Source organism: Lithobates pipiens, unplaced genomic scaffold (assembly GCF_037356315.1).
Source record: "Lithobates pipiens isolate NorthernLeopardFrog02 unplaced genomic scaffold, aLitPip1_a1.2 Scaffold_16, whole genome shotgun sequence".
Taxonomy (NCBI): Eukaryota; Metazoa; Chordata; class Amphibia; order Anura; family Ranidae; genus Lithobates; species Lithobates pipiens.
The window spans coordinates 174,960,735-175,104,913 of NW_027507748.1; the positions used below are offsets into that span (position 1 = coordinate 174,960,735).

Here is a 144,179-nt window from a genome sequence, read left to right on the forward strand (position 1 = left end):
ATGCCGGTAGAGAGCCGGAATCGCCTTCCGTGAGAAAAAGTGGCGTTTGGGGACCTGCCACTGAGGAACCGCACATTGTACAAACTCACGGAAGGGGGCCGAGTCTACCAACTGAAAAGGCAGCAGTTGAAGTGCTAGCAATTTAGCCAAGCTAGCATTCAACCGCTGGGCATGTGGATGGCTGGGAGTGAACTTCTTTCGGCGGTCCAGCAGCTGGGGCAGGGACATTTGACTGCTATAATCGGACGTGGGTGTACTGCTAGCAGAGTGCCCGGAAGCACTTGGCTGTGACACACCTAATTCTACACCTTCATTCCTCTCAGAGCAGGTTTCAGAGAGGACTGAAGGTCTAGTGGGGTTGGAGATGCCAGATGATGAGGAGCAAGGAGAGGTCCGCTTTGTTCTTTGGTGTGGGTCTTTGAGGTACGCTTTCCAACGAGCTGCATGGAAGGTCAACATATGTCTGGTCAAGCATGTGGTGCCCAAGCGGCTGATGTTTTGGCCACGCGAGATACGCTTGAGACATATCTTGCAAATAGCAGCGGTGAGATCTGATGCACTCGTCTCAAAAAAGGCCCACACCAAAGAACGTTTAGAATAACGCGCAGAGGCAGTGCCCTGCACAGGCGGAGCTCTGCAGTGTGATTCAGTCGGTGTGCTGCCCCTAAGCTGGCCCCCGGAGGGCATGCTGCCTCGTTGGACATGTGCCTCCTCCTCCTCCTCCTCCTCCTCCTCCTCCTCTCTCCTACCAGGCACCTATGTGGAGTCAGTGCCCTCATCATCCCCTCCCTCTTCATCGTTGGAGCAAACCTGGCAGTATCCTGCAGCTTGTGGAACATGACTGCCAGATTGCTGTCCTTCTTGAGCATCCCCTCTCTCTGCGCTCATGCTACTGCCTTCCTCTAGCTGAGTATCATCATCAGAGCCTACAAAACACTGGGCACCCTCCTGGAGCATGTACCCAACACTATGCTCAAAGAGTTCAGGAGACTCCTCAGGAGGACGTGGTGGGTCTAGGTAAGGAGTCACTGATGATGACATTGAGAGGAGGGAAGACGATGCATTGGCAGCTGCTTTGCTAGTACCCTGAGCCTGGGTGAGAGAGGATGAGGAGAATGAAGAGGGCTTGGTCATCCATTCTACCAAGTCTTCGGCATGTTGCGGCTCAACATGTCCAGCTGCCGAAAAGAAGGACAAGCGTGTCCCATGGCCACGTGCTGATGATGACGATGCACCGCATCCACAAGCTGCACTGTTGTCTCTAGACACAGAGCCTGCTTGCCCTCTTTTATCGGCTCGCGCCTGTCTGCCTCTCCTTGCTGGCCTTCCAGACATGGTAATGGCCTGAAGGGAGATGGGAAAACCAGCAATTGGGTAGTATATATTTTGCTGGAGGCACACACAACACCCACTCCTGCAGATGGCTCAATTAGAGAAGAGCTATGTAGGTGGATATAACGGTGTATTCTGCGGTCAGGTCACGCAGACAGCACGCACAATCTCCTACAACTGACTGCAAGCTCTATTTAAAAAGAGCAAGATAGCTAGCTATATAGGTGGATATAACGGTGTATTCATGCGGTCAGGTCACGCAGACAGCACGCACAATCTCCTACAACTGACTGCAAGCTCTATTTAAAAAGAGCAAGATAGCTAGCTATATAGGTGGATATAACAGTGTATTCATGCGGTCAGGGCACGCAGACAGCACACACAATCTCCTACAGCTGACTGCAAGCTCTATTTAAAAAGAGCAATATAGTTAGCTATATAGGTGGATATAGCAGTGTATTCTGCGGTCAGGGCACGCAGACAGCACGCACAATCTCCTACAGCTGACTGCAAGCTCTATTTAAAAAGAGCAAGATAGCTAGCTATATAGGTGGATATAACTGTGTATTCTGCGGTCAGGGCACGCAGACAGCACACACAATCTCCTACAGCTGACTGCAAGCTCTATTTAAAAAGAGCAATATAGTTAGCTATATAGGTGGATATAGCAGTGTATTCTGCGGTCAGGGCACGCAGACAGCACGCACAATCTCCTACAGCTGACTGCCAGCTCTATTTAAAAAGAGCAAGATAGCTAGCTATATAGGTGGATATAACTGTGTATTCTGCGGTCAGGGCACGCAGACAGCACACACAATCTCCTACAGCTGACTGCAAGCTCTATTTAAAAAGAGCAATATAGCTAGCTATATAGGTGGATATAGCGGTGTATTCTGCGGTCAGGGCACACAGACAGCACGCACAATCTCCTACAGCTGACTGCAAGCTCTATTTAAAAAGAGCAATATAGGTAGCTATATAGGTGGATATAGCGGTGTATTCTGCGGTCAGGACACGCAGACAGCACGCACAATCTCCTACAGCTGACTGCAAGCTCTATTTAAAAAGAGCAAGATAGCTAGCTATATAGGTGGATATAGCGGTGTATTCTGCGGTCAGGGTACGCAGACAGCACGCACAATCTCCTACAGCTGACTGCAAGCTCTATTTAAAAATAGCAAGATAGCTAGCTATATAGGTGGATATAACGGTGTATTCTGCGGTCAGGGCACGCAGACGGCACGCACAATCTCCTACAGCTGACTGCAAGCTCTATTTAAAAAGAGCAAGATAGCTAGCTATATAGGTGGATATAACGGTGTATTCTGCAGTCAGGGCACGCAGACAGCATGCACAATCTCTTACAACTGACTGCAAGCTCTATTTAAAAAGAGCAATATAGCTAGCAATATAGGTGGATATAATGGTGTATACTGCACTACAGAAGAGCAAGAATGCAAAATCGTCCGATAACGAACGGTGTATACTGTGTTGAATGTACACAGAACACCCACTAACTCCTACAGACGCCAACACACTACACAAGGCCGCCGCGCTGGCGGCCTTACATAGTGTGGGGCATGTTCTACACAGCCTGAGCTATGATTGGCCACAGGCATCCTGCCTGTGGCCAATCATGGCTCTCCTCGCTGCCGGCGCTGTGATTGGCCAAGCATGCAGGGTCACGGTGCATGCTTGGCCAATCATGAGCCAGCAATGCACTGCGATGGCGCAGTGTATTGTGGGCCGTGAGCGCCACACGAATTTGCCATGAACGGCCCATAACGTTCGGTATTCGGCGAACAGCCGATGTTCGAGTCGAATGTATGTTCGACTTGAACACAAAGCTCATCCCTACTCTATACACATACTCATCCCAGCTTTCCCAGAAATTTAATTCCCAGTCATGAAACGCCCTTACTTCTTCCTTTATTAAATGGTAAACAGCATTACAGGGTCCAAATAATGGTAAAACATCCAAACGTTAACATATTTTCCATAGAGTAAATTTATCCTGTAATGAGGTACACAGCCATGAGTGATGTAAGTCTGTGTCTTTAGCCATAAGCTGTACTCACAGAACTATCCTCTCAAGTAACTGGACTAAGCCCATGGCTGGGGCCTGCTGAGGTGAAGATGTTCTCTTACCATTACTTGGTGAAGCTCTCTATGGCTTTACTATCCCTATACCTGACCACCACACTAGCATATCTATCTCCAATGTACACTATATTGCCAAAAGTATTGAGATTCCTGCTTTTACCCGCACATGAACTTTAATGACATCCCAGTCTTAGTCTGTAGGGTTTGATATTGAGTTGGCCCACTCTTTGCCACTCTAACAGCTTCAACTCTTCTGGGAAGGCTGTCCACAAAGTTTAGGAGTGTGACTATTACCATTCTTCCAGAAGCACATTTGTGAGGTCAGGCACTGATATGAACAAGAAGGCCTGGCTCACAGTCTCCGGTCTAATTCATCCTAAAGGTGTTCTATCGGGTTGAGGTCAAGACGCTGTGCAGGCCAGTCATATTCCTCCACCCCAAACTCACGCATCCATGTCTTTATGGACCTTACTTTGTGCACTGGTCCAAATCATTTGGTGGAGGGGGGATTATGGTGTGAGGTTGGGCTTGGCCCCTTAGTTCCAGTGAAGGGAACTCTTAGGGTGTCAGGTTAGGGTGTCAGCATACCAAGACATATTAGACAATTTCATGCTCCCAACTTTGTGGGAACAGTGTGGTGATGGGCCCTTCCTGTTCCAACATGACTGTGCACCAGTGCACAAAGCAATTTTCATAAAGACATGGATGAGCGAGATTTGGATGGAATAATTGATTGACTCGCTCAGAGTCCTGATAGAACACCTTTGGGATGAAGAAGAGCAAAGACTGCGAGCCGGGCCTTTTTGTCCAACATCAGTCCCTGACCTCACAAAATGCCCTTCTGGAAGAATGGTCAAACATTTCCATAGACATAATCCTAAACCTTGTGGACAGCCTTCCCAGAAGAGATGACATTGTTATAGCTGCAAAGGGTGGTCCAACTCAATATTGAACCCTACGGACTAAGACTAGGATACCATTAAAGTTCATGTGTGTATAAAGGCAGAAGTCCCAATACTTTTGGCAGTATAGTGTATATATTCACTGGAGAAAGGAAGGCCAATCTGTCTGGAAACAGGGCAGAGCCCCACCCTTTAAGGGATACTGGCCCCTTCTTACATGCTTGCTGGAAAGTTAACTTTTACAGGCTGCTTCGGGCTTATTTTTTTTTTTCCATAGCCACAAGATAAGAGTTGGGAGATGTGGAATGGACTTGTATAGTCAGTGTAATAAATAAATCAACATACAACAGACACAGCGGTAATAACCAGCTTTTATATGCTATAGAACTCCACAAGCAAAAAAAACAAAACAAACAAATAAATAACCACCATGTATTAATAATGCATGAGCAAAAATGTTAATGTTGTTACTGCTGAACACATTTTAATAAATCTAATGTAATCACACTGTAGAAGATGATAACTGCTTAAAGGAAAAACTAGGAGTTTATTTATAAGTAGAGAATGTGACTTTCACAAACATTCTCTGGTGCAGAATCAGTCACTCTCGTTTAAAACACATGGGCATGAATGGGCATGGATTCTTTACCAGAGGTTTTTGAAAGTCATTTTGTCTGCTTTATAAATGAATCTAAGCCCCTGTACACACGGTCGGACATTCCGACCACAAAATCCGTTGGAAAAAAATCTGACGGATTTTGTCCTAAACTGGTGTTGCATACACACGGTCGGACAAAGTTGGCGGAAAATATGATCGTTCGGAACATGATGTCGTTTGTTCGTTATGACGGGACTACGCTGAGGCTACTAGCCAATAGCTTTGGTCTTGTAATTTAATCTGAGCGTACGTGGCACTTTGTACGATCGGAATTCTCTACAAACGATCGGACAAAGTCCAATCGGATTTTTTTGTCCGAAACTTTGAGATCCTGCTCTCAAATTTTTTCAGACGGAAAAAGTCCGATAGAGCCCACACACGATCAGATTTTCCGACAATATAATCCGATCGGACCTTTTCCGTCTGAATTTCTGACCGTGTGTACAGGGCATAATGGTGTGTGCATTATGGGCTAGCAGAGTTGGTTCAGATCTTACTGTTATTCCAAACACAAAACATATTGGTAATGAACATGTTGGTACAAATAAATTGTTAAACAATTAGCAGTAATATTACTTGCCTTTTATGTGTGGATCACTCCATCTACTCCAAATCCTGTAATTGTCTGAACAGAACCTTTTCCATTTTGCTCTTACAGAGACGAAAACCTTTTCATGTGAATGCAAATAACTTGTTTTATAAGAATTTCCACTTATTCCATCTTTAATATCCTAAATGAAATACAAATAGTAGAGGGCAATTAGCGAAGATCTCTTCATCCTTGCTCATCTGTGCTGCCTGTGGGTTCATTTTTAGACAAGGAAGTGTGCCCTAGATACTTCCAACACTGGTTTACAGGAAAAACAAAAGCCTTTGGACAGGGTCCTTTAACCTATTGTAATTTTTTGTGTTCACTCCAGGACTATTCCTAACAGTAGATAATAGTTTGAAGTTAATAATAGTTTGATAATAATTTGAAGTTAATAGGTTTTTATCCAGTCTAGTTCCCCCTGGCTAATAAGGGGCCCCCCGAAGCCGTGGTGTATGACTTGATTCAATGTGCTAGCTTAGTAGGGCATTTAGGACTATTACAGCTATGACAGCATTAAAGAAAATTTTGGAACTGGCAGCTATCTGCTGTAAAGAACCTTTTCGGTTCCATTTTCCAGTTCAGAATCATGTTGAGACCTTCTCCAGAGGATCTCTAAAGCCTAGTACAAAACAGATTACAGCGCACACATACAAAAATTACATTTAGCCTGCAAAGGGCTAGTTTAAAACACCTGAACATATTCAAAAATACGGGAGTTTGGTCACACTATATGGTCATATAGTGCTAAGCCCACTTACTACGACAAAGTACCCTGAATTAGTGGGTCCTACTCTAGTAATAGAATGAAAGGACCTGTGTCTCAACCATGGGAGACACAGGTTCTTACATTCTATTACTAGGGTAGGGCCCACTAATTCGGGGTACTTTGTTGCAGTAAGTGGGCTTTGCACTATATGACCATATAGTGTGACCAAACCCCCGTATTTTTGAATATGTTCAGGTGTTTTTTAACTAGTCTTGCAGGATAAGAGCCAGTTCACACAGGGGCAACACGACTTCCAGTATGACTTTGGGAGGCAACTTGGACACGACTTGTGTATGAATCACAGATCGACTTCAACACGACTTGGGGCAACTTACAACATGAATTGTGACTTTGGCCGTGGCCAATCGCAGAATAATCAGCTCTCGATGGTTAACTCCATGCCAAATTTTAAATAAAAACCGGCATGGGTTCCCACTCCAATAGCCTACCAGACCCTTAGCCCTCTTATTGATTTTAAGGAGAACCCCCACGCCGAAAAAACGGCATGGGGGTCCCCCAAAATCCATACCAGACCCTTATCCGAGCACACAGCCCGGCCGGTCAGGAAAGGGGGTGGGGACAAGCGAGCGCCCCCCCCCTAAACTGTACCAGGCCGCATGTCCTCAACATGGGGGGTGGGTGCTTTGGGGAAGGGGGGCGCCCTGCGGCCTTCCCACCCCAAAGCACCTTGTCCCCATGTTGATGAGGACAAGGGTCTCTTCCCGACAACCCTGGCCATTGATTGTCAGGGTCTGCAGGCGGGGGGCTTATCAGAATCCGGGCATCCCCTTTAATAAGGGGGCCCCCAGATCCTGGCCCCCCACCCTATCTGAATGAGTATGGAGTACATTGTGCCCCACAGTTTGTGACCTGCTGGAAAACAGTGATAGCGATACAGAATCACTTGCAGAATTGTGTGATAGCGATTTGTGGGGAAATTCGTCATCAGACACAGAAAGTGATTTCAGCAACAATACTGCAACTGAGCTCAATGATGTGCGGACTTGGTGCTCTATTAACTTTGGTACGGATCACGCAGTGCCATTAAGATTCCCATTTACTGGAGCAACTGGTATGAAAGTGGATGTTAAAAATGACAACCCCTTGGCATACATACAACTATTTTTGACCGATGAGGTTATAGAAAAAATTGTTACGGAGACAAACCGGTACCAAGTGCAACAAGCTGCTACGCGTCGGAAGTTTTCAAGAAGTAGAAAGTGGGAACCAGTGACCAAGAGGACATTTGGAAATTTCTGGGCCTAATAATTCTTCAGGGAGTGGTGGGGAAACCCCTGCAGAAGTGGTCTTGGACAACCAATAAATTACTTGCCACTCCATTCTTTGGCACGGTCATGTCAGGGTGCAAATTTTCCCTGATAATGAAGTATTTGCACTTTGAAAACAATTAAGAATTTGATGGAACTACTCATTCATCATCAAAACTCAAGAACATTTTGGAAGTATATCAAATGATTTTGAAGAATTTCCAACAGAGCTATGTGCCAGCTAGAGACATCAGCATAGATACAAGTCTAATGACCTACAAGGGAAGGCTGGATACAATATATGGCTTCTAAAGCCACGTACACACGTAGCGGTATGTCCGACGAACTTAGTCTGGCGGACTTCCCGCCAGACTGTCCGTCGGACTTTCCGAATGGGCCACTTGCCCACACACGCCACTTTTTGAGCGGACTAATACGGCGTACTAAGTCCGCCGTACTATCCGCCCTACTTTTGAAATGAACGGACTCGCCCACACACGCAGAGGAAAGTCCGCTCATTTCGAGCACGTCTCCAGGTAGGCGGGGCCCGCGAAGGAGACGTCGCTGGCCCCGCCGCCTGGTATGGACTTAAAGGGGTCCCCCCCAAGTCCACAACAGACCCTTGTCCGAGCACGCTACCCGGCCGGCCAGCGAGCGCCCCCCCCCTCCTGAGCCGTACCAGGCCGCGTGCCCTCAACATGGGGGGTGCCTTGGGGAAGGGGGGGGCCGCGCGGCCCCCCCCACCCCAAAGCACCTTGTCCCCATGTTGATGAGGACAAGGGCCTCTTCCCGACAACTCTGGCTGTTGGTTGTCGGGGTCTGCGGGCGGGGGGCTTATCGGAATCCGGGAGCCCCCTTTTATAAGGGGGCCCCCGGATACCGGCCCCCCACCCTATGTGAATGAGTATGGGGTACAATGTACCCCTACCCATTCACCTGTAAAATAAAAGTACAAAAAAAACACAAAACACGAGATAAAATACTTTATTGCACAGCTTTGGGGATCTTCCGTCTTCGGGGGTCTTCTCGCCGGACTCCTCCGCTATCTTCTTGTAGCTCTTTTACTAGCGGAGGAGCCCGGCATTCTTCTTCGTCGCCGCCGGCCTCTTCTTCCGACTTCGGGGGTTTTGTCCCCCTCTTCGGTTCTTCTGCCGGGCCACCACGCCTTCTTATAGCTCTTTTACAGGCGGTGGCCCGATCTTCTGTCGCCGCCGCCGCCTTCCGCTCTTCTTCTTCTTCTTCTTCTTCTCCAGGAGATGTTGACTCGACGATCTCTCCGGCCGCAATACCAGGGTCGTGCAGCGCTGCCACTTATATAGGGACAAGGGGCGCCCTTACGATGTCACAGTCCCAGAGCATGCTGGGACTGTCGCCATGTGACATCAACCCATGTGACCAACCCATGTGACATAAACCCATGTGACACCGCCCCTTGTCCCTATATAAGTGACAGCGCAGCGCGTCCCTGGCATTGCGGCCGGAGAGATCGTCGAGTCAACATCTCCTGGAGAAGAAGAAGAAGAAGAAGAAGAACGGAAGGCGGCGGCGGCGACAAAAGACCGGGCCACCGCCTGTAAAAGAGCTATAAGAAGGCGCGGTGGCCCGGCAGAAGAACCGAAGAGGGGGACAAGACCCCCGAAGTCGGAAGAAGAGGCCGGCGGCGACGAAGAAGAATGCCGGGCTCCTCCGCTAGTAAAAGAGCTACAAGAAGATAGCGGAGGAGTCCGGCGAGAAGACCCCCGAAGAGGGAAGACCCCGGAGCTGTGCAATAAAGTATTTTATCTCGTGTGTTGTGTTTTTTTTGTACTTTTATTTTACAGGTGAATGGGTAGGGGTACATTGTACCCCATACTCATTCACATAGGGTGGGGGGCTGGTATCCGGGGGCCCCCTTATTAAAGGGGGCTCCCGGATTCCGATAAGCCCCCCGCCTGCAGACCCCGACAACCAACGGCCAGGGTTGTCGGGAAGAGGCCCTTGTCCTCATCAACATGGGAACAAGGTGCTTTGGGGTGGGGGGCCGCGCGGCCCCCCCTTCCCCAAGGCACCCCCCATGTTGAGGGCACACGGCCTGGTATGGCTCAGGAGGGGGGGGGGGCGCTCGCTCGCCCCCCTTTCCTGGCCGGCCGGGTAGCGTGCTCGGACAAGGGTCTGTTGTGGACTTGGGGGGGACCCCCACGGCGATTTTTTTCGGCGTTGGGGTTCCCCTTTAAGTCCATACCAGGCGGCGGGGCCAGCGACGTCTCCTTCGCGGGCCCCGCCTACCTGGAGACCCGCTCAAAATGAGCGGACTTTTGTCCGGGCGGGAAAAGTCCGCTCATTTCAAAAGTACGGCGGACTGGCATACACACGGCCGGATTGTCCGCCGAAATGTGAGTCCGGCGGGAAGATTAGAGTGCAACACGGCATTCTAAGTCCGCTGTACTTTCGGGTCAAAAAAGTATGCCGGAGGCTACATACGGGGGGATTGTTTGGCGGACTTGAGTTTGCCGGACTTTTCCACCGGATTGTTTGATTGTGTGTACGCGGAAAAAGCAGGATTTGGCATAAAATCCTTCATGCTATGTGAAACGAAAAGCCTGTGGTTCATGCTGACTTTGTTTGGAAAGTTACCAAACTGATCTTTTTGAACCACCAAACACCAATGGCTGTGAATAGAGCTGGACATCGTGCTGCTGGCGTTGTCAACCCAGAACGCCTGACTGTTCGTCACTTCATGGACTACATCCCACCAACTGAGAAAAAGTCAGCACCCACAAGGATGTACATGGTTTGTTGCTCAAAGCATGATGACAGTGGAAAGAAAATCCGAAAGGAAACCAGGTTCCATTATTCTGATTGTGACATTTTGTGCAGTCCCATGTTTCAAAATGTATCCTAACCGGGATGTTTACTGAAGCAATATGACTAGTAAAATTGCACCCTTGTTTGGACAAAAATGTTTTCAGTGTTTTTGATTTGATTATGTTATTGACTAAAATGTATTGAATAAAATGTATTATTATTATTATTATATTATTATTTGTTATTATTTATGGTTATGTATTATATTATAATTTATGATTTTGTTTGTTAAACTTTATCATACCCGGGATGTCTACTAGACTCTGGTTTGGACAAATTTAAGTGAGTTATTCCTAAGAATTACAGGCCTACAATATAAAACTCCAGATTTCCATGCAAAACAATTGTACTGCTTTCAGCATCAAAAATCATACCACCAGGGAGATTAATAAAGCCCAAAAAAACGTTGCTAGTTATGAAATAAAACTGTATAATATCACATTGTTCAGACAATAATGTCAATATGTTAACATCCCGGCCAATACTCCTCTTTACTAAATCTGGTTCATAATTATTTATTATGCATACAATTTAGTAGCAAGGCTGCATATAGATTCATTTTTCAGAACTGAATGGAGGTTAGAAGCTACAATATTTTTCCAATAGTAATTAAAACTACAAACAAAATAAATAAAATAGAACATATTACCTCATTTATTTTAACACTGAATAAGAAGCAATGGTTTTCCATATTGCTGTAGGTTTCTGGAGTCTCCCATATAATTTGAAGCTCAGTTGAACTAAAATTCATATGAATATTTCTTGGAGGATCTAAAATTACTAAAAAGACAGATTAGTTATTGATTTACCAAATGGCTGCGCAGAAAAAAAAGGGTAAATAAAGCACTAAATATAAAACAAAATCTTGAAGGAAAGTGTTTTCAGAGAGCGCATATTTTCATTTATTAATCCACATGTTTACAGTGGTACCCAGTGTTCCCAGAAGTAGAGGGTTTGAGGCTGACTACTTGGGGTCTGATGTATATGCATCGGCACTGCCTTGAATTCTAAAATGTATGAAATGGTACTGATCTGAGGTCTGAAGTGCATGCATTGGGGTGGAAGATGTTTTGCGTGTCCAGCAGTTAATCAAGTTTTGTATTCATAGTTGTACTGTTAATAGTAACTTAAATTCGTTTATTTTTATATAATAATGAATGTGTTTAACTTGCCATTAGCAGTAAAATTGAAAACAATCTGATTTTAAATAAACTAATACTACAAAACACTATTGTTCATTGGAATAACAGTGGGCTAATGCTTGTGAATATAACTCATGGGGAGGTATTTGCAAAAAAATAAAAAATAAAATAAAATGTTATGCCGAAACTACATGTATATTCATTCTGTGCAAATGTAGGCAACATTGATTGCTATTAGGCTATTCTTTCTCCAGATTAAGTTTTAATTTATTCATACGCAAAAGTGATGTATAAAATACTGCATGACTGAGGGATGTGCAGATTTCTGAGGCTCCAACTACCTAGAAAATAAACAATTGACCCTCTCCTTACCCTCCAAGATTGACCAGACGACACATTGTTTTGGAGTCGAATGGCCATAGCAGCCCTTTATTACAAACAATTGAAATAGAAAATTAACATAAGCAATTGTAATGCATATAATACATGCAATACATAACCAGTAAACAAAAAACCTCAGCTTAATCCTACCCGGTTTAAGGTCTTTGAAGGCCTATTTACTCTTGACCAACCGGTTGTATCTGTCATCCCATGAAAGGCCCCCAGCTGCAACTTAAAGTGGTTGTACACCCTGTACAACAACTTTTACCTACAGGTAAGCCTATATTAAGGCTCACCTGTAGGTGCTGGAAATATTTCCTAAACCACCACAGTTTAGGAGATATTTACAAAAAAGGCGTGCACCAATGATTACACGTCTACAGCGCATGTGCACTTTAGAAAGGGCACATTGTGCCGTTTCTAAGCCCTTGTACACACGTTCGGAGATTCCGACAACCAAATCCGTCGAATTTTGTCCGTCTGATTTTGTCCGACGGATCTTGTCTGAAACTGTTGCATACACACGGTCGGACAAAGTTGTCGGAAAATCCGATCTTTCAGAACGTTATGACGTCATTTCGTTACGATGGGACTACGTTCAGGGTAGTAGCCAATAGCTTTGATGTAGGAATTTGATCTGAGCATGTGTGGCACTTTGTCCGATCGTAATTCTCTACACATGATCGGAGTATGTCCGATCGGAGCATTTTGTCTGAAAATATTTCCGGCAAGTTGGAAAATTTGGTCCGACGGATATTCTGACGGGAACAGTCCGATGCAGAACACACACAGTCGGAATATCCGACAAAACGCTCCGATCGTGTGTACAAGGGCTAATAGGGGTCATGCGCGACTAGGGTTTACTTCCACTAGGGTTTACTTCCTCTTTAAACAGGTTCAGGGACAATTACCACTCACTGCTAGAGATACTACCAACTTAAAACCCCAATGTTACCATTGTAATATTAGGAAGGAACACCCATACCTCCAGATGGGTCCAACTCCACTAGTTCTCCAGTATTTTGTCCAGCACTGCCTTCAAAGACCCAATAGACCTCCTGTCGTTGCTATGACCAGTAATAAATGGCCGTTCGTCAACCAGCCATGTTGCAGAATTGGAGGATATAGCGTGTTATTTATTGTTGGCCTTGGAGTTATTACTTTGACCCAAGTCAAATACTGGATCAGGAGGATGAGAATTTCTTGGATCAAAAATTGCTTTATTAATCATGACCAATTATGTCATATGCCTTTGCTCCAGGAGAATAATCTGGATGATTTTCAGAATAATCTCCGGATAACGGACCCCTGCTTTTAGCAACTCTTGGCATTGTTGACCCCCTATATTAAGAAGAAGGACACATTGATTTTTTGGTTGAATAATGAATTGATTTGGTATATTTTCTATATTTTTGGATGCATAGAATGCACTTTTTGGTTAAGTTCTATTGGCAGATAGCATATCTAATTGTATTTGTTTTCTTTTTTTAATGCACAATAAAAAATTGTGTAGAACAATACTTGACTATGTGTTTTACTTCAAATGACAGTTTGGAAGTAGGCAGTTACATTTTAAAAAATACAATGTAAAATTAACAAGGGACACCAACATAGTTGTATCTTTGATCGTAAAAACTACGGGATAATGGTAATGATAAAAAAAAACAAGCATCATAATATTATTCTTGATATCACTAGAAAAAAAAAAAGCCTTTCAAAATTTGTTTGCCATAACTCCATCAGTATCACCAGCAAAGCAAATTCATTATTATCCCATTAAAGAAGAAGAGAATGTGCACTGCAATTCGAGATTTCATAATTTGCCACATCATGAATGTTAATTCTCCATTACGAACGCTAGTTTACAAGATTTCTGGCTCGTCCTTGTTTACGAGCATGCGTGTTTGTACTTTGGACTTTTGTCCAATGGACTTGTATACATACGGTCGGAAAAACAGACATTTGTCCACAGAAAATTTTAAAGCTTGCCAGCCAACATTTGTCTGTGGAAAATCCGACAACAATTGTCGAATTGAGTGTACAAACGGTCGGATTTTCCACCAACAGCCTGTCATCACACATTTCCCGTCGGAAAATCCGATCATGTATACAAGGCCTTAGAATTGATTCATTCCCTTAAAATAAAAAAGAAGTGCAGGAATGTATACGTGTGACATTATTATTATTATTACATATTATAGGAGAGGAAATCTGAAACTTGATTATTTCATATCTGGCATAATTTTTGTTGAACTTTTTAAAAAGAAATAAAAGAAAAAAAACACTAAGTTACCAAAATGATTCAGTCTAATCTTTTCATCAAAGAACTGGATTGAAGTTTCATTACTTGATCCCACCAGTTGTACATAAATGCTCACATTGAAACTAATATTTTGAGCTTTCCAAACACATCCCACTTGTCTTCCAAAAGAATCTGTTCTGTAGTCTTTGCATGGTACATACACACGGTTCTGCCTATTTCCAAAAAATAGATAAAAATATAAACAAAAAAGCATATTCAACATTTAAATGCATTTTTATTTTTTGATTATATATTTATTCAGCCTACTTGCTCTTCAACTGAAGGGTTCCAGTTTCCATGTTTTACTTACCCCCAATTGAATTGCTTAGTTTAATTTGTCTACTTTGAATGGGCAGCTTAAAGTGATTGTAAAGTCTTAAAGCGGATGTAAACCCACTCTCATCGATTATAAAGTAATGCCATAGTACTGAACTATAAGGCTATACATTCCTCCTGCATGTATCTTTACCTTTCAAATATCTCCCCTTTCTCCATTTGGAGCCCTGCAAAACTCTGGATTCAGTGGGTGGGTCTGTTGTGCGGCACTCGGTGGGCGGAGTCGTGACATGAGCAGAATCCCCGTCCACACACTCCCCTTGGTCAGAGTGCACACAGGAGAGCCAGAGCGCACTCACGACCCATCTATCTGTCCTGCAAATATGTCCAGTGACAGTCAGGAATGATTGGTGTGGCGGGGACAGCTGTGAGCACTAATCCCCCTGCATGGTTTTTCAGCTGGCAGCCACGGGAGGGAAAGAAGGAGAAGCAGTTGATGAAAAGCCATGCAGGGAGATTGGTGCTCACAGCTGTCCCCCACTTCACCGACCATCCCTGACTGTCCTACATATCTTCCCCCTCCTCCTCCAGCGCCCGTATTCTCCTCCAGCCCTCCTTCATCTCTGGCCCCCATCCATGTCCTCCTCATCCGCTAGCACCCATGTTCTCCTCCACACCCCCCCCTTCTTCTCTGACCCTCCTCCCCCGTGTCCTCATCCAGCCCGCTGTGTCTTTGTGTACACTTTCGCTACCGAATGCTCTCTATGTCTTGTGGTAACTCTGCTTCAGTTTAGGAATGGAGAGGAGCCTCTGTCTCCTCTCCATTCATCTTCAGTGATGGGGAAAAGGACTGGGGAATCTGTGTCCTCAGTCATTTCTCTGTCTCAATGGGGAGATGAGAGCAAAAAACCAAGACCTCGACGGCCGCACACCGATAAGACATCTTTATTGTAGATAAAATCAAATACAGTCAGTCCATATTAGCAAAGGCAGAGATGAATAACTGACACATTTCACACCATGTATTGGTGCATAACCAGTTCCCGACCAGCACACGCCGATGTACGTTGGCAGAATGGCAAAGGCAGGCATATTGACGTACAGGTATGTCCAATCTTTAATGCCGCCCTGCCATCGCGAGCGCGCGGACCCCCCTGAGTCCGGTCGCGGGTCCCGTGGACTCAATCGCCACGGGTATACCCGCGATCATCTCACAGGGCGGCTGAACGGAGAGATGCCGTTGTAAACAGCATCTCCCCGTTCTGCCTAGCAACAAGTGACGCTCCATGTGATTGGAGCAGAGATCAGTGTTCACTAAATGAAAGCCCAGCCCCCAACAGTTAGTAACACGCCCCTAGGAACACTTAGCCCCTACACTGCCACCCACTGGTTAACCCCTTCACTGCCAGTGTCATTTACACAGGAATCACTGCATTTGTATAGCAGTGATTGCTGTGGAAATGACAATGGTCCCAAAAATGTGTCAAAAATGTCCGATGTGTCTGCCATAATGTCGCAGTCACAATAAAAATCACTGATTGACACCATTACTAGTAAAAAAAAAAATATTAATAAAAATGCCATAAAACGATCCCCTATTTTGTAAACGCTATAACTTTTGCGCAAACCAATCAATAATCGCGTATTGCAATTTTTTTTACCAAAAATATATAGAAGAATACGTATCGGCCTAAAGTGAGGGAAATTTTTTTTATATATATATATTTTTGGGGGATATTAATTATAACAAAAAGTAAAAAATAATGCGTTTTTTTCAAAATTGACGCTCTATTTTTGTTTATAGCGCAAAAAATAAAAACCGCAGGGGTGATCAAATACCACCAAAAGAAAGCTCTGTTTGTGGGAAAAAAAGGACGTCAATGTTGTTTGGGAGCCACGCCGCATGACCGCGCAATTGTCAGTAAAAGCGACACAGTGCCGAATCTCAAAAAGTGGTCTGGTCTTTGGCCAGCAAAATGGTCCGAGGCTGAAGTGGTTAATCATAGCTATTATTAACCACTTGCTTACTGGGCACTTAAACCCCCCTCAGTCCCAGACCAATTTTCAGCTTTCAGCGCTGATGCACTTTGAATGACAATTGCGCGGGCATACAACACTGTACCCAAATGAAATTTTTATCATTTTTTTCCCACAAATAGAGCTTTCTTTTGGTGGTATTTAGTTACAGCTCGGAGTTTTATTTTTTGCTAAACAAACAAAAAAAGATGCAAAAAAAAAAAAAAAAAAATCATGTTTTAATAGTTTGTTATAAAATTTTGCAAACGGGTCATTTTTCTCCTTCATTGAAGAGCGCTGATTAGGCGGCACTGATGGCTGCATTGGTGGGCACTGATGGGCTGCATTGGTGGGCACTGATGGGCTGCATTGGTGGGCACTGATAGGCTGCACTGGTGGGCACTGATAGGCATAGTTAAGGCGGCACTAATAGGCACAGATAAGGCAGCACCGATGGGCACAGATAAGGCGGCACTGATGGGCAAAGATGGGCACAGATAAGATGGCATGGATGGGTGGCACGGATAAGTGGCATGGATGGGTGGCACGGATGGGCACTGATAGGTACCACTGATAGATGGGACTGATGGGCACTGATAGGTGGCACTGATAGGTGGCTCTGATAGGTGGCACTGCTGGGCACTGATGGGCGGCACTGCTGGGCACTGATGGGCGGCACTGCTGGGCACTGATGGGCGGCACTGGGTCGCAGCACCTTTGAGGCAGATTGTGGGCACTGTGGGTGGCACTGTTGGTGGCACTGCTGGATGGCACTGTGGGTGGCATTGTGGGTGGCACTGTAGGTGGCACTGTGGGCACTATGGGCACTGATGGGGGCACTGATGGGGGCACTGATGGGGGGCACTTACTTTTATTCAGGATGGCACGGCGGTGGGCACTGGCAGGGGGCAGGTGGTCAGCTGTATTGCTGGCCGTGATCGGGACTGATGTCCCGATCACGGCCGCCGGTGATCGGCTTTTTTTTTCTCTCCTCGCGCTGTCAGCGCGAGGAGGAATAATAGCCGATTACCGGCTCCGTTCTATCACATGATCAGCTGTCATTGGCTGACAGCTGATCACGTGATAAGGGGTCGGGATCGACCCCTTGCACGGATCGGTGATCAGGCGAGTCTCACGGACTCGCCGATCACAGAGCGCGCCGCGCAGGCCGCTCGTATCCGGGACGACGTCAATAGACGTAGTCCCGGAAATGTGGGTCCGCGCTGTTGCCGTCATTTGGCAATAGCGTGGTACCCAAGTGGTTAAGCAGCAACAGGACATGTGCTTTAGAGGATTTGGGTTTGCAGCGGCAATCACCCTTCTGTCAATGGGGAGAAGTCAGGGGTCTATTTAGACCCCTGACAATTCACCAAAGCCCACCAACAGGGCTGATAAAAAAATAAAAATATTACAAAATAAAATTGTAAAACTAAAATATAAAACGAGAGAGATGAAATGTAGCACTAAATTTACTCTCTCTCTTTACATGAATACTTGTCACATTCGTATGTAGCAGTTTTTTGGGGTTTTCTCACAGATTAGCGCAGTATTTTTTTTTTTCATTTTTTTCTTCATAAAATGAAAAACGACTGACACCACAACCTCCTCCCCACCAACACGGTCCAGAACCCCAAGCCCCTCGCCCCGTCCCTCCCCAAAAAGGATTGTGAAAAAAAATTAAAAACAAATGACATTGTTAAAAAAAAAATACATAAAAATAAAAAAAACTACTGACACTGTCCACTGCCCCACTGACACCGTCCAGTGCCCCACTGGCACTGTCCGCTGCCCCACTGACATCGACCGCTGCCCCACTGACACCGACCTCTGCCCCACTGACACCGACCTCTGCCCCACTGACACCGACCTCCGCCCCACTGACACCGACCTCCGCCCCACTGACACCGACCTCCGCCCCACTGACACCGACCGCTGCCCCACTGACACCGACCGCTGCCCCACTGACACCGACCGCTGCCCCACTGACACTGTCTACTGCCCAACTGAAACCCCCCACCAGGACTGAAACTCCCCACTGCCGAGGGCCCCAGGCCACTAGGGGGCCCCATCAAGGTTGCCAGCCTCAGTAAAACCAGGGACAGTATGTAAAAATCTTTTTTTTTTTTTTTTTTTTACATCTGCCTCTGAAATGTCCCTTACCGACATCCTCTTGGTCTATCTGTGTATACTGTGTGTACATGTATGTGTAACATGTGTGATTGTATACTGTGTGTGTGTGTTTGTGTATACTGTGTGGCCCCATAATCCCTGATTGCCTGGGGTCCCCATAATCTCCTATTGCCCTGGGGCCCCATGAGTTGTCAGTCTGCCCCTGCCCCCCACCCCTTCCCGAAAAGCACTGAGAAAATATATATTTAAAAAATAAAACCCCAACCCTATCATTGTTAAAAAAAATTATTAAAAAACAAAATTGTAAAAAATAATAAAAAAAATTATTCTGACACTGTCCTTTGCTCTACTGACACCATCCACTGGTCCCAAAAAAGCATTTTGAAAAAAAAAATACTAAAAGATTAAATTGTAAAAAAATTAAACAAAACAAAGAACTACTGACACAATTCTGAACATACTACCCACCACTGTACACCACATTCCTCACCTGCACATTATACCCACCTCCATACACTCCGCATTCCTCTCTTGCACATACTACCCACCTCCATACACTCTGCACAGCTCTCCTGTACATACTACCCCCCTCCATACACTCTGCACTCCAATCCTGCACATTCTACCCACCTTCATACACTGCACTCCTCCCCTGCACATACTACCTACCTCCATACACTCTGCACTCCAATCCTGCACATACTACCCACCTCCATACACTCTGCACTCCAATTCTGCACATACTACCTACCTCCATACACTCTGCATGGCTCTCCTGTACATTCTACCCACCTCCATATTACACTCTGGACTCCTCTTCTGAACATACTACCCATCTCCATACACTCTGCACTCCTCTCCTGCACATAGGCATCACTGATGGCACTGGCAGGCATTGCTGATGGGCACTGACTGGCATCTGCCTGGGCACTGATTGGCATATCCCTGGTGGTCCAGGCTGGCATACCTGGTGGGCGTCCTTTGTGGGCATCCCTGGTGGTCCTGGCGGCATCCCTGGTGGTCCTGGGTGGGCATCCTTGGGGGGGGGTCTGCGCTGATAAACAATCAGCACAGAACCCCCCTATCAAGGGAGTCGCCGATCTGCTCTCATCTACTCGCGTCCTCTAGCGTGGGATCGTCATTTGACACTCAGTCCGGATAACTGAACCAGCACGCGGCCGTCATTTTGCTATAGGCTGGGCAGGAAGTGGTTAACCACTTAAGGACCAAGCCCATCTTTGATACTTTACCAGTTAAAATCATTTTTTTTGCTAGAAAATTACTTAGAGCCCCAAAACATTAAAGATTTTTTTTAACACACCATAGATAATAAAACACATGTGTGGTTCGAACACTTTTTACATATGTGGGCGCAACTTACGTATGCGTTCGCTTCTGCACACAAGCATGGAGGGACGGGGCGATTTACATTTTTTTATTTTCTTATTTACACTGTCCCTTTAAAAAAAAATTTGGATCACTTTTATTCCTACTACAAGAAATGCAAACATCCCTTGTAATAGAAAAAAAGCATAACAGGGCCTCAGATTTCTTTTAAACAAATTGTCCCTTTAAAGCCGGAGGGGGGAAGTGACTTTTGACGTCGCTCCAGTCCACTAAGGGCATAGAGTCGACTGGGGGGCGAGCTTGCCTTCACTCGATTTCCTGCCCATCAGGCCACAGGACCGGATCGTCTCTGCCAGTTTCAACACCCAGGATGCGATGGGAGGGGAGGGGGGCACCTCTCCCGCCACCTATAAAAGTGATCTGATGGCGAATCCACCACGGAGACCACTTTTATGTTAAAGCGGACCGCCCGCCATGAATAAAAATGCCGGGGTTATGACTAGTGATGGCCGAACGGTTCGCCCGGCGGTCGTTTCGCGGCGAATTTCCGACTTTCGCCGTCCGCGGGTTCGAACGCCTTTTTCCGTCGTTCGCCCCGGCGGACTTACGTGTTTAATGTATACAAGAACTTTAACCTTTCGTGACACGTTTATCATGTGTTACAGGACAACCAATTGAGACATGACAGCTCATGGACACTTGGACATTCCCCCTAACCTATAAATACACCCGATCCGGTGGCCATTTTACATTCTTTCTTCTGTCACTGTAGGGAAAGGATCCTGTGTGGAGTAGGGACAGAGAAAACGCTAGCTATTTGGTACACAAAAGTTCTTTTCAGGACTGGTATAGGTGTTAGGTCAGCAGCCTGAGTTTCTTTTGTCAGTTTAGATAAAGGGACAGAGCGCTGTATGCTGCTATTTTAGGGACAGCTCAGCCAGATTAGTCTTTCTTCATCATCATCATCATCATCATCATTAGCTGTTACTATCAGGTCCACAAAAGAGCTGTTCCAGCTAATCGTTCCAGCCTACTCTTTTTTGCCAATTTGTATAGGGACAGGCAGGAAGCAGTGTGTCAGGCAGTGAGGATAATTTTAAAGACTTGCTGTTACTATTAGTTCCACAAAGGTTCTTTTCAGGACTGGTATCAGTGGTACGGTAATAGGCTTGTACACGTATAATATTCTTTCTTCCAAATATAGAAAGAATATTATACTTGACTGCTGCCCTTCTGCTGCAGTCTGCTAATCATTCACAACTCACTTGTTCCACAAAGCTCTTTATCAGGACTGGTAACTTGGTCTGTCTAGGGTGCTACGGTACATAGGCTTGGGTGCGGTACAGTCTGCTGTTCTGTAAGGACCGCTATCGGTCCACAATACATAGGGTTGCCGTGCACTACTGCTGACCGCTGCCCTATACTGCAGCAGTCCTTCATTGGTATAGGGACTGACGTACAGTCTGCTAATCACTAACACACAACCTGCTTGGTCCACAAAAGTTCTTATAAGGACTGGTAACTTGGTATAGGGTGCTACGGTACATAGGCCTGAGTGCGTTACAGTCTGCTGTTCTGTAAGGACCGCTATCGGTCCACAATACATAGGGTTGCCGTGCACTACTGCTGACCGCTGCCCTATACTGCAGCAGTCCTTCAGCGGTATAGGGACTGACGCACAGTCTGCTAAACACTAACACACAACCTGCTTGGTCCACAAAAGTTTTTATAAGGACTGGTAACTTGGTATAGGGTGCTACGGTACATAGGCCTGAGTGCAGTACAGTCTGCTGTTCTGTAAGGACCGCTATCGGTCCACAATACATAGGGTTGCCGTGCACTACTGCTGACCGCTGCCCTATACTGCAGCAGTCCTTCATTGGTATAGGGACTGACGTACAGTCTGCTAATCACTAACACACAACCTGCTTGGTCCACAAAAGTTCTTATAAGGACTGGTAACTTGGTATAGGGTGCTACGGTACATAGGCCTGAGTGCGTTACAGTCTGCTGTTCTGTAAGGACCGCTATCGGTCCACAATACATAGGGTTGCCGTGCACTACTGCTGACCGCTGCCCTATACTGCAGCAGTCCTTCAGCGGTATAGGGACTGACGCACAGTCTGCTAAACACTAACACACAACCTGCTTGGTCCACAAAAGTTTTTATAAGGACTGGTAACTTGGTATAGGGTGCTACGGTACATAGGCCTGAGTGCAGTACAGTCTGCTGTTCTGTAAGGACCGCTATCGGTCCACAATACATAGGGTTGCCGTGCACTACTGCTGACCGCTGCCCTATACTGCAGCAGTCCTTCATTGGTATAGGGACTGACGTACAGTCTGCTAATCACTAACACACAACCTGCTTGGTCCACAAAAGTTCTTATAAGGACTGGTAACTTGGTATAGGGTGCTACGGTACATAGGCCTGAGTGCGTTACAGTCTGCTGTTCTGTAAGGACCGCTATCGGTCCACAATACATAGGGTTGCCGTGCACTACTGCTGACCGCTGCCCTATACTGCAGCAGTCCTTCATTGGTATAGGGACTGACGTACAGTCTGCTAATCACTAACACACAACCTGCTTGTTCCACAAAAGTTCTTATAAGGACTGGTAACTTGGTATAGGGTGCTACGGTACATAGGCTTGAGTGCGGTACAGTCTGCTGTTCTGTAAGGACCGCTATCGGTCCACAATAGATAGGGTTGACGTGCACCACTGCTGACCGCTGCCCTATACTGCAGCAGTCCTTCAGCGGTATAGGGACTGACGTACAGTCTGCTAAACACTAATACACAACCTGCTTGGTCCACAAAAGTTCTTATAAGGACTGGTAACTTGGTATAGGGTGCTACGGTACATAGGCTTGAGTGCGGTACAGTCTGCTGTTCTGTAAGGACCGCTATCGGTCCACAATAGATAGGGTTGACGTGCACCACTGCTGACCGCTGCCCTATACTGCAGCAGTCCTTCAGCGGTATAGGGACTGACGTACAGTCTGCTAAACACTAACACACAACCTGCTTGGTCCACAAAAGTTCTTATAAGGACTGGTAACTTGGTATAGGGTGCTACGGTACATAGGCCTGAGTGCAGTACAGTCTGCTGTTCTGTAAGGACCGCTATCGGTCCACAATACATAGGGTTGCCGTGCACTACTGCTGACCGCTGCCCTATACTGCAGCAGTCCTTCATTGGTATAGGGACTGACGTACAGTCTGCTAATCACTAACACACAACCTGCTTGTTCCACAAAAGTTCTTATAAGGACTGGTAACTTGGTATAGGGTGCTACGGTACATAGGCTTGAGTGCGGTACAGTCTGCTGTTCTGTAAGGACCGCTATCGGTCCACAATAGATAGGGTTGACGTGCACCACTGCTGACCGCTGCCCTATACTGCAGCAGTCCTTCAGCGGTATAGGGACTGACGTACAGTCTGCTAAACACTAATACACAACCTGCTTGGTCCACAAAAGTTCTTATAAGGACTGGTAACTTGGTATAGGGTGCTACGGTACATAGGCTTGAGTGCGGTACAGTCTGCTGTTCTGTAAGGACCGCTATCGGTCCACAATAGATAGGGTTGACGTGCACCACTGCTGACCGCTGCCCTATACTGCAGCAGTCCTTCAGCGGTATAGGGACTGACGTACAGTCTGCTAAACACTAATACACAACCTGCTTGGTCCACAAAAGTTCTTATAAGGACTGGTAACTTGGTATAGGGTGCTACGGTACATAGGCTTGAGTGCGGTACAGTCTGCTGTTCTGTAAGGACCGCTATAGGTCCACAATAGATAGGGTTGACGTGCACCACTGCTGACCGCTCACCTATACTGCAGCAGTCCTTCAGCGGTATAGGGACTAAGAGTTTTGTCACAGGGTCATTTAAAAAATGACATGCAGAGGAAGAGGCAGGCCCTTCCGCAGGGGTGGTAGGGGTAGGGCAGGAGCAACAGGCTTGAGCCAAAGTGGGAAGTTGCAGAAGGTGCGTTCAATTACTTTAAAGGATGCACCAGACTTGGTTGAGTGGCTCGCTCAGCCTTACTCTTCTGCACCCTCCTCATCCTCTCGATCTGCACCCTCTTCTTCACTCTCTGCTATGTGCACCCCCAAAGACACTACCACCAACAACACGACCACCACCACCACCACCACATACCTTCCGCTTGAGTCACTGGAATTATTTTCCGATCCATATCAAGAGGACATTTCTGATGCGCAGCCACTCTTGGTATTGGATCAGGAAGAGGAGGTAGCAACAAGCGCTACTCAGCAGTCTGACGCCAGTACCCAGATCAGCCCAAGGAGGAGGTTGGTCCCCGGTGTTGCTGCCTACTCTACTTATAGCGGTGGGGAAGGTGACGTTGATGATGACGTGTCTAGTGATGTCACGTGGGTGCCCACAAGAGAGGAAGAGGAGGGGAGTTCAGAGGGAGATATGGACCAGCAGATAGGGAGGAGAAGCAGCAATGACTTACATTGCACAGCAGGGACAAAGCAGACTGCAAATGTATCAGGAGCGAGTCATCGACCATGTACGGTCACATCTGGCGCTCCCAGGACACCGGCACATGGCTCCGCAGTGTGGGCTTTTTTTAACGTGTCCGCTGCTGACAATAGCGTTGCCATCTGCAATCTTTGCAGTCAACGCGTTAGTCGCGGTAAGCCCAATACTCACCTAGGGACGACCGCCTTAAGAAGGCACATGAGCAGCCATCACCGAGCCCAGTGGGAGCAACGGAACACACAAAGCCACACTGCAGGCTCTCACCGTCCAGCCTCGTCTTCTACTTCTCCTTCTCCTCTCTCCTCACAATTGTCCTCCACTCCACCTTCCATCACGCCAAGCTCACATTTTTCTGCAAAAAGGCAGGCTTCCGTGGGCCTAATGTTTGAGCGTAAAAAAATGATGACGCCGGATAACCCTCTTGCCCAACGGTTGGCGGCTGGCTTGTCAGAACTCATAGCCCGCCAACTACTGCCATATAAACTGGTGGACTCGGAGGCCTTTCGCAAATTTGTGGCCATTGGAACACCACAATGGAAGGTCCCAGGAAGGAAGTATTTCTCAGAGAAGGGCATCCCAGAGCTATATGGCCATGTTCAGCGGCAAGTGAATGTATCTCTGGCACACAGTGTCGGTGCCAAGATACATCTGACCACAGACACGTGGTCTAGCAAACACGGGCAGGGAAGGTATATCAGTTTTACTGCCCACTGGGTGAACCTTCTGACGGCCGTCAAGCATGTAACCCGTGGCACCCGTGTAGATTTGGTTTTACCGCCACGGATTGCATGCAGGCCTGACTCTTCTTCTCCTCCTCCTACTCCATCCTCCTCCCTCTCCTCCTCAGCTGCCTCCTCCTTTTCCGCTGCTAGCGTCTCTTCCACTGCACCGCCCAAGCTCCCCAGAACCTATTCCACATGCCAGGTGAGACGTTGCCATGCCGTGCTGCGTCTGTTGTGCCTGGAAGCAAAGAGCCACACTGGCCCGGCACTCCTTTCAGCTTTGCGTTCACAGGCAGATGAGTGGCTAACACCGCTCAATTTGACAGTTGGTAAAGTGGTGTGTGACAACGGTGCCAATCTGCTTAGCGCATTGAAACAGGGCAAAATCACGCACGTGCCGTGCATGGCACACGTCTTAAACTTGGTCGTGCAGCGATTCCTTGTCAAATACCCTGGGGTCCAGGACATCTTGCGGCAGGCAAGGAAAATCTCGGCCCATTTCAGAAGATCTTACACGGCCATGGCTCGCCTTGCTGACATTCAGCGGCGACACCATCTGCCGGTCAGACGTCTTATTTGCGATTGCCCGACGCGATGGAACTCAACCTTCTATATGCTTGATAGGCTGCTCCAGCAGAAACGTGCAGTTAACGTCTACCTGTATGAACTCTGCGAAAGAAACGGTTCTGGGGAGCTGGGTTTTTTTTCACCGCGCCAGTGGCTGCTCATGCGCGACACATGCAGACTTCTGCGGCCATTTGAGGAGATCACCAAACTGGTCAGTCGCAGCCATGGCGCCATCAGTGACATGGTACCTTATGCCTTCTTTCTGGAGCGTGCATTGCGTCGTGTCATTGATCAGGCTGTGGAGGAGCAGGAGCGGGAAGATGAGGAAGTCGCAATGCTGGATGAATTCCCAGGGGGGGCTACTCTATCTGAGACAAGTCAACAACAGGAGTCTGATGAGGAGTCAGAGGAGGATGGTGCCGGGGCGGATGAGCAGGAGCAAGAAGAGCATGCTTTAAACCTTTCTGGGATCCCTGTTGTGCGAGGATGGGGAGAGGAGAATGAAGAGGACGACATTATCCTGGATGATGAGCAGGAGCCAGGCCACCACACCGCTTCCACTTTAGTGCAAATGGGGGCCTTCATGCTCCAGTGTTTTAATAGGGACCCCCGTATAAAAAGCATGAGGGTCAAGGACCAGTACTGGGTGGCAACGTACTTAGACCCCCGGTACAAACACAAAATGGCGGAAATGTTACCGCCGTCGCAGAGGGCTGTCAGAATGCAGCACTTCCAGGCCTTGCTTCGAGAAATGCTGCATTCTGCTTTTGCGTGCGCTGGCAGAGGAGCAATTCCCACTCCCAGAGAAGGATTTGCGGGTACCAATCCAACAGCGCCTGCAAGAAGAGGCCGGTTTGAAGATGTGTTGGTGACTTCGGATATGAGGTCATTCTTTCAGCCGACCCATCGACAGGTGTCATCCGGATCCAGCATCAGGGAACGCCTAGACCGTCAGGTGTCCGACTACATTGGGTTAACGGCCGATGTGGACGCTCTGAGGAGTGATGAACCCCTAGACTACTGGGTGGGCAGGCTTGACCTCTGGCCAGAGCTTGCCCAATTTGCAATCGAACTGTTGGCTTGCCCCTCATCCAGTGTCCTGTCCGAAAGGACGTTCAGCGCAGCAGGGGGGATTGTGACCGATAAGCGTACTCGCCTAGCTCACCACAGTGTTAACTACCTCACATTTCTAAAAATGAATGAGGCATGGATCTCGGAGGAATTCAACACATGTGATCAGTAGACCATGTATATGTCTATAAACAATTTTTGGAATCAAGCACACAGACCTTCTTAATTCATTTGGCTCACTTCCCTGACCCAAAAAAGCACACCGTACTATATGCCCCTACCCTCCTCTTTGAAGAGGTTGAGCGGTGTCATATTTCTACTGGGGCTGCTTATTATGAGGGGTTCCCACCATCCCTGTGCTGTGCTGACTTCCTCCTGGGTGTTCTTATTATGAGGGGCTCCCACCATCCCTGTGCTGTGCTGACTTCCTCCTGGGGGTTCTTATTATGAGGGGATCACACCATCCCTGTGCTGTGCTGACTTCCTCCTGGGGCTGCTTACGGTGCTGCTGTCAGCGCTGTATGTCACGGAGCTGCTGTCAGCGCTGTATGTCACGGAGCTGCTGTCAGCGCTGTATGTCACGGAGCTGCTGTCAGCGCTGTATGTCACGGAGCTGCTGTCAGCGCTGTATGTCACGGAGCTGCTGTCAGCGCTGTATGTCACGGAGCTGCTGTCAGCGCTGTATGTCACGGAGCTGCTGTCAGCGCTGTATGTCACGGAGCTGCTGTCAGCGCTGTATGTCACGGAGCTGCTGTCAGCGCTGTATGTCACGGAGCTGCTGTCAGCGCTGTATGTCACGGTGCTGCTGTCAGCGCTGTATGTCACGGAGCTGCTGTCAGCGCTGTATGTCACGGAGCTGCTGTCAGTGCTGTATGTCACGGAGCTGCTGTCAGCGCTGTATGTCACGGAGCTGCTGTCAGCGCTGTATGTCACGGAGCTGCTGTCAGCGCTGTATGTCACGGTGCTGCTGTCAGCGCTGTATGTCACGGAGCTGCTGTCAGCGCTGTATGTCACGGAGCTGCTGTCAGCGCTGTATGTCACGGAGCTGCTGTCAGCGCTGTATGTCACGGAGCTGCTGTCAGCGCTGTATGTCACGGAGCTGCTGTCAGCGCTGTATGTCACGGAGCTGCTGTCAGCGCTGTATGTCACGGAGCTGCTGTCAGCGCTGTATGTCACGGAGCTGCTGTCAGCGCTGTATGTCACGGAGCTGCTGTCAGCGCTGTATGTCACGGAGCTGCTGTCAGCGCTGTATGTCACGGAGCTGCTGTCAGCGCTGTATGTCACGGTGCTGCTGTCAGCGCTGTATGTCACGGAGCTGCTGTCAGCGCTGTATGTCACGGAGCTGCTGTCAGTGCTGTATGTCACGGAGCTGCTGTCAGCGCTGTATGTCACGGAGCTGCTGTCAGCGCTGTATGTCACGGAGCTGCTGTCAGCGCTGTATGTCACGGTGCTGCTGTCAGCGCTGTATGTCACGGAGCTGCTGTCAGCGCTGTATGTCACGGAGCTGCTGTCAGCGCTGTATGTCACGGAGCTGCTGTCAGCGCTGTATGTCACGGAGCTGCTGTCAGCGCTGTATGTCACGGAGCTGCTGTCAGCGCTGTATGTCACGGTGCTGATGTCAGTGCTCTGTATTACGGTGCTGCTGTCAGTGCTCTGTATCTCCTGCACCCTCTTGTTTGCCTACCCTGGTCCCTGACCTTCCCTCTCCTCCATTGCCTTCATTAGCTCCATAGTCCTGAATTGTCAGAACAATTTCCCAAATAAAAAAAAAATGCTTGTAGTTATCGATCCCAAATTCACCTCATACATGTATTATGCTATTGTCCAGGTGGTGGGACTACGTGCTACCCCCTAATAATTACCCCGTGGCCGCAAATTCGACCTAAAGGTTTGCGAAATTCGCCTCCCATTGAAGTCAATGGAGCCCGCGGCGAACGGTCGTTTTCGCGAACGTTTGTGTCCGTTCGCGTTTCGCGTTCGCGAAACGTCCCGTCGGAAGTTCGTCCATCACTAGTTATGACAGCTATCTGCTGCCACAACAACGGTATTTAGTTTCAAAGTAGCGACATATATCAACGGAGGGCGGTCTGTAAGTAAAAAACCTGAACCATTACAAACCTTTTTAAGCTCATTATCACAAAATATGGTCTCTTAGAAAATCTGCCTTCCACCTTTCAGAAAATTCTAAGCTGACTAGTGTCTTCAAGTACCAAGACCTTAATAGCCCTGTAATATTCCACCTTGCTTCAACAAGTTACATTAGCCAGATCAAAGTGGTGCACTTAGATACATATCTAAAGATGTAAACAACAGTAAGCCTGGGTTCACACTCTTGCGATTTGGGAACCAGCGCAATTTCAGTACAGGTTCAGTACAGGTTCCCGCATCGCATCTCCACCGCAGGCAGTTCACACTGCCCTCTGCTCTGCGAACTGCTGTGTGTGTCAATACAAAGTTAATGAAACCCCAGATCGGTTCACAGATTGCAGTGCGAACTGTGGATTCGGGCAGGAATCAGATCGCATGGGTGTGAACACCCATGCGATCCGATTCCAGTGCGGGAAAAAAAAGTCTCTACGCCTTTTTTGTGCGAATCCAATGCAGTTTGTATGGCTGAACTCGCATTGTACAGATATCACATGTTATCGGCACAGCAATACAGGTGCAAATCACATGTGATGTCTGTGTTCGCATATGTGTGAACCCAGGCTAAAAATAGGTAATGTGTAATTTAGCTCATATCACTTTACATCCTAATCCAGCCATTCTCAACTTTTCCAACACAGAGGAACCCTTGAAATAAATGTTTGGTCTTGGGGTACCCCTGCTAAAAAATACCATGTCTAAAACTCATGATACTTCTAGTCACTGGGAAAGATTACCCCCTTACAGATAGCTAAAAAGATCAATGGCGTCAATGGGAACTTATCTGAGTGGCAGGCAATTCTCATTGCTTAAGGAATTCCTAGCAATCTCTGGAGGAACCCTAGTTGAGAAACCCTCTCTTAATTTAACTCCTTCAGATCCGCGCTATAGCCGAATGAAGGCTACAGCGCGGATCTGCTTTGCCGAGAGCACGTCTATTGATTTCCTCCCCTTTGCAGCCTCGCCATACCCCCTGGGTCAATGTGACTCGGGGGATCACAGATCCGAGTAAGGGCTTCCACTTTAAGTGCCAGCAATCAGTGCCACCTATCAGTGCCCACAAGTGCCACCTATCAATGCCCACCAGTGGTGCCAATTAGTGCCTTATTAGTGCCACCTAGCAGTGCTGCCTATCAGTGTCACCTACCAGTGCCGATCAGTGCCCAACACTGCCACCCATCAGTGCCCATCACTGCCACCCATCAGTGCCACCTATCAGCACCACCTATTAGTGCCCTTCAGTGCCACCTATCAATGCCCTTCAGTGCCACCCATCAGTTCCGTCCATCAGTGCCACCCATCAGTGCCAACTCTCAGGTCCTACCAATGCCACCTATCAGTGCCCACCAGTGCCGCCTATTATTGCCCATCAGTGTCGCCTTATCAGTGCCCATCAGTGTCGCCTTATCAGTGCCCATCAGTGTCGCCTTATCAGTGCCCATCAGTGCAGCCTATCAGTGCCCATCAGTGCAGCCTATCAGTGTACCCTCATCAGCATACAACAATGAAGGAGAAAAAATATCTGTTTGCAAAATTTATTAAAATATAAAACGGTTTTGTATAGGGATGCACGGAAATTTCGGCCGCCGAAACATATCGGCCGAAAATTGTGTTTTCGGCAAAATGCCGAAAGGAAAATCTTGCCGATAATGGGGCCGAAAATGGGGGCGGGGCCTTGCGGGGCTCCGCCCCCTGGTGCCGCCCATTGCACGGGTGTTTTCCTGGCTTGTCCCCAGTCCTCTGTCCTCCGTCCTCCCTCCTCCTTTCCTCCCGCCCCCGACAGTGCGGTGATCTCCGTGTGTCACGGAGCTGTGCATTGAATTGCCCGGGCGGCTGCAGTAACAATGTCCCGCCTCCTGTGACAGACGGTACACTGATCCAATGGCGGGACATTGAATCAGCGTGACGTGATTACAGGAGGCGGGACATTGTTACTGCAGCCGCCCGGGAAATTCAATGCACAGCTCCGTGACACACGGAGATCACCGCACAGATCTGGGCATGGGTAAGGCTGCATTTAGACACTGCATAAGGGGGAAAGAGTGTGCCCAGGGCAAGCATCGCAGAGTTTTGTCCGCAGCTAAATCAAGTTTTTTGTGCCCACAGTGCTGCTGCATCCAAAAGTCATTTGTTTGCCTCTGAGACTATCTACCTCTGGCCACTAGTGTGAATGGAGCCATGCTATATAAACCAGGTCACAGGACAAAGGCTGTACTCACTTGACCATATAAAAAATAATAATAATCTTGATTTTGACCCAGCTAGTTTTTTATCGCCATGTGATAGAATGGGGAAGGGTTAAGTTATTGCTAGTAGAGGTAACGATATGAGCATTCCCAATAGAAGTCTGTTGGAACGGAACCAGGTAGCTTGCTTGGGGCCAGTTCACACCAGATGCAGTTCCGTGTGCTTTTTTTTTTTTTGCACAAAATGCATGCACAGTGTTTTCCATGTATTCCAATGGCTCTAGCTCACACCATGCAGTCAGTTTCCACACCGGAAACTGACTGCATGGTGTGAACTAAAGCCATTGGAATACATGGAAAACACTGTGCATGTATTTTTATCAGGCAGGCTGCATCTGAGGGGGAACTGGTGAGGCTGCTTTGATCTCCTGTACCATGCCTGCAGTCTCTGACCATCTCCTGTACCATATCCCCAGTCTCTGACCAGCTCCTGTATCATGTCTGCAGTCTCTGACCATCTCCTGTACCATGTCTGCAGTCTCTGACCATCTCCTGTACCATGCCTGCAGTCTCTGACCAGCTCCTGTATCATGTCTGCAGTCTCTGACCATCTCCTGTACCATGTCTGCAGTCTCTGACCATCTCCTGTACCATGTCTGCAGTCTCTGACCATCTCCTGTACCATGTCTGCAGTCTCTGACCATCTCCTGTACCATGTCTGCAGTCTCTGACCATCTCCTGTACCATGTCTGCAGTCTCTGACCATCTCCTGTACCATGTCTGCAGTCTCTGACCATCTCCTGTACCATGTCTGCAGTCTCTGACCATCTCCTGTACCATGTCTGCAGTCTCTGACCATCTCCTGTATCATGTCTGCAGTCTCTGACCAGCTCCTGTACCATGCCTGCAGTCTCTGACCAGCTCCTGTACCATGCCTGCAGTCTCTGACCATCTCCTGTAATATGTCCCCAGTCTCTGACCATCTGCTGTATGAAAATATTTTTTAAAAACAGTCATTTTCGGTATCGGTGCTGTTTCGGTATCGGTTTCGGTTTTCGGCCTAGTGTATTTTTCATTTTCGGTATCGGTTTCGGCACCAAAAAACCCATTCGGTGCACCCCTAGTTTTGTATTTTTTTTTTTAATTGGTCTTTAACTTTTTAACAAAAAATAAAAATCCCAGAGGTGATCAAATACCACCAAAATAAAACTCTATTTGTGGGTAAAAAATGATAAAAATTTAATTTGGGTACAGTTTTGTATGACCGCACATTTGTCATTCAAAGAGTGACAGCGCTAAAAGCTGAAAATGGGTCTGGGCAGGAGGGGGGTTTAAGTGCCCAGTAAGCAAGTATTTAAGAAAAAAAAAAAAATACTTCAAATATATGTTACCATTAAAAGTGAACCTGTACTTTGCATAGAGGGCAAAGCAACAGGTGCATTTACCTACTTCAATCTCCAATTGCACAAAAGCACCTTCCTTTTTTTTTGTCTGCCATCCGTAAGTATAAAGAGTCCTGTAAATGGTACAAGTCATGACGTGAATATTATACAGTCTTATGCCCTGTACAGACAGTCGGACTTTCCGACAGAAAATGTGCGATCGGATCTTGTTGTCGGAAAATCCGATCGTGTGTGGGCTCCATATCACTTTTTCCAATTGTTTAAATTCTGATTGTGTGTAGACAATTCCGACAGACAAAGTGCCAGGCATGCTCAGAATAAATTACGTGACAAAAGCTATTGGCTACTTCCCTCTTTATCATCCCGTTGTACGTGTTCTACGTCACCTCGTTATGAAAGATTGGATTTTCCGACAACTTTGTGCGACCGTGTGTATGCAAGACAAGTTTGGGCCAAAATCCGTCTGAAAAAATCTGACGGATTTTGTCGTCGGAATGTCCGACCGCGTGTACAGGGCATTATGACCTCTATTTCCAGGCTCTTTATAGTCACAAGGAATAAAGGGGGGTGAGGTACATGTTTTCCCCTACCCAAAGGTATCATGGATGGAATGCAGAAAAAGGTGAGTATATGCTTCTGGGAAGGGAGAATGTTAAGTGAACATATTACTTTTTGATGAAAAAGTGTATACTGTCCATTCCATATTTAAAGGTAGAAACAACTTGTCCTGTTTAAACTACACTAATAAAATTTAAAAAAGTGAACTTACTTTGGATTTGGCATTTGGCTTTCATGTGGAGTTTCCCTGAAAGCCAAGTTGTATTGAGTGTCTTTTGGGGCTTCTCTACCAACAGTCCATGAACAATTAACAATAGAAACATTATAAACCTTGCAGTCAAGATTCTCTGCAGCAGTGTTGCTTTTCCCTACATAGAAAAAAAACACAGACAATAAAATGTGTACTTGACAGCTTTTATAAATTAAAAAAGCAAATAATTAAAGACAATTCGACATTGAATACAATCATGTAGTCTGTAAAGTAAATTTCTGTTGAATAGCTAGTAGTAATTTTAATTGAATTTGTATTTCTATAGCGCTTTTCTCCTTGGGGACTCAAAGTGCTTAGCAGGTGAGTCACAAGCACCTCTTAAAACTGTCTACATACTAGAGTCATGTAATTCTCTTAGACCCCTTTCACACCACACCACCCATAGCGTGGGGGGGTAAAACGCTGCTATTTTTAGCAGCGTTTTACCGCTGGATAACCCAGAGAAAGGGTTAAAACCGCCGGCAATACGCAGCAATATCGGCGTTTTGCCGGCGGTATTACAGTGCTGCCCCATTGATTTCAATGGGGAGCAGCGGTGGAGGATCGGTAAACACACCGCTCCTTCACCGCTCCAAAGAAGCTGCTGGCAGGACTTTTCCCTGACGTCCTGCCAGCGCACAGCTGTAGTGTGAAAGCCCTTGGGCTTTCACACTACAGACAATGGTGCAGCTTTTTTAGGGCGGATTGCAGGCACTATTTCTAACGCTATAGCGCCTGCAAAACACCCTGGTGTGAAAGGGGTCTAAAAGTAGAGTTCCACCCAAAAATGGAACTTTGCATTTCCGGTTCCTCCCCCCCTCCGGTGTCACATTTGGCACCTTTCAGGGGGGAGAAGATACTTGGCTAATGCAGGTATTTTGCTCCCATTTCTGGGCATAGATACCCGAGCCACCCACGGGTATCTATGCCACTTCCTGTTCCCCCCCCCCCCCCCCCCGCGGTCTTCTGGGATACACACAGGTCACAAAAGACAGCAGAGACCAGTGGGATACCACAGGGCGAGTCGCACATGCGCAGTAGGGAACCAGGAAGTGAAGCTGCAAGGCTTTAGAGGATGGCAGCGGCAGCACCCGACAGCTGAGGGATAGATCGGCTTCGGGTTCCGACGACATTGCTGTCGCCCTGGACAGGTAAGTGTCCTTATTTTAAAAGTCAGCAGCTTCAGTATTTGTAGCTTCTGACTTTTAAAAGAAAGAAAAGAATTAGCAGAACTCCGCTTTAACATATACTTTTGGGCAGAGCCTGCCAGTTAGCAGGCAGACCGAATGAAGGTCATATATACCTGTCATTGAATGATCTCAGAGACATCTCAGACTAAACTAAAGCACACCGCATTTGCCTATTGAAACTCCCAAGGTGCCACAGGTGGGGCATAACATCAGCCGATAAAGTGAATGGCTGCACGCCCCTCCCTTTGTGTAAAAGTAGATTCTTCTGTGCATCAACAATTACCCACATGTGCACATACAATGTATTTCCAGAATGCTAAATTTCTGTGTTCAGGAAATATGTCCCACGCGCATGCACAGGCTATTTTGTTTCACAAGCAAACATGTACCAATTTAGGAAAAGAGTCAAGATCACCTCAGGCATCAGGTAACAGAATTTAACACCCTCATGGATCCTTTCTGTGCCTGAAGGATTTTGCTAGTACAGATGCTAGGATAGTTCCAAAAACATTATTGTCAGAACAGATATAGGAACAGATACAGTATATGCCATGAATGTGAATAAAGCCACAAAACAGTACTTTAGACATGTATGGCAGGTCAACCACCAACCAGTGAGGCTGGGAGGTTCTCATGCCAGCCCATAGAGTTACAATGGGAAACATATTATAAACCATGTCTCAATGTAAAGAACACAGGACAGAAGAAAACACCAACTTGACCTTCAGCTACATTAAGTAACATCTGCTGGGGATTAAGGATGAGCCCGAATACCGAACTTTATGGGGGTGACCACAGCAAATTGGAGTGTCGTGGAACTCCCCATAATGCACTGCGATATCGCAGTGCATTGATGTCTGATGATTGGCCAAAGCATGCACTTGACCTGAATGCTTTGGCCAATCATAGCACGCTCTGCTGTGAGAGCCATGATTGGCCAAAGGCCACGCCTCGGTGGCATAATCAAAAAAATACAGCAGTCGGCGGGACATCTCCCATGGAGGTGGAGTATTTTTGGTATTTTTTTATATTTTTCGGGTCCGTCTGTGCCGTCATTGGATGGACATCACGAGACACTTTGTCAAAAACTGTGTATTGTGGTTTTTAATTTTTGATACTTTTCTTGATGAATGGGTAGGGGTACAATGCACCCATTCACATACAGGGGGTGGGATGTGGGACCCCAAAGCACCCTCCCCACGTTGAGGGCAAGCGGCCTGGTATGGTTCAGGGGGAGGGGTTGCTCGCTCATCCCCCCTTTTCTGCCTGCCAGGCTGCTTGCTCAGATAAGGGTCTAGTATGGATTTTGTGGGGGACCTAATGCCATTTTTTTATATTGGTGTTCAGTGTTCCCATTAAAATCCATACCAGAGCCGAAAGGCCTGGTTTGGATTTTGAGGGGGAACCCACGCTGTTGTTGAAAAAAAAAAATTGTGGAGGCGGGAACCCATTTTTGGCATTGGGGGGAATGCACACCGATTTTTTCCTTGATTTTTATCTATATTGCCGGGATCCGACAATACATTACAACTGCAAGCAATTTTAGATGACATTTTTTCCTTTAGAAATTTAATTTTGCTGCGGCACAGTAAAACAGAAAGATGCACCACTTTACAGGCAGACTAAGGGGAGCCCGCAGGCATGATATTTAAAGGGATATTACATTTTTATTTGCATTGATACATGTCCCCTGGGGCAGGACCCATGTCCCCAAACACGTTTTATGACAATAACTTGCATATAAGCCTTTAAAATGAGCACTGCTGATTTTTCATGTTAGGGTCCCATAGACTTTAACAGTGTTCCGGCGGCTTTCGAATTTCCCCCGAACACTGCATATTGTTTGGTGTTCGCTGTTCAGTGTGCTCAGCCTGAACCATTCACCCATCCTAAGTTTCTAGCATCCACTCATATTTAAAATACTGGTTCTCAGTTGACTGACAAGTGCCTGTGAAATGGGATGAGGGGTAAAGGCAAACTAACATATGATCTTTGTTATGCTCTAATATATTATATGCACCTTTATGCTTTCTACAAACCCAAAACCCATGGCTTCGCTCCACACTTGCTCTTTTCATCCCACTAGGGTTGCCACCTCATCCCTTTAAACCCAAACACATATGAAATACACAGGTTCTGAGGCTAATTTAATGCAGATAAGGCACCAAGTGAGTTTACTAACCACTGTAATCAGCCACAGAAACTGTGTAATTAATATGTGTTCAGGTTTAAAGGGATGAGGTGGCAACCCTACATCCCACACAGACAATCGGGGTACTGGATACCACAGCTCCACCACAAAATATAAAGCCACACTCCAAAGCTTAGCTATTATTTCTGTGTTTATTTATTTGACAAATTAAGCATTTAAATGAAGCTTTGGAGTGTAGCTTTATATTTTTTACCTACAACTTTACACATTGTATATACCAAGTGTACAGGACTCCAGGGTTGGGTCCTGAATGGCAGGTGTAATTCCCCATTAGGTATATTTCTCCACTATTTTTGTTGTGGTTCCCTGAAGGGGGGTGATTTGAAGGTAATGTTGAATACTCAGGGGTTCTTATCCATGCAGGTTGAGGGGTTTTGTGGTAGATTGGCTGGAGAGGAATGGATTGATTTTCAGTGTTCTCTGGATTGTCCTTATTTCAGAGGTTTGAAGAAGGGAAGAACCTCCAAATCCCAATTACAAGGACTTTGGTCCTGAAGGGGTTAACCCAGATACTTGAGAGTCAAAAAATCTTCTGTGTGCAGAAGCCTCCCTCAGCCCCCCTAATACTTACCTGAGCCCCATCTCTATCCAGCGATGTGCACGAGTGCCTCAGCCATCTGGGACTCTCCCACCTGATTGGCTGAGACATTGGCTCCTGCTGCTGTAAATCAAAGTCAGTTGGCCAATCAGGATAGAGAGAGAGAGGGCAGGGGTGAACCGCGGCTCCATGTCTGAATGGACACAGGGAGCTATGGCTTGACTCAGATGTTCACATAGAAAACTGCTTCCTGTGGGGGAAATCAACAGGAGGTAATGGCCAGGAGTGCCAGCGAGGGACCCAAGAAGAGGATGCGCCAGGCTGCCCTGTGCAAAACCAATTGCACAGAGCAGGTAAGTATAACTTTTTTATGTTTATTATTTTTAACGAAAAATAAACAAGACTTTAATATCGCTTTAGCTTGTTTCGCAATTTTGAACCAGAGTATGGACTAGTTTGTGTTTTCTGTTTGCTGGAGACAAATGGTTGTTCTGTTTGCCTGTTTTGTTTAGAACAAAAAAGGACTGTTTCCTTTTACCAAAGTGCTTGGCTGATGACCTGGAGCTTCATAGGTGACAGGTGACACAGGATATTTATTTAACAACTTTACCTTCAGGTATGGCCTTTACAAATTTCCACTCACTGCCAGATGAAATATTTAACTCCATCCCATTGTGAAGTGTAAACTCCAAGTGATCTGTAACAAAATGCTCATGGAAACATTTGGAAATCTGTAAAAAATGCAAAACACATTATATTGTTTTTATGCAATAGTTGACTTTCCTATTATGTCTTTTAGACAAATGTTACTGAATAAATTGAAGGTAAAGTGATTTTGCTGCTAAAATAATAAAAAAAAGTCTGTAAAATTACATTAATAATGCTTACCATTCCTACGGCCTGGTAGGCCAATCTTCTTGCAGAGCTACAACTATCAGTAGAACCTTTAGTAACTGACATGTACATATGAGTTAAAGTGACTCTAGTATTTTCTTTTTTTTTTAAATAACAAACATGTTCTACTTACCTGCTCTGTGCAATGGTTTTGCACAGAGCGGCCTTGATCCTCCTCTTTGTGGGTCCCCCGCCAGGGGTCCTGGCTCCTTCCCCCTACCAAGTGCTCCCAATAGCAAGCCTCTAGCTATGGGGGCACTCAGGCTCATTCCTGAGCCTCGCTCCTGTGATGCAACATTTTCCATTCTCACTTGAAGTGTGGCATGGCTCCGCCCATCACTCTCTCATCATCAGAAGCCTGTGTGAGCCAATGAAGAGAGAGAGACCCGAGGGAGTTGCTGCTCTTATCCACATCGCTGGATGGAGATGGGGCTCAGGTAACTATAAGGGGGGGGGGGGGGGGAGCTGCTCACAGAAGGTGTTTTATCTTGAGGCATAGAATACTTAAAAGTGCTGTTCCGCCCCCAAAAAATAAAAATAAAAGCCAGCAGCTACACATAATGCAGCTGCTGGCTTTAACCACCTCAATATAGTGCATGTAAACCCCCTTCTTGTCCAGACCAATTTTCAGCTTTCAGCGCACAGTCTGAATGACAATCACTCAGTCATGCAACACTGTACCCATATGAAACTTTTTTCCACACAAATATAGCTTTCTTTTAGTGGTATTTAATCACTAGTGGGTTTTTTCTTTTTTGTGCTATAAATAATAAAAAAAAATGTTTGTGAAAAAATGCCTTTTTCTTTGTTTCTGACTTCAAATTTTGCTAATTAGTAAGTTTTCTTCATACATTTTGGCCAAAATGTATACTGCTGCATATCTTTGGTAAAAATAACCCACATTCTTGTATATTATTTGGTCTTTGTGAAAGTTATATAGTTTACAAACTATGGTGCCAATCACTGAAAATTGATCACATCTGATCAGGGCTTCGGTACATCAGGTGTATCTAATTTCTTGAGACACTAACAAGTCAGGAAAGTACAAATACCCCCCAAATTACCCCTTTTTAGAAAGTAGACATTCCAAGGTATTAAGTAAGTAGCATGGTGAGTTTTTTTAAGTTGTCATTTTTTCCCACAATTCTTTGCAAAATTAAGATTTTTTTGATTTTTGATTTTTTTTTTTACAAAATTGTCATATTATCAGGTTATTTCTCACACATAGCATATGCATGCAACAAATTACACCCAAAAATACATTCTGCTACTCTTCCCAAGTATGGCGATACCACGTGTGTGAGACTTTTATACAGCCTGGCCACATACAAAGGCCCAACATTGAAGTAGCACCTTCAGGCGTTCTACGACCAAAAATGACACATCTCATTTCACAACCACCTATTATACTTTTGAAGGCCCTGGAGCACCAGGACAATGGAATTGCCCACAAAAATTACCCCATTTTGGAAAGCAAACACGCCAATGTATAATCTATGAGGCAGAATGAGTCTTTTGAACGGTTCATTTTTTTCCAGAAGTTTTTGGAAAATGTGGAAAAAAAATGAAAACGCATTTTTTTTTTTTTACACAAAGTTGTTACTTTATAAGATATTTCTAACACTTAGCATGTATATAGAAAAAATTATACCCCAAAACACATGCTCCTGCTCTTCCCGAGTATGGCGATACCCCATGTGTGATACTTTTACACAGCCTGACCACATACAGAGGCACAACATTGAAGTAGTACCTTCAGGCGTTCTACGATCATAAATTACACATCTCATTTCATTCCTACCTATCACACTTTTGAAGGTCCAGGAGCACCAGGACAGTGGAACTACCCACAAAATTACCCCATTTTGGAAAGGAAACCCCCCAATGTATATTCTAAGAGGCATGGGCTGCAAATAGGTACTCGGGTACTCTGATGGGCTGGTGAGGGTACTTTGGTACTCTGATGGGCTGGTGACAGGTACTCAGGTACTCTGATGGACTGTGACAGGTACTCAGGTACTCTGATGGCCTGGTGACAGTTACTCGGGTACTCTGATGGCTTGGTGGCAGGAACTCTGATGGTCTGGTGACTGGTATTTGGGTACTCTGAAGGGCGGTGATAGGTACTCATATGGACTGTGACAGATACTCGGGTACTCAGATGAACCGTGACAGGTACTCAGGTACTCATATGGATTGTGACAGGTACTCAAGTACTCAGATGGACTGACAAATACTCGGGTACTCAGATGGACTATGACAGGTACTCGGGTACTCTGATGGACTGTGACAGGTACTCGGGTACTCTGATGGACTGTGACAGGTACTTGGGTACTCTGATGGACTGTGACAGGTACTCGGGTACTCTGATGGACTGTGACAGGTACTCGGGTACTCTGATGGACTGTGACAAGTACTCGGGTACTCTGATGGGCTGGTGACAGGTACTTGGGTACCCTAATGGGCTGGTGACAGGTACTCGGGTACTCTGATGGACTGTGACAGGTACTTGGGTACTCTGATGGCCTGGTGACAGTTACTCGGGTACTCTGATGGGCTATGACAGGTACTCGGGTACTCATATGGACTGTGACAGGTACTCAGGTACTCTGATGGCTTGGTGGCAGGAACTCTGATGGTCTGGTGACTGGTATTTGGGTACTCTGAAGGGCGGTGATAGGTACTCATATGGACTGTGACAGATACTCGGGTACTCAGATGAACCGTGACAGGTACTCAGGTACTCATATGGATTGTGACAGGTACTCAAGTACTCAGATGGACTGACAAATACTCGGGTACTCAGATGGACTATGACAGGTACTCGGGTACTCTGATGGACTGTGACAGGTACTCGGGTACTCTGATGGACTGTGACAGGTACTTGGGTACTCTGATGGACTGTGACAGGTACTCGGGTACTCTGATGGACTGTGACAGGTACTCGGGTACTCTGATGGACTGTGACAAGTACTCGGGTACTCTGATGGGCTGGTGACAGGTACTTGGGTACCCTAATTGGCTGGTGACAGGTACTCGGGTACTCTGATGGACTGTGACAGGTACTCGGGTACTATGATGGCCTGGTGACAGTTACTCGGGTACTCTGATGGGCTATGACAGGTACTCGGGTACTCATATGGACTGTGACAGGTACTCAGATGGACTGACAGGTACTCTGATGGACTGTGAGTGACAGGTACTATGATGGGTGGTGACAGGTCCTCTTTATTAGTAGGGGCATTCAGTATAATTGGTGTGTACAGTAAGCGGTAATGAGATGTTACCGCAATCTCCTTCTCAAACACGATCAGTGTGTGAGGAGGAGAATCCAGTAACATCTCGTTACCGCAGTTTGTTTACATTTAGTGACCGGCTGTGATCACATGGTTAAACAGCAATGGCTGTTTACCAGCATCGTTGATGAGCAGTGTTCCCGGGAACACGCCACCACCCACGTGCATGCGCAGCGCGCTCAAGATCATGCGCATGCACCATGCTTATTGAGGGTGGAACCATCTGTGATCGGACGTGACTTCATCACGGGTGATCACATGGTAAGCAGCCATACCCAATAGCTGTTCACCCCCCTTGGTGGCGAGCGGTGGCGACGTGACACGCCTCCACCAAAGGAACAGGGATGCATGCGCATGATCGCGCGCATTCCCTGTTTAAATGGGAGGCCGTCATATGACGCCCTCCTGCCACAAGAGCCGCGCTGTCTGGCCGTCATTTGACAGCCAGCGGTCGGCAAGCAGTTAAACAATAGGAAACTAACCTTTCCTGGAGTCCAGCTATCTCGGCACCGCAGCTGATTTTTCCATCAGCTGTCGGGAGCTGCTGCCACCATTGTGGGTGAGGATACCCCGGCAGTGTAGCCTTGCGGCTTCACGCCGGAAGCCTTACTGCGCATGCATGAGTCCCCGCTCCTCTCTCCTACTGGCCCAGTGAGGCCGCGTACACACGCGCGGACTGTTCGCCCAACCTTGTTCGTCAAACAGTTTCGGCAAACAGTCCGCTCAAAATTAGCATGGACGGACATGGCCACACACGACGAACGAACAGTTTGCTGAAACCGTGCGCGATGACGTGAACGGCACGTACGACGGGACGAAAAATACGTCGTCCTATACACTGCATTATAACTTTCGGCGTGTAAATCCTTTCTGAGCATGCGCGGAACTTAGTTTGACGAACAAGCCTACACACGGGCGGACTGTTCGCTGAAACAAGGTTTCAGCGGACAGTTTTTCGGAAATTCCGTAAAACCTTGTTCGTCAAACTGTCCGCTGAAACTGTCCGCTGAAAGCCCACACACGAGCGGACTGTCCGCCCAAACACTGTTCAGCGGACAAAGTTGGGCGAACAGTCCGCCCGTGTGTACGCGGCCTGACAGGGAGAGGAGGAGGGAGGAGGCGGGAGCACCATGGTGATGTCATGGGCCGCAGCCCGCACTTCCGGAAGTGGCAACAGGATACCTGTCAAAGACAGGTATTCTGTCCCCCCCTCCCCCCCAAAAGGTGCTAATTGTGGCACCGGAGAGGCAGAGGAGACAAATGACTTTTGGGTGGAACTAGGTAAAAAACCTTCTGCCTTTAGAACCGCTTTAGAAGCCTGCGTCCTCCACTGCACATTGTGGTTAGAAATAAAGCCAAGACTAATGGATCCGCCAGCGACTTGCAGCCAGTGTGTGAAACCACAATATGAAAAGGGGACGCAAGGATCTGATACATGCAAAGTTGGCTGCTGAGGGTTGTACTGATGGGTGTAGCTTTGCAACATTAATCAGACTGGAGTGAAGAGACAAGTATTGTGTTTATTATTAATATACCGTATTTTAAATGTCTGTTTTTTATTTATTTTTTAGAGACAAAGTAGCTTTAACATAAAATTTTGCCTATCTTTATCAGATAATTTCAGCTCACTCTTTGGCAAATTATGCTAAGATTGTTTGGACATTTCAATAAGTTGCCCCCGTAATACGTAATGTATTGAGTTCTCCTAAATAAATCAAAAGCAATGCTAGATATTTATCTATAAAGCGTTTTTAAACTGCATTAGATTTGTGTTATGTGTGTGTGTGTGCAGTGCATAATTTTGTAAGACAACACGGCACCTTATTATTTTATTCAATGTTGTGTACAGACATCAGGCCGCCTTAGGTGATGATGCTTGTATTGGGATAGAATGTGTTACTGATGTAACTATGCTGGAGACCATACATGCTTCAGAGTTGGCAAAAAGAGGTATTGATTATTTAAAAATGAATTAATGGGGATAATCTCATTAGGCGTAAGCTAACTCACCAAGATTAAGTGTGGGTTATGTGGTCAAACCACTTGCCAACTGCCTAACTGAGAAATACGTCATAGCTTTGGCATTTAATACCAGGGTGCAGCAAGATGCCATAACCGCTGTATTTTTTTTTCCATCAGGCACAGGTCTTTCTCATACAAGTGGTCCAAACAGACAAGTGGTCCAACCCCTCCAGCTGCTTCTAAAAGTGATCCAGCCGCAGCACGGGGTCGCCCCCCTCCTTCCACTGCTTTCTGGTGGTTCCCATGCTTATCTGGGCAATCAGTAGCTCCAGGAACCAATAGCGCTGGCAGCTGCTGATCACAGAGATGAGTGAAGGAAAGATGACTTTCTCTCATCTTCATGGCCTAGGAGGACCATGACGTCACTTTGGGTTCCAGCTCCATGTAAACAAGGCCCCAGATCTCTCTGGGGCCAAGAGGACTTGTCGTGCTATATTGTTATTGCAAGGGATGTTTACATTCCTTGCGATAGCAATAAAAGTGATCAATATATATATATATATATATATATATATATATATATATATATACAGGGGTCAAGTCCTTGGGAAAAAAGTGTGGGAACTCCCAACCACCCAAGATCCACTCTCCCACCCAAAAAAAAAAAAAAAAATGATACCCTCATATGCACGAATGCTTCAAAAGTGGTATTTTTCATCCAATTTTCGTATTGTGTGTATGAAGCTTAACTGTTAGTACATAAAAAAAAACAATCCTCAATAAACATAAATACGGTAATTCTGTGAATAATCAGCATTCATTCAATAGTGCTTCTGTGCAAATGTGAACATCGTGTTCTGATCTTTATTGGGGAATTTTATTTTGTTTATAGAGTGTTTATGTGGTGAGTTTACACTTTTCATTGAACAGAATTTGGATAACACAGCGTTAAGCGGAAAGGTCATAAATGAACTTCACATTATCTGGACAGAATGCTTGGGGAGATAGTGATGTGTTCCTGCTTAGGAGATGTATGTTAGCTTGGGGGGCTGCAAACTTTGCAGGGCTCCAACACACACTCGCTGCTATTCCAACCCTTCACATATTTCCACATAAACTTCCCTCCTGGCATTAAACTTTGCCAGGTATTGTGCCCAGCTTACCACCCCAAACTTTCCTCCCTCAGCTCACCTCTCTCCCTGCATGTCCTGTGAGCAGAATAGCTGTGCTCCTCCTCTGGGTTCTCTCGTAATATGGCACTGAAGATAGAGGAGGGGGGATTCAGCGAAACACACAGAACAAGTATGCAGGAGACTGGGGGGGGGGGGGGGGGGGAGATGAGGAGACAGAAAATCAGGAGGGGTCGGCGGGGAGGAGCACATCACGAGAGGTCTGACTAAATACAATCTCTTAGCAGCAGGGACCTGATCTACCCATCAGCTAGCTGTGATTGACATATAGATTGAAGCGGAAGCTGTCATGGGGCCCCCTACTGGCAATGCCTGAATGGTCAGGTGTGCAGCACTTACTATTGCGAGCTGTGTCTGCAGCTGCTGGTGTAGCACCTGCCACAAAGCTTGCATACTTCAAAGTCTTGCAGGACATGGCTGCTAACGGGAACTGAGTTCCTGTTGTGGAAAAAGTACAGGAACTCCGTTCCCATGCGTTCCCGCAGGACTTGAGCCCTGTATATATATATATATATATATATATATATATATATATATATATATATATATATTTTTTTTTTTTTTTTTTTTTTTTACTCCTTCCACCGCTTTCTGGTGGTTCCTGAGCTTACCTGGGCAATCAGTAGCTCCAGGAACCAATAGCGATGGCAGCTGCTGATCACAGAGGTGAGTGAAGGAAAGATGACCTCTATCTATGGCCTAGGAGGACAATGATGTCACTACGGGTTCCAGCTCCATGTAAACAAAGCCCTAGATCTCTCTGGAGCCAAGAGGACTTGTCATGCTGTATTGTTATTGCAAGTGATGTATACATTCCTTGCGATAGCAATAAAAGTGATCAAAATATATATATATTTTTTACAGGGACAGTGTAAAATGTAATAAAATAAATAAATAGATATTTTAAAAGTACCCCCCATGCTTACATGCAGTGATGAATGCTTATATAGGTCACGTCCACATATGCAAACATTGTTTGCACCACACATGTGAGGTATCACCGCGAACATCAGTGCAAGAGCAATAATTCTAGTCCTAGAATCCTGTTAACCTGTAGAAATGTTTAAAGCATTGTTTATGGAGATTTTTTTAAGCTCGCGCAATTTTAAAGCATGACATGATAGGTATATATTTACTTTCACATTTTACAAAAAATAAGGGTATATTTTGTGTTTTTTTTTTTTTTATTCATTAAAGTATATTTTTTCCAAAAAAATTTGGTTGAAAAACAGCTGCGCAAAAACCATTACATAAAAAATTGCAACCACTGTCATTTTATTCTCTAGGGTCTCTGCTATATATATATATATATATATATATATATTGTTTAGGGGTTCTAATTCTAAGCATTTACTAACAAAAAATACAGATTTTTACTTATTACGTATACACAGAATGTCAGAAAAAGGCCTGGTCCCTGGTCAGCATGTGGTTTGATGGTTTGATGATCATGGTGTGTATAAACCCATAACATATACTCAACTAATTAATAAAGGATATCAAGTATATATTTTTTACTTTGAATTAATTTATTGAAATATCAAATACAAAAATGATCAAGTATAAATATAACCCATCACCACATTTTTGTAGTTATAACTATAGAGTTATCAGACTAAGCTGCCTTTGCTTGATACAGTTAACCACACTGAGTTTCTTTCTGAGATTTGGTGGGTTTTTTTTTCTAACACCCTAGAGAATAAAATGGTGGTTGTTGCAATACTTTCTGTCACACCGTATTTGCGCAGCGGTCTTATAAGCGCACTTTTTGGGAAAAAATACACTTTTTTGAATGAAAAAATAAGACAACAGTAAAGTTAGCCCAATGTTTTTTTTTTTCTATATTGTGAAAGATAATGTTATGCCAAGTAAATTGATACCCAACATGTCACGCTTCAAAATTGTGTCCGCTCGTGGAATAGCAACAAACTTTTACCCTTAAAAATCTCCATAGGCAATGTTTAAAAAATTCTACAGGTTGCATTTTTTGAGTTACAGAGGAGGTCCAGGGCTAAAATTATTGCTCTATCTCTATCGATCGTGGCAATACCTCACATGTGTCGTTTGAACACTGTTTTCATATGTGGGCGGTGCTCATGTGTGCGTTCGCTTCTGCTCGTGAGCTCGGCGGAACGGGGCACGTTTAAAAAAAAAGAAAAAGAATTCTTATTTATTTTACCTTTTATTTTTGATTTTTACACTGTTCTTTTAAAAAAAATGTGTCACTTTTATTCCTATTACAAGGAATGTAAACATCAAATAGAAATAGACAAATAAACAAATAGAAATAAGGCATAACAGGACCTCTTAAATATGAGATCTGGGGTCAAAAAGACCTCAGATCGCATATTTACACTAAAATACAATAAAAAAAATGAAATAAAAAATGAAATGTCATATAAAAAAAAAAATGTACCTTTAAAGCGGGAGTCCGCCGGGACTCCGCGTTTTTTTTTTTTTTTAAAAGCCAGCAGCTACAAATACTGCAGCTGCAGCGCGCCCGCGATGTCGGCACCCGAAGCCGATCTCTAGATCGTCTCTCGGGTGCTGCCGCCGCCATCTTGGGTATGGGAATCAGGAAATGGAGCCTTTCGGCTTAATTTCCCGGTTCCCTACTGCGCATGCGCGAGTCGCGCTGCGCAATAAGGACGGTCCCCACTGCCTCTGGGATCTGTGTGTTTCCCAGCAGGCAGCGGGGCACTTGCGGAAAGGGGCGTAATCTACGCCCCTTTCCGCAGAGAGCTATCCCGGAAGTGGGTGCAGATACCTGTACTGTACAGGTATCTGCACCCCCCTCCCCCTGAAAGGTGCCAATTGTGGCGCCGGAGGGGGGGAGGGTTCCGATGAGCGGAAGGTCCACTTTAGGGTGGACCTCCGCTTTAAGAGCTATGGGCGGAAGTGACGTTTTGATGTCGCTTCTGCCCTGCAATGGTATGGAGACAGGTGGGGGCCAGGGAGCAAACCTGATTGCCTCCGCCGCTACCGATGGCTCCGGTAAGCGGCGGAGGGCACCAAAGAGCATAGGGGGGGTCCTCTCCATCCGCCGATAAAACTGATTTTACGGCAAGTCCGCCACAGAGACCACTTTTATCTGAAAGCGGACCGCTCACTGCAGAAGAGGATACTGGGGTTATGGCAACTTGCTGCTGCCATAACAATGATGTCCCTCTTCAAAGTGCCGACCTATATTGGTGTGAGCCAGTCCGGAAGTGGTTAATGTATATCCTAGGATTTGATTTGGCAGTTTTAGATATGTTGATATGTTAATTTGCCTAAGGGCGACAATGACAATTGAATGTATTAGTATAATTTTTGTTAAGGTTATTTTGTGACTTCTGAATGTCCATTAATGTATAAAGTATGTAGACAAATGTGTATTTTTAACCACTTCAATACAGGTCACACTTTGAATGACAATTGCGCAGTCATACAACACTGTACCCAAACTACATTTTTATCATTTTCTTCCCACAAATAGAACTTTTTTTTGGTGGTATTGGGTTTATTTTTTGGTAAACAAATGAAAAAAGACCAACATTTTTGAAAACTTTTTTTCCTTTGTTTCTGTTATAAAATGTTGTTTTCTCCTTCACTAAAGGGCATTGATGAGGCTGCACTGATGGGCACTGATGAGGCGGCACTGATGGGCACTGATGAGGTGGCACTGATGGGCACTGATGAGGAGGCACTAATATGCAACACTGATAGGCGGCATTGATAGACAGCCCTCATGGGCACTGATAGGCGGCACTGATATGCATCTGTGGTGGGCACCTCTGATGGGGGCTGCACTGAAAATCAATGCACTGAGTATCAACGCAGACACCCCCCCCCCCCCCCCCCCCGTCAGGAAAGCTGCCAATTAGCTCTCCTCTGTTCGCATCTTGTCAGCGCGAACTGAGGAAAGCCGATTACCGGCAATTCCTGGTTACCACTGTGATCAGCTGTAATTGGTCACAGCTGATCATGTGGTTAGGAGCCTATGTCATAGGCTATTTACCTTGATAGACAGCCCCCATGGGCACTGATAGGCGGCACTGATATGCAGCGCTAATAGGTGGCACTTAGATGCAGCACTGATGGGCACTGAAATACAGCACTGATGGGCACTAATAGGGCGCACTAATAGGTGGCACTGATGGGTACTAATATATGACACTGATAGGCAGCACTGATGAGGAGGCACTGACAGTCATTACTGATGGGCACTGATTGGCATCTGATGGGCACTGATTGGCATTTTGATGGGCACTGATTAGCATCTGTGGTGGGCACCTCTGATGGGGGCTGCACTGAAAATCAATGCACTGAGTATCAGCGCAGACACCCCCCCCCCCCCCGTCAGGAAAGCTGCCAATTAGCTCTCCTCTGTTCGCATCTTGTCAGCGCGAACTGAGGAAAGCCGATTACCGGCAATTCCTGGTCACCACTGTGATCAGCTGTAATTGGTCACAGCTGATCATGTGATTAGGAGCCTATGTCATAGGCTATTTACCATGATCAGAGATGCAGTGTGTTGGAGCAACACACAGCATATGCGATCAACGTGCTGCGCGCTCCCGGGGGGCGCACACGAGCGGCTTATCCTGTTGAATGTCATATGACGCTCAGTCAGAATAACTGAGCCACCTTGCATACATCATTCCACAATAGAGTGGTAAGAAAGGGGTTAATAGGTGTGGTGAAGGGTTACACACACACAGGTTGAACTGGTTGGACTGGTGTCTTTTTTTAACCTCATCAACTACGAAACTATACATAAATTAAAAGTGAAAAATTATACTTTATATTCTACAGTAGCCTATGATACTAATTATGTATATGCATTGTGTTTATTGCATGAAATTACCAATCTGTATAATGATTTCATCATTGCAGATTCTTCTTTGTTCCTGCCTGCTAAAAATCGGAGTGCTCACCGATACTCTCTAAATCTTTTAGACGTTCCCCAAATGCACAAATCTCAGGTAAGGCCAGTTGTGTTTGGCAGACTGTTAACACAACACCTCCACTGAGGACTTCCTGCTGTCATTCCCATGCAGAATGCACAATTTACTTGTTTCAGGTCTGCCCCATAGCAGTTTTACTGCTACAGAGTGGCACCTGTGCAAGGCCGTCTTTAATAATGATCGGACCCTGGGCAAACATTTTCTTGGGCCCCCCTTCCATGCAATTTGTTTTCCACCTGCTCTGAGACATACAAAAAATAGCAGTTTCCCAAATTAGATCAGGCAGTGATTGCGATTGTTTGCCAGAGGTTAGCGTGTATCATTACCGTTCACTGACTGGCTGCTAGAGGTTATAGTACATGAGTTTTGCTTGTTGATTGGTTGCTAGAGAATACTGTACATCAAAACTCCTCCCTGATTGGTTGCTAGAGGTTACTGGACATTGTTACCAATCACTAATTGGTTGCTAGAGGTTACTGCACATTATTACTGCTTACTGATTGGTTGCTAGAGGTTACTGCATATCCTTACCGCTCAATGATTGACTGCAAGAGGTTAGTGCACATATTTACTGCTTATTGATTGGTTGCTAAAGGTTACAGCACATCATCTCACTGCATTCACACCATGGACTGGGGATGTTAGGGAACCCATCAATCGACAGAAAACACCTAGAGATCCTAGGACCCCGGGGGTCAGTTGCAATGCTGGGGGAGGGGGTGTGCGATCAGTGCCAATGTTGTGGGGGTTGATAGGATCAGTGGCAGTGGTGGGGGATGGGATTAGTTAGGAGGCAGTACACTGTGGCAAATTCTGAATCATATAGAGCAAAGCTGGAAATCTTTAGCAAGTATATAGTGGTGGATTCTACACTGGCCACCAATGTAATTGTGAATTAACAATGACCACCAATATGAGAGGGGATTTACACTGACCACCAATGCGAGGATGAATTTGCACTGACTACCATGTTACAAGGGATTTTACGCCAGAGGAATTTCTACACTGACACCAATGTAATAGGAGCATTTACACCAACCACCAGTGTAAGGGGAGATAAACAGTACAATTACCCCCATGTAAAGGGGGAATTTACACTGACAAACATTGTCAAGGAGATTTGTACTGACCACCAATGTAAGGTGACACTTCTACACCGACCACCAATTTTAGGAGGATATACACTGACCACCAATGTAAAGGGGGATGCACACTGACCACCAATGTAAGGGCAATTCTGCACTTACCACCAATGTAAAGGGAAATCTACACTGATCACCAATATAATGAAGAATTTACACTGACAACCAATGTAATGGGGAATTTTACCTCAACAACCAATAAAGGGGGATTTCTACACCGGTCACCAATGTAAGGGTAGATATACGCTCACCATCAATTTAAAGGGGGCTTCTACAGGGACCACCATTGTAAGGGAGGATTTGAAACTGACTACAAATGCAAGTTTGGATTTTTTTTACCAATTACCAATATAAAAAGGAATTTCTACACTGGCCACCAATGTAATGGGAATTTACAGTGGCCACAAATGTCATGGGTATTTACATTGACCACCAATGTAATAGGAGCATTAACAGTATATATAGTAATGTAAGGAGAGATTTACACTGTCCACCAATGTAACTGAGACATTTATCCTGCATTCACATTTGTGGGTGTCCCGAATGCATGCAAAATTGCTTTCAATACACCAAAGAAACGTTCTGCCCTTTAGCAGATACACAGCAGTGCCGTTAATTGTTACTGACACCCACACACATCTGCTGAGATGTGCGTATTTACATGCACCAGAATTCAGAGTGCTGTGGCACCATGTTATTTTGAAAAAAGGTTCCACCTCCAATTAGCTTACCTTTGCAGAACAGGCTGATGTTAGGTTTAATGAGCACAGCTGTAGGCAGGACTTTCAAGCATGCCCCTTTACCTCCCTAACGGGCAGCAGTCAGCAAATGTGATGGTGGATATGGCATACATGTCAATATTGCCTCTATTCACATTTCAATGCCGCTGGTCCGCAGTTATTTACATATTAATGCCGCCGCAATTTACATATTATTGTAGGTTATTTACATGTAAACACAAGGTCTGCAGGTGAGTCATCTGTACACAGCAATAGGGCAGAGCTGGGCAGCATTAGTAACAACACTTCACACTGAGATATCGGGACATATCACGGGACTAAAACTTCAAGAAACAAGGGAATTTAAACTGGGATAATTTGCAAGTATGAGGCAGCTGATGTGGGCCCCACAACAATGATGGGGCCCAGGGCAGCTTCCCCTTTTGCCCTGTCTTAAAAACAGCCCTGCACCTATATGCCGGATCACGTGTATATATACGTGACTCGGCTCTTACGGGTAGGGCGTGCACATTGTGTGAAGCCGGCAGCTCGCTTCCACTGTGATCACACACAGTGGGAGTCAAGCGGCAGGTACCATGGACTCGATGTCCGTCGGCACCCGCTGCTTATTCAGTACAGAGGCAGAACAACGCTCTTCCTATGTAAACAAGATCGCCCTTCTGTCAGTAGTGAAAGCATGGATCTTGTGTTTCTGCAAAGCAGGGACATGGATCTATGCCTTCCCCTAGTAAAAACACCTCCCACAGTTTAGAAAAACACAGGCTAGACACACATTTAATCCTTTGATTGCCCCTGATGTTAACCCCTTCCCAGCCAGTGTCATTGCTACAGTGACGTGCATATGTTTTATCACTCATCACTGTAATGCCACTGGCCCCAAAAAAAGTCAAAAGTGTCAGATACTGTCCAAATTGTTTGCCACAATGTCGCAGTTCCACTATAAGTCGCTAATCACCGATGTTACTAGTAAAATATAAATACATAAACATGTATAAAAATATCCCACAGTTTGTAGACGCTATAACATTTGCGCAAACCAAACAATATTTGTTTATTGAGTTGTTTTTTTGGGTTTTTTTTACCAAAAATATGTAGCAGAATACATATTGGCCTAAATTCATGAAGACATTATTTTTTTTATTTTTTTGGATATGTTTTATAGCAGAAAGGTAAAAATAGTGTAGCGCTTCAATAGTGATAAGTGTAATCAACATAAATTGAAAAAATGATCATATAACAGAGGTCATATAAGTAATATAAATGACTAAAGAAAAAGTCCATAAGATGGGCACAAATTTCACAATGTAGCTGGCACGGGGGTGACCGAACCGTCACAAAGCAGGAAGAGATCACACTAAGCAGATGTATTCATATGAATCAGCTTGTCTGTAAACATCAAGGAAGGTAGATAAATACTTCTTACCAACTCTGTTGGACTCACACAGTCGTATGACAGTTGAGTCTAAAAGGCTTGAGGTCACAATCTGGGACCAAGGAGTATGTGGAGGGAGGTCCGTTGAACTGGTGGAGGAACTCCAAACGGCTGTGTGCTCGATGTTGTATTTCACAGATGGAACATCAAGGTAGTTTGAAATCCAGCTCAAACGCGGCCCATTACACCGATACTCCAATCTCCCCAAGTGGGGAGGAAGATGTTTGGGGGTTTAGCCCAAAAGGAAGGGAAAAAAGAAAAAAGGGCTCCACATGGTGCGGGTCAGACGGTATAAAATAGTAATTTATTAAAGTCAAAAAGTTATTAATGACTTGGTGATCACAAAAAATGGAATAAAATGAAATTAAAAGCAATGTAGGGTGCCAACAGCTAGCCCAACGCGTTTCGACACATATGTCTTCGACAGGGGCATTGCTTTTAATTTCATTTTATTCCATTTTTTGTGATCACCAAGTCATTAATAACTTTTTGACTTTAATAAATTACTATTTTATACCGTCTGACCCGCACCATGTGGAGCCCTTTTTTCTTTTTTCCCTTCCTTTTGGGCTAAACCCCCAAACATCTTCCTCCCCACTTGGGGAGATTGGAGTATCGGTGTAATGGGCCGCGTTTGAGCTGGATTTCAAACTACCTTGATGTTCCATCTGTGAAATACAACATCGAGCACACAGCCGTTTGGAGTTCCTCCACCAGTTCAACGGACCTCCCTCCACATACTCCTTGGTCCCAGATTGTGACCTCAAGCCTTTTAGACTCAACTGTCATACGACTGTGTGAGTCCAACAGAGTTGGTAAGAAGTATTTATCTACCTTCCTTGATGTTTACAGACAAGCTGATTCATATGAATACATCTGCTTAGTGTGATCTCTTCCTGCTTTGTGACGGTTCGGTCACCCCCGTGCCAGCTACATTGTGAAATTTGTGCCCATCTTATGGACTTTTTCTTTAGTCATTTATATTACTTATATGACCTCTGTTATAAGATCATTTTTTCAATTTATGTTGATTACACTTATCACTATTGAAGCGCTACACTATTTTTACCTTTCTGTTTGTTGAACTTTGTTTGTTTTTGGTGTTGGCTGCTATTTTGGCTGTTGAGGCCCTTTTTTCATATATATTTAACTATAGCGCAGTGTTTTCCCTTTAATTTTATGTTTTATAGCAGAACATAAACATATTGTCAGGTTTTATTTTTGTTTATAGCACACAAAAATAAAAACTGCAGAGGTAATCAAATGCCATCAAAAGAAAGCTCTATTTGTGGGAAAAAAGGACATTCATGTTATTTGACATATTATTTGAGTACAGTGTCGCACGACCACGCAAGTGTCTGTTAAAAGTAGCTCAGTGCCGTATCGCAAAAATGGCCTGGCCATGAATGAGGGTAAATCTTCCAGAGGGCAAGTGGTTAATTAGCTAAGTATATGCCACATAATGTATATTTCTAAGGTGGTTGTATGTGGTTACATGTTATGCTCATGGCATTTATGCCATGATCATTATATTTTGTTAATTGTGGCAAGAAGAGATAATTCAAAATGACAACATTTTTCTGAATTGGCCCCACTTACCTTGCCAAACCTAGGCTTTGAGCCATGAGTTCCATTATGGGAAATACTATGCAGCCCTGTTTTATGCATATGTGTATCCTATGTTTTTGACCAAAGACACATGAAATGCTGAATTGCACTGAGCATTTAATGGACAGTTTCAACTGATTGTCTTTATGGGTGATATCAGTGCAGTAAGGACTTTGTCTGCAGATGTTTCTGATGTTATCAGTTTGGCACTGATTGTGCCTGCTGACATGTTCTTGTGGTGTCAGCATAGTACTGATTGTGTCTGAGGACATGTTTCTGATTGTTTCACTACAACACAGATTGTATCTATGTAAATTATCCTAGATATATCAGTACGGCCTTGATTGTGTCAGTGGACATGTTTCTGGTTGTCTCAGTAAGGTTCTGAAGGGCTGATTTACTAAAGGCAAATAGGCTTTCATTTTGCAAGGGAAGTTGCACTCTACAAGAGACTTTGCCCCAGAGCTTAGTGAATGTGGTGAAGTTTCACTTTTCAAAGAATACCCAATCATGTGCTAGGAAAATAAGAAAACAGCATTTTTCCTTGCACATGATTTGATGATGGAAGTTTTCAGAGCCTTGCTTCATTTACTAAGCTCTGGGACCAAATCCTTTGCAAATGCAACTTCCCTTGCAAAGTGAAAAACGTATTTGCTTTTAGCAGATCAACCTTTGTGCCTGTGTGGACATGTTTCAAATTGTGTAAACATGGTACTGATTGTGTCTCAGCAAAGATTTCTTAATGTGTCAGGACCATGCTGATTGTTACTGTAAACGTGTTTGCGGTTGGGTCAGTACAGTACAATAGTTCTGAACTGTCCCTGACTTTGAGGGACTGTACCTGATTTGGAGCAATGTCCCTCTCTCCCACATTCCTCCTCATTGGTCCCTCATTTTGGTCTGATCTATATAGATGTATATAAAATACACTTTTTATCTATAAAAGTGTTTTCCAGTGCTAAACCTTTCATCTTCTAAGTTGCTGCATTTGTAAATTCCAAAAGCTAATATAAAGGGATAGTAGTGCCAAAAAGCACTTGTGGGTTTAACCAATCTTGTTTTTGTGTACAATTCTCCTTTAAGGGGCATGGCAAGGGGTGTGTCCTATGCCAGGCTAAAGACCATTTTCAGCAGAAAAGGGAAGGCGGGCCTACCAGGCGTTGGGATGCTGGTAAGGGCAAACAAACAAAAAGGGAGTCTCCTCTTCCCCAGCCAGAAATCCACTGATAGAGACTCCAAGTTATGTCAGGGTGGAGTGAAGGCTTTCCCACTTTCTTCCCTAGTGGGAGGGTGTAATAATTAGAGAGGGTTACAGGATGTAGCTTCTTTCCCCTCCTCCCCAGAGCGTCCTTTTAGCCCACCTTCTCAAAGAGGGTCAAAAGGGATTTTATTCCCACATTTTTGTAGTTCCAAAGCCCTTGGGGAAGTACCGCCTCATTATAAACTTGAGAAGGCTAAAGTTTTCTACGGTACAAGAAATTCCATATGGAAAGTGTTTATACCCTCAGGAGACACCTCCTGAAGGACCTGTTTATGGTCACTATAGACCTGAAGGGCGCTTACCTCCATGTCCCCATTTGTTCAGAACATCAGGCCCTTCTGAGGTTTGCGATCCCCTCCAGTCAGTATTGGCGGTTTTGTGTCCTTCCCTTCGGTCTGGCCTCCAGCCCAAGGGTGTTCACAAAAATCCTTGCAGAGGTAGTAGCATACCTCCATCTCCAGGGCGTAACTTTAATTCCCTATCTCAACGATAAAAGTCGAGATCTCCTCCTGGCCAACCTAGAGAAGGTACTTTGTACCCTGGAGTCCCTGGGCTGGCTGGTCAGTCAAGAGAAGTCATCCTTGACTCCTGCTCAGACCAAAGTCTATTTGGGTTTCCTGATAGATTCAGCAGCACAAAAGCTGATCTTACCTCAGGGAAAAACAGAAGGCCATGTCAGCAGTCGTATCTCTTCTGGAAACAGAGCTGACGTCCTACAGGAAGATGAGAGTCCTCAGATTGATGACATCTTGTATTCCTGTGGCCCCTTGGGCCCAGCTCAACTCCAGGACTCTCCAGCAATTCCTTCTGTACTCCTGGAATGGAAAGAGAGGGTCACGGGACGACAGGGTCTCCATTCCAGTGGAGGTGAGAGAGTCCTTACAATGGTGGCTCAGTTCTCAGAGGTTGCAGATGGGCCTTCTTTGGACCCAGCTTCAACCCCTCAGGCTGACTATGGAAGGGAGCGCCTGGGGTTGGAGGCCCAGTTGCAAGAGCTTCGAGCCCAGGGTGTCTGGGATCGGTCTCAAAGAAAGGCCTCCTCCAACTTTCAGGAGCTTTTGGTGGTCAGAGAAGCCCTAAGGTCCTTCGAGGAAAGAATCTGCGGCAGGGAGATCCAGGTTCTTTCCGACAACGCGACCGTGGTAGCCTTCCTGAATAATAAGGGAGGCCCCAGGTCATGCTCCCTTCTATCCTTGTCCCAGGAACTTCTGGAGTGGGGCAGAACGGAGAGTCCCTTCTATGTCGGTGGTGCACATAATGGGGGTTTACAATATTGAGCCAGATTATCTCAGCCGACAGACCATTCTCCACGGGGAGTGGGAATTGAACCCAGAAGTATTCTCCCTGGTCTGTCACCTTTTCGGCAGACCAGAGATAGATCTCTTCACCCGCAGAGGAAACAGGAAGGTGAGGAGGTTCTTCTCACTTTCAAGGGAGCTCGGGTCGGAGGCAGTGGATGCCTTGGCCCAGGTTTTTGGATTTTCAGCTGGCATACTCCTTCCCCCCCTTGGTCCTCATTCCCAGGATTCTACAAAAATGTAGCCTTTCAGCAGGGAAGCTGATTTTAGTGGCTCCTTAGTGGCCCAAGAGGACCTGGTTTCCAACACTAGGAAACTAGTCAGTGTCTCCTCCTCGGCACCTCCTGGAGAGGTGGGATATTCTCTCTTAGGGCCCGGTCTGTCACCCAAGACCTGGTTTCTTCAAACTGTTGGCTTGGCTCTTGAGAGGGAAAGCCTGCGCAGGAGGGGGTGTTCTGATAAGGTAATTGACACACTCCTTGCAAGTAGAAAGCTGGTTATCCGGCATATTTATGCTAAAGTCTGGGGAGTCTTCTCGGTGTCAGGAGAAATACTCTTCCCAGCAAGAGATCCCCATGATCCTGGATTTTCTCCAGGATGGCGTGGATCAGGGGTTAGCAGCCAAGACCCTCAGAGTTCAAGTGACAACCTTGTCCAGTTTTTTGGACAATAGACTTTCTCTTAATCCCCTGATTAAAAGGTTGTTAAGGGCAAGAGAAAGGACGTTGCGGGCTTAATGAGTAAATTTCCACCTTGGGACCTAACTAACCATTGATTCAGTCTCCTCTTAAGTTTCTCACCCTCAAGACAGCTTTCCTACTGGCCATCACATCGGTCAGAAGGATAAGTGAAATCCAGGCTCTGTCAATTAAAGAGCCCTTTTTTCTATTATTTGAGGACAGGTTGGTACTTAGGCAAGATCCCTTGTACCTTCCAAAAGTAGCCTATGAATTTCACAGGACGCAAGAAATTGTCCTCCCGTCTTTTTGTTCTAATCCTCAGAATGATAAAGAGAGTTCTTTTCACTGTTTAGATGCCAGACGTTGTCTGTTGATATATTTGGATAGGGTGAAGGAGTTCAGGAAATCCAGTCACCTTTTAGTGAGTTTTTTTGGACAGAAAAAGGGTCAGCAAGCTTCCAAGGCAGTTATAGCAAGATGGATCAGGCAGACTGTTAATATAGCCTATGAGAAATCAGGTAGAAGGGCTCCCCTCAGCATCAAGGCACATTCTACTCAGTCTCTGGTGACCTCTTGGGCAGAAAGAGCCAGAGCATCGATAGAACAAATATGCAGAGCAGCCACATGGTCAAGCCAGAGCAACTTCCCGAGGCACTACAGGGTTTAGTTGTTGTTGCCTCAGGATCTGACCTTTGGTAGAAAAGTTCTACAGGCTGTTGTCCTGCGCTAAAGTAAGCCTGAGCTACTTGCTCTTCTCTCAAGGTGCCGTGCTGGAAGACGACTTGAGAAAATAACCTGTTACACTTACCGGTAACAGTATTTCTGGGGAGTCTTCCAGGACAGCAGGCTTACTTCCCACCCATTCTATTGGTGTGGTTGATCTATTATATGAATTCAGGTGTTTTCTTCACTCTCGTGCACTGGTGTGGGTCAATATTTTTTCACAACTGAAGAACACAGGGAGGAGTGGGGGTTTTAAACTATTTGCTGATTGTGTTTCCTGTCAGGTAGGACCAGTCATCCCTCAGGGTACCGTCCTGGAAGACTACCCAGAAATACTGTTACCGGTGTAACAGGTTATTTTCTGCCCTCTGATACACCTAGTGGTTTAAGGTGATATTACCTGAGCTCACCAGGTGAATCATTAGAGTGTTCCAACCAATGGAGAATAAGCCAAACCTTTTGGGCAGAGCTTATTATAATTTTATGAGCTTATTATCCCAGATGGTATAAAGTATGTGAGGGCCACAGGGGAGAGGACCGCAGACCCACACGCCCGATACACTCCCTAGACGAGCAAGAAGCCTGCTGATAATTGACCACTCCCCATCTTGCTGGACTCTGCTCCTGGGAATCAATTGAACGTACTTAGAATTTGTCAGATATCTTCCCTTTTTAAACTGTGGTAAGATATAGACCATACAGATTTTAGGTAACCCTTTTCTCTCAATATTGTAGGTACTGTATTTTACTGTTTATATTTTGACCTTGCCTTGTACAGGGTGTAGTAGCTCTGTTAAATTAATATTTCCTTCAAATTGACAACATCTATCTGTTGACTCCGCGAGACATACTTTGTATTCCTTCTGGCTGGAGAAATTCAGAGGACTGTTTCTCCGAGTGACAGGGGATATTGTGTCTTTAAATGTTAGTCATGGCTGCAAATATTTTTTTAACATAGCCATTTGTCCTGGACCCAGCATCATTGAGAATAATCATGGTCTCAGAATTGGTGGTCAGTGGGAGGAGAGTAGTGCTCCATCTTTGATATTAGTGGGCGTAATAGTACCCCATCTTTGGTATCAATGAAATAAATAGTGCCCTATTGTTGCTGTTAGTAGAAGGAATAGTGTCGCGTATCAATGCGAGGAATAGTGCCCCAAGGGCTGCATAAAGGCCAGCAAAGGGTCGCAGTTTGGAGACCCTTGCATTATTTTTATATTTAAATGTATGGTTATTTTTTTGACACGTGCACTCTGTTGTGGGAACAGGAGGCATAAAGGTAACAATATTACAATTATCATACACAGAGCACGCACAAAGCAGCGTACAATCCACAAAATAGGTTCAGAAAACACGATCATATATGTCAGCGCATACATGTGTGTGTGGGCCCATCCTAAAATAATGCTTTCATATTTTACCCTTACCCCACTTTTTTTTCATTTTGTAAAACAGAAGAGTAAGAATGAACATGAAGGGGAAAAAACTAAGAATGAAGTATATATTTTTTTTACCCTTTATAGGAATAAATATGCATTTACTTAAAAAAAACAAAAACTTTTAAAATATTTATGCTTACATTTATGCTTTCTATTGTATCATGTTGAAACTCAATTTGATAAGTATGTTCTTCCATAGCTTTTGTTATATTGCAGTCCCATGTCACATTAATGATCCCTGGATATAAATGTATTTTCAAATTTGTAGGTAATGGGAAAACTTTGCTTTCTAAAAGAAAAAAAATGAATTTGTTAAAAATGTGTACATTTTACCTAAAGCTAATAAGCACAAGAGTACAATATGTACATCAAGAGTACTGGGAATGTTGTACAGAAAATGAATTCAAATATACAGTATTTCCCTGTAGCCACAAAGGTTATAAAGCTACCATCTTTGCTACTGATTTCTATTCTGAAGTTGCTCAGCCATCCTAACCCCCCCAGTACAAATCCTGGGCTCACAAAGGAGCAAGGGGAGTCTGGAGCCCTGGAAGGAGGGCAACCCACGGACATCATGTACAAAGTATCATTACATGCACACACACATATTCAGGTCACACTTGTGCATGTATTAGACATCTTCATACACAATAGGTATCATTTTAATTTTAGGGCTGACATTTGAAATTTATAGGGGAAAAAAAATCAGTATGGCATGTAAAATTGCTACACGTTGGGGTTGATTTACTAAAACTGGAGCGTACTGAATCTGGCGCAGCTACACTTAGAAACCAATCTTCAAACTTACAGGCTTTTTTTTGTCAAAGCTTAACTGATCAAGTTGGTGTTAGAAGCTGATTGGCTACCATACACAGCTGCACCAGATTTTGCACTCTCCAGTTTTAGTAAACCAATCCCAATCCATTTTTAAATTATTTAAAAATTTTAACTAGAAAAAAAAATCTACATTTCAGCCTGCAGTAACTATAATTTTCTAAAACTGTCAAAAACTTAACGCAACAAGGTAACTTTGAGGTGCTCTGTACATGGATGATCTAGGAAAAGACCCATACATTGTAATTTCCTGCTACCATTATTAACTCATTGATTGTCTCTGACATCTGCATTAAGGCAGTATTTTAAACATACTCTGCATCAGTCACTTATTATTTTGGTGATATACTCCCTAAGACTTTTCTACTAAAATGGATGACGACACTGCAGCTTTCCTTATTAGTATACTGAGATCTACTACGACTAGTATAGTGAAACCAGACTCTTCCATTGAGAAATTGGTCTGGAAAAAGACATGGTGAAACAAACAACAATTTCTTCAGAACACAAAATGGTGGGAATTTCCAACAATTTAACAAAAAATCCTTGCAATGTACATACATCACCCATAGATCACCTAGAGGCTGTTGATTTTTGACAAGCTATAATGATTTTAAATATGACACTTATTCACAATTGTAGTCATCTTGTTTTGTTCCACTGTTTTTGCAAGCACACAATTTCAGTCTATAAAAATGTGTAATTTTATAATTTGAAGAGTCTAATCTTTTTAGTTGAACCTCTTCATAATTGCTTTTTTATACATTATTGTTGTGCCAATCCAGTCAGTACATTACATATATTAACCACTTAAGCCCCGGACCAATTTGCACCCAAAGGACCAGGCCCCTTTTTGCGATTCGGCACTGCGTCACTTTAACTGACAATTGTACGGTCGTGCGACGTGGCTCCCAAACAAAATTGGCGCCCTTTTTTATCCCACAAATAGAGCTTTCTTTTGGTGGTATTTGATCACCTCTGCGGTTTTTATTTTTTGAGCTATAAACAAAAATAGAGGGACAATTTTGAATTTTTTATATTTTTTACTTTTTGCTATAAGAAATATCTCCACAAATATATAAAAAAAAGTTTTTTTCCTCAGTTTAGGCTGATACGTATTCTTCTACATATTTTTGTTAAAAAAAATCGCAAGTAGCGATTATTGATTGGTTTGCGCAAAAGTTATAGCGTTTACAAAATAGGGGATAGTTTTATAGCATTTTTATTAATATATTTCTTACTAGTAATGGCGGCGATCAGCGATTTTTATTGTGACTGCTACATTACGGCGGACACATCAGATATTTTTGACACATTTTTGAGACCATTGTCATTTATACAACAATCAGTGCTATTTAAATGCACTGATTCCGGTGTAAATGACACTGGAAGTGAAGGAGTTAACCACTAGGGGGCGAGGAGGGGTTATGTGTGACGTTATGTGTTTTTTTTTATTGTAGGGGGCGTGGCCTGGCATGTGACCTCACTGATCGTCTTTCCCTATAACAGGGAACAGACGATCGGTGATAGCCACAATAGGAAGCACAGGGAGAGGTTTGTTTACACAGACCTCTCCTCGTTCTTCAGCTCTGTGACCCGATCGCAGGACACCAGCGGCGATCGGGTCCGCTGGTCCCGCGGCCACGGTCATGGAGCTCAGGACCGGATCGGAAAGAACACCGCCGGCGGCGTGCCCCCGGCCCGCGGCGTGCCCCCGGCCCGCGGCTGGGCTCTTAAAGAGCAACATACCGCTACGTGCTTGTGCCCAGCTGTGTCATTCTGCCGACGTATATATGTGCAGGAGGTGGTCCTTAAGTAGTTAAGTAGAAATCTAAAATATAGGCATGCGCCTTCCATACAAAGCTGACCTAAACATCCAAATGGACACATATTTGGGGTCTGTGTACTCAGGGTCAATAGGAGAAAATATCTAAATGAAAATAAGTGAGTAGGTAGTGTTATTAATTTTACAAATATTTTTGGCACAGTAAACAAACTAAAACTGCAGTTTTCACATTTCTACTATTTTCTAATATATAATAAAAAAAAATCAAAAGTAAAGTCCCATATGTGTCCAAAAAATAGCGTGAAAATCATTTTGCTGAATAAAGCAATTAGGGATCAGATTTGGCCAGTGCTGAGTTTGCTAAACTATAAATAGGTTGACGAGAGAGTGTGTATGAGCTGCTATAGGAAGAGATTACTGATAACATATGGAGAAATGAAGATCAGTAAACAAACTGTGCTTTTATTTCTGTGAATTTTAGGGGTGGGGGCATTTTCTTTTGTGACTCACCTGCCCCATGTTCACAGTCTTTACTTAACCCAAAAGCCCCTTATACAGTAGGAATACTATTATCTACAGCAGCCTTTTTCAACCGGGGTGCCTTGAGGTTTCTTCAGGGGTGCCTTGGCAAAATGCCTAAAAATTGCCCAAAAATGTACACAAGCCAGCAGGTGGAGCAAGCCTGCCTATTAGTCACACAAAGCCACAGGTTTTTATTGTGCACCATTTCAACCTTCCAGCCACCGGCGTCCTAACAGCCAATGATGTCATCAGTGTTGTTAAGAAGGGTGTTGATCACCTGTACAGCATCCTTGTTTGACCCTCCCCTGCCCCCTCCATCAGCACTGGGGTGACATTAGCTGAGTTATAGAGAGAAACTGATGAAGAAGAGAAACACTGGAATACTAGTCGGTACTAGTGTGGAAAAGTGAATTTGCTTTGGAAGAATAAATCACCTCTAATGTTGGGTGTCCTACGCGTGTCGATGCTGCCGCATTATGTGAAACGATTAGAATCGTTTTTTACATTTTAGAATAGGGTGCCTTGAGACTGTCCATAATTTTAAAGGGTGCCTTGAGATCGTCCATTATTTTAAAGGTTGCCTGTACTGAAAAAAAATTGAGAAACACTAATCTACAGTATGTCAACAAAGATCTGATTGCTAACTTTTAAGCCATAGTTTCCTTTGCTGACTTTTATTATTGTGTTTTGATTTTGGTATATTTTGCATGAAAACCTTTTTTTTGCTACTGAACTTACAATAACTAAATGTTTTTGTTTTTTCTTTGCTGTAAGCAGGGTTGTTTTTCACCTGGAACAGGCTGTTTTGCTATCTCCGGCCACATTGTCCTCCAGTCCCCCAGGTCCCAAAGCTGCAAATGCCGCAATTTCCAGGCACACTTGGACTGGAGCGGCAGCATATACAGGAACCGATCCCTTTAATTTTCCTCCTGCAGCCGCTGACTGACACTGTCCATTTATAAGCTAGGCTGAGTTTATATTTTTACAGTGACATTTGTTTAATTATATTTTTCTAAGTTTTCCTTCTATTTAGTTAGGCCTTGCTAGTTAATTACTTAAAACAAATTATGCTGATCTTTGCTCTCTTTCATGTTGTTCGGGTAGATCACCCCCTCTCAAGGGTTGCCTTCCGCCACTCCAGAGTATTCAAAAGAATTGCAGCGGTATATCAAAACGTGGACAACTCCCCCAAAATCTAAAGTCTAAGATCTAAAAAAAACTCTTTGGTATTGTGGCACATGGTGGGAGTATCTTAATGGCACGATGAATGTGGCGGGTGGTATTGGGGGGTCTCCGGTCAACTTCTGAATAGGGGCCCACACGCTACACCTCTTCACCACAGCATGCAGATTGCAGAAGACAGGAATATGTATGTACAGTATACAATACTTACACCTGACCATACTCTATGTTGTGCTTTGTGGTTGTATCCAACATGTTTTTGGCTGCTGCAGTCCCTGCACTATATATGCTATATTGTGAATACACACTGCTTACCAAACTGTTTATTGTCTCCACAGTTTTAGGTTGCTAAGTAACAGCAGTTATATGGAGTGAGGGGTGCAGCTTTTGAGAGCTTTTGGGGGCAAAAGTCTAATGAAAATAAATTGAGTGCATATTATAGTGTATAATACATCAAAGGTCCTAGTAAATTATGGAAATATGGTTGTACTTGAGCCCAAGCACTTCTAGGCAGAAGCTTTGGGAAACTAGAATCGTCCTTTCCCAGTGGACGTCTGTTATGGGGAAACGCGTCAGTGGAGCAACAAATCCGTGACACCTGCGCACATGGACTGGCGGGTGGGGTCCGCGGCCATGTTTGTTCCTATGCTCGTATGCTTTTGTTAAACTGTATCTGTTGTAGTGCAAGTGCAATCTTTACTTTCAATAAAAGCATGGTTTTAATATACTACACCATGAAGTCTCCCCATCTGCCAGTTTATACATGAGAGTGGCAGCCAGCTTGTGAATGAAACTTCTGGAGTGTATTAAACTGGGCGTGTGGGTAAGCATTGCTTCAGGACCAGAATATGTCTCCATACTGATTTGAGCTGTGGGGATTGCTTGCTGGCTTGTCTGATCTCTATAATCTGAGATCCTATTCATCTGGTAAGAAGTCTAAGTGGGGGTGGCAGCCTTCTGAGCACACTTCACGTTGTTTGTCAGTTTCCTAACACTTCCAATCACTTGAGGATTCACTAATCTGTTGAACTGTTTGTTTAGGATTTACTTTCATTAATTGCTATATCACTTTTCTGACACTGTTATTGATGTATGAAATATCGATTCAACAATTGATTTTTTTTTAAAGTATTTATTTGATTTAATATATATATTGGTGATTTCAGACAAGTCCACTGTGTTTTTTTAATAATAACCTCTTGGAGACTGACAGAAACAGAAAGGCAGAGTGCACAATATACGTGTAGTGGGTAGTACATTTATTCAAACGTAACTGTTAAAATAATGTTTTTCATAAAATCAACTTAGACGGGCATCTGGCATGGTCCAAAAACTGGGTACAGCTTAGGCAGGTACACAGGTGTGGAAGTCCTAAAAAAAAGCTAAAGAAACACCAGAGGGTGCCAACCAGAAGCGTGTGCACGGGGTCTGCTTGGGCACATCCTAATGCCTAAGCACACCCCAGGGCTTTTTTTTGCTGGCGGGATCTCCATTCTGGCACCCCTGCTGATGACCAATGGGAACGTGGCGACTATGCGAGTGAAACAGTTTTTTATTTGGCTGTATAACTCCTGTGAGTGCAGACACTGATCGCGGAGTAAGCAGGCAAGCGGTCACATTTTCCGATGCTACTTCTATAGTTCCGGCTACTGCATCCCTGACAGCTGAATATCACTCCGCCCCCTGCTGTCAGGGATGCTATAGCCACAACTATAGAGGTAGCATCGGGGCTGTATTAACCCCACTGTTTTTAAACAAGACCTGCCCGCTGCCACTGCGGGGGCTTCCAGTCCACCACTGCCCTTTGTCTAAGAAAAGTATTCGCCAGGACTGTCCCAGGCAGGGGAGGAGGCGGTAGCTTTTTCCTCCCTGCTCTACCTCCGAATGCCCCGCCTCCCATCTTCTGCCCTACAGTGCAGACAACGCAACTACCTGAAGTGAGGAGGATGTGTCGGGACTCACTGGTAAGGGGGGAGTTGGGGGCACAGACTTTAGCTCTGCAGCATGCAGGGAGAGAGGAGGGTGTAGTGCTTTTCATCTATCCTCTTAATTCTTTCATTTGTTGTATTGAACAGCTAGTAAGAAGTGTGTATCACTGTTCACATGTTCAGGGATGTTCTTCTCATCACATGAATATAAGCCAACATGCTCTTTGTTTCCCAGTCACCATGCAATGTTCTGTACCTGAAGTCCAAGATATGTCATGGGTAACCTACCCATAGTACAGCCATGTTAACTTAATGGCATCCTATTGTAGTAATAGCCTTACAAGGGCCTAATTAGAGGGTATAAGTACATTATCCTGTGCAAATATCATCACATCTCCTGCAGGGAATAAATATTGACCCCCCTGTCTCGAGGATTAGTAAGTCATTCTCTGTCTGGTAAATATGGCTGCTAATTGCACGCCTATGGTGCCAACTAAGTGCATCTAATTAGATGGTGGAAATAAACACAAAACAATTAGCAACTCACTCAGGTTAGTAATCTTGTGCATGTGTAGTACATCTGGTGGTAAGTCCAGAATGTCTGGATTTGCCACCGCTGGTAGGTAGGTTGAGTGTCCCCACCACTGTCCTGGGCGGGTGATGGTATCCAGGCAGATAGGAGCAGGAAGCCGGAAACTGGAGGTCCATGGAATGCAAGCAGGCTGGAAGTGGCCTCAGGGATACTCAGGAGGGGCTGTGCAATTTGAGGCATCTTAGCATTAATAAATGTGTTGTTGTCCTGAGTATAATCTCAGGAGGGTTGATGGGATGCTTAATCCCAGTTGTCAGTGGGCAGAAACACCTGACCCACTGTGCCTATCCATAAGCTCTTTTTATGTATCCATTGCCTACCTAATATATTAAACCCAAAATCAAAAATGGAAAATATTGCAGCTTACCAATCATTATATGTGGTGGCTGCATTTGTTTTCTTTTTTAGGCCTTTTTCATCTGGTGATCTAGTCAGTAACAAACCTCCTGTGTTAGCGTGCCTCCACTCTGGATTAAGGGGACACAGTAGACAGCAGCATTGTTTATCTGGGGGAAGGGGAGTGTTAGATGGACTAGCAGATTTAGATACACTAAGAAGTTGAAGCCAAACACTGCAGTTACACATGATAGGCAGCTTTCACATGGGGTGGACTCCGGCTGCGATCCGCTTGCTCAGCAGGGGATCTCTCCACTAATCCCTGCTGAGTAGGCGGATGGCAGGTCTGTGTCTGGTCCGTTCATGCAGAGAAGACACAGGCACAGACCGCTCTCCACTATGGGCTCCATTTACACCTGACCGCCATCCAATCCGATCCACCGGACGGATGACAAACATATCCCCATCCGTCTGTTTTTGGCGTATCGGATTGGATGTAGGCGGGTGTAAATGGACACATGTCCTTTTACACCCACTGCTCCATAGAGAAGAATGGAAGTTCCGATAGGGTCCGCCTGAAGCTGGAACGTCCTTGTGAAAGGGCCCGAAGTTACAGCAGCAGTTTTTTTCCTTTGGGATAAAGGTTTTACATGAATAAAAAAAATCTTATCATTGTAAGCACCCCAGTGGTACAGTATATGGTTTGACTCCCTGTAAACTGATACATTATCAGGACAGCTTGTTCTTTTCAAAAACAACAGACTTACTAGCTGGATCGCCAGATGAAAATAAAAGAAAGAAAGAAAGCCTAAAAGGGAAAACTAATGCCGCGTACACACGGTCGAACTGTTTGACGTACTTAGTCCGTCATACAATCCGATGGACAATCCGGCGTACTTTCCACTGAATGGACTTGACCACACACGGATACACAAACAGTCCGACGAAAGCTTGCGCGATGACGTACAGCACGTACGACGGGACTAGAAATAGGAAGTCCAAGACACAGCAAAGCCCTGTAAATCCTTTCTGGGCATGCGCCATTCTTAGTCCGTCGGACTAGCATACTGACGACCGTATTGTCCGCTGAAACCAAAGTACGACGGACAGATTTTTGGAAAAACTGAAATTCTTAGTACTCCGGACTGCACGCTGAAAAAGTCCGCTGAAGCCCACACACGAGCGGATTGTCCGCTGAAATGTGTTTCAACTGACTAAGTACGTCAAACAGTTCGACCGTGTGTACGCGGCATATCTCATCTATGAATTGGTAAGCTGCAATATAATAAATGTTTGCTTTTGGATTTAATATCACTTTAAGTTAGAGCATCCTTTTTAAACATTTTAAAGTAACATATTTTTACTGCTTTACTTACTTACCAGGAGTAGTCATTGAAGCCTTACATGCTATTTCAAGTGAAAACCACAAAGTAATGAAAAACACCAGACAAGATGGTTGCAGCATCATTAGATCAGACCTTATATCTTGTTTTGATTCTAAAAACAGACAGAGAATACATGTAAAAAAAAATACAGTGCATCCTGTAGTAGCCACATACATTACAATGCTTACAACTGCAATTGAGCAATTGAATAAAAAAAAAAAAAAATGATGACAACAAAGCTAAAGTAAGGGAGCAGAATGAGTAAATGACATCCAGAATGCTACAATTTCTGTGATTGGACTTCCTATACTTTTGGTTGCTTCCAGTCATTTTTTTTTTGCAAGGAGTGTTCATAAAAAAGATAGGGGGTCTCTTTACCCATATAAGAATCTAAAAAAAAAATCCCTGGGCTTAATAATGTAACAGTACAGCAAATGTGGATGTTCTAATGTACAAGTGCTCTTCTATGATAACTTCTTTATGAGCTTAACCTTTACAGAGGTTACAAAATAAATAGACTCCCATAGGTTGGCGTGTAAACCTCAAAAGTGGGATTTTAAAGGCAATTTTGGACCAAAAAAAGGAAAAAATATATATAAAAATACATAAAAAATACAAATTTATTAATACAAAAATGAATCACAGAATTCATATGAAAATAGACCATGAAAAACACACATAAACATGCATTATAGATATTACAGCATAATTGACAGAAGTGGTGAAATTCAACTACATAAATTGAACCATCCAAGCGATTGGCCAAAGACGGTAAGGAACGCATGGATTAGGAGGGGCGGTGCCCCTGCGCCCCCTAATGGAGTGGCCACAGCGGACTGTACCTATAGGTAACCATCATGCATGGGAGTTTACTCCCACTTTAACCAGTTAAGCCCCGGATCATTTGGCTGGCCAAAGACTAGAGCACTTTTTGCGATTTGGCACTGCGCCGCTTTAACTGACAAATTGCGCGGTCGTGCGACGTGTTTCCCAAACAAAATTGATGTCATTTTTTTCCCCACAAATAGAGCTTTCTTTTGGTGGTATTTGATCACCTCTGTGGTTTCTATTGTTTGCGCTATAAACAAAAAAATAGTGTCAATTATTATTTTTTACTTTTTGCTACAATAAATATCCCCCAAAAAATATATAAAAAAAACATTTTAGTTAAACCCTCAGTTTAGGCTGATATTTTGGTAAACAAAATTGCAATAAGCGTTTATTGATTGGTTTGCACAAAAGTTACAGCATCTACAAAATAGGGGATAGTTTTATGGCATTTTTATTAATAATTATTTTTTCACTAGTAATGGCAGTGATCTGCGTTTTTATCATGGCGGACAGATTGGACACGTTTGGGGATATTTTGGGACCATTCACATTTATACAACGATCAGCACAATGAAAAATGCACTGATTACTATGTAAATGTGATTGACAGTGAAGGGGTTAACCACTAGGCGGCACTCTAGGGGTTAAGTGTGTCCTAGTGAGTGACTCTAACTGCAAGGAGGGGCTGTGTGTGACACAACACTGATCACCACTCCCGATTACAGGGAGCTGTGATCAGTGTCAGTAGACAGAACGGCTGTGACAGCTTGCGGCTTCACAGGCAGGTACCCACTGCCCATGCGTGAGTCGTGTTGCGCCACCTGAATGGTCTGGCAGTCTTCTGGAACCTGTGACGTGTCCCAGAAGACTGCACGGGGGAGAGGAGAACTTTCTTTGGATCGCCTAGGCAGAAGTGGGAGCAGGTACCTGTCAAAACTAGGTGCCCATTCCCACACACAAAAAAAAAATGGCAGGGGAGGAGTACTTAAAGTGGAACTTCTCCTTTTGGGTGAAGCGCCACTTTAAGTTAAATTTCAAAAACTGAAGTAAAAGTAAAAAAATAGTTAATAATGGTATTAAACTCAAAACCGAAAATGTAAGATATTGCAGCTTAACAAACCTTAGATATGGTGGATGCATTAATTTTATCTTTTTCGTTTTTTTCCCTCTATTTTCACCTTGTGGTCTGACCAGTAAGGCTCATTTCATACCTATGTAGTTTGCGTTTGATCTATTTCTGCAGTGCTTTTTGTAGTGCATTTTGAGTTTTTGCACACACATTTTTGATGCATTTTTCATGCTTTTTATACCCAATTTGTTTTTGTGTGGATTAAAAAACTTAAAATGTAAACAGTGGCAAAATTGTTTTAAAAAAAGTCCCTGACCCTTTCCAGAAATGCAGTGGCTGACAAAATCATAGATGGGAATGTGTCCCATAGGTAAAATGTTAAATGAACTGCGGTATGTTTGTGCAAAAGCAATAAAGGAGTAAGTAACAGAGTATAGAGGTCAGGAGTAAGTAATGCAGAGTTAAGAAGTCACTAGTATGTACTGCCTTTATTAAGGTAACTTAGTAATGTCCCATTAAAAAGAATAGAAGATTTTAGGGTTCAGCAGTAAGTGAAGCAGAGGTCAGGGGTCAGTAGTATGCAGTGCAGAATGCAGGGGTCAGGGGTAAGTAAAAAAGCATTCACCGGTCATTAATAATTAATGCAGAGTGAAGTGGTCAGGAGTAATTAATGAAAAGTTCAGCAGTAAGGAGTACATAATGTAGGGTACAGAGGTCACGAGTAAGTAATGCAGATTGCAAAGGTTAGTAGTATGTGATGCAGTATACATGGGTTAGTAGTAACACAGAGTTCAAAGGTCAGTAATATGTAATGCAAAGTTCAGAGGTCAGTAATAAGTAACGCAGACAGCAGGGGGAAGAAGAATGTAACACAGCATTCAGAGGTCAGTAGTAAATAACACAGAGTGCAGTGGCCATAAGTAAGTAATGCAAAGTTTAGAGGTAAGCAGTAAGTAATGTGAAGTGTAGAGGTCAGGAGGAGTAAATAATGCAGATCGTAAGGTCAGTAGTATGTAATGCAGTGTACAGGGGTCAGGAGTAAGTAATGCAGAGAGCAGAGGTCAGTAGCAGGTAATGCAGAGTGTAGGGTAAGTAGCACTGTGTTCAGAGGTCAGTAGTATTGAAGATCTAGTGCAGAGATCAGTAGCACATAACACAAAGTGCAGAAGTCAGAAGTACCTAACACACATCCCCTAACAAGTAAAACTACTGCCCCATTTTAAATTCACTCACCGGACCTCAGATGCAGTAGTGTTCAGCAGAGTGAGGCAAGTTCTCCCAGATCCCTCTTTTGACTGTGTGATATGACATGTATATCAGAAGCCTGGAGTATGACTTATGCAGGGCAGGACTTAAGGCGGTGGGGGGCCCCTGGGCTAGAGTCACTTTCGGGCCCTACCTTCTATACATTACTTTAAAAAGAACAAAATGATACATACACAAACTATGTATTAGAGCTACACAATTCAGGATATACTGAGAATAAAATTAGAGATCACGATTCTGAACAACCAATTAAACAAAATTACATAATTTATGTTAATTGCTGAAGTCTATTAAAATGTTAAATTAATCTGAAAATTAAGATTTTTTTTTCACAAAATTGTCATTGTAATAGGTTATTTCTCTCACATGGCATGTGTATGCCACAAATGACACCCCAAAATACATTCTGCTACTAAGTATAGCGATACCACATGTGTGAGACTTTTTTACAGCCTGGCCACACAGAGAAGCCCAACATGCAGGGAGCACCATCACGTGTTCTAGGAGCATAAATGACACATCTAACTTGTTGACTACCTATTACACTTTTGAATGCCCTGGAGCACCAGGACAATGACACGTGACACTGACGTGGCACTGGTGACAGATGGCACTGATACGTGACACTGATGTGGCACTGATGACAGATGGCCCTAATACGTGGCACTGATGACACGTGACACTGATTACAGATGGCACTAATATGTGACACTAACAGATGACACTAATAGGTGGCACTGATGACACTGATGACATATGGCAATTATACATGGCACTGATGACAGATGGCACTTATACGTGGCACTGGGGACAGATGGCACTGTGAGCACTTTATTTTCCCCTTTTTTTACCTTGATGCTGCAGTTTGCTCTCCCTTCTCACACGCTGTCTCTGTGTGAGGAGGGAGAGCCGGTGATGAGAGATGATCTCGCTGATCGAGTGCTAAATGGCCGCTGTGATTGGCCATTTAGCACGATCTGTGATTGGCTATTTCCAAGGGACACGGCCAACACAGAACTTCCCCGATGCACGCCCGCAGATGCGCGCATTGGGGAAGTAAACAGGAGGGCATCCAGAGACGTCCTCCCGCCAATTATCATTACGAATAGTTTAAACTTAATTTGTTTTAAAACCTTCGAGGGATGCTAATAACAGATTGTGTAAGTAGTAGCAAAGGTGTTTATCTATGACAGGTAATCAAACCAATCTGAACAATATTGGCTGAGCCATTGTGTGTTCCCATCCCCCTTTCCTTTTGTTTTGTTCCCGGCAATTGGAGTCTGCGCTGCAGCCGTCTTTCGTCTATAGTGCGGATGCCTAGTGTTTAAAACGTAAACAGGTGGGCCCCCTATTGGACAGGGCACATGGGCTTGGGCCCAGTCAAGCCCAATGGTAAGTCCGGCCCTGGACTTATAAATATATATGTGGTTATAGATGCATGTGTATGTCCCTGGGTCTCTGCCTCCATTTTCCTCCCCATATACCCAACCAAGTGCTTACCGGGTTCACAAGCTGAAATATTTTTAGATGTCTATGGCTGATAAGTATTAAGCCCACTCATATGATATATTAATGCTACTCTGACCCTGAGGAAGATTGACAAGGAGGAAACTAGGATCCACTCTGAGGTGGGGTTAGGCTGGGTTCACATTGTTTGCAGAGCGGCTCACAGCAGGGGTCCGGTCCGTCCCTGTTCTCCATTTTAGGGGTGATTCAGGTCTGAATTTTTGCCTAAATTCAGGCCTGAAACAGAGCCAAAGCCACACAGGACCGCTCAGCAGTGTGCGCCACAGCCGCCCCCGGAAATGTGTGAACCGGCTCCATTTAGAGTCGGTCATACTTTACTGTCATGCGGGGAAACTTGCATCCAATTAGCATAAGTTGAACCCAGCCTTCAGAGACAACAACTGATTCCTACAGTGGACTGACATGGCAGGGGCACAATCAACCTGTCATGACCATGATTGATGGGTAGATTACAATCCAAATCGCAGTGCATTACTGGCTGATGATTGGCCAAACATGCACTATGACCCGCATGCTTGGCCAATCACAGCGCCGGCAGCGAGGAGAGCCAAAATTGGCCACAGGCATCCTGCCTGTGGCCAATTATGGCTCAGGCGGTTTATTACACGGCCCACACTATATAAGGCCGCCTACACGGCGGCCTTGCGTAGTGTGTTGGGGGCGGCTCAGAGACAGATAGGCAGAGACAGTGTCTAAATTTCTTTTGAACCTAGTGCAATTACAGTTGGTGTATTGTGCCCCCTGCACAGTGTACACCTGCAGCTACCCCAATTGCTGGTGTTGTCCTGGTCCTATACCACAGGCAGCTGCAGCAGTTACAGTCGGTGTATTGTGCCCCTGCACAGTGTACACCTGAAGCTACCCCAATTGCTGGTGTTCTGGTCCTATACCATAGGCAGTTGCAGCAGTTACAGTCGGTGTATTGTGCCACCTGCACAGTGTACACCTGAAGCTACCTGAATTGCTTGTGTTGTTCTAGACCTATACCACGGGCAGCTGCAGCAGTTACAGTCGGTGTATTGTGCCACCTGCACAGTGTACACATGAAGCTACCCCAATTGCTTGTGTTGTTCTAGTCCTATACCACAGGGAGCCGCAGCAGTTAAAGTCGGTGTATTGTGCCACCTGCACAGTGTACACCTGAAACTACCCCAATTGCTGGTGTTGTTCTAGTCTTATACCACAGGCAGCTGCAGCAGTTACAGTCGGTGTATTGTGCCACCTGCACAGTGTACACCTGAAGCTACCCCAATTGCTGGTTTTGTTCTATTCCTATACCACAGGCAGCTGCAGCAGTTACAGTTGGTGTATTGTGCCACCTGCACAGTGTACACCTGAAGCTACCCCAATTGCTGGTGTTGTTCTAGTCCTATACCACAGGCAGCTGCAGCAGTTACAGTCGATGTATTGTACCACCTGCACAGTGTATACCTGAAGCTACCCCAATTGCTCGTGTTGTTCTAGTCCTATACCACAGGCAACTGCAGCAGTTACAGTCAGTGTACTGTGTCATCTGCTCAGTGTACACCTAAAGCTACCCCGATTGCTGGTGTTCTCATCTCCCTGCAGGCCATTAGTATGTTTGGAAGGCCAACAAGGAGAGGCAGACAGTCATAAGCCAATAAAAGAGGGCAAGAAGCAGGCTCTGTGTCTAGAGGCAACAGTGCTGGTCATGGACGCGGTACATTGTCATCAGAACATGGGACACGCTTGTCCTTATTTTCGGGCAACTGGACATGTTGAGCTGCAACATGCTGAAGACTTGGTAGAGTGGATGACCAAGCTCTCCTCACCCTCTCTCACCCAGGCTCAGGGTACTGGCAAAGCAGCTGCCAATGTGGCCTCTTCCCTCGTCTCAATGGCATCAGTCACTCCTTCCTTAGACCCAATATGTCCTCCTGAGGAGTCCCCCGAACTGTTTGAGCACAGTGTTGGGTACATGCTCCAAGAGGATGCCCAGCGTTTTGAAGGCTCTGATGATGATACCCAGCTAGAGGAAGGCAGTAGCATGAGCCCAGAGAAAGGGGATGCCCAAGAAGGACAGCAATCTGGCAGTCATGTTCCACCAGCTTCAGTATACTGCCAGGTTTGCTCCAGTGATGAGGAGAGAGGGGATGATCAGGTCACTGACTCCACGTGCGTGCCTGATAGGAGAGAGGAGGAGGAGGCACACCTCCAATGAGGCAGGATGCCCTCCAGGGGCCAGCTTAAGGACAGCACACCGACTGAATCACACTGCAGAGCTCCGACTGTGCAGGGCGCTGCCTCTGCACGTTATTCCAAAAGTTCTTTGGTGTGGGCCTTTTTTGAGACGAGTGCATTAGATCGTACCTCTGCTATTTGCAACATATGTCTAAAGCGTATCTCGTGCTGCCAAAACATCAGCCGCTTGGGCACCACATGCTTCACCAGACATATGTTGACCTGCCATGCAGTTCATTGGCAAGTGTACCTTACAGACCCACACCAAAGAACAAAGCGGACCACTCCTTGCTCCTCGTCAGCTGGGATCTCCAACCCCACTAGACCTTCAGTCCTATCTGAAACCTGCGCTGAGAGGAATGAAGGTGTAGAATTAGGTGTGTCACAGCCAAGTACTTGCGGGCACTCTGCTAGCTGCTGGACCATCAAAATAAGTTCACTCCCAGCCATCCACATGCCCAGCGGCTGAATGCTAGCTTGGTTAAATTGCTAGCACTTCAACTGCTGCCTTTTCAGTTGGTAGACTCGGCCCCCTTCCATGAGTTTGTGCAATGTGCGGTTCCTCAGTGGCAGGTTCCCAAATGCCACTTTTTCTCATGGAAGACGATTCCGGCTCTCTACCGGCATGTGGAAGGCAATATCCATGCCTCACTGGACAGGGCAGTCAGCGGTAAGGTGCATATTACCACTGACTCATGGTCCAGCAGGCATGGACAGGGACATTACCTATCTTTCACGGTGGAGGAGGATTGTGTTAGCATGGAGGTGGAGCCTGGCACTCAGCCTCAGCAGCAGTCTTTTAGGGATGATTTACAGTCCCAAGAAACCCGTGGACTTGTACGTGGCTAGGAGTAGGTGGCTGTGATCATGTCATCCTTAGTGACCCAGAGGACTCCGGACCGAATGCCTCAGCTAAACTACGCTGCAAGGCCTCCCTGATCCTGCAAAGCCTGCGGAAGGATCCTCGTATTCAGCAGTTCAAGGAGAGGGATCATTACTGGCTGGCAACTCTCCTTGATCCACGGTACAAGGGTAAGGTTGCGGACCTTATCTTGCCATCGCAGAGGGAGCAGAGGATGAGACATCTCCGGGAGGCCTTGCAGAAAGGTCTGTGCAACGTGTTCCCAGAGACTGGGAGGTTACAAATTCCTGGTCCTGGACAACATGTTGCTGAGGCTTCGGTCAGTAACAGAAGGAGCGGTGGAGAAGGTGGCCATCTGACCAATGCATTCAGACAACTTTTTAGTCCACAGCCCCAAGGTATTATTGGTTCCAGCAACCATCGCCAGCGTCTGATTTACATGATGCAGGAATACCTAGGGGCAAGGTCAGATCCCTTCAAGACTGCCTATGCTGATGCTGAGTGACTATCCTGTTATGCTGACTGACTATCCTCTTCCCTCCTCAATGATCCTGCTGATAGCTTGGAAGAACATTTTTGGTTCTGGACGCCGACACCAGTGGCTAAGGCCCAATTTTTAAGCCCCTGTTTAACAGGGGCATGTAATTACAATTTTTGATGCAATATTTTGCAGGAGGGTTCGTTGCTGCGCTCAACTACAATATTTGTGAGTCGTTGCAGTGTCGTGGCACCAGCACCAGTGCCTAAGGCCCAATTTTTCAGCCCTTGTTTAACAGGGGTGTGTAATTACAATTTTTGATGCAATACTTTGCAGAAGAGCTCATTCCTGCACTCCAACTAGAGTATCTGTGAGAGGTTGCAGTGTCGTGGCACCAGCACTAGTGCCTAAGGCCCATTTTTTAAGCCCCTGTTTAACAGGGGCGTGTAATTACAATTTTTGATGCAATACTTTACAGCAGGGCTCATTCCTGCACTCCAACTAGAGTATCTGTGAGAGGTCGCAGTGTCATGGCACCAGCACAAGTGCCTAAGGCCCAATGGGGGCTAACCATGCCATTTTTCTCAATGATTTTCATCCATATTGCCAGAACCAGACAATACATTAAAACCGCAAGCAGTTTTAAATGACTTTTTTTCCGTTAGAAATGTCATTTTTTGCAGGGACTGTTCTAAACACGGGAAACACGTGCCACTTCACAGGCATACTATAGACACCCCCAGGCACGGTATTTAAAGGAATATTTCACTTTTTTTTTCACTTTAAGCATCATTAAAATCAGTGCTCCCGAAAAAACATCACTTTTTAAAACTTTTTTTTGCATTGATACATGTCCCCTGGGGCAGGAGCCAGGTCCCCAAATCCTTTTTAGAACAATAACTTGCATATTAGCCTTTAAAATGAGCACTTTTGATTTGGAACGTTCAAGTCCCATAGACTTTAATGGGGTTCTAAAGTTCGTACGAATTTTCGGTCTGTTCGCAGATTCTGGTGCGAACCAAACCGGTAGGTGTTCGGCTCATCCCTAATTTTGACCTGATAAACAAGCGATGTCTTGATATACAAGTAGCGTCATGTCACAACTGAATAGAAAAGAGAAGAGAGGCACCTCTAAGTGTAGAAATATTGTTACAGTGTAGCACATTGCTACAATAGCGTAGCAATATGGTTACCTTTAATAAAGCTACAACATTTAGCAACTGACACGGTTGATGATTAAAACAGACACATCTAAATATGCAGGCATCCGGGGTAAAGCTGTCCACAAAGACCAATGGTGGCGTACCTTGGCACCCCAGATGTTTTGGAACTACATTTCCCATGATGCACCACTACACTGCAGATTGCATGAGCATCATGGGAAATGTAGTTCCAAAACATCTGGGGTGCCAAGGTTCACCACCATTGACATATACCATAGAGGCACCTCTCTTCTCTTTTATACTCTGTAGCTCCTGATGGATTTTACTTCTAATCCCCTTTTGGAGGCTGCCATTTGTGGATGGACATTTTATGGTTACACAACCACATTTGTATAATCTTTTTTATATGAATTATAAACTTAAAGACCTATGAATAAATGGTTGTGGAACGAATCATCTGAGTTTCCATTATTTCTTATGGGGACATTTGCTTTGATATACAAGTGCTTTGGATTACAAGCATGTTACTGAAACTAATTATGCTCGCAATCCAAGGTTTTACTGTATGTATAAATATATGTAAATCTTTATCTAAATGGGCAAAGCAACAGGTTTGCTTTAGGCCCCTTTCACACTGGGGCGGTTTTCAGGCGCTACAGCGCTAAAAATAGCGCCTGTGTAGAGCCTGAAAAAAATGACCCCTTTCACTCCAGTGTGAAAGCCGGAGGTGTTTACCGTTGACGGCCGCATCGCCCCAGTGTGAAAAGGGCCTTAATCTCCTACACCTCTCTAAGATTTACTTACCTTTCATTTGCTCTTCCACCGCCCCTGACAACTAAAGAAAATACCCAGTACTTTTAAATAATGGAGGATCATGGGACTTAGTCAGACTATCCGTCTAGGGGACTTCCCTGCTGAGATTAGCTGCAGCTATACAGTGGTGTGAAAACGTGTTTGCCCCCTTCCTCATTTCCTGTTCCTTTGCATGTTTGTCACACTTAAGTGTTTCGGAACATCAAACCAATTTAAACAATAGTCAAGGACAGCACAAGTAAACACAAAATGCAATTTGTAAATGAAGGTGTTTATTATTAAAGGTGAAAAAAAAATCCAAACCATCATGGCCCTGTGTGAAAAAGTGATTGCCCCCCTTGTTAAAACATACTATAACTGTGGTTGTCCACACCTGAGTTCAATTTCTCTAGCCACACCCAGGCCTGATTATTGCCACACCTGTTCACAATCAAGGCATCACTTAAATAGGAGCTGCTTGACACAGTAAGGTCCACCAGAAGATCCTTAAAAGCTACACATCATGCCGAGACCCAAAGAAATTCAGGAACAATTGAGAAAGAAAGTAATTGAGATCTATCAGTCTGGAAAGGGTTATAAAGCCATTTCCAAAGCTTTGGGAATCCAGCGAACCACAGTGAGAGCCATTATCCACAAATGGCGAAGACATGGAACAGTGGTGAACCTTCCCAGGAGTGGCCGGCCGCCCAAAATTACCCCAAGAGCGCAGCGACGACTCATCCAAGAGGTCACAAAAGACCCCACAACAACCTCCAAGGAACTGCAGGCCTCACTTGCCTCAGTTAAGGTCAGCGTTCATGCCTCCACCATCAGGAAAAGACTGGGCAAAAATGGCCTGCATGGCAGAGTTCCAAGGAGAAAACCACTGCTGAGCAAAAAGAACATCAAAGCTCGTCTCAATTTCTCCACAACACATCTTGATGATCCCCAAGACTTTTGGGACAACATTCTGTGGACCGATGAGACAAAAGTGGAACTCTTTGGAAGGTGTGTGTCCAAGTATATCTGGCGTAGAAGGAACACTGCATTTCATAAAAAGAACATTATACCAACAGTAAAATATGGTGGTGGTAGTGTGATGGTCTGGGGCTGTTTTGCTGCTTCAGGACCTGGAAGACTTGCCGTGATAAAAAGAACTATGAATTCTGCTGTCTACCAAGAGATCCTGAAGGAGAATGTCCGACCATCTGTTCGTGTACTCAAGCTGAAACGAACTTGGGTTCTGCAGCAGGACAATGATCCTAAACACACCAGCAAGTCCACCACTGAATGGCTGAAGAAAAACAAAATGAAGACTTTGGAGTGGCCTAGCCAAAGTCCTGACCTGAATCCTATTGAGATGTTGTGGTATGACCTTAAAAAGGCCGTTCATGCTCGAAAACCCTCTAATGTAACTGAATTAGGACAATTCTGCAAAGATGAGTGGGCCAACATTCCTCCAGGACGCTGTAAAAGCCTCATTGCACGTTATCGCAAACGCTTGGTTGCAGTTGTTGCTGCTAAGGGTGGCCCAACCAGTTATTAGGTTTAGGGGGCAATCACTTTTTCACACAGGGCCATGATGGTTTGGATTTTTTTCACCTTTAATAATAAACACCTTCATTTACAAATTGCATTTTGTGTTTACTTGTGTTGTCCTTGACTATTGTTTAAATTGGTTTGATGTTCCGAAACACTTAAGTGTGACAAACATGCAAAGGAACAGGAAATGAGGAAGGGGGCAAACACTTTTTCACACCACTGTACAAGGGATTGTGCTGAGGATCCAGGCTACAATTCACTAAGGAAAGTCTCTTGAATATTGGAAGGTGGCATCCAAGTATCCAAGGACACTGTGAGTACAGACCTGTGTGCAGGATTTTGGTGACTGCAGCTGCTGCAGCCCCTTGTTTATTAAGCCTAATGTTTGCCAATCCTGGGACATTACATATGGTGTCTCAGTGCTGTCCATTTTTGGGCTACCACTGAAGGGGCTGAGGGAGATTTACTAAAACTGGTGCACACAGAATCTGGAGCAGCTATGCATAATAACCAAATCAGCTTTTAGGTTTTTAGCCCTTGTTCACACTGGGCCGATCTGACATGTCAAATCGCATTCCAAATCGGAGCCTATTGCCAGCAATGGTATGGTCCGAATCGGTGGTCCGAAACGGTGTGATGCTGACTTTGCGGTACTACTTTCCTAAAAGTAGTTCCTGCACTACTTTTGGCAACTTCGGGGGTGACACTTCTCTGCCCAGTGACATGTCTCCTAAAGTTATTTCCAGGTATCGCGGGCTCCGGCGCTGTGATTGGCCAGAGCCGTGATGACGTCACTCCCACGCATGCGCGCAGGAGCCGCCGGTAACAGCACATCAGCTGAGGCAACGTGTCGTTGCTTCAGTGCATATGTGCCGATGACGTTGGCACATGCTGATACAATGGATATCTCCTAAACCATGCAGGTTTAGGAGATATCCACGCTAGCTACAGGTAAGCCTTATTCAGTGGAGGTGTATCCATAAGGGCGCACGGGTGCCGCCCCCTCTCTCCAGCCACCCCCTCTATCACCAATAGATAGATTCATGCATTGCATGAATCTATCCATGGCTGCCACTGCCACCCACTATTCAGGCCCCTTGAATTAGAGCGGTGGGGGGGTTTGAAGCACCTGACTAGAGTCGCAGTTCACCCAGCTGTGTTTTGTTTTTTGTATTTGGAGATGATTGCATGATTATATTATTACCGATCATGTTTTTCTTTTTTTTTCTAAAATATGAATATATAAATATGAAGGTAATTAATTTAAAATGTTTTTGGTGTTGTTTTTGTATTTAATGATGGTTGCACAATTATATCACCTATATTACCGATCATGTTTTCTTTTCTTTTTTTAATGACTGTAATCCATATTTCACTGAACCACCTCTCTGCCAATCAGGTGCTCGGGTCTGTTACACCTTACCTGATTGGCTAAACTGACAGGCGCTGTAATTGAACGCCATGGCGTCCAATCATAGTAGAGGATGGCAGGAGAGTACGGGAGAAGATATCGGAGACATGGAGGAGCATGTCCATAGAGGAGCATGGAGGACAGGACACCGCCCGCCCGCACCGCCTGCTGCTGTCACCCCCTGCCCCACCGAGATGGGCACAGTTGTCTTGTGGTTTGATGGGCACAGTGGCAGCTTTTGATGGGCACAGTGGCAGCATCTGATGTTACAGTGGCAGCGTTTAATGGGCACAGTGGCAGCGCTTGATGGCACAGTGGCAGCATTTTATGGGTATGGTGACAGCGTTTCATGGCACAGTGGCTGTGTTTGATGGCACAGTGAGGCTGCAATTGATGGGCTTTTTTTCTGAATTTTTCAGTTTGTTTGCACCCTCCCAAAAATTTTGAGCACCACCTGCCACTGGCCTTACTATAGGCTTACCTGTAGTAAAAAGTGGTCTGTAAGGGTTTACAACTACTTTAGGCAAATAAGCTGAAGGTAGGCACTGATTTGTTACTATGCACAGCTGCTCTAGATTCTGTGTGTACCAATTTTAGTAAATGCCTCCCCCCCAATGTTACTAAGAGTAGCTACAGAGCAAAGCCTCATACACATGATCAGATTTTCTGCAGGCAAAATGTCAGACTTTTGTCCGAAGGGCATTGGCCAGGAACTTGTCTTGCATACACAAGGCAAGGAATTGTTGGCCAACAAACACGAACATTGTGATATACTACGTGTTTTTTTTTAGCTCTTTAGCGCCACCCTTTGGGCTCCTTCTGCTAATTTTGCGTTAGTAGGAGTTTGGTGAGTGTTGATTTGTGCTTTTCATTTTGCGCTTTTCAGTTTGATTCTTAACGGCCATTCATCAACCAGCCATGTTGAATCGGTAGATATAATGTCTTATTTATTATTGGCCTGGAATTATTGCTTTGACCCAAAGCCAGTCCAGGAACAGGAGGAGGAGGATTTCTTGGACCAAAAATTGGTTGCTTTATTAATCGTGACCAATTATTTGATATGCCTTTGCTGCAGGAGCTCCAGGAGAATAATCTGGATGATTTTCGGAATTATCTACGGATGACGGACCCCTGCTTTCAGCAACTCTTGGCATTGTTGACCCCCTATATTGAGAAGCAGGACACATGCATGAGGCTTTTATTTTATTTTTGGTTGAATAATGATTTGATTTGGTATATTTTCTATATTTTTTGGATGCACAGAATGCTCTTTTTGGTTAAGTTCTATTGGCAGATAGCATGTATAATTGTATTTGTTTTCTTTTTTTAATGCACAATAAAAAAAATTGTGGAGAATAATACCTGGCTATGTGTTTTACTTCAATTGACAGTTTGGGAGTAGACAGTTATATTTTAAAAAATACAATGTAAAATTAGCAAGGGGCACCAACATAGTTGTATCTTTGATCTTAAAAACTACAGGATAATGGTGTTGTGGTAACTTGCACCAAAAAAATAAAATAAAAAATAACAAGCATAATAATATTATTCTTGATATCACTAGAAAAAAATATCACTAGAAAAAAATGGCCTTTGAAAATTGGCCTTTGAAAATTTGTTTGCCATAACCCCAGCAGTCCACCAGCAAAGCAGCTCCATTATTATCCCATTAAAGAAGAAAAAAATTGTGCCCTGAATTTTGAGATTTCATAATTTGCCACGTCACAAATGTTAATTCTCCATTACGAACGCTAATTTACAAGACCGATCGTTTTCGGCTCGTCCTTGCTTCCAAGCATGTGTGTTTGTACTTTAGACTTTTGTCCGACGGACTTGTGTAGACACGCTCAGAAAATCCAACAACAGACATTTGTCTGCGGAAAATTTATAAGCCTGCCATCCAACATTTGTCCGCGGAAAATCTGACAGCAATTGTCCGACGGAGCGCACAAATGGTCATATTTTAGGCCAACAGTCTGTCATCACACAATTCCCAGGAGGAAAATCTGTTTGTGTGTACGAGACTTTAGGATTGTCCTTTTGTTGCTGTTCAGGATTTCCGAGTATCCCTTGACTTACTATGCCATATCCCAGTTATTCAGCAATACATTTGATAGAAAAGCAACTCCTACAATGTTTATTGAGCCTGAAGAGTATCTATTGTTTTGTGCCTGGCTGCTGACAATTCAGTGGGCCCTCTCAGGGTGGGTGCTACATTAATAAAAATAGTAAACCATGGCATACATTTATATTTGATCAAATATTTTATAAAAAAAATATGAATTCATTTTATCAAAATATATAACAGCTTGTAGGCAAAAAATACAATCATATGAAATGTAAAACAATCAATGCAAAAATAGATGGCAAATGAAAAATTAGGAAAATATACTAATCTAAAATGGGTGGTTTTATTAATGTTTAAACAAATTGCTAAATACAGATGTGTACAGACAAATTTGCACGTATTTATTATATTAAGATAAAAAATTACATATTTAAAATCTCAATCTGTGTTCTAAATCAGAAATTTTGGCACCCTGTGCTTATTTATCATAGCAATAAAGATTCAAGATTTAAAAAGATTTGCTGCACATTCACTTAACATACGGGACATATTTACTGTTCATTTACTGCAGAATAACTCAAAATCCCACTGCTATACATTCGACATTCACCAAATTAAACATTTACAATCATGATATTCTCAGCATTATATATATTGTGAATGTTGTTGGTGAATGCCAGGAAATCCAGTATTGTGATTGCACTTGAATTCAACAGAGCGTTTTAAATATAACCTACAAAAAGCTATATATTGTCAAACATATAAAAAAAAATCATTGCATGATATAGTGCATAGATATTAAAATCACTCTTATAATAAAAAAAAAAAAATCTGATTGCTGTGACTAATCTAGAAAATAATCAGTAAAACATATAGTATTCAAGCCAGAGTATTGCTAAAAGAATAAAAAAATTTCAGTTAAATTTTCTTTTGATTACATTTATAAAATTTTCTATTAATGTACGGTACTTTCCTTTCTGTTTTCTTAGCTCAGTTTTGCAGCATTTTCCCATAGAGATTCAATGGGTCTATGAAATGCAAGTTCAGTCTACCGAGACAAATAAAGCAATATCTAAACTAGTGCCTAGGGTACTATAGCTGCCAAACACAAACACCCATCCAATCAGTACAATGATATATATATATATATATATATATATATATATATATATATATATATATATATATCTATCTCAGTGAAGCGGGGAGACCAAAGCGTCATCTAGTTTAGATCAGACATCATGTAACATTTATATCTCTTCCCGCATAATTGTAAAATGCAATACATTTGCAGATTACCAAAGTGCTCTTCATGCATATCATACAATTTGCCACATTTATATTAAATATGTTAAACTGGACCTATGCGGGAATCAAAAAAAAATGTACATTTATGGTGCAGTCTGCCAATAACATTAAAGCAGCTGTAAAGCTTTTTTTTTTTTCCCTAGAATAAAAAAGATGGTATACTTCTTGCTCTATGAAATGGTTTTGCAAAGAGTGGGCTCTTACCGCCTCTTCAGGGGTCCCCTGCTTTTGCTCTCTGCTCCTCCTCTTCTCCAAGTGCCCCCCACAGCAAGCTGCTTTCTTTGGAGGTACTTGTGTTGGCACACTACCGAGCCAGGCTGTGTGAATCCATAGCCACACAAAGCGTGGTTTGGCTTGCCCCTGCTCCCTCTTCACAGGCTTATATTGACAGCAGCAGGAGCCAATAGCTCTCAATGCCTTCAAAGCTTCCTGTGAATAAAGGAGGAGGGCAGAAATGCTTCCGCATATGGGACAGTGCTAGAATGAGAGATGACCCAGCACTTACGAGCTTGGGGATGGGGGGGAGGGGGGGTGGTGACAGTGTGTAGCTGCTACTGAAAGGTTTTCTACCTTAATGTAGGGAATACGGCAAAGTGGTTGTAAAGGCTTTTTTCTACCTTAATGCATTCTCTGCATTAAGGTATGACACCTTCTGTGTTCAAAAATCCCCCCCCCCCAATCCCTCCTAGATACCCTAAATACTTGATCCAGTGCTCCCCCAAGAACAGTGGTTTTCTCCTCTCTCTCCCCATTGGACATGGAGAAATTGGTTCCTGCTGCTGTCAATCACAGTCTGTGAGTAGAGAACGGGGGGGGGGGGGTCTGAGCCATGCTGCATGTGTCAATGGACACACAGAGCCTGGCTTGGGATTGAACCCTGCAGGAGTGTCCCATGGCAAGCAACTTGCTACTGGGGCACTCAGAAGGGGGGAGGAGCCAGGAATGCCGTGGGGGACCCCAGAGAATGAGGATCGGAGCTGCTCTGTGCAAAACCAAAAAAGGCAATTTTTTCGGAGTGTGGCTGTCCAGAAATACTTCCTAGTTATCACTGCTGCCCAGCCTGGAACTGAGGGAACATTCAGTACAGATGAACAGAACAACCATAACCAAATAACTGATTACCATTGCTCAAATGTGAGTGTATTTTAAAGCAAATTAAAGCTCTTTTAAATGGTTTCTGTCCACCCACCATCAAATGAAAGTGGGGTGGTGCAGCTCTTGTTCTGGGCTGCCATCATATGAACGGGGGCGCGCAGCACGGCGATCATGGCCATACCATGTTGCTAGGACACAGTGCGACCCCAATCTGTGTAAAGAGCCTGTGTCAGTGACTCTTTAACCATGTGATCGGCTGTGTCCAATCACAGCCGGTCACATGTAAAGACGGAGATGCCGGTAATCGGCACGCCTTGCCTCACACTGACAGAGTGTGAGGAGAGGAGAGCCAAACAGCGGCATCTCCTCACAGGGGACAGCTAGGGAAGTAATCAGGGCACTGATCATCAGTGCCCTGATTACAATATATAAATAAAGTGTAAAAAATGGAGTGCCCACCAATGCCAGCATACAGTGCCCACCAATGCCAGTGATCAGAGCCCACACTGCCCACAAGTGCCACAAATCAGTGCCCATTAGCCATCCCAGTCAGTGCTGGTAATTAGTGCCGCCTATCAGTGCTGCCCAACAATGCCCATCACTGCTGTCCACCAATGCCCATCAGTGTCGCCCATTAGTACCACCTATCAATGCCCATCAGTGCCCATGTATACTGCCTATCCATGCCACCTATCTGTGCCACCAGTGCCGACTATCAGTGCCCGCCACTGCTGCCTTTCAGTGACAATCAGTGCCACCTAACAGTGCCCATCAGTGCCACCTATCAGTGCTCATAAGTGCCAACTCATCAATCCCCACCAGTTCAGCCTATCATTGCCCATCGGTGCTACCTCATCAGCGCACATCAGTGAAGGTGAAAAATTACTTAGTTACAAAATTTACTGACAGAAAAAAAGTAACACAAACTTTTTTTTTCCAAAACTTTGGTCTTTCTTTTTTTGTAAAAAATAAAAACCCCAGCAGTGATTAAATACCACCAAAAGAGAGCTCTATTTGTGTGAAGAAAATTATAAAACATTTGTTTGGGTACAGTGTAGCATGGCCCCGCAATTGTCATTCAAAGTGCGACAGTGCTGAAAGCTGAAAAATGGCTTGGGCAGGGGTGTTCGTGCTTGGTAGGCAAGTGGTTAAACTAACTTATTATGCTCAGAGCGGTGCTGCTCTCTCTCTCTCTCTCTCCCTTCCTTTCTCTCATAATCATAGTCTCTTCTCTCCTGAGCTGTCTGCCGCTTCCAACTTCTACCAGAACCTTTAACACAGGTCTAGATCCAGAAAGAAAAATGGATTAAAACTTCCAAACATTAAATGGGCTCTATTATTATTTGTACTGTTATTATTATCACCTATTTATCTCACCATTGACCCCTGCCAGTGCTCCATTCTAACCACCTTACTGGAAGTACCTGGAGCCAATCATAGCAGATATAACCTGTCAGTGATTACTTAGGGAGGCATATGGATGGATAGCCATTCCCAGATAGCTGCATAGTAATCAAGGTTGAACAGATGCAAAAGTTCAGTAAGCAAGGTATTATATGAATGTAGGACTCACAGGCAGCAGAGGATTGTAAAGGCAGCGCTGTGCAGCACTGCTGAAACAGCTGATAAAAGGCTCCAATAATCTCTCCTTGTGGCTGAGTTGCAAAACATGTACCTCCAGAGGGGAATCAATCCCGGATTTTGGGTAGTGGAGAGATGTTGCTGTGATGGCTGGCCGGCTGCTGCACCATAATACAACTCTCATATCCTGCTGTTCCTGAAGCGCAGTCCGTGCCATGGAATAGCGCAAGGCAATATGGTGATCTAGGCTGATACCTGGAATGGTGTCTAACATTCAGAGGAGTGACGTCAATGCATTTCACTGGGAAACCCCAGCTTCTTCAGGACTAGCACCACCTAGTCCTGAAGACTAAAAAATACTAAAATTGTGTATATATATACACAATTTTTATCTCAGCTTCAATTATCTCATAAGGGAGTCAGAGCAACCATGTGTTTTACCCAGACAGGAAGTGTGTGTCATAGATAGTATTAACCCCCACAGGGGTGGGATCATAACAGATGCAGCATCTCCATTTTTGATGGTGCACGTACAGCATACTTAAAACATCAGCAAAATGCATAGAAGCACATTATTTATAATTACTAAAGACAAAAACTAAAATTAATACGTAACCAGAATGAAAGATCAAAAAAAATGTGCAATAAAAAAAAAAAAATTACAAAAAATTACGAGAAATTTCCAGAAAAGACAAAAGATGAAAAAAAATGAAAAATTTAATTAAAATAGAATTAATAATGAAATCATGACTTAAAGAGGAGAGACAGTTTTAAAAAAAAAAATTAAAAGTCAGCAGCTGCAAACACTGTAGCTGCTGACTTTTAATAAGCAGACTTACCTGTCCAGGGCGCCCACCATGTTGGCTGCCCGAGGCTGACCCGTCCCTCGGCTTCCGGGTCCCGGCACTGCCATTTTAACTAAGGGAAACAGGCAGTGGAGCCTTGGGGGGGGAGGAAAAAGGGAGGGTTTGGAGGGCACAAACACCCAAGCCATAGAACACAACTAGGCAAAAAAAAAAAAATGTTTTAAATTGTTTATCTAAAGAAACCAATTAATCTAACAAAACGTGGAGGTTTAATTCTCTGTTGAGTCCATCCGGAATCATAACATTAAATTCATAAATCTAGAATTTCACTTTTTGGAGAAAGATTTTATCAAAGTCACCCGTCTTACTGAGTTGTAAAATCTAGATTCCCTTAACCTCCCTGGCGGTATGATTATTTCAGATTTTTGATGCTCAAAGTGGTACAATTATTTTGCATAGAAATTTTGCCTTTTATATTGTAGGCCTGTAATTCTTAGGAATAACACACTTAAATCTGTCCAAACAAGTGTCTAGTAGACAGCCCGGGTATGATAAATTTTGAAATACAAAATCATAAATTATAATATAATAAATAACTATAAATAATTGTAACAAATAATAATAATATAATAATAATAAAAATGATTCAATAATGTAATCAAATCAAAAACACAGAAATTTTCTCAGTTGAAGAATTGTTGCTGTCGTTACTTTCAGTGTTTGATGACAAATTTCCCCACAAATCAGTATCGCTCAATTCTGCAAGTGATTCTAATTTATTATAACTGTTTTCTAGCTGGTCTAAAACTGCTTTTGATGTAAAGGGACATTTTTGGTTGCTATGGACAATCCCCAGTTTACAGGCAGAAAGAACAGTATTTATAATATAAAACTGCATGCAGGGCACTGGACAAAACACTAGGGACAAAGGGGATGTGAAATTAGTAATGTAATCTGTAAGATTACAGTGTACTGTATATATCGTGTGTTTCACCTTGTGAATTTGGCACCGTGCTCCGCCCACGTGAGTCGTAATGCTAGCAGGAACGGAGCCCGGCTCTGTTATACATGGAGTGGAGACATGACTCGCTCACAGAGCGGGGAGGACTTTCTGTATCCCAGGGGCAAGGTAAGTAACTGTGCCTGGATCCTGCGATGTTATTCCGAGTGTGGCTCGGGGTTACCGCTTTTGGTACTGAAAATCCACCCTGAGCCACACTCGAGAATACCGTCAGGGAGGTTAACCATCAGTCCATCAGGTTTGGACTGATGGTGCAAAAGGAAATGCTGAGCCAAAGGGCTTTTCGGTTCCTTGTGTTTAATATCTCCAAGATGCTCACCAATGCAGACACGCAACTGACGCTTTGTCTTCCCTATATAAAACGTGTTACAGGGACACTGTAGACTATAGATTACATTTGTAGCGGCACAATTAACAAGGCTTTTGATCTTATAGATTTTAGTGTTATCCGCATATGTGAACACCTTGGTACGTTCAACAAAATGACAAATCTGACAATGCCCACACAAAAACATCCCCTTAGATCTTGGAAAGGATGTTAACCAAGAATCATCGGATGACCTGATATATTCAGATTGTGTGAGCATGTAAGATAGATTTGGAGCGCTCCGTGCAGTCATATGTGGGTATTCCCCCACTATGGCAGACAGAGAAGGACAACGGGACAATGTAGACCAGTGCCTCTCAAGGATCTCCCTCAACTCAGATCACTGCAATGCATACTGGTTGATGAATGTCACTGATTCACATTGTGTAGCACGACCCAGGGGAGACAGTGAAGAGGTACTTTGTTCCATCAAAGAGGATCTTTTTACATCTTTTTACATCGGCAGACCACGGCTCTCTGGGGAGCAATCACGGGTGGCTGGTGGACATTGCGTTTGCCGGACCCGATGATTGGCTCCCCCTCTGGCCAATGATAAGACTTCTCATTGTTTTTAAATGTTTTTAATCCTTTAATACAAGTGCACTGGCATTCTAACATGTAGTCCCAGAGGAAAGGGTCACAGGTGTGTTCACAGCCTAGCACACGTCCCCATTATTTTACTTCTGGTTCTCTGGTATTTTACACCCCATTGGTTTGTCCCATCACATGACTTGACAAAGCGTTAGATGCAAAACATGTTGTCACGGTGATGGGACGTTTACGTCTGCCTCCCTGGGCCTCCTCCCACTTCTCCCATTGGTCTCTACTGGGTCCCTCAGCGCAGGGCGAGTGACGTCATCGCCAGATGCTGCGACCATACATAGCCACAACTGGGACATTTGTGTAGCCTCCAACCGGCTATACACCACCCTTGGAACGGATCAGAGGTGCCCCGATTACCGTACGCTCTGCCACCTGGGTCCAATATCATCCATACTCACAATACAGTCCCACAGTGACACACCGAGGTCCCTTCCATCCAGGGACAGGCATGGCCAAATGGAAAATTAGGATCTGTAGATAGTAACTGCAGTCTCAAAGGCCAGTATTCTATGTAAGTTTGCTAATTCATTGCAATAAATCCTTTTTATCAATCAACCTAGAGAGGCTGTTGATATCACTAAGTCTGAACTCTAATTTCTCCCACTATCATGGAGTTTACTAGTATAGAGTCTAAAGACTTTATGGGACATATTACTGCAGCTGTCACCAACAGCACTCGGTCATGCTAGGTTGACAGCGGGGTGAGGTCCCAATCATGTGACCTCTGTGTGAGCCAATTACAGCGGTCACATGACAGAGAAGCTGCACTTCCAGGCTTTTTATAGGGTCACGAGGAGGCAGCTTTAGGGGGGTTTAATCTGGACACAGCTCCACAAAAGATTTGTACCAAACAATATAGACAGACACAAAATTGAATATCGGGGAGGCAGAGAGAGACAGACAGAGAGACAGACGTACAAACAGAGATCAAAAACAAAAGAAAGACACAGTTATACACATATCAGGCAGAGTCATCGTAGGGTCAGAAAGAAAACATTCTTTAGCAGAAACACTTTTACTTTTTACCGGGGTACTGAACATTGCCCTAAAGGGACAGATTCCAAAGCAAGACAATAACAAAAAAAAAATAGCTGGGAGCAGCAATTGTAGTATTGCTAATATTAAAAATTCCAAATTCCAATAAATAACATGTATGTCCTAAAAATGCAGCGCTAAATAAAATTACCATGTGCAAAACACCATATATGACATAGTGTAAAACCTTTAAAGTGAATAGAAAATCCAATCAAAATATTATTCAATCCAACAATGTCCTTATGCAATAATGCAAAATATATTATATTCATAAAGTGCAAAGTTCATAAATTGTTCACTAAAGAGCTCCTGTGCAAACAGTTCATGCATACCAGTGGCCCACACTGGATAGACCAATCCTGATGGCGCAATGCTTAGACATTCACCGTTGTGACACCTTCCCCATAAATTAGATGGGGGCTTACCAGCAGGGCCGCTGATAGGCCAGTACAACTGGCCCTGTTGTACCGGGCCTGACCAGCAGGGGGGCCCAGGCAACCTTAACAGAAAACAAATTAATGTAATGTAAAAACCTCCATGACCTAACATCGTCCCCCAACCCCCCCCCCCCCCCCCGGCAACGATCATGTAGGTGGCGGCAGGGAGAGGGACTATTTCTCCTATTTTGGGGCGCGGAACAATGTCAGAATGTCTCTTCCGTGCACACTCCTCATGCTGGCTTAAGTCCCGACCAGCGCGTATGCTGTAGTGTCTTCCCTGGCGCTGCGGAGTGATTCCTCCCCCTCTGCTCTGTTCCTCACTCTGCCTGAGAGTAGAATCAGTGAGGCGACTGGCGGCGCCAGCGGTAGAAAAAAAAAAGAAGCAGCTGACATCTGAATCAGATAGTTTGTGGACACTCCAGTCCAGGCAGCAGGACCAGGGAGGAAGTGACTCCTGGGAACCGTCTAACAGGTGTGTGCTTGCTTGGGGGGAGGATTCAAGATCTACTACTACTGCAGCAGCATCTATACATTACAGCATTGGTGGCATGGGTGGCACTGTCTCTGCAGGCAGCACATGCGGTATGGGCCATAATGCATGTGCTGCCTGCAGACAGTGCCACCCATGCCGTAATGTGCTGCAGACAGTTCTACCCATGACGCTATTGCCATAGTGCATGTGCTGCCTGCTGAGACAGTGCCACCCATGCTGACAATGGCATTATGCCATTGGCGGCATGGGTGGCACTGTCTGCAGCACAATATGGCATGGGTGGCACTGTCGGCAGGCAGCACATGCGTTATGGCATTAGCGTAATGGGTGGCACTGTCTGCAGCATAATATGGCATTGGTGGCATTGGTGACACTGTCTGCAGGTAGCACATGCGTTATGGCCCATACCGCATGTGCTGCCTGCAGAGACAGTGTCACCCATGCTGCCAATGCCGTATTGTGTTGCAGAGACAGTTTCAAGGCGGGGTCTGGGGAGGGGCCACGGGCGGAGCCAGGGTGGGGCTGAAGGAGGGACCAGGGGTGGAGCTGAAGGGGACCCTGTCAGGTAGGCTGTACAGACACCAGCGATCTTCCTTACTCAGGAAGACCATTCAGCGCTTATTGGGATCTCTGATTCTCAGATGGAAACCTGGAATTGTTCCCCCACCAGCCTCACTGTTTTCCCTTATGGTGGCATGATGATCCAGCTCACTGTCTCAGATGGGATGGTGGGGGGAATCATTTAGAGTTAAAATTGGATAAAAAACAAGGAGACACCTCATGGTGTAGTATGGTTTCAACCGTTTTATTTTAAAATCAGTGAACTTACATATAAAACAAAGATGCTGCTGGCTGTAAATTTTTCCACTATAGTCAGTGCTATCCTTCATATAGACATTAATTCAAAAAGGATCTGTGCAGCAGCATGTGTGCATCATCCCTACGATCGCTCCGTTATATGTAACATCAGCAGGGGTATCTCTTTGTGAACGTGCATTTTCACTTAGGGGTGTACTCATTTTTGTTGCTGTTGGTTTAGACATTAATGGCTGTGTGTTGAGTTATTTGGAGGGGACAGCAAATGACACTGTTATACAAGCTGTACACTCACTATTTTACATTGTAGCAAAGCGTAATTTCTTCAGTGTTGTCAAATGAAAAGATATAATAAAATATTTACAAAAATGTCAGGGGTGTACTCACTTTTGTGAGATACAGTATATATTATGTTCACAAATATTTCACATACTTCTTTAAGCATAGAACTTCAAGTACCTGAGCATTAAAATATAAACAGGTACAATTACAAACAATGGGATTCTGTATGTTGAGCATACTCAGGAGTAGGGAAACACTACAAAATGCTCAGGTGCTAACAGTGCAAAATGCAGCCTAAGTAGCCTAAGCAGTGCATTATGGTTTTTAAAAAGTTCGTCCTGGAAAACCTTCACAAAAAGTCACTGAGACCACAAAGTAGTGGCAAACCCAAACCTCACCCCTATTCCGGGACTAAGAATAGTCTATGTGCTCTGTAAATGTGTAAATTTAGTAAATATCATAGCAGTGATGTAACTAATTTAATGATGTCTATGGAAAGATTATGAGCAGCTCCAGGGAAAGAAATCATGAAGAAATGATGCATGTGCTTTGTAAAAATGGTGGTTAAATACTGTAAATAACCATAATAGTGATGTCATTACTTGTCATTTTCTTTTTAAGAAAGACATGTTTTATTTTTATTGCTTAAAGTGTGCCATGTACTGATATGAGTCATGTAAATGTCAAGTTCTAATAAGTAACAACTGTCCAAATAAATTTTTGAGTGGCTGTGTATACATAATGAATTGTTGCAAGGCTTTGAAAACGCAACACTAATAAAATAAAGAAAAACATCTTATATAAAATGTTTCAAAAGAAAACGTTTAAAGTAGTGGTATATGCTTATTGAAAAACCATAAAGGTCCCAGCAAAAAAACAAATCATAACATCAAAAACCCGAAAAAAAAAAGGATCAAGCATATATTGCAACTTCTAAAACACTTGGTGTGAATTGCAAGCCCACAATGATTTTTAAAGCCCAATTACAAAAAGCTTAAACATTCTTCCTTGCAGTTGAACCCATACCGCAAGTGTTAACTGCTTTGTAGGTCTACGGGCATGAAAAAGTAGATTTATTTATCCAAGCCTCCATTCCTCTGCGTTGCTAGACTGGTCCCCATAGTATCTTTTTCCCCATGTTCCAGCAGTCTAAGGTCTTGATGTTAAGAAGACTGACCAAAGCTCTGCATTGTATATGAAGGCGCCAAGGGACAGTCCATTGCTGCAGCATGGGGGGTGCATTATGTGTCACGGGAGCCGAGATTTGGATAAAATTAAACCAATTAGTGCAGTGCTAAATAAATACTACAAATTAATAAAAATAAATAAGGATTGAATAAATGCAATCTCATGTCTAACAAAGTGCAATAATAAACTGCTTTTAGTGCAAAAAAAAACAATAAATGTGCAGTGCAATGTGCTTAATACTCTACACGGTGTCCTTATGCAGTCCAATCCATAACGTGACACAGTGGCGTAACTAGAACCTTCAGGACCCCGATGCAAGAAACCATGAAGGGCCCCCCTGAACCCCAGCCAGGGCCCTTCCCTCCGAGTCCGGCGGTGGAACTCCAGGGCGTGGTCACAGGTATGACCTTTGTGAGCCCCGTAGTTCCACCACTGGTATCAGTAGTTTTTTTTATTATTTTATTTTTTATTTTTATGTCCCCCATTGGGGGACTGTCCCTGTCTGGCTGGGGAGAACAGACATCGGACTGAGCAGCAATGCATGGAGCAGGAGAGGGGTACTCTGAGGAGCCGGCCGAGAACACAGGTCATGCGGGGAATGCACAACTAAAGAGCAGCCAGTGCGATAGTCGAGCATGGAGCTCTGCTAGTCACCCTCCACCTCCACCACCCGTGTGCATGGGGCACTGGTACCCCTAGCTGCCTATGCTGCTGCTGGCCATATGTAGAGGGGGCTGCATGGGCCCCCTGCATCACAGGGCCCGGTTGCGGTCGCAACTGCTGCACCCCCTATAGTTACGCCCCTGATGTGACAGTCTATGATATATTATTTGAAGAATAATTTGTGAAAATCTTCACGCTGCTCCACCTGTGTGCACATAGAATCCTCATGCAACCCTCCACCAGATGTACCCTCACCTTATAGGCTTACTTCAAGCACTTAAATATAGATCAATCCTTTGGGATACTCCTTCTGTTATTCCTCCTTCCTATGGTCTGTTCTTTAACATAGGTCTGGATCAGCATATGGAGTACTCCTTCCTGATATTAGCCAGTAATGTCCATTCTAATATCACTCACATGTAAAGCAATAGAAGCTTCCAATAGTGCTTTATTGTTTTTATATATTTATTCAAATAAAACAACCCAATATATACACTCACATTTCTTATAATAAAACAAAGCCTTGGTATATGAGACCATATGCACCGAGACAATGGTACAGTATCACCTGAAAACCGGTTCTGCAGCACCAGTTAGCCATATTCCCTCTGTCTTTTACACTGGTAACCTATGCCAGGACACTTCCTTGACCCTTATACGTCAGCCCCTCCAGTCCCACCTACTAGTTTCATCACTATCTCGTGACTTCCTTGGGGAGATATTACGAGGCAAATATTTTTCTCATCCACAAAAGGGCTACGATATATCTATTAGAGATTACTATTATTAAATGTCTGTGTGGTCTCCTCTATGTGGGGGAAACCACACAGAAAATAAAGGATCGCATTGCGAGACATAAGTATTCCATCAGGGACAAACTAGAAAATCTGCCTTTATTGAGACATTTTGTAGATAAAGGTCATACAGTCTCCCAATTTAGATTCATGGTGATTGACGGGGTTTCAAGAAAAAGACGGGGTGGTAATAGAGAATTAGAGCTTAAAAAGAAAGAAGTCCATTGGATACATCAGCTTGAAACCCTTCAACCCAAGGGGTTAAATTCAGACTTTGATCTGTATTTATTTCTTTAATGTTGCTTTTCTTGGTTATTGTATATTTTTTCTTGTTTTATGTTATGTTATTTTTTGGTCAGAAATCATATGTGTAATTTTGATCAATTGCACTTTATTACATATGTGCATGTGTGTGCATCTTTAGGCAAACACCTTCACATATGTATACACACATGTAGTATTCTTATTATTATCAATAATACCATTATTGTTATTTTCTTTTTTATTTTGTTCTTTTGTATTCAGGAGTTCGATCGATTGATATATTCTGTGAAGTGTGGGAAACAGTCATACCTGTTTTTTTTTTTCGTTCCGGGATCCTTTTTGTATAATAGATTTTGGACTTTTATTATAATGTGTCTTAGAGCCAGTGATTAATTGATTCCACACAGGCTGGTTGATTACTTAATAGTATGCAGATGTAGCTGCTCTATATAAATTGTACCATGTATGTCACTATTTATAAGCACCATGTTTTGAAGAAGGGCGTGATCTGTATTAGCCCAAAACTGTTAAGATGATGGCCTATACACTTTGGATGTTTTGATCACTTTTTCATTTTTAATTTTCAAATTTTTTGTGCAGCAATCCCTTTTTGTTATTTCCTATAATATAAGCCTTTGGGAGAGCTTGATTGCTTGCACTTGTTACTTCGACCGACGTGCACCTCATCCTTCTGAATATGTATATTGATACACCACCTGAAGTGTATTATATGCTGTACACACATATTTACACTACACTGAATGCAGAGTATATATATATATATATATATATATATATATATATATATATATATATATATATATATATATATATATATATAAAATCTCAAAACACACACAGTAGACTGTATATATTTATTATTTATGGTCGAAGCCCTATGGCTGATACGTATCAGAACAAGACAAACTTACCATAAGATTTACCATTTGAAATGGACCTGAAGTGTGTCCTGGTTTAATGGATGGTATACCAAAATAAAGGGGCATACCCAAGATTAGAAATGAATATTCTTGAAGAGAAATGATTTGAGAAATGCCCTTACAAGGGGATGGGAGGGTGGGTATCACGCACAGGAAACCAACAAAGACCACAGGCGAGTGGGCTGGTTAAATACCCCCCGGGCTCCTCCCATAAATTCAGGCCACCATACTGGCCTTCCTAATTATGGTCGAATGGTCAAGACAAACTTACCATAAGATTTACCATGTGAAATGGACCTGAAGTGTGCCCTGGTCTAATGGACGGTATACCAAAATAAGGGAGCAAAAACACTCAGGTAGGGGTAAAAGTTCTTTATTAATTTCCAGTCTTATTCATTGAGCAAGTTGGCTGAATGCCCGTGACATCTCCACCTGAGGATTAGGGATATACCGGGTGAAGCAGGCCGACTTCTACCTGCCTAGTCTTTTAACAACGTGATCTGGGACCCCATGCCGGGATGCAGTTGAGGCTGCTCCGATACGGAAAGAGTGGTCAGAGTACTCACCGGGGTTGAGATGTAAGTTACAAAGGAGAATCCTCATGTGTTTCATAAACTGGCAGGTACTCAAATATTTGACCGGAAAGGGTAGAAGGGGACTAGAGTCTGGCTGTTCAGGCAGGAGTGAGAGTAGGTGATTAGGTATGGTAACTGGACACCAAGCATTGTTAGTCTTATAGAGATGGATGTCTACCCCTCAGCCTGCCTGCTGGGTTTTAGATACCGTGAGGTGAAGAACAAAATGGTCTTAATAGTGAACCAAGTGACGTCTGCATAGGACTAGACTGCCTGAGTTGTTATAGGTGAACTCACTAGGTCGCAAGAACCCGTAGTAGGCCAAGTAAATGGCCGCTTGTATGACCAGGCTTGGGAGAACGCCAAATGGGGAACTGGCAAGCATAGTAGACATATCTCTAAAGATGGTACTCATAATAGGAAGACGTTTGGCTTTAACTACCGGCTGCCGCTTCTGGATGCTGCGCAGGACGGCTCGGATCGCATGGGATGCGAACACGGATGGTTTTGCAGGATCTTGAAATGCCAGAAAGTGCTGTATGCCGGCTAAGTATAGCCAGATAGTGTTGTAGGATAGGACCAACTGACTATGGCAATATGAGACAAAAGCCAGTATGTGCCTGGCGTCTGTCGTGTTCCCGCTGAGCAGGTAGCTAGGAATTTGTTAAACATGTCCCAAGCTATACGGTAGGCTTTGAGTGTGTTATGGGACAGAGACTGGTTGATGAGCTGAGTGGCTCCATGCAGATGCTTCTCTAGTCCTGGGTCAGCTGAGACAAAACCGGGATAGGGGCTGATACTGGATCGGCTTCAGGAATCTGCCGGAAGAAGGAGATGAAATTAAGGCGATACAGTGCATCTGCTGCAAGGTTGTATTTACCTGGGATGAATGTACAGTGAACATTAAATTGATGCTGCAGCCTGGGTAAGAAGGACATCACGAGAGCGACTTGGGCCTGCCTTTATTAATAATATCAGCCGTGGCCTGAATGTCGGTGGTGAAGCCTACTCTTTGTCCTGTCCAGATAGGACCCCAGAGCTGGGCGGCTGCTACGATCGGGTATTGCTTGAAGAGGGAGGAAGTCCGGCTAAACTCGGTGATTAAAAGTATCTGTGAAGGCCAGGGTCTAGCAAACCAATGGTGGGCAAAAATTGTAGCGAATTCTGTGGAGGCTGTGGCATCTGTCACCACCTGCGGTGACAGGGGTGAGATAGAAGGTATGAACATAGATATGCCATTCCTGGTGGAAAGGAACTCCTCCCACATCGATAAGTCTGCTATAGCTGCGGTGTGCAGGCTGAGGATCTGATCGGGGACTTCTGCCTGTGAGAGATAGACCAACAGGCGTGAGATGAAGGCCCGACCCTGGGGAATGATCCACATGGCGAAATTAAGCATGCCCAATAGAGACTGGAGCTGTTTTTTCGTACACCCTCTCGTATGGATGAACTCTTGGAGAAATGACCTAATGCGGGTCAATTTGTCAAGGGGAAGGCTGGCCTGCATGGATCAAGTGTCCAGGTTGACTCCGAGAAAGGTGATGGAGTGTGTTGTTCCGTCAACCTTGTGTTCAGCAATGGGGACATTGAGATTCCCAAAGATGACTCTAAACTTGTTGAGGTCTCCTGGTGGCACACCAGGCTGCTCTATTAAAAAGAAGTCGTCCAGGTAATAGATAACTTCCTGGTACTGAGCTTTGTGTAATAAAATCCATGTGAGAGATTGTGCAAACGTGTCAAAGAGCCAGTGGCTGCTCTTAGAGGCAAATGTCAGATTGGTAGCGAAATAGTACACGCCTCTCCATTTAATAGCGTGCTAACACCAGAGGGATGGGTGGATAGGCAAAAGCTTAAAGGCATCTGAGATATCAGCCTTGGATAGCCATGCGCCTGTGCCTGCTTTAAGGATGGCCTGGATTGCCATGTCAACTGAGGCGTAATTCAAGGAGAACTCTTCAAAGGGGATCAGGGAATTCAGGCTGGGAACGTGGGAAGAATGAGGCACAGATAGGTCATACACCAAACTGACTTTATTTGAGAACTTGCCCTTGACAAGCCCAATAGGGCTAACTCTCCAAGTGTTGAAAGGGGGCTGCATGAAGGGGCCTATGACAAAGCCTCGCTCTAATTCAGTTTGTAGCAACTGGTCTATAGCCTGCTGGTTGGTGGCCGCTGAGCGGAGATTCCTGCACTCATAGGTTGTGTGGGGCAGGGAGATGAGGCCGGTGTGAAAGCCTGCTGTAAATCCTCAGATGAGGAAGGTGGCTAGTGAGGGAGTGGGTTGTAAGGTGAGATAGAATCCCAACCACAGGACATCTATACGGCTTAGTCATGAGCTCTTTTGTTTGACCTCACACAGATTTCTCGGATGCGCCCTGTGGCATATGACACAGGCATGAAGCAGGCAGCATTGGCTAAAATTACACGAGCCATAGTTATAATTGTTGCAGATGGCTGCTCCTCCCATAGTCCGAACAGAGCATCCGAACTTGTCTACCTGGGGTTTCTGTACCAGGGTTGATGGGCCTTGAACTGTACCAGAGGCAGAGTGGAACTCAAAGGGGCGACTGACTGCTGCGATGGTGCACCAGGCGGCAGTGTGGGTGGGGGACTGACAGATCACGCACAGTGGCAAGCGCAAGCCGGCAAAATGACGACAGAACAACTCAGTGTCCATGAGGCTCCAATCTGTGGCTGTCTGAAACTGCGCCAGCCTGGCAGCTGCCTTGGCGGAGAAGGAACGATGGTAATCGTAGAGTGAAAACCCTCTGTATTTGTAGCCCAGGTCCACCATGGTGTGGATATATAAGTCCAGCTCTTCCCTTATGCCGGGTGAGCAGGGCCGTCTTTACCACGGGGCAAAAGGGGCATGTGCCCAGGGCCCTGTCATTGTTGGGGGGCCCTGCGCTGCCCGGCGGAGTTCGGCCACCTCTGGTGCTGGTCGCATGCTGGCTCCTCACTACTGTCCCTTGGAAATACACAAGCGCTCCTCCTCCCTCGGGTATACACATTGCTCTATGAGAGAAGAGGAGGAAGGTGGAGGGGACTCCGCACAGAGGAAGCTGCTTCTGGGACTGGCACTCTGGCAGGCTGCACGGACATCAGAGGGCAACATGCTGTGCCTGTGAGTAGCACTTGGGACAGAGGAAAACTGTACTGGAATCCGGGGGGGGGGGGGGGGGGTTGGTTTGTGGGAGGACAGCCTTGTAGAGGAGCTCTGTCCTGGAATCTGGGTGGGAGGAGAGCCGTGAACCCACCTCCCTCTGCACCCACCCCACTCTGCACCCACCCCCCTCTGCACCCACCCCACTCTGCACCCCCCTCACTCTGCACCCACCCCACTCTGCACCCACCCCCCTCTGCACCCACCTTCCTCTGCACCCACCTCCCTCTGCACCCACCCCACTCTACACCCACCCCGCTCTGCACCCACCTCGCTCTGCACCCACCCCGCTCTGCACCCACCCCACTCTGCACCCACCCCACTCTGCACCCACCTCACTGTGCCCCCACCTCACTCTGCCCCCACCCCACTCTTCACCCACCTCAGTCCTGCACTCTGCACCCACCCCCCTCTGCACCCACCCCACTCTGCACCCACCTCACTCTGCACCCACCTCACTCTGCACCCACCTCCCTCTGCACCCACCCCGCTCTGCACCCACCCCGCTCTGCACCCACCCCACTCTGCACCCACCTCACTGTGCCCCCACCTCACTCTGCCCCCACCCCACTCTTCACCCACCTCAGAGCCGTGAACCCACCTCCCTCTGCACCCACCCCACTCTGCACCCACCCCACCTTGCACCCACCTCACTCTGCACCCACCCCACTCTGCACCCACCCCCCTCTGCACCCACCTCCCTCTGCACCCACCTCCCTCTGCACCCACCCCACTCTACACCCACCCCGCTCTGCACCCACCTCGCTCTGCACCCACCCCGCTCTGCACCCACCTCGCTCTGCACCCACCTCGCTCTGCAACCACCCCGCTCTGCACCCACCCCACTCTGCACCCACCTCACTGTGCCCCCACCTCACTCTGCCCCCACCCCACTCTTCACCCACCTCAGTCCTGCACTCTGCACCCACCCCCCTCTGCACCCACCCCGCTCTGCACCCACCCCACTCTGCACCCACCTCACTCTGCCCCCACCTCACTCTGCCCCCACCCCACTCTTCACCCACCTCAGTCCTGCACTCTGCACCCACCTCACTCTGCACCCACCTCACTCTGCACTCTGCACCCACCCCACTCTTGCACTCTGCACCCACTCCACTCTGCACCCACCTCAGTCCTGCACTCTGCACCCATGCCTCACTCTTGCACTCTGCACCCACCCCACTCTGCACCCACCTCACCCCTGCACTCTGCACATAGTGCACCCCTCAATGCTAGTGCAGTTTGGCCACACCCACAATTTGCACTGATGTGTAGTAACCTCTAGAAACTAATCAGTGAGCTATAATGATATGCAGTAACCTCTAGAATCCAATTAGTGATCAGTAATGATGTTCTGTAACCTCTAGCAACTAATCTGTAAGCTGTAATGATGTGTTGTAATCTCTGGCAGCCAATCACAATCCCTGCCTGATCTGCTGCAGTAAACTCATTTTGAGTCTAGCTGGGGGGGCCCAATAAAAATCTTTGCTCAGGGTCCAATCAATATTAAAGATGGCCCTGCGAGGGAAGGCTGAGCATATGACATCCCTCAGCATCCCGAAGGCTAGGACAAACTCTGAGACAGACAACTTCCAGTTGAGCCTAGGGTCTTTGGCCTTGAGGACCACTGAGACATCTCCCCAGGTACAGGCTTTGTTTTCTGCCAGGTCGTGGACAGAAATGAGTAGGGAGGCAAGAGGCAAGAGACAGAGGCACAAAACGGTCCTGCAGCGACTGCGACTGACAAAGAACCAGACTATGGAACATGTACTGAAATGTGGCTAAACAAATATCTGGGGCGCACCGGAACGGTGCAGGTTGGATGTGACTGGATTTGAAATGGAGCGCGGTACGTGACAGTGAATTGAATGAAAAAATCATCATGACAGAGGCATAGATCGATCGGCCGCAACTGCGACTGACGATGAACCGGACTCTTGAGCATGTACTGAAATGAGGCAAAAAAATACCTGGGGTATGTCACAACAAATCGGTGCATAAGGAACCAGATTTGAATCGGAACGTGATACGTGACAGTAAAATGGTAATCGTAGAGTGAAAACCCTCTGTATTTGTAGCCCAGGTCCACCATGGTGTGGATATATAAGTCCAGCTCTTCCCTTATGCCGGGGGAGCAGGGCCGTCTTTACCACGGGGCAAAAGGGGCATGTGCCCAGGGCCCTGTCATTGTTGGGGGGCCCTGCGCTGCCCGGCGGAGTTCGGCCACCTCTGGTGCTGGTCGCATGCTGGCTCCTCACTACTGTCCCTTGGAAATACACAAGCGCTCCTCCTCCCTCGGGTATACACATTGCTCTATGAGAGAAGAGGAGGAAGGTGGAGGGGACTCCGCACAGAGGAAGCTGCTTCTGGGACTGGCACTCTGGCAGGCTGCACGGACATCAGAGGGCAACATGCTGTGCCTGTGAGTAGCACTTGGGACAGAGGAAAACTGTACTGGAATCCGGGGGGGGGGGGGGGGGTTGGTTTGTGGGAGGACAGCCTTGTAGAGGAGCTCTGTCCTGGAATCTGGGTGGGAGGAGAGCCGTGAACCCACCTCCCTCTGCACCCACCCCACTCTGCACCCACCCCCCTCTGCACCCACCCCACTCTGCACCCCCCTCACTCTGCACCCACCCCACTCTGCACCCACCCCCCTCTGCACCCACCTTCCTCTGCACCCACCTCCCTCTGCACCCACCCCACTCTACACCCACCCCGCTCTGCACCCACCTCGCTCTGCACCCACCCCGCTCTGCACCCACCCCACTCTGCACCCACCCCACTCTGCACCCACCTCACTGTGCCCCCACCTCACTCTGCCCCCACCCCACTCTTCACCCACCTCAGTCCTGCACTCTGCACCCACCTCACCCCTGCACTCTGCACATAGTGCACCCCTCAATGCTAGTGCAGTTTGGCCACACCCACAATTTGCACTGATGTGTAGTAACCTCTAGAAACTAATCAGTGAGCTATAATGATATGCAGTAACCTCTAGAATCCAATTAGTGATCAGTAATGATGTTCTGTAACCTCTAGCAACTAATCTGTAAGCTGTAATGATGTGTTGTAATCTCTGGCAGCCAATCACAATCCCTGCCTGATCTGCTGCAGTAAACTCATTTTGAGTCTAGCTGGGGGGGCCCAATAAAAATCTTTGCTCAGGGTCCAATCAATATTAAAGATGGCCCTGCGAGGGAAGGCTGAGCATATGACATCCCTCAGCATCCCGAAGGCTAGGACAAACTCTGAGACAGACAACTTCCAGTTGAGCCTAGGGTCTTTGGCCTTGAGGACCACTGAGACATCTCCCCAGGTACAGGCTTTGTTTTCTGCCAGGTCGTGGACAGAAATGAGTAGGGAGGCAAGAGGCAAGAGACAGAGGCACAAAACGGTCCTGCAGCGACTGCGACTGACAAAGAACCAGACTATGGAACATGTACTGAAATGTGGCTAAACAAATATCTGGGGCGCACCGGAACGGTGCAGGTTGGATGTGACTGGATTTGAAATGGAGCGCGGTACGTGACAGTGAATTGAATGAAAAAATCATCATGACAGAGGCATAGATCGATCGGCCGCAACTGCGACTGACGATGAACCGGACTCTTGAGCATGTACTGAAATGAGGCAAAAAAATACCTGGGGTATGTCACAACAAATCGGTGCATAAGGAACCAGATTTGAATCGGATCGTGATACGTGACAGTAAAATGGTAATCGTAGAGTGAAAACCCTCTGTATTTGTAGCCCAGGTCCACCATGGTGTGGATATATAAGTCCAGCTCTTCCCTTATGCCGGGGGAGCAGGGCCGTCTTTACCACGGGGCAAAAGGGGCATGTGCCCAGGGCCCTGTCATTGTTGGGGGGCCCTGCGCTGCCCGGCGGAGTTCGGCCACCTCTGGTGCTGGTCGCATGCTGGCTCCTCACTACTGTCCCTTGGAAATACACAAGCGCTCCTCCTCCCTCGGGTATACACATTGCTCTATGAGAGAAGAGGAGGAAGGTGGAGGGGACTCCGCACAGAGGAAGCTGCTTCTGGGACTGGCACTCTGGCAGGCTGCACGGACATCAGAGGGCAACATGCTGTGCCTGTGAGTAGCACTTGGGACAGAGGAAAACTGTACTGGAATCCGGGGGGGGGGGGGGTTGGTTTGTGGGAGGACAGCCTTGTAGAGGAGCTCTGTCCTGGAATCTGGGTGGGAGGAGAGCCGTGAACCCACCTCCCTCTGCACCCACCCCACTCTGCACCCAACCCCCTCTGCACCCACCCCACTCTGCACCCCCCTCACTCTGCACCCACCCCACTCTGCACCCACCCCCCTCTGCACCCACCTTCCTCTGCACCCACCTCCCTCTGCACCCACCCCACTCTACACCCACCCCGCTCTGCACCCACCTCGCTCTGTACCCACCCCGCTCTGCACCCACCCCACTCTGCACCCACCCCACTCTGCACCCACCTCACTGTGCCCCCACCTCACTCTGCCCCCACCCCACTCTTCACCCACCTCAGTCCTGCACTCTGCACCCACCCCCCTCTGCACCCACCCCACTCTGCACCCACCTCACTCTGCACCCACCTCACTCTGCACCCACCTCCCTCTGCACCCACCCCGCTCTGCACCCACCCCGCTCTGCACCCACCCCACTCTGCACCCACCTCACTGTGCCCCCACCTCACTCTGCCCCCACCCCACTCTTCACCCACCTCAGTCCTGCACTCTGCACCCACCTCACTCTGCACCCACCTCACTCTGCACTCTGCACCCACCCCACTCTTGCACTCTGCACCCACTCCACTCTGCACCCACCTCAGTCCTGCACTCTGCACCCACGCCTCACTCTTGCACTCTGCACCCACCCCACTCTGCACCCACCTCAGTCCTGCACTCTGCACCCACCTCACCCCTGCACTCTGCACATAGTGCACCCCTCAATGCTAGTGCAGTTTGGCCACACCCGCAATTTGCACTGATGTGTAGTAACCTCTAGAAACTAATCAGTGAGCTATAATGATATGCAGTAACCTCTAGAATCCAATTAGTGATCAGTAATGATGTTCTGTAACCTCTAGCAACTAATCTGTAAGCTGTAATGATGTGTTGTAATCTCTGGCAGCCAATCACAATCCCTGCCTGATCTGCTGCAGTAAACTCATTTTGAGTCTAGCTGGGGGGGCCCAATAAAAATCTTTGCTCAGGATCCAATCAATATTAAAGATGGCCCTGCAAGGGAAGGCTGAGCATATGACATCCCTCAGCATCCCGAAGGCTAGGACAAACTCTGAGACAGACAACTTCCAGTTGAGCCTAGGGTCTTTGGCCTTGAGGACCACTGAGACATCTCCCCAGGTACAGGCTTTGTTTTCTGCCAGGTCGTGGACAGAAATGAGTAGGGAGGCAAGAGGCAAGAGACAGAGGCACAAAACGGTCCTGCAGCGACTGCGACTGACAACGAACCAGACTATGGAACATGTACTGAAATGTGGCTAAACAAATATCTGGGGCGCACCGGAACGGTGCAGGTTGGATGTGACTGGATTTGAAATGGAGCGCGGTACGTGACAGTGAAATGAATGAAAAAATCATCATGACAGAGGCATAGATCGATCGGCCGCAACTGCGACTGACGATAAACCGGACTCTTGAGCATGTACTGAAATGAGGCAAAAAAATACCTAGGGTATGTCAGAACAAATCGGTGCATAAGGAACCAGATTTGAATCGGAACGTGATACGTGACAGTAAAATGATCTCCCATGATAGAGGTAGGAATCGGTGAGGCCACAAACTGTGACTGACAATGATCGGACTCTAGAGCATGTACTGAAATGAGGCCAAAAATAACTGGGGCACGCCGAACGAATCGGTGCATCACGGATGCGACTTGATTCGAATCAGAACGTGATACGTGACCGTGAAATGATTTCCCATGACAGAGGCACGAATCGATGAGCCGAAAACTGCAACTGACAACGATCGGACTCTGGAGCATGTACTGATATGAGGCCAAAAAATCAATTGGGGCACACCAGGATGAAACGGCGTATGACGGATGCAACTAGATTTGAATCGGAGCGTGGTACATGACAGTGAAATTAGTGAAATGATTGAAATGATTGAAATGATTTAGTCATGATGAAGGCACAACTCATTGTGCCGCGATTTTGCAACTGGCAGCAACCTGTCTGTGGAGCATGGTACGGAGGTGAAGAAAACACAATATGAGAAATGTCCATACTAAACGGTACGATACTAATATAACTAAAGTTCGAATCGAAGTGAGGCACGTGAAATGAGAAAAATTTTGTTTACAACAGCGGTGCGATCGAGTGGCTAAAAATACGGCTATGTGTAGGGTCTCTAACGAATGACTCGTAAGTTTGGATATCGAGATTCGTGACAAGATATCTAACAGAATATGAAATGAAGGTCAAATGAAAACCCTACTTGAGACAGCTGAACCAGAGACGTTGTACAAAACACGATCGGGAACGAAAACCACGAGACTTCTGGAGATGGAACTTACGAACGCTAACAAATCTCAAATAATCGGCCTAGTGAAGTAGTATCACGCACACGGGAAACCGTCAAAGACCACAGGCGAGTGGACTGGTTAAATACCCCCACAGGCTCCTCCCATAAATTCAGGCCACCATACTGGCCTTCCTATATATATATATATATATATATATATATATATATATATATATATATATATATATATATATATATATATATATATATATATGAGTATACACTGAATAAATGCAGAGTATATATATATATATATATATATATATATATATATATATATATCAAATACACTGCCACTAACTAAATAACCTGCTTGCCTAATTTAACTCAAGCTATCTCTCCGTCCACGGCAACAACACTACATACACTACTTAGTCCCCATGAGCCATAATTGGCGTGATATCTTTTCACAGGTTGTCCAGGCTAGAACCCTCGTGGAGTCCACCCCATCATCCACCCCACCAGCTTGCATATCAGGCCTCCTCATTCAAGGTTGCATTCTGGATGAACCACCAGCAGATCATAGTGAAAAGAAAGCACTGGCTCTTCTAGAAGATAGATAGGGGCTGAGCCAGTATCACGTGGGCCATCACTTACCTGGGTACATTACTACTAAATAGGAGAGGGGAATCACCCTCTGGCACTCCGCTCTGGGGCGCAGCCCAGATACCCAAGATTCTGGTATTTTCCTGAAATATCAGGATACACCCAAGGAATAGGGGATGTTGGCAGGAATAAATCTGTAACACAGCTATCACGGGATGCAGATATGTTACTAATCAAATAAAACACTCACACAGCCACAATAAGTCATATATAAGCATACTAGGGGGGACCTAACCATATTGAAGAAAGTCAACTGGCAGCTCAGGAAAAAGGAAATGTAATTTACAGCAGTTGGCAGAGACAGGTGAATTACTGTGTATGGGTGGTAGCAAGTGCTTTATATTGACAGAAGACCTCTTGAAGACACCACATGCTCTGAATGTGTTTCGCCCAGACCAGCTTCATCTGAGAGCTACCCAAGGCCTGTTGCTGCTGATATTGTTTATACAACATGCTACCTGGATAAGCATTTCAGAGGTCTTATGTGTTCAGTTTCCAAGAGTAACCATTTCTATCATCATTTGAAGCATTATATATGTAACAACAAGTAAAATATTGACAGGCATAGACTCTTAGCCCTTGTATACACGGTCGGACATTCCAACAACCAAATCTGTCGGATCTTGTCCGAAACTGTTGCATACACACAGTTGGACAAAGTTGTCGGAAAATCCGATCGTACTTAACGTGATGACGTTATTTCGTTAGGACGGGACTAAGTTCAGGCTAGTAGCCAATAGCTTTGGTCTAGTAATTTGATCTGAGCATGGGTGGCACTTTGTCCAATCGGAATTCTCTACACATGATCGGACAAAGTCCGATCGGATCATGTTGTCGGAAAATTTTATAGCCCAGCTGGAAAACTTGATCCGTCGGATACTCCGACGGAAACAGTCCGATGGAGCCCACACACTGCCAGATTATCCGACTACACAGTCCGATTGGACATTGTCCATCGGAATGTCTGACCGTGTGTAGAAGGGCTTGCAGGTAACAATTTTTCCTTGGATGTAAATTGCACACTCCATAGACAGCTAGCTAATCCTCTGCATGCCACAGGGCAGCTTCATTTTGTTGTGATTTACATGTATTTTTGACAGGTTTGCAGCACGATTTGGCCACTAGAAATCATAGAAATGTCAAATGCAGTCAAAATGTAGTCAAGTGCAATATTTTATGGTTTAAATCAATGAAAGACATTGAGCGAGCACAGAAACTATCTTGAATATAGATTTTTTTTTGCTCTATTTGTACAGAACAAATATAAATGCATTTTAACTTGCCAAAATATTATGCACATTTCTTGTAAGTACATTAAGTACACCTATAATCGTATGCTATTTGGACTGTTAGCAGGGAATGGATAGGCTGTGGAAATTGTCCATCTGCCAGAGCGCGTAGAGCAGCCTTTCTCAACCAGGGTTGTGTGGCTGCTAGGGTTCCTCTGTAGGTTGCTAAAAGGCTCTTTGAGCAATGAGCAACTTCTGCCCTCTTCACAGATAAATAACCACAAACAACAATGATCTTTTTACCTATCAGTAACGGAGGAGGGGGGTCCTCCCCAATTACCAGAAGTATAAGGAGCATTCTTCTTAGAGTCTATATACCGTGTCTATATATTGTCTATATACTGAGCGCTCTATACTGTGAGCTACAAATATTATAATTATTAGCAGGGGTTCCCTGAGACCATAAGTTATTTCAAGGGTTCCTCCATGTTAATGTTGAGAAAGACTGACATAGAGTATGTAGAAGAATACATGATGGCCAGCACTGAAATTATGTGCAAACTGTCTTTATAGGCATTGAATTGTAAGAGGATCTTTGCAGGACAGCATCTGATATCAGTGGCTCAATGTTCTCTGTGTGATGCCGAAAAAGTGATATGTGTATAACTGCTGCTGACTGATAGTAGTATGATAGTAGAAAGTTTGTTGCTTTAAATACACATATTCACCATATAAAATCAGCAGATGACACATTTGTAAGTGTCCCATAGCTAAACAAAAATCAAGATCTAAATTTCTGCAAATTAATTTTATGTATCATATATTTTTCTTTTTGCTATCTCAACGATTACAAAAAGAACACCATTTAGATGATTTCTTATAAGTAGCTGTTATAATTGTTGAGCTAGAAACAAATAAACTGCAATTTGGTAGAGGTAAGTGTTATTTCTTCTAATGCAAAATGACAGTAGGAAGTGTAAGTGGAAATGTTTACTCACTCTGTTACATAAAGTTCTAACGTGGAAGTCATCCGCGTTGCATGACAGACGTAGTGAGCTTCATATTCTCCTAGGAGACTCAGTGGTTAATGGAAATGGACTTCAAATTCAGAGACTAAATGGGAAGAGACAGTTGGGGGGAGGGGGTTGCGTAAATAGTATGCACAGGACGTTAAATGAAGAATGTGTTTTTGTTGTCTTACATTTTTTTTTCTTTTACTTTTAGCTTCATATTTTTACAATGTGTTATTTTAATATATTATTTAATTAAAGAAATACTTTCATTTCATTTCCTTTTCTGCTCATATTTTCATGTATATTTGGATATTTTATTTATTTACCTTTTTACCCATTTACTAAACTTTCCTTGCACTCTTATATCACTAAGTGGCAGATCAGACTGTGCAGCTTTTTATATTTTGGGATTGGTAAGAGCAGAGTATAGTCCCTAACCAGGAAACATCTGCAGCTTCATTATTACATAGATTACAGTTATTCATCCTGGAGAAGAGATGCTTAAGAGGGAATAGGATTACAATGTACAAATATATGAACAAGGGAAGAAGGGATGTTTCTTCAGTTTATTTTCTTATGTTATTGACAGATGGCACATTTTGTTTTCTCTTATAGGTTGCAACAGGCTTATGTGAGAACTAGAGTTGGGCGATTGGTTCGGCCCGAGCATGAGTTCTGGCCAAACATTGGCTGTTTTCCGGTTTGATGAACCCCTGAATTATCAGGGCATTTGACCATTTGTTCAGCCTGCTAAGGCTGGATTCACACATGCATTTTTAGTGCTTTTTGCATTTTGCAGATTTACACTGCAGTCCATTTACCATGGTTTCCTATGGAATACGTTCTGTAGAGCAAATCTGCAAAATGCAAAAAAGCACTAAAAAAGCATAGGTGTGAATCCAGCCTAAAGGACCACAATGCATTGCGATGCTGCACAGTGCATTGGAAGCCCTGATTGGCTGAAGCAATGAAAGCTTTGCCCAATCAGGGCACATGTCAGAGCCATGATTGAACATTGTGATGAATTTATCCAATCAAGGCTCATTGCTCTTAGTCCCACCTAACATTATAAAAATATTCTCCCCATAGCGGCCATTTGCAGTGTGATATTGGAGAGAGAGATAGAACAGGGCGCTGTTCAGTGCTACTAGTGAGTCGGTGTGCTATAGTGTACTATTGTGATTCTATTGTCAGTGTAGAATATCAGTTTAGTGTGAATCTAGTGATAGTGCACCATTAATTATTATTTTACTGTCAGTTTATTTTGCCAGGTCAGGTTTAACACAGTACATTTCATTTCATTACTGCACGTTTAACACAGTATATTTCAGTGTGTTAATGCGCATTTAACGCAGTATATTTCTGTGCGTTAGTGCACGTTTAATGCAGTATATGTCAATATGTATATTACTGCATGTTTAACACAGTATATTTCAGTGCGTTAGTGCACATTTAACACAGTAGATGTCAGTGTGTTACTGCACATTTAAGGCAGTATATTTCAGTGCATTAGTGCACATATAACGCAGTATATTTCAGTGTGTTACTGCACGTTTAACACAGTATTTTTTAGTGCCTTAGTGCATGTTTTTACACAGTATATGTCAGTGCATTAATACATTTTTAACACAATATATTTCAGTGCGTTACTGCAGGTTTAATGCAGTATATTTAAGTGTGTTACTGCACATTTAACGCTGTATACTTCAGTGCATTACTGCACGTTTAACACAGTATATTTCAGTGCGTTAGTGCACGTTTAACGTAGTATATATCAGTTCATTACTTTATGTTTAACACAGTATATTTTAGTGTGTTACTCTACATTTAATGCAGTATATTTCAGGGCATTACTGCACATTTAAGGCAGTAAATTTCAGTGCTTTAGTGCACATTTAACACAGTATTTTTCAGTGTGTTACTGCACATGTAATGCTGTATAGATCAGTGCATTACTGCACGTTTAACAAAGTATATTTCAGTGCATTACTGCAGGTTTAACACAATATATTTCAGTGCGTTACTGCAGGTTTAACGCTGAATATTTCAGTGCATTACTGCACGTTTAACACAGTATATTTCAGTGTGTTAGTGCACGTTTAATGCAGTATATGTCAGAGCATTACTGCATGTTTAAAGCAGTATATTTCAGTGCATTACTGCACATTTAAGGCAGTACATTTCAGTGCATAGTGCAGGTTTAACACAGTATATTTCAGTGCGTTACTGCACATTTAACTCTATATATTTCAGTGCATTACTGCACGGTAAAGGCAGTATATTCCACTGCATTGGTGCACATTTACCGCAGTATATTGCAGTGCATTAGTGCACCTTTAAAGCACTACTTTCCATTGATTAAAGTGAATCCATGTACACATTTCCACATCTTTATTACATTTTGTAAATAAGCACCCCCCCCCCCCCATTATGTCTGGGAGGCCAAAAAGGAGAGGCAGATGTTCCCATGGCACTGAGAGGGGGCCAGTGAGAGAGCCAGCAGTGTGTATGTCCTCTATTTAGTGATGTTATCTGTGCTATCCAGCCACAGCATGCAAAGGAGGTGGTGGACTGGCTTATTAAACCTTCGTCCTCCTAATCTTCTATCACCCAAGCAGAGACTAGTGCCAGAGTGGCTTAGGCCCCTTTCACATGGGACGGATCTGCCCTGTGATGATCCACTTGCTTGGCAGGGTTCACTCCGTTTATCCCAGCTGAGCCGGCGGATGACAGGGTGGTCCCTGCATACTGTGCAGGGACCGCCCTGTCCGATCTCCACTCTCCTCTATGGGGGATCGGATGAACACAGACTGTCTGTCCGTGTTCATCCAATCCGCTCTGCAGACGGATAGAAAAATAGGATTTTCCTTTGTCTGCAGAATCGGGTCACTCCGCGGCGCTCCTGGCTCCTCCTCTTCCCTAGTGCCCTGACGGAGAAGCGATTTCCCTGGGGCACTCATGTGGGCATGTTCCCATGTCCTTCTACTGCGTCCATTGACACAGACAGCAGGACACGGCCCCCACCCCTCGGCTCCCGCATCATTGGATTTGATTGACAACAATCTATCTAAGGAGGACCTGAGACACTGGCTGGAGCAGGTGTGCTCGTTCCCATCGCTGGAAAGATCAGGTTCAGGTAAGTTAAAGGGGGGCTCTGGGGGCAGCTGCAGCACAGGAGGTTTTTCACCTTAATGCACAGAATGCATTAAGGTAAAAAACCACAAGGGTTTACAGCCCCTTTAACAGATGGCTTTCCATCTGCAGAACCCATGGGAGTAGTACGTGGGTGGGAGGAGGCAATTCCAGAAACTGTAATCCTCAGTGACCCTGTCACGTTCCTAATGGTTTTGAGCCCGAATTGCAGAGGGAGGCCTCCCTTACAGCTCCCCCTCCCGGTTCCCTGGTAAGGTAACAGGAGACACAGGAGTAAAGAGGTGCACGGGTGCCTGGCAGGATCAACAGACCGGAAAGGATGAACAGACTCGGTCAGCTCAGCAGACAGGATCAACTCAGCAAACTGGATCAGCTCAGCAAACTGGATCAGCTCAGCAGACTGGATCAGCTCAGCAGACTGGATCAGCTCAGCAGACTGGATCAGCTCAGCAGACTGGATCAGCTTAGCAGACTGGAACAGCTTAGCAGACTGGAACAGCTTAGCAGGTAGGATCAGCTTAGCAGACTAGAACAGCTTAGCAGACTGGAACAGCTTAGCAGACTGGAACAGCTTAGCAGACAGGATCAACTCAGCCGACTGGATCGGCTCAGCAACCTGGATCAGCTCAGCAACCTGGATCAGCTCAGCAACCTGGATCAGCTTAGCAGACTGGATCGTCGAACAGGCCTGGTCAGGTATCAGGCTGGCAGCAAAGGTACAAGGGAGCAGGCAGGAGAGAAGTCACAGACAGGCCGGGGTCGGGTGCAGGCAGATAACAGGTAGGTCACAGACAAGCCAGGTCTTTATCACAGGTAAGTATTTCAGATCAGGTTCCTGGGCACACAATGCTGTAGAGCAGACAGCGGGGACCGTCTGTGACGGGCAGGCTTAAATAGCCCATCTGGCACCAACAGGGGTGCGCGCACGCGCGATGGCGCCTGCGGACGTGAGCCGGAGAGCCTGGGGCACAGATTTCTGGCAGGATCTTCATGATATTGCCCCCCCAAGGGGCAGCCTCTGGATGTCCATTCAGGCATATTTCTCAGGATGGGCCCTCTTGGAAGATTGAACCAAACTCTTAGCGTGGATGTTGTTCTCGGGCTCCCAAAAATTTACTTCGGGACCATACCCCTTCCATTTAATTAAGAACTGGTTCTGGTTTCTTCTTCTCCTGAAGTTTAGAATATCTACCACTTCAAATTCGTCCTCATCGTCTACTAAGACCGGATCAGGAGGAGTGGTACTTCGGTAAGAAAATGGGTTGGGAACAGAAGGTTTCAACAGGGACACATGGAATACTGGGTGGACCTTTACTGGGTAGACCTTTAATGAGTCTGGGAGTTCCAATTCAAAGGCCACTTCATTAATTTTCCTTCTAACTGGAAAAGGTCCTAAGAACTTGGGACCCAGTTTCCTTGAAGGCACGCCATCTTCAAGTTCACTGCGGATAACCACACCAAATCACCGGGTACCAGTACCAATTCCCCTCATCTCTTCTTGGGGAAAAATCTTCCCAAACGGAATTTCGGCTCCAGGGAGCAGTTCAATGGGGCAGTCATAGGCTCGGTGGGGTGGAAGCACCTCTGAATTTTGTTTACTGAATATGTCGAGGAACTCATGATAAGCTTCAGGGATGGCCTGACATAATTCGACTTCCATGTCTAGACATAAGGTGGATGGCCTCAGAAGGTCAGGAGAGCCACAGAACTTCTGTCAGTAAGGTGACGAGAAAGTAATTTCCACTGTGGCTCAGTTTATGGCCGGATTGTGGGCCTGCAGCCATGGCATACCAAGTATTACAGGAAAGAGTGGAGAGGAAATCATGTCCATACGAAGAAATTCTCAGTGAGAACTAGAGATAACAGCAGGTAGTGGGATAGTTTCTTGAAATACAGGGCCAGATTTGATAGCAGACCCGTCGGCCAGATGAACAGAGAGTCCATAGGTCTTAGGCAGGAAGGGGATCTGGTGTTTGGCAGCAAAAGATGAATCCATAAAACAGCTGCATGCTCCGGAATCAATAATGACGGGTGTCTGTAAAGTCTTTCCTGGGAGCTGAAAGGAGACAGAAAGGGCAAGGTGAGATGAAATCTTGGTTAGAGTATCTGTGTAACCAGAAGGCATAGGTGGGCACTTACGGAGCTTTATAGGGCAGTTCCTGGCGTAATTACGTAATGTCCAGATTCTCCACAATAGAGACACAGATTATTATTCCGACATCGTTGACGTTGTTCAGGGGTAAGAGACGGCCACAAGGCCCCTAGTTGCATGGGCTCAGGTGCGTCAGAAGTGGATGCTGGTCGGGTGGCTGGTGCTGGTGGCTTGGAACTCTTGGAAGCATCCAGGTTGGACGAGAGAAACCCGTGGCCCTCTCGGCCCTCCGTTCTCTCAGGCGCCGATCGATCTGTATAGCTAAATTGATCAGCGCATTTAATGTCTGTGGGACTACCAACTTCGTCTTTCAGGGAATCAGATCAGTTCGTATCTGCACCCGATCGCCTGAACTCAGCCACATAGTCCTCTACTGCTCTTCGTCCCTGCTGGAGGGTACGCAAGGCGGTTTCTGCAGTTGCTGAAAGTTGAGGGTCTTCGTACAATTGGGCCATTGCGTCAAAGAAGGTGGTGAGATTGGTTAAGGCTGCATCCTTCTGTTCTAAGAGGCAGTGAGCCCAAGTCTTGGGGTCTCTGGTAAGTAAGGACACCACAAAGCCCACCTTGGTGGCTTCCAAAGAAAAGGTCTGTGATTGGAGGGCGAAATACAATTCGCAGGAGTTGCAGAAGGCCCTTAGCTACTGCGGTTCCTGAAAAATCGCTCAGGTGTAGGAACTCTTGGTTTCGGGGGGAGCATCACAACTGTTGGTGCCGGTCCTGCTTCGGCTGAAGGAGCTGATGGATGAGGGGCTCCCAGGGTACCGGTGGGGTTGAACAGGGCGAGCACCCGTTCTTCCAGCCAGGTGTAGCCTTGCTGGAGATTCTTAACTGCCTCGTGAGTCCTGCCAGGTGTTGACACAGTTCTTCCATAGCGGAGGCTCCCTGCTCGGGCTCAGACATGGCTGTCTGCTACTGTCACGTACCTAATGGTTTTGAGCCTGAATTGCAGAGGGAGGCCTCCCTTACAGCTTGCACTCTCGGTTCCCTGGTAAGGTAACAGGAGATACAGGAGTAAGGAGGGGCACGGGTGCCTGGCAGGATCAACAGACCGGAAAGGATGAACAGACTGGGTCAGCTCAGCAGACTGGAACAGCTTGGCAGACAGGATCAACTCAGCAAACTGGATCAGCTCAGCAAACTAGATCAGCTCAGCAAACTGGATCAGCTTAGCAGACAGGATCAACTCAGCAGACTGGATCAACTCAGCAGACTGGATCAGCTCAGAAACCTGGATCAGCTTAGCAGACTGGAACAGCTTAGCAGGTAGGATCAGCTCAGCAAACTGGATCAGCTCAGCAGACTGGATTGTCGAACAGGCCGGGTCAGGTATCAGGTTGGCAGCAAAGGTACAAGAGAGCAAGCAGAAGAGAAGTCACATACAGGCCAAGGTTAGGTATCAGGCTGGCAGCAAAGGTACAAGGAAGCAGGCAGGAGAGTAGTCACAGACAGGCAGGCAGATAACGGGTAGGTCACAGACAAGCCGGGTCTTTATCACAGGTAAGTATTTCAGATCAGGTTCTTGGGCACACAATGATGTAGAGCAGACAGTGGGGACCGTCTGTGACAGACAAGCTTAAATAGCCCATCTGGCGCCAACAGGGGCGCGCGCACACACGTTCCTGTGCACACACGATGGCGCCCGCGGACGTGAGCCGGAGAGCCCGGGGTGCAGATTTCTGGCAGGATCTTCATGACAGACCCCGAGGAGTCTTCTTCTCGTGCCTCCGCAAACTTGCGGTGCATGGGCTCCCTCATTCTTCAAAGCCTGCAAAAGGACCCGAGAATACCTGGCATCAAGAAGAAGGATCATTAATGGTTGGCAACCCTCCCTGACCACCATTATAAGGGGGAAGTCTTGGAACTCATCCCGCCCCGACAGGAGGAGGAAGAAGAAGATGAAATCCCTTGAGGACACCTTAAAGAGGAGTTTATGTAATGCTTTCTTTACTCTGGTAGGTTACAGTCTGGTGGAAAACTTAGTTTTGAGGCTTCTGTTGGTCAAGAGAGGAGCGGTGAAGAAGGGGTCAAGGGCTGTTGGAGATTATCTAGGGGTGAAAACAGACAGCTTTCCAGTTGACGATCCACTGGGATACTGGGTCATGAGAACAGACTACTGGCCAGAACTTGCCCAGTATGCAATAGAGCTGCTGGGCAGACCTGTATTCATTGTGCTTTCCAAATGGGCATTCAGTGCTGCTGGAGGTTTTTATGACAGATAAGAGAGTGCATCTGTCCACAGACTCTGTGGGCCAGCTGACATTTATCAGTATGAATCAGTCCTGGATTAGCAGCAGCTATCAAGCCCTTGATGCCGATGTCGCTGATTAAGCGCTTTCTGGGTCTGGAATCTTTGAAAGACTGTCTAGGCTGCCTAGATTTCTGGGTTTTGATTTCATCTGGAAGACAATATTTGGTGTAGGTTTCATGGGCACAATCAACACCCAAAGACCAATTTTTCCACACCTGTTTGACAGGTGCATATCATTGCAATTTTTGACACCAAGGCCAATTCTTGCTTTCATCAAGAGAACTTCTATAGGGTTACTGTGTGAAGGCACCAATGATGCCCAAAAAACTATTTTTCTGCACCTGTTAATTCTATCCAAAGTCTGTGAAAGAGACACCAGAATTCATCCAAAAAATATCTAATCTACAAGACCCAATTTTTCCAGTTTGGGTCTTGTATACTTCAATGGGTCCCTGCTGCTGAACTAATGGGTCCTGGGGAGTAACATTTCTAAGAGGCTGCAGTCCCAGGCACTCTGGGGGTGTAAGCTTATTTTGTTCTTTCGTTGCCAGACAGACAGAAGGAATACGATTTTTTACTGGAAGGAGGGTATCATTTTTATATGTATTCTGTGCAGTGGCCTATACATTATACATTATATACTCCTGAGCCTTGCACTCTGTGAGTTATGCACTCCTGAGAGTGTGGGTACAAGCAATTTGGCATACTGTATGTGTGCTATGTATACAGTGGGTGGGGCTAAGGTTTTATTTAACCATGGTATGTTAAGCCCCTCCCATTTCTAGCACAATTTGGCTGCACTCACAATTTGGTGGGTGCACTAAGCACGCCATTTTATTCTTTCAGTTATTTTTGTGTGTGTGAGGGGGGCAGAAGAGAGAAGTTCCTTCTCTTGTGGGGTTGATTAGCCAGCCAGGTTGCCATGTGCAGCAGATTAGAAACACTGAGGGGAGGGGCACCCTGTTAGGCAGACTGTATGGGGCTACATGATTTCTAATGGCAGTCCTGATTCAGGGACTACAGTTGTTTGCCCTACACTGTGTACAATAATATAAACACACAACCCCTTGCCACAGGATAGTAAGGCACTCTCTTGCTTCTCCATTCATCTCCCCTTCCTTTTCAAGCTTACAGACTGACTGGAGACTGCCCTGTCACTGTTAACCCTTTCCTATGAAGATCAGAATTTCATGGAAGCAGCACTAAGAGGCCAGAAGCCAACAGCATTAAATATCTAAACTGCAAGAATTTAACACATTGTTTACTAGGGGATGCTTATTTGGTGGACTCAGTGTGTTGGACTAAAAATGCTGACGGTTAAAGTCGACTTTATTTATTTGTGGAATAATAATTGAAGGCTACTGTGTCTACAGGTTCATGCAGTTTTTGAGCATGCTACTTTATCTATTACTGGTATCATTATAGAAAAAACATTTCTCAGTAACTTTCAGAGTACATATAACCTATCACCATCAGCCTAGTCTACAAAAGACGCTCACGACTGCAATAGGGACAATTTATGAGGTGGTGCCAGTTAACCTACCAGTATGTTTTTGAACTGTGTTAAAAAGCGTGAGCACCTAGAGAAAACAAACACAAATCCAGAAAGAACATACCAACTATGTAATAGTGTTACAGGTGGGGGTCTCAAATCTGGAACCCACAGCTCTGGATAGCCATCTACCTATTATGCTGCCCAAAAACACAGGAGCATGGTTATTACATGGCAAGCAGTTAAACAAAATAAAAACAAGATGATCACTGACTTTATTTTTGGCTGACGTTAAAACTGAATGGTAAGTGATGCAAGGCAAGCAAAACTACTATGATTGTGTGCAGAAGAGGAAACCTTATTTTCTATGTGCAGACAACTAGCAGACAGCTGAAAGCTGAAAGGATCATATACTAACATATGTTACATCCTGTACAACAAAATATCTACTGAACAAGCAAATGCAGGAGGAAGAAATTATAAACATACTATATACTGTATTGTACATTATGTACTATATTTACATTTGCTATGCCTAACCTTCAGATAATTAAAAAAATTACACCATATAGTCAGAGTAATGCCCCGTACACACGATCGGACTTTCCGTCAACAAAACCATGGATATCTGTTCGAAGAATGTTGGCTCCAGCTTGTCTTGCATACACACAGTCACACAAATGTTGGCCAACAATTACGAACGTGGTGACATACAAGACGTGCTTGATTCCAAGCATGTGTTAACTTTTGTGCATCAGACTTGTGTACACACGATCGGAAATGATGACAACGTTTTTTTTGCCGAAAATTTGAGAACATGCTAGCCAACATTTTTTGGTGGAAAGTCCGGCAACAGTTCTATGGAGTATACAAATGGTCAGACTTTCAGCCAACAAGCTCTCATCCAACATTTGTTGTAATAAAATCCGATCATGTGTACAGGGCATAAGGCTTTGGGTTACCTATAACTGCACCAATTATCTGACACATTGTGCTGGATTGGTTGCTGTGTATGGAATGTGTTTGGAAGTATAATGCTTACTGCTTTAAAAACAATCAGAGAATATCATTAAAGTTCAGGTACCACTTTTCTGTTGGACCTGTAAAATGGCCTGAGCCATATTAAAAGAATCTCTGTCGGACATTTTAGTAGCTTTCACACTTAAGGCTTAATGCCGAAGAGATAAAACATTTTCAATAATCTCCCTTATTCCCAGTTAATGCATAATAAATACATATAATGTAGCATAACGTAGGGTAGCTCATAAAAGTTCATAGATAAGCCGTAGGTATATCCCTTACTATCCAAGCCCATGAGCCATCAGCCCAGATCCCACAAAACTTAGCACTTGACATAGTAAATCCGTACTTACAGATGTAGTGTCCTGACACAAACTGCATTCTCCTCTCTTCCCCAGGTTGTGTATGATCTCTCTGTTTCCTTATACGGCTTTTCATTAGGAAACATCTAGGTAAGAACATAGGTGTTTCTTGATTCCTAGCCTGTTTAACTGGATTGGAGGCATTTACATAACATTGATGTCTCAAATAATATCTGACTAAGTACCCTGAGTGTATAAAAGCTGTTATTTTTACTTCAACAGTCATTATCATTACGCACAATTCTATGGCAGCAGTACAGGTATCATTTGCAAATCGTCACTCATCTATTTGTGAAAGCAAAATTACTGTACATTGCATTTGTTTATCAACTGAAAAATGAATTGCAACAGCACGTGGCATTGAAAACATCTCTTGGTTTAGTCTGTTAATGGGCACTGACCTTCCTACATAATATTTCACTCTTTTTTCCAGGTCCTATGCACATCAATCAACATGTGTGTGCAAGACATTTCATCCCCCAGGACCCGTTTCCTCCATTTACAATTGTACTAGTTGCTATTGGAGCCTTTTCTTTTGGGAAGGGAATTGCTGCACAGTAGGTAGAACAACTGAGTTCTCAGCTGCAATGTAACTTTCCATCAGTTTGGTAAATTGATTGAATAAATTGGCTCCCTCCATGGTCCATTACAACCTGCTCCAGTTGGGGGTCAGTTTGGTCCTGCGGCATAGATAATGGTTTGCATCTACAAACAAGGTAACAGCTATCCTTGTGAATATCTGCAGCCTACACATGGGTAGTAATTCTTATTTTGGTTAGAAACTATTTTTAGTTGTGAATGAACAAAAATCACAAAAAACCCCAAGGGGTCAGAATTATACAATCAGAAAAAGAGCATGAAGCTCTTCCTCAGGGGAAGTCACGTGACCAGTAGCACAACGCGTCGGGAGATCAGTCACATGACTTCCGGGTGTCTCTGAGACACAGAAGTTTCACAAAGAAGGATTGCTAATGAACCCCTTATGGACTGTACACACGATAGGATTTTCCGATAACAAATGTTGGATGTGAGCTTGTTGTTGGAAAGTCCAACCGAGTGTATGCTCCATAGAACATTTGTTGTCGGAATTTCCGCCAACAAATGTTTGAGAGCAGGTTCTCAAATTTTCCAACAACAAGACTTGTTGTCGGAAATTCTGAGCGTGTGTACACAATTCCTATGCACAAACGTTCACGCATGCTCGGAATCAAGCAGAAGAACCACACTGGCTATTGAACTTCCTTTTTCTTGTCTCGTCATATGTGTTGTATGTCACAGCGTTCTTGACGTTCGGAATTTCCGACAACATTTGTGTGACCGTGTGTATGTAAGACAAGTTTAAGCCAACATCAAAATCCACGGTTTTGTTGTTGGAAAATCCTATCGCGTGTACATAGCTTTATACTTTTGTGTATGCTCTGTTCAAGATGTATTACATGTGAGTGCATTATATATTTAAAAAAAAAACTGGTTTATACTAAACATAGTGCGCTATGAACATATTTTATTTATATACTTGAGCCGAAAATGTGGATTGAAGGGGAAAAACATGGTATGGAGGTGACTTTATGAACCGCGTGGTAGAATCTGCGTTTATTGACCTTTATGGTTTAAATTTAAGGTGAGCGAGCATTGCACCTGGAGGTGATTGGAAGCACGATTTGGATATTCACTCTATTGCTATATTTTTGAAGTGCAGACTTTTACTGGAGCACAAATATTACATTACGGACACTTATTTTGTTTGAGAGCACAATATTTACTTGATGAATTTTGCATTGCAAGTTTCTATATGTTTATTTATCACTAAGTTTATATTGCTATATGTTATAGAAAGGTGAATTTACTTAACACAGTATATTTTATTCCACTAGAGTTATTTAAGGGGACAGCACACCATTTAAATATTTTTAATTTATTTATTAAAGTGATTGAGTACACTTTGGGGGGGGGGGGGGGGGTGCAGCAGTTCCTAGCACATATAAGAACACGTTTATTTGTAGCCACCTAGCAGAATTATGCTATAATAGCATAATTTACAATTATAAACCTCAGAAAGTATTGAAAAATTAGGTCCATAATACAAATTATAACAAAAATAAATATAAATAAACCTGCCACATAAGAAACTCAGCCTTGAAAACCAACAAAGCTAGGATCATTCTAGGGCTCTTATTTACAAATTTTCCTAGTATATACATAATCTGCAGGAAATAATACAGTAAAAATGATATTAAAGTGGTCCTAAATCGGGGATATGCAATTAGCGGACCTCCAGCTGTTGCAGAACTACAATTCCCATGAGGCATAGCAAGACTCTGACAGCCACAAGCATGACACCCAGAGGCAGAGGCATGATGGGACTTGTAGTTTTGCAACAGCTGTAGGTCCGCTAATTGCATATCCCCGTCCTAAATGATGGGTGTTTTTTAATGTAATGCCTTCCCTGGATTAAGGTGAAAAAAAACACCCACTAACGATTTCCCTACTCCCCTCTTTAAACACTTACCTGAGCCTGTCAGGGATCCAGCGCTGTGCCTGGCTGCAGCCTTCACTCCCCTCTCTTCCTCTTCTGCCAGGTAGTCGAGCAGCAAGAGCCATTGGCTCCTGCTACTGTCAATCAAATGGTATGAGGTGGAATTGGGGGGCGGAGCCAAGCCATGCTGTCTGTGTCAATCTGTGTTTTTTTGCATAGCTACTTGGAATACTTGTACTAGGGATGAGGGGTACAAACATTGTTTCTTCTTTTTAATTAAAATCAAAATTAAAGTTTATTTAAAAATTTAAAATATTGCAGCTTATAAATCCATAGCTGTGGCTGCATTACCTGCCACAAATACTTCCTATCCAGGGGGGCAACACTCACTCACTGTACTGTATCTATGGTGGAACAATCATCCTTGGGCAAAAGGTACCCTACATTGCCAAAAGTATTAAGACGCTTGCCTTCACACGCACATGAACTTTAATGGCACCCCAGTCTTAGTCCGTCGGGTTTAAATATTGAGTTGGCCCACCCTTTGCAGCTATAACAGCTTCAACTCTTCTAGGAAGGCTGTCCACAAGGGGTGTCTATGGGAATGTTTGATCATTTTTCCAGAAGTGCATTTGTGAGGTCAGGCACTGATGTTGGATGAGAAGGCCTGGCTCTCAGTATCCGTTCTAATTCATCCCAAAGGTGTTCTATCATGTTGAGGCCAGGACTCTGTGGGCCAGTCAAGTTCCTCCACCCCAAACTTGCTCATTCATGTCTTTATGGACCTTGCTTTGTGCACTGGCCCAAATCAATTGGTGGAGGGGGGATTATGGTGTGGGGTGGTTTTTCAGAGGTGGGCTTGGCCCCTTAGCTCCAGTGAAGGAAATTCCTATGCCGCATACACCTGACCGGAGTTTCCAGCAGACTAGGTCCTTCGGACAATCCGATCGTGTGTGGGCTAATCCGATCATTTTTCATTAAAAAATCTGACGTACCTAGAAATAGAACATGTTTTAAATCTGTCCGATGGACTCAATTCCTATAATCCGTCTGTATACTGGTCCAACGGACCAAATACGATGCAAGGGAAGCTATAGGCTACTGGCTATTGAACTTCCTTTTTTAGTCCCTTCTTACGTCATCAAGTTCAAAATGAACGGACTTTTGAATGGAATTAGTCCATTTGTGTGTGGCTAAGTTCGTTCATTCAGAATTTCGTCGGAACTCCGCTGAAAAGTCCATCGGGAAGACCGTTGGATCTAGTCTGCCTGAAAGTCTGGTCGTGTGTACACATCATTAATGTGTCAGCATACCCAGGGCTGGATTAACGTAGGGGCTATTGGAGCTGCAGCTCCAGGCCCCTACCTTAATATAGGCCCAGCCACCCAAAAAAGGACATGGAAAGCAATCGGTCAACGGGAAGAGATCTCCCCTGACGGGCTTTCCATTCCACATGCACCGCCTGGGCAGGGTGGTGAGATTGATAATGTGCACTGCATGAGCAGTCCTAACAGAAGCCTGGGGCATGCCAATGCAGGGCTCTTACAGAAGTCTGGGGCTTCCATAGTGTTAGGCCTGTGCAGCTACACTCTTTCAGCTCAGAGTGCACACCAATGCACGGCCCTTACAGAAACTTGGCAAATCAAATGTCAGGCTTCCCTAGTGTTATGCCTGTGTGGCTGCACACTTTTTAGTTTGGGGGCATGCCAGTACAGGCTCTTAGAAAGCAGAAGGGTGCCCAGTAAAAAGCCCACCAAATTCTTAGCACCAAGCACATGATGCTTTTAATCTGGCCCTGAGCATACCAAGACATTTTTGGACAATTCCATGCTTCCAACTTTGAGGGAACAGTTTGAGGATGGCTCCTTCCTGATCCAACATGCACCAGTGCACAAAGCAAGGTCCATAAAGACATGACTGAGCAAGTTTGGAATGGAGGAACTTGACTGGTTTGGACAAAGTCCTGACCTCAACCTGATAGAACACATTTTGGGATGAATTAGAGTGGAGAGTGTGAGCCAGGCCTTCTCGTCCTCATTAGTGCCTGACCTTACGAATACGCTTCTGGAAGAATGGTCAAATATTTCCAGTAGACACGCTCCTAAACTTTGTGGACAGCCTTCCCAGAAGAGTTGAAGCTGTTATAGCTGCAAAGGGTAGGCCAACTCAATAATAAACCCTACGGACTAAGACTAGGATGCCATGACCTCACAAATACACTTCTGGAAGAATGGACAAACATTTCCTCCTAAACCTTGTGGACAGCCTTCCCAGAAGAGGTGAAGCTGTTATAGCTGCAAAGGGTGGGCAAACTCAATATTAAACCCTACAGACTAAGACTGGGATGCCATTTAGGCCCCTTTTACACGGGGCTGTCCGTTTTTCCTACTCCGCTTGCTCAGCAGGTATCACTCCGTTGATCCCTGCTAAACCGGTGGATGACAAGTGCAGGGATGGACCTGTCAGAGAGACCGCTCTCCCTTATGGGGGTGATCGGATGATTATGGACCACCTGTCTCTTTTCATCTGGTAAGCCAGATGGATGGAAAATAGGACATCCATCCGTCTGGATTTTGTGGAGCAGATCGGGGAGGATCGGATGTCAGCGGACATGTCACCGCTGACATCCTGCGCTCCATAGAGCTGAAAAAAACTGACAGGTGGATCTGAACAGTCCGCATGTGTGAAAGGGGCCTAAAGTTCATGTGTGTGTAAAAGTAGGTGTCCCAATACTTTTGGAAATACAGTGTATGTTAGGACAACAGACCTCCCCTCTGGCAACTTATCCCCTTAACATAATGAAGAGATGTCCAGTAGTCCAAAAAAGAAAATTGGGCATGGCTGAAAACTCTGCTTTGGATTTCAGTGAACAGGCAAATTCTGTGAGCTAGCATTTGTGCTGAGGACTACAGGAAGCACACAGAATGTAAAAAAAAACTGTGAGCTAATCTAGATGCACTTTATCTTATTTACTCAGACTTTCTTTGCTAATCATCTAAATGACAAAACTCAGTGCAAAGCTTCAATTTATTGGGATTTCAGGGAATTTAGTAATGAAAACAAAATCAGTAAAATAATCTGTTCCTCTTGTGCTGGTGTAGTGTGCCAACGGTGGTGTTGTCTTTTGGACCTTGTCCTAACGGTAATTCTGTCTCTTAAGATGGAAACTATAATGGTTTTTGGACCGCTTTAGTTACATTGTTTTACAATATATTAATTTTTTTTGTTTTACAAATAAACACTGAGTTCATAGTAAGGGCCTGTTCACACCAGAACACAGTGCAGGAAACTCATTTTCCAAGCGCATTTCCCGCATCGCATTCAGAACGTACTGCAGTTATGATCTGCAGTAGGGCCAGGGCTGGTGCAAGGATTTTTGACACCCTAGGCGAAACCTAATTTTGCCGCCCCCCTGGCTCCACTTAGACTCCACCCTCTTTACCCTGCCCATGTATACCCCACCTTTTTAATGAAGTGCCCATCAAATGCAGCCTCACCAGCTGTCATCAAATGTAGCCTTACCCAGCACCCATCAAATGCAGCCTTACCCAGCGCCCATCAAATGCAGCCTTACCCAGCGCTCATCAAATGCAGCCTAACCCAGCGCCCATCAAATGCAGCCTAACCCAGCGCCCATCAAATGCATCCTTACCCAGCGCCCAGCAAATGCAGCCTCACCAGCGCCCGTCAAATGCAGCCTCACCAGCGCCCGTCAAATGCAGCCTTACCCAGCGCCCATTAAATGCAGCCTTACCCAGCGCCCATCAAATGCAGCCTTACCCAGCGCCCATCAAATGCAGCCTTACCCAACACCCATCAAATGCAGCCTCATCAGCGCTCATCAAATATAGCCACACCAGTGCCCATCGATGAATGTTTGCTTGCTTGCATTAATTCGGGAGCCGGGACACAGACACAGTCCCCCACCGCCGCTGCGCCTCTTATCCACTTAAGGACCGCCTCATGTACATATACGTTGGTACTTTGAAGAGAGATATCTCGGTAACGGCAACAGCTGCTGCCACAACCAAGATATCCCTCTTTAGAGGAGGCGGTCCTGTGTAAGATAATGGTGGTTTCCGTGGCAGGTTCCCCACGAGATCACCATTATCGGTGGCGGGGGAGGTGCCACCCCCTCCCGCCACTCTCCCGAGCCCTCTGCCACTTACCGGAGCCGTCGGTAGTGGAGGAGGCGATCGGGTCCTGTACACTGCTGGGTATGGAGACGAGTGAGGCTAAAATGGCCCCCACTCGTCTCTATACCATAGGAGGGCGGAAGCAACATCAAAACGTCACTTCCGCCCTTACCTCTTAAAAGGTACATTTTTTCAAAGGACATTTTTTGTGTTTTTTTGTTTTTTATTGCATTTTAGTCCAAATATGAGATCTGATGACTTTTTGACCCCAGATCTCATATTTAAGAGGACCTGTCATGCTTTTTTCTATTACAAGGGATGTTTACATTCCTTGTAATAGGAATAAAAGTGATCCATTTTTTTTTTTTTAAACAGTGTAAAAATAAATAAAATCAAGTAAAATAAATAATTGAATTTAGGGGAACCCCCACGCTTTATTTTTTATTTATCAATTAATGAATTGTTGGCTAATACAGAAAACACTCATTGAGTGTTCTCTGTATTACGGGAGCCGACAATGGAAAGTGATTTTAAAAGACTTTTTTTCCTTGCGAAATGACACTTTGTGCAGGGACAGTTCTAAGCACGGAAAACATGCGCCCCTTCACAGGCATACTATAGACACCCCCCAGGTACGAAATTTAAAGGAATATTACACTTTTATTGTTTCACTTTAATCATTATTAAATCACTGCTCCTGAAAAAACTTACGTTTTTCAAACATGAGTTCAACTTGAACTCGAAGCTCATCCCTACTTAGGAGGAATAGTCTGCGGAGGTTAAGCAGAGGAGGAGAGGAGGAGGAGCAACAGTCTGCCTGGAGATGCAGGAGGAGAACCATACTCAGTTTAAATGCACATCCAATCTTCTGGCTCTAACTAAGTGCTGTTGTGCTTAAAGAGGAGCTGCACCTTAAAAAAAAAAAAAAAAAACATTAAAAGTCAGCAGCTACAAATACTGAAGCTGCTGACTTTTAATAAATGGACACTTACCTGTTCCAATCGATGTCGGCAGCAGATGACGAGCAATCACTCATCTCTCGACTGCCCCTGCCACAATCCTCTGTCAGGGAATCAAGAAGTGAAGCGTTGTGGCTTCACTGCCCGGTTCCCTACTGCGCATGCAGTCCTGGGAACACAAGGGGGGGGGGGGCATCTGCGGCTAGCTGCGGTGAGCTATTCCCTGAAGTGGGTGCAGATACCTGTATTATACAGAGGGGGGTTCCGATGAGCAGAAGTTCCACTTTAGGGTGGAGCTCCGCTTTAAATCTTAAAATATGATGGCAATTGTACATTCTATGGGCATCCCATATACCTATTCCCTATCCAAGTTGTACCCCCCAATAAAACAACAAAAACAAAACCAGCAAAAGACTGTTCATTGTCTCTGGAAGTGAAGTATGAAGTCTGGCAGTGGGGTGAATTGGTGGATTGTATGTTACTAGTGGCAACTACATCGCTACATAGGAAACTTTGGAACACATTCCCAGGATATTCTTTAGGAAGACTGTATATATGGAGACAAGATAGCAAACTTACTAAAAAATAGATTAAGATTTTACATGCACATTTATATGTGAAGTGCCTTTTTTAAATTAGAGGTTGATAATAGAGCGGTTCGTTGTTATGTTACAATAGCAAGAAACAGGCGGGAATCCGATGTTTGGCTACTACAACTACAAAGTTATACCTTAGAAAAGCACCTCATTCATGTGTTCATTTCTTAAGGAATTTCTTATGCCTTGTATACGAGGTCGGACATTCCGACCACAAAATCCGTCTGATTTTTTCAGACGGATTTTGTCCTAAACAAGTGTTCTATACACACGGTTGGACAAAGTTGTCGGAAAATCCGATTGTTCGGAACGTGATGATGCTCATTTGTTACAACGGGACTACTTTGAGGCTACTAGCCAATAGCTTTGATCTCGTAATTTGATCTGAGCATGTGTGGCACTTTGTCTGATCAGAATTCTCTACAATCGATCGAAAAAGTCCAATTGGATTTTGTTGTCTGAAAAGGCATAAGTATATCTTCGCTTTGTGCCTGGTGTTTGCACAATTCACAGAAAATGCCTTTCTTTTTGTTTAGAAACTAGACATGTGCACAAAATATTTTATTTCGGAATTTGTATTTCATCATAAAAATAAATGTATTTTGTTACTCCCGAAATTAGTTTTTATTTATTTATTTTTTCGTTAAAAATGCATTAGTCCGAAAATCCGAAACTGTAGCTAAACTGTACAACACCGCAATCGTACATTTCCAGTCGAATGTTCCGACTACAAGCTATAGTAGAATTCTAATGTTATATGACACTAGTAATAATTATTATATTTATTAATTATTATTACTAGTCAACCAAGATTAGAATTCTTCTATAGCCTATGGGCAGAGCATTTGACCATAAATGTTCGCTCGCAGCGACTGCTTCGTCGAATCTTCATGTTGAATCTTTTCTCTCTATGTCGAATAATCTTGGACTATTAGAGTTAAGTTAGGCACATTCAACCATTTTTGCTATTATCTCTATAATGTTGAATCTTTTCTCTCTATGTCGAATCTTTCCTCTCTATGTAGAGTAATCTTGAACTAATAGAGCTAAGGTTAGGCACATTCGACCACAGGTTCGATGGACACAGATCGATATTATAAGCATCATGTCAAATCTCCTATCTATATCAAACTTTTGTAACAAAAACAAAAATAAGGCATTTGTTTATGTTGGATCATTCGGTTTGCGGATTCTGCACGTTCGTTATCGTTTGTTAAAACGATAACGAAAATAACTTAAATTCGGACTAAAATGCATTCGGACGAAAACAAATGCACGTGTCTATTAGAAACCCAAGATTTGTTTTGCTTAACATGTAGGCTATCGGCATTAACAGACTGTGTCCATTCACTACTAACTAAAAATTTGAAAAAGTACTGAATATGCACATGTCAGGGAACATGAGGAATCTGCTTAACACCAGGCATGGGAAAATGCATATCTGTCTGCATAAAACAGGGTAGATATTGGAACTCACATTAATGTTAACTTGCAAAATAGCTAGAAGGAGAAAACATGGGAGACTAATTAATATTCTGTGGATTGCGTAACCCTGACCTGTTGTAATTTTCTTGAGCTTGTTTTGCTGCTTAGCTAATATATCTATTTATACAAGAATATAGACGAGGTTAACATAGTAAAAGAAAGGCGCAGCATCCCACTAGTAAAAGGAAGAGATAGTTTGCCAACAATGTCACCTAAGACTTCATGTACACTGATGCTGCTAAATGGGAGTTTAATGGCAGTTGGGCGTTTTTTTTCAGTTGCCCCTGAACTCTCCTGTATGTTATCTTATCAGTACATGTACACAGGGTCGTTTATAGTAATTTCTAGGCAGTTGAGTTTAGAAAAAATGTTTGGAAAGCAAAAAAATGCATTCAGGATGAATGTTCAGAGGCATTGGAAACACCAAACACGTTAAGGCTTCAGGGGACATTTTTACAACCTCTCCTGAACGATTTAACATGACAGATACTTGACCCACGTTTAAAACGCCAGTTTTGCCGTGTTTACATGCCACGTTCTATATATATATATATATATATATAAATATATATATATATATATATATATATAAAAGTTCAGAAGGGTGAGGTGCACGTCGGTCGGAGTAACAAGTACCCTTTTGTCGTTTCCTATATATATTTTTTTCAAAATAGCCAAAAATGAAAAACGCCTATAAATGAAAAGCAGCTAAATGCGAGTTACCGCATTTAGCCACGTTTAGAAACATTTGGCGCTTCAAATGCCTGTAAACTCAGCTTCTGAACGCATTTGTTTGTGTTCCAAAAAATGCCTCTAAACTCAGCTGCCTAGAAACAACTGTAAAGGACCCTGTGTTCATGGACAGATAACATCAAGGAGTGTTCAGGGGCAGTTGAAAAAACTCCCAACTGCTCCTAAATGTCCGTTTGTCAGCAGCAGTGTACATAAGGCCATAGCCGCGTTTTGTTTAGAGGCTTTTTTAATTTTTGACTATTTGAAAAAAAAAACTTCTAAACGCAAACGTGGCTAAACGCAGCATGCAAACGCGCAAAGCGGACTTTTTTTAAACGTGGGCTACTATCTGTCATGTTAAATCCTTCAGGAGAGGTTGTAAAATGTCCTGTGTACATTAAGCCTTAAATGTAAGTCAACGACTTGATCTCCATCGTGGGAAAAATGGTGCAACAACAAATACGCCAGGATGTTAGAGAAGCTGTTAAATTCATTTTGTAACGTGACAATACACAGGATGTTGCAGTGAAAGAACAATGCGGCATTGCGTGTGCCAATGTTAGTAGCACAAATAGTCACAAATCTCAATGGAAGCGATAATAGAGCGGAGGCTCACATCAAAAGAGTTCTGTTTACACGTGGTTCTATTCTTAAGGTCCCTCATTTGGTAACTATTGACGTCACATCGTGTGCCACCTCTGTGAAATCCTTTTTGGACTTTTCAAAAAACAGCTATCCTTTTATCAGTCAATAAAATTCTATATCGTTTAGACTGAATGGGTCTATTCTCTTTTCAATTGTTTTTTATTATAATATGTCAATGTCATTTAAAATACAACAGTAGCATTACATATGCTAAGAGATATAAATAAGTATACATTTACATTATCTGAACATATATATTCTAGTGAGAGGGTACGTACATCCTACTACACAATTTGGATGTCGCGTCCCCATGAATGCTCTAGTTCCAGGTTAGCAATAAGATTTCAAATCAATCACGTTCTTACGTGGGTTTGCAAACCACCATTGTATTATCCGTGATAGTTATAAGAGTTAACCATAAAACTCAAGTATACAAACAAAAGAAGAATAACAAACTTAAAGCGGTTCTGCACCTTTAAAAAAAATATTAAAAGCCAGCAGCTACAATTATTGCAGATGCTGACTTTAAATAAATTCACACTTACCTGTCCCAGGGTCCAGCGATGTCGGCGGCAAATGACGAGCGATCGCTCGTCTCTCTGCTGCCCCCGCCGCCATCCTCTGTCAGGGAATCGGGAAGTGAAGCGTTGCGGCTTCACTGCCCGGTTCCCTACTGCGCATTAGTGAGTCGCACTGTGCGTCTCTGCTGGTCCCCGCTGTGTTCTGGGAACAGTTTGTTTCTCAGAACACAACGGGGGCGGGACATCTGCGGCAGTCTGTGGCGGTCTGTCCCAGAAGTGGGTGCAGATACCTGGATTATCCAGGTAACTGCACCCCCCTCCCCCCTGAAAGGTGCCGATTGTGGCACCGGAGGGGGGGGGGGATCACATGAGCGGAACTTCCACTTTAGGGTGGAGAACCGCTTTAAAAGAAAAAAGAAAAATATGATTTTTGTATTCACCATAAAATCCTTTTCTCTGATGTTCATTGACGGACACAGCACTTAAATCTTGACCTTAGGGTTATATTGCCACCTTCAGGAGAGGACTAGGCAGAACACACAAAAAAACACAGCACTGCCCATGGGGCGGTCCTACTGGCTATAACCCCTCACTCTGTTTCCAGCAGCTCAGTTCATCAAAAAGCAGTACAAACATAAATAGGAGGGGTGGGTGCTGTATCCGTCAATGAACATCAGAGAAAAGGATTTTACGGTGAGTACAAAAATTCTATTTTCTCTTTCGTTCATTGACGAACACAGCACGTAAATCTTGAACTTATGGACGTCCCCAAGCAGTGTCAAAAACGAGGGGTCGGAACAGCAAGAAAATAAACTCCACCCATACCAAAATGAACTCCTCCTCAGAGGAGTCGCAACATCTAATGGCCGCCTGCAAAACCTTGTGGCCGAAGCATGCATCCGAAGATGTGCCCACATTAATTAACCTTGTAAAATTCGGTGAAAGTGTGAACCAACGACCAGGTCGCCACCTTACACACCTGGGAAACGGATGCTTAATGTCAGAAAGCCCAAGAGGCACCAATTGCCCTGGTAGAATGTGCCGTGACAGGAAAAGGGGGCACCCCGTCCCCTTATGGCATAAGCCTGAACCATGATCTGTCTGATCCAGAAATGGTGGCCAACGAGAGCACATGTCCTCATTTAGATGAAAGGCCGAAAAAAACTTTGGAAGAAAAGAAGGCTGCAGACACAGCACCGCTTATTCTTGTGATGTACCAAGTAGGGAGACTTGCATGACAAGGGTGCCAACTCAGAAACCTGCCTTGCAGATGTAATAGCCACTAGAAAGACTACTTTCTGAGAGAGTGTCAATAAGAGGATCTCCCTAATGTTTTCAAACAGCATTTTCTGAAGCACCGAGAGCACCAGATTTAAATCCCACGGGGGCAGCTGCAGTTGAACTGGAGGAGCCACATGCTGAACCCCCTGAACAAGCATACGCACCAATGAGGGAGTTGCCAATGGTTGCTGAAAAAAGACAGCCAAAGCTACTTGCCCCTTAATGGTGTTCAATGCAAGTGTCTGATCCACTCCTCGCTGAAAAAACAGCAGAATCCTGGAAACTGAATATGTATGCGGACGCCACCCCATCTTTTCACACATGGAGATGTAGGCCTTCCACATGCGATGATGAATCTTCCGCACCCTCAGCATCGTGGAAATCACCAAAGTCAACAGCCCTCAGTCCCTCAGAACCTGGCTTTTAACAGCCATGCCATTAAAACCAGCGATGGTAAAGCAGGATGAAGTATCAGACCTTGCGACAGCAGGTCCTCCCGCATTGGCAGCCACCAAGGAACATCCGCCACCATTCTTACTAAGTCGGCGTACCAAGGATGTCATGGCCAATCTGGGGCAATCAGAATCACTGGAATCCCCTTGGCCTCCACTCTGCTTGGCAGACAAGGGAGGAGTCTGAGCGGGGTAAAGGCATAAATCAGCCGATAATGCCCCCATGGGGCCACGAACACGGCTGACGCGTCCGCCCAGGGATCTTTTGACCTGGCCACAAACCTCTGTACCTTCCGATTGAGCCGATAGGCTAATGCCGTGTACACACAACCGTTTTTTCCATTAGAATAAATTCTGACGGTCTTTCTGACGGAGTTCCAATGGAGTTCCACTGAAGCGGACTTGCCTACACATGATCACACCAAAGTCCGTTCGTTTAGAATGCGATGAAGTACGACGGAACTAGAAAAAGGAAGTTCAATAGCTACCCTAGCGTCGTTTTTGGTCCAGCATACAGAAGAACGGTTTTCCGTCGGAAAGATTTAAAACATGTTCTATTTCTAGATCCGTCAGTATTTTTTTTTTTTTACGTCAGATGAAGCCCACACACGATTGGAATATCAAATGAAATTATTCCGTCTGACCTTTTCTGCCGGAAAGTCTGTTCGTGTGTATACGGCATAAGAGATCCACATCCGGCATGCCCCACCTTAGACAAATGAGCCGAAACACTTCCAGATGCAGTAACCCATCTCCCTGTTCCAGCAGCTGACAACTGAGGTAGTCCACCTGCCAGTTTTCTACGTCCAGAATGTATACGGCTGACAGAGCCGCCACGCACCACTCTGCCCATTGTAGGATGTGCGAGACCTCCAGCGCCGCAGCTGAACTCCTTGTCCCTCCTTCATGATTGACATACACCACAGCGGTGGTGTTGTCCAACTGGATCCTGACCATACACCCCTGCAGCCTCTGCGACCATGTGGATAGGCACCGCCTGATCACCCACAGCTCCAGCACATTGATCAGCAGGCGGGATTCTTCCTGCATCCATCGATCCTGGGCTGACTGGATGCCCCAAACCCCCCCCCCCCCAGCGAATCGTGATCACCATCCAATGAAGAGGAAGAAATGACTTCCCGGACCGAAGGGCTGGAAACCTCAGCCACCAGAGAAGCGAAGTCCTGACTAGCTGACTCACCCGAATTTGACAATCCAGGGATGTCGGAGATTTGTCCCATTTGGACAGGATCTGTTTCTGCAAGACTCAAGTGTGAAATTGAGCATACAATACCGCCTCGAAAGTGGCTACCATAAGACATAGAACTCGCATGCAGAAATGCAGCAATGACCACCTGTGGGACATCAGTAACTGCACCGCAAATCGAAGAGTCTGCAGCTTTTCCAAAAGGAGAAACACTCTTGCCTCTGAGGAGTCCAGAATCAACCCCAAGTACTCCAGGCATTGAGTCGGCACCAACACCAGGGTTCTGGAGGTTCAACACCCAACCAAACTCCCGGAGAGTCTGTATGGTGATCGCCACATCCTACCTTAATTCTGAGGCAGAAGCTGCTCTCAGGTGGAGGTCATCCAGGTAACCCAGATTGTGATCCCTCGTTGTCTCAGCAATGCCAGAATTGGGGCCAGCACCTTGGGGAAGACCCTTGGCGCCATCGCTAGGCCAAAGGGAAGAGCTACAAATTGGTAATGCTCGTCTCCGACCACAAATTGCAGAAACCTCTAGTGTCTGACGCATATGGGGACATGCAAGTATGCGTCCTTGATGTCCAAAGACCCAGGAAATCCCCTTGATGGAGTGAATCAACCACGGAATGAACCAATGCCATCCTAAACCTTCCCACCTTCACAAAGCAATTGAGGGCCTTGAGATCCAGGACCGGACGGACCCCTTCCTTCTTCTGGACTACAAACAGATTGGAGTAGAATCCCTGAAACCTTTCCAACGTCGGTACAGGTACTATCACCCCATGCAGTAGTAAGTCCTGTGCTGCCCCAAACGGCCTCCCGATGAGCCGGAAGAAGATGAAGGTTGGAGGGAAAAAAATCTGTTTGGCGGACAAGAAAGAAACCCTATCTTGTAGCCTGACGCAACCAGTTCGCAGACCCACTGGTTGGGAAGGAGGGAGGTCCACCGGACTGCAACTCCCGAAGGCGATTCCCCACCCAAGGGTCCAGCGGGAGTGAACCTTCATGCGGAAAACAGATTTGCTTGCAAGTTTGTTCGGGCTTGCAAAACCAGGGACGCTTTTGTCCCTCAACGGGCACCTTGTCGGAGTGGGAATGTTTACCTGCCGACTCAGGTAGACGAAAAATCCACTTCTGAATGGAAAAGGAGGGCCCCTGCGGCATAGCTCCTTATCATTTCTGGACTGTGGAAGCAAAGTACTCTTTCCCCCAGTAACATTCTTAATAATGCCAACCAGCAAGGCTCCAAATTGCCTCTCACCTTGGAAAGGCAAATCCACCAGTGCTTTCTTAAATGCCTGATCTGCAGACCAGCATTTAAGGCAAATCAAGCAATGCAGCACCACCGCTGATACTGAGGCTCTAGAAAGCAAGGGGGGCATATCACAGATATACTTAAGGCCATGCACCAAATGGTCTGCCAGTTTCACATAGACTGGGGAAACCTGTTCCTTCCCCAACTCGCGGTGCAACAACTTAGCCCATTCAGTAAGTGTTTGTGACACCAGGGCCGTGGCTAACACCGGCTGCAACGCTGACCCCACCACTGTAAACATGGACTGGGCAACCTTGGCCCTTCTGTCAGCAGGGTCCTTGAAAGCAGGGGACCCTTCCACCGGAATCGTGGTTACCTTATTCATCCTAGATACCAGGGGGCTCAAGATTTAAATGCTGTGTCCGTCAATGAACGAAAGAGAAATACAAACACTGTACCAGAACCTATGAGTAGTTCTTTTGAGACCCACTGGTGCAGGTTTTACTGATGAGGTCAATCATTATCAGAAAAATTTGATGTCCATGGTGTCCATTGGCTATTGAAGGAACTTTCATTGTTAGTTTGGATAGCAAATTTTGGCCCAAGAAAATTTTTGCCCAGGGTCCAATCTATATTAAAGATGGCCCTGATTGAGGGAACAGTCCTATTCTCAAGAATCAAGGGCTTGGAAATCTCTTTGGACACAAAGTGTTCTTTCACTCTTCATGTGAAAAGAGATAGAATAAATGTACCAGCATATCTTTTATTATCATTGTTTACTCCCCCCCCCCCTTTTGCACAGTCTTTTCAGCACAACATGCCTTTAAAATTCTGGTATGAGGAGTCTAAATACACAGAACAGGTAGCAGTGCTCAGTGCTTTATTTAAAGCAAAGGTCCGCCGACAATTCAAAAAATTTTTTTAACAATTCATAAGTTAATATAATGTAAATGTTACACTCACTTATTTTATGAAATATATCCCCTGATGTCCGGTTTCGTACATAAAACGTACTTATAAAAATTAGTAGTGGCAGGTTTCATCTTGCTTGTGGGCATGTGGAGCTCACAAGCGTAAACTTCCTGGATAGGGTGATGCTGAGCTACCAGCATTCACCGCTCATTGCCGTGCATGCTCAGTTTGTACAGCACGGATCGCTGTAAATTTCCACGTTCCCATCACAACGGGCGGTGTCATTGGAAGTTAAATTGGTTTCTGAATCTCGCGAGAATTAGCGGCGGCCATCTGCACTGACTCCTGGGAATAATGACACATAGCTCCCAGGAGACAGTGCACCGCAGGATGTGACGACCATACCCGCCCATACCCACAGCAGGGGTCAGAGACAGGAAGCAACCAAGTAAACACGGATATACAGGTACCCCCTCTGAAAAAAAAAAAAGAATACGATGGAGGTTAACTTAACAATTTGTGTGGACCTCCGCTTTGTATTCCCAAGGATCTATGAAATGCTCAGAGTGTGTTTTCCCTGGCCTCATCTTATGCCAAGTGCTGAAGAAAGGGATCCAGGACACTGAATAACAAACAGCAAAAAAGTAAGACTGGGACACAATAAACAAAAATCACACTCAATTTACTATTTGGAAGGAGCTTAATTTAAATAGAAATATTACAATAAGGGCTTGGTAATTCTTTGAAAAAAATGGTGATAATAAATGGTGGAATAAGCCAGGAGCACTGTGTACCATATTTGCTTTTACTGTTGACCAATCAAAAGAATTGTATATTGTTCTATTGTACTGCTTGGCTGAAAATCTGACCATGTGTATGCTCCATTGAACATTTGTTGTCGGCCTTTCCGCCAACAAATGTTGGCTAGCAGGTTCTCAAATTTTCCACCAACAAAACTTGTTGTCGGAATTTCCGATCGTGTGTACACAAGTTTGACACACAAAAGTTCACGCATGCTCGGAATCAAGCAGAAGGAGCCGCACTGGCTATTGAACTATTGGCTCGTAGTAAGTGTTGTACATCACCGCGTTCCCACGTTGGGAATTGTTGGCCAACATTTGTATGACCATGTGTATGCAAGACAAGTTTGAACCAACACCCTTTGTACAAAAAATCACGGTTTTGTTGGTGGAAAGTCTGATCGCGTGTACACGGCATTATGCCCCATACACACGGTTGGATTTTCTGCCGGAAAATGTTTGATTGAGCTTGATCGATCGAGCTTGTAGTCAGAAATTCCGACCGTGCGTAGGCTCCATCAGACATTTTCCATCGGAATTTCCGTCACACAAAATTTGAGATCTGGAAATCCGTTATTGTAAATTCTGATAGTGTGTACACAATTCCGATGCACACATCCTCGGAATCAAGCAGAAGAGCTGCACTGGCTATTGAGCTTCATTTTCTCGGCTCAGCGTACGTGTTGTACGTCACTGTGCTCTTGATGTTCGGGATTTCCGACAAGATTTGTGTGACCATGTGTATGCAAGACAAGTCTGAGCCAACATCCGTCTGAAAAAATCCATGGATTTTGTTTTCGGAAAGTCTGATTGTGTGTACAAGGCATTAGAATACATTTTTGAACCCCCTAGATCTGACAATAAAGCTGTGACTGAGATCTAAAATCTGCTTCATGCTTGGACCAAATATAAAAGCTTCCTTATCTCATTCCCATTTTCAGATCTTTATTATTGCTAGTCTAGTTTCACAGTGTCTAAAAACACTCAAATTAGATACTGTATTTCAAAATCATAACATGGCTGAAATTGCCAAACACTAAAATATGCTGCTTGGCTATTCATTTTCAAACCTACTCCCAGCATGCCCCGTGACTGCGACATCATAAGGGGCGGGGCCACCGGGTGACATCACCCGGTGACCCCGCCCCCTTATGCCTATAAATGTCACTGCGCACCGTGTCCACAGCATTATAGCAGGAGAGAGCGTCGTGTAAACATCGGAAGAAGGAAGAAGAAGATGGTGGCAACGAAGGAGAAAGGCAGGCCACCGCTAGCAAAAGAGCGGCAAAAGAGCAGAAGATAGCAGAGGAGCCCGGCAAGAAGAACCGGAAAGTGCGGGAAGTCGGAAGAAGATCCCCGAAGTCGGAAGAAGACCCCCAAAGTCGGAAGAAGACCCCTGGAGCTGCCTAATAAACTACTTTAAAAACCTGTGTAGTGTGTTTTTTTATTGACACTTTTTCTCTCAGGTAAATGGGTAGGGGTACAATGTACCCCATACTCATTCACATAGGGTGGGGGGCCGGGATCTGGGGGCCCTTTTATTATGATTCCGATAAGCCCCCTGCCCACAGACCCTGGCAACCAATGGCCAGGGTTGTCAGGAAGAGGCCCCTGTGCTCATCACCCCCCCATGTTGAGAGCCTGCGGCCTGGTATGGTTCAGGAGGGGGGGCACTCGCTTGTCCTCAACCCCTTTCCTGAGCGGCCAGGCAGCGTACTCGGATAGGGTCTGGTATGGATTTTGGGGGGACCCCGACGCCGTTTTTTTGGCGTAGGGGGTTACCCTTAAAATCCATACCAGATCTAAGGGCCTGGTGTACAGTACCCTGTAGCTGAGAACCAGCGTGATAGGATCACGCTGGAAACATTCTCGCGAGTAGGTGTTGTAGTTGCTATTGTGTTGTAGTTGGTCCGTCGGACCAGCATACAGACGAGCGGACTTCCTGACAGGAACTGGGTCCGGCGGACTTTCGGCGGGAAGATTTAAAACATGTTTTATTTCTAGATCCGCCAGACTTTGGGGAAGAAAAAGTCCGCTGGAGCCCACACACGATCGAATTGTCTTCCAAGTCTGCCGGAAAGTCCGATCGTGTGCACGTGGCATTAGATCTCTTTTTCCCTTCCAAACGAACGGACTTGCCCACACACGAATGGACTAAACTCCGTTAGTTTTGCATGTGATGACGTACGACGGGACTAGAAAAGGAAGTTCAATAGCCAGCACCCAATAGCTGCCCTTGCGTCGTATTTGGTCCGTTGGACCAGCATACAGATGAACGGTTTTCCGATAGGAATTGAGTCTGTCGGACAGATTTGAAACATGTTCTATTTCTATGTCCATTGGAATTTTTTAAAGAAAAATGACCGGACTATTCCACACACAATTGGACTATCCGTCTGACCTATCCTGACGGAAAGTCCAGTCGTGTGTACGTGGCATAATGGGATGCAGGCCTAGCAGCTTTCCTCACGTGCTGCAGCTGATTGATCAATATGAAACCACTCCCATTGGATTCATTAATTTATTCATGGAATAGCAACCACTGACTGTACACATTTCTGATGTTATAAGGTGATAACGTGTAGTGCTCATCTGTGGGGATAGTAGCCATTATTGCAAGGTGAAAACCAAAGAATTATCATCATTAATACTGTAATGGGTAAATTGCATGATTTACTAAAGCAACCAGAAACTAGATTGAAATATGACTGGAAGCAAACCTTGGAGTAACTGTAGAAGATCCTCCCAGTCAATATAACGAGCTAAGGCTGGTTTCTAGGATTATTCCTGGAAGCACTGGTTTATACAATTGAAGCTCTTTTAAATCACATTTCCTGAGTACTATTGTTAATGATATTTGAAGGAGGCAAAAGACCTTGTTCCAATTGGCAGTGTTAATAGCACACATGCTATACAGTAGAATGTATTTCCTTTAATAGATTTGGTACTTCTGAGGCAAATATTTTTTTTTTTTATATGAATGGTAGCAGTTAAATTAAACATTAGTGTGCAGTAATAAAGGTGACTAATTTAACCGCTTCAACCCTGTAAGATTTTACCCCCTTCGCGACCAGAGCACTTTTTGCGATTCGGCACTGCGTGGTTTTAGCTGACAATTGCACGGTCGTGTGACGTTGTACCGAAACAAAATTGACGTCCTTTTTTCCCACATATAGAGCTTTCTTTTGGTGGTATTTGATCACCTCTGCAGGTTTTATTTTTTGCGCTATAAACAAAAAAAGAACGTAAATTTTGAAAAAAAAGCATGATTTTTTACTTATTGCTATAAGAAATAACCCCCAAAAGTATATTAAAAAAAAAATTTTCTTCACTTTAGGCCGATACGTATTCTTCTACATATTTTTGGTTAAAAAAAAATGCAATAAGCGTATATTGATTGGTTTGCACAAAAGATATAGCATTTACAAAATAGATAGAATAGATTTGTAGCATTTTTATTATTATTTAAATTTTTTTTACTAGTAATGGCAGCAATCTGTGATTTTTATCATGATTGTGACATTATGGCAGACACATCGGACAATTTTGACATGTTTTTGGGACCATTGGCATTAATAAAGCAATCAATGCTATAAAAATGCTTTGATGACTGTAAAAATGTCACTGGCAGAGTACGGGGTAAAGCTAGGGGGCGATCAAGGGGTTAATTGTGTTCCCTAGTGTTTGTTCTAACTGAAGGGGGATGGGGACTGATTAGAGGAGATGACAGATCGCTGTTCATACTTTTTATGAACAGAGGATCTGTCACTTCTCCCCTCAGTGAACCGGGATCTCTGTGTTTACACACAGAGATCCCGGTTCTCGCCATGTTACGAGCGACCGCCGGAGCCTGGCGATCATTGGGACTGCCGGGCACTCGCATCAGCTCCAGGGGCTAGCTGTGGGCATGAGTGCGCCCCTAGTGGCCACCAGAGGGAATGACGTAACATAATGGCGATTCGCGCAGCCGAGCCATGTTGCCGAAGTACAACTGGTCGGCAAGTGGTTAAAAGATAAAAATGGCCTCAATGCCAATCCTTGCTTACCTTAAACAGTTAGTCAGTGGTTTGTTTTGAATGTATTAAAATAAATAAATAATTTATTTTTGTTTTGTTTAGGGCAACTGTTGCAGTAGGGAATAATAAAGGGATTCGAAACTTGAAGAGGGAAAATTGGGGTTAATCTGTTTAAAAAAATGTTGCTATGCCACTTCATCTCTGTGGTTCATCAGATAATTTGCACTTTCTGGAAAACAATCACCACATTGCTACTACCCTTATGGGTCAGTATTTTTAATATCAAGGCATGTGGAAAAAACAACTAGCCTCTGACAATGATTAACTGGATAATTTTATATCCCAATTGGCAATATGGTTATATTAGTCTAACTCGGCATCTCCCAAAAATAGGTTTTAGCTGACCTTCCCCATCTGACCATTACCTCACTTACAAAAAACACTGCTCCCCTTTTAATATTTTCACAAATACAGTATATCCCTAATGCAGTTATGTTCTTCTTTAATTTACTTCCTTCTATATGTTGTAGGGCCACTGCAACATTTAGAAGGATGCGTTTCCCTCTACTTTAGATTGTAGATCAGATACCATTTCAGCAGAGGTGCCTAATTTTGTTTCTTTGGCAGAAGTATTGCAGAAACTCTACATTCTACTATTTTGTGCTTGTGTTTTATATGCAATGTCTACTATTTTCATTTTTTTATATTGAAATACATTTTTTTTTACTCCTTTCCTGTTTTAGTCTTTATACCATAATATACTATATTTATAATGTATGCAGTCACCGTTCCATATTTGTTCTGCGGCACCTTTTCTGGATGCTTATTTGGCAACACCTACCTTCTTTCGTGAATAACGGCACAAAATAAGGTAGGTGTTTGCACAAATTAGTATTGTTGCTCAAACATTTTTTAACTGAAAACTTCTACAATTCCTGTCACACATTTCAGGCAACTTACAGCGCTTAGTGTTAAAGTGTATGTCCTGAAAATAACTCCTACCCTACTGACTTACCTTTGTTCCATCAAAACGTTTTGCCTCAATAGGTTAGTGAAATAAAGGAGCGTGGGTACCATCATCCTGAAATAATGCAATGTGAAAGGAGAAGGGATTGGACAAGGGCTACTCCAAAATTTGCCCTCAATCACCAATGGTGAATAGGACTATCACGGTACCCAATTACACAATAGAATATTAATAAGAATAGCATTTATTACAAAATATACAAAGAAACACACATATGTAATTGGGTACCGTTATAGTCCTATTCACCATTGGTGATTGAGGGCAATTTTTGGAGTAGCCCTTTTCCAATCCCTTCTCCTTTCCCATTACTTTTGTTCCGGTGACATTGTTCTTTGTTGTAAGTAAAGATGGGCTTGAACATAGGGTGTTCGTTTGTTTGTTAAACAAACTAACAAATGGGGCACTCGGCGGGAAGTTCGCCCGCCACCGATCGCCCCATAATTATTGATTGCTGCTGATTGGCCAAAGCATGCACCTGACCTGTATGCTTTGGTCAATCACAGCGCAATGTACTGTGAGGAATGCTTTTGGCCAATCATGGCTCAGGGGCTAAGTCCACAGCCCACACTATATAAGGCTTCTTACAGTGGCAACCGTGTGTAGTGTGTATTAATGGAGATTA

At 44.8% G+C, this 144,179-nt stretch overlaps 1 protein-coding gene across 1 annotated transcript; it reads right to left on the reverse strand.

Moving 5' to 3' along the window:
* Positions 1–5,567: 5,567 nt before the first annotated feature.
* On the reverse strand, positions 5,568–110,712 carry LOC143982233 (granulocyte-macrophage colony-stimulating factor receptor subunit alpha-like). Its single transcript, XM_077480778.1, has 8 exons — positions 110,616–110,712; positions 68,593–68,709; positions 60,173–60,321; positions 38,029–38,149; positions 33,440–33,596; positions 14,282–14,463; positions 11,115–11,245; positions 5,568–5,726 (listed from the first exon to the last, which is right to left on the reverse strand). Exons 2-8 carry the CDS (start codon positions 68,678–68,680, stop codon positions 5,568–5,570), a joined length of 987 nt encoding a protein of 328 aa, XP_077336904.1. The 5' UTR covers positions 68,681–68,709; positions 110,616–110,712.
* Positions 110,713–144,179: the final 33,467 nt, after the last annotated feature.

What these genes read in the sequence shown, in the direction of transcription:
- LOC143982233 (XM_077480778.1), bottom strand. Translation starts at nt 68,680, where the DNA reads ATGATGCTGCAACCATCTTGTCTGGTGTTTTTCATTACTTTGTGGTTT. An exon ending in TGTAAAGGCCATACCTGAAG is followed by an intron (nt 33,597 to 38,028) that starts GTAAAGTTGTTA and finishes TTTTCTATGTAG; the next exon opens with GGAAAAGCAACACTGCTGCA. An exon ending in AGCCAAATGCCAAATCCAAA is followed by an intron (nt 14,464 to 33,439) that starts GTAAGTTCACTT and finishes TTTTGGAAATAG; the next exon opens with GCAGAACCGTGTGTATGTAC.